General features: G+C 40.5%; 1 protein-coding gene and 2 long non-coding RNA genes across 3 annotated transcripts; 1 reads left to right on the forward strand and 2 right to left on the reverse strand.

Annotated features, from left to right (window-relative positions):
* Positions 1-1,551: 1,551 nt before the first annotated feature.
* Positions 1,552-107,438, reverse strand: CPLX1 (complexin 1). Its single transcript, XM_048932232.1, has 4 exons — positions 107,220-107,438; positions 106,423-106,525; positions 47,327-47,502; positions 1,552-5,877 (listed from the first exon to the last, which is right to left on the reverse strand). The coding sequence occupies exons 2-4, from the start codon at positions 106,451-106,453 to the stop codon at positions 5,680-5,682; spliced, it is 405 nt and encodes a 134-aa protein (XP_048788189.1). The 5' UTR covers positions 106,454-106,525; positions 107,220-107,438; the 3' UTR covers positions 1,552-5,679.
* LOC125687258 (uncharacterized) lies at positions 94,406-106,407 on the reverse strand. Its single transcript, XR_007374028.1, has 3 exons — positions 103,167-106,407; positions 101,406-101,485; positions 94,406-94,769 (listed from the first exon to the last, which is right to left on the reverse strand). It is a non-coding gene; the product is annotated as an uncharacterized LOC125687258 (long non-coding RNA).
* A 32,352-nt stretch (positions 107,439-139,790) lies between the features above and the next one.
* Positions 139,791-144,034, forward strand: LOC125687257 (uncharacterized). The gene is made up of 3 exons (XR_007374027.1): positions 139,791-139,827; positions 140,222-140,293; positions 140,927-144,034. It is a non-coding gene; the product is annotated as an uncharacterized LOC125687257 (long non-coding RNA).
* The last annotated feature ends 145 nt before the right edge of the window (positions 144,035-144,179 follow it).

Consider the following 144,179-nt stretch of genomic DNA (forward strand, 5'->3'; position numbering starts at 1 on the left):
AAAGCAGGAAAAAGTAGAATGATTTTTTTGTATTCTTAATAGTAAAGAAGAAGCTCCAGAAATAATTCACTGCTATTCCAGAATGAAGCCTGTTAGAATCACCTGCTTTCCTTCTCTGGCATCCAAATCCTCTCCCATAACACACTAGTGTGATACGGTTATTCTGACTCTGTTGAGTTCATAGGGGAATCATTGGAAGGTACCTTTTTCCCTTGCTATTTTCATCAAGCATACATCATGAATTGTGCATAGAGCAAATGAAAAGCCTGTTCCTGAGCACATAGGTGGCAGTGACATTAGTGTGTCCTCATTATAGCAATGCTGGGCTCAAAGTCTGGGTAGGTATTATGGGATGTAAATAATATAGGTTTATGCTCTATAAAAGACCCTTGTGTCTGCTTTTCCTGATAAAAAAATAAAATAAACAAAAAATAAAAATAAGATAAAAATTATCATATGTACATTGTTCTCAAAGGAGAGTTTTCCCAGGGGAAAGAGTATCAACATTTCTTACATGAGATGTTTATTTTACTTTCTTCTTTCTAACCTCAAATAGCATTACTTTCATTTCCTTGTGTAGGAATTTCATAGGAAAGCATTGCAAAATGTATGAATTTTTTTTTTTTTTTTATTGTCTGTGATTCCATTTTAAAAGAACATCGTATCATTTACCTACATCATGCAGGAAGAAGTAGCAGGCAAATAACAAAATTTACATTCACAAGGTTTATACTTTAAATAATCTTCTGGCTGCTTTTTGGAGAGTACTGCATGCATCTTAAAGAATGCTGAGAAGTATTTCTACTAGAAAATGCATTGTTAGATTGACTTCTGCTCTGTGCATGTGTGTGGGCAACAGTGGAGAACAGAGAGAGAAAACAAGCAATATTTTAATGTCAGTATTGAAACATTTTACTAACTCAGCACATGAAGAAACAGTATCTTGATAACATATTCAGATTGAATACAGACAGGTTTCAGATACATTAGACATTACTTTGAGGTCACAACAGCTGCTTTCTAACAACGCTTATTCTAGCACAGTAAGCTTGGCAAAAGGATGTACTAAGCAGCATTGGTGTGGTGTTTTTTGACGAAGGAAAGGGGCTAGGAAGGACATAAGCCAACATATGGTACTAGAAACATAGACTGAGGAACTCCAGAGTGATCTAGCACATGATCTTGTATCTCATTTTATTTATTTTAAACACGAGTATCATTCATAATTAATATTGCAGTCTGATTTCATATGGCTTTCTCTAAAGATAGGTATGAGTTCGCAAAGGTCAGTGGCAAACTCATTTGCCCTCCAAAAGATGGAGGCCCCTTGAATTTGTTGGTAACCAGAAGGGTCTTGGAACTGCAAAGGAAAATGGCTGCAGTTTCTAGCCACCAACATTTCTGTGTAAATTAAAACTAATCAACACCTGCCACCTGAAACAAACAACCAAAAAACAAAAAAAACCCAACCAAAAAAACCTACCCCCCCCCCCCCCCCCCAAAAAAAAAAAAGAACAGGGCGGGGGGGGGGGGGGGGGGGGGGGGGGAAGGGGAGGGGAGAAGGGGCAGAAAGAAAAGAAAAAAAAGAAAAAAAGACCTCATTTACCTGAGATTGAACAGACCAGCAACACAAATGAAACAATGGCATGGAATGACAAAGAGAAATTCAGAATCCAAACAATGAACCATACTTATCTTTGGTCTTGTTCAAGTGCTTCAATGCCTGCTTGTGTGCTGAGGGGGATAGTGTCTGACAATGCTTCTCACACCTATATCAGCCAAAGGTCTTGTGCACCATGTTGGTAGTGCAGGGTGGGAAGGGGAAGGGGAAAGAATGGGCACAAGGGAGGGGGGAGTGCCTGCTTTCGAGTCTGTTCAGAGTGGCTTAGGCACTTTGGAGACTAAGGAATGCCTTGGGGAGAGGCCCAGAACTCATACAAGGTGCCAAAGGTTATCTGAGACAAAACCAAGAAAAATCTGCCCAGTGCCTGTAATAGGTCTTCTGTCATGTTTCTTTATTGAAAGAAATTGAAAATTAAAATGAAAATTCATATCTGGCAGCTCACAACTGGCTGAACTCTATTGTCCATGAAGTAGGTCTACTGTGGGCTGGAAGAGCTGAAGTACAGAAGTGATGACATGGCTGGGCTGGAAAGCTCTCACAATGAAAAATGCTCAGCAAATATTATTCAATAAACCACTTCCCCTTTTGCTCCTGCTTTGTGAGCCTGGCTTGTAACAAACTCCACACAGTGTTCCCACAGCATTTTTCAGAGTTTGGATCTAGATGTACACACCGTTCATGGGCTCAGCTCACAAAAAGAAATACCTTTTTTTTAATACTTTGAGCATGGGAACAATGCTACCTGCTTATGACATTAGAGCATAGGCTACACAAGATTCTGACTTAGACCAGTCAATGGCGCAGCTGTTGAGGCACAATTAGAAAAAAATATATCAAATATCCCTCTGTTCTCTCTCCTGACCCTCTGTTGTTTCCTCTTCCACACACAAGTGCACCCGTCAAGGTGCCAGGAAGAATGAACACCAACAAACAATTGGCAGTATCATCCAACGTAAGGGATAGCATGTAGCAAACCGTGCTTCTGCCCCATGGGCAGTATTTGACTGGATGAAGAGATGAGTTCATTATGGGGGGCTAGGGATAGGTCAACAAACAAACCTTAGAGAAATCCAAAGCAAAGCAGTATGAGTTCATCCTGTTGTTTGTTTGTACACTCCTCCAAGACAAGACCAGGGGAGATTATAAATGAATGAATATATGTCTTTTAGCAGGGCAACTTTTGTGCTGGTTTGACTTATGCATTAGGGAACATAGACCAACCACTCACATCAGTCAGAGTGTTTCAGAAGATGTGACGTTAATGTGTCAACAGATTTCACTACCAATGAATGGCTGGAGCAAAGAACCAGGCTCTCTAGCTTTCAGGGGTGCTGGATCTAATTCTCTCTCAGAGCATAAAAAAAAAACCTGCTGCCTTTGTGGCAGGAGAGTTTTGAGTTGTTTGAGATCTACTTAAATAAGCTTTATTTAATTTACTTGTTACTTTACCTGTTTAAGGCTTTGCTACTTTAATAGTTGCTGTATTTGCATGGAGTGAGTAGGACACTCTCCCTAGAAAATGATATGTTGCTCAGCACTACCCAAGTACTGATCCAGAGTTAAAGAGTGTTCTGGGTCTTTGAAGTCTTAGTGGGACACACTCATTTCACTCTAAATGAAAGGGCAGAAAAGCACTGATATTATCGGAAAGAGTAAAACCTGCCTTCTTCTTTCCTTGAAAAACTCACAGCAGATTGCACGTCTTGTTTGTAGATCCAACCCAGAACAAGTTGCTTTTTTATCAGCCTGTTTTGACTTGTAGATCAGTTAAACATCCTTAGCTTCCACCCTAGATTTGATAGAAGCTTGCCACTGAAGTTAGTTGGGAAGCAGCAAGGACTGCTGATATACCCAAATAAGAATAGGACAAAATGAATATATTTATTTTCTTTCACGGTATTTTTTTTCCTACTGTACAAGATGCTGTTAAAAACACATAATTCACACTAGTTTACGTAGTTAAGGCTCACTGCCTTAACTATGATGCTTATACTTACTTGAAAGGATGACAAATATCTCTTTAAATTCCGTATCCAGAAAAGTACAGGAATATTTGCCAAAGGTCAGTTATTCTGAACAAGTGAATCAAGTAATTTCCATTAGGGTAAAATGCTTAATTACTACTACAAAAGTAGTACTGTTTACAACAACAGAAAGGAAAACAATCTGAGATATTGCTTTCCTTTCTGTTGTTGTAAACAGTTCTACTTTTGTGAGGCAAACCATGAAGACATGGAGATGGTACTTTTCCACTGTACATAATGCATGCTGGTGAACTACAAGTTCTCCGCCTTTTTTAGTCAGTAGATTCCTATCACTTTAATACAGTGTCATAATGTTATAATTTTGAAAAACTAATGGGGAGGCCAAGATTCACCCTTCAAGGAAAGGAAACTACCTTTTCTAAAAAGAAATAGCATATCATTGAATTAGGTGAACCTGTTTAAGTGTAAGAAAAACCTGGGATAGCAGTGAAGTTGGACTCGATAGTTCCTTCCAACACAAGATATTCTTTGATTCTATGGTTCTGTGATTATCCTATAAGATTGTGAGACTGAGATGGTGTGATGCTCTTACAGCAGCTATTACAGTTATGTAGCCAAATACAAAAATTCTACGATCACCTTTTCAGATGACAGTCCAGAAAACTTAGCAAGGGATCGTGTTCAAAATAAATCTATTGAGTGTGTGTTGTACTAGCAAATCAACATCTCCAGAAGAATTTGGCTTTTCTTATTTAGTTACTCAATGCTTACTGTGCCGTACTGGAAAACATCTGTAGCTATGTCTGGCTAAGGTATTAAAGACAATGTTAAGAGGGCGATTTTCTCATACTTTTATACACACTACTATAATATTAATTAGCTCCTGCAAAGCACTGGAAAAGAACTGTGCAATCCATCCTTACTACATCCTTTTACAGTAGGTGTAGACTGAAAGCTCAGTTCAACAGCTGAAGGAGCTGAATCAGAAAAATGAATTATCTCTCCAAGGCAGCAGAGCAACTTAGCAGGAAATGTAGGAAACTTAGAATTTCTGGCTCTCCAGTGTCTTGTCTAACTTTCACTTTCTCCCACAACTGCATTAAAGGATGGGTAGAATACAGTAATAACAATTTACTGGAGACCAAATGCCTTTCCTGCAAGCACTGCTGGGAACGAGATTGTCAAATATGGCACTGGGCAGAAAGAGGAAGTGTAGTTAATCAGAGGCCAACATTCTTGGTCACTGACTTCCTAGGAGTGGAAAGGTCCTCTAATAGTACCACACACCCTACTGTACTTCTGGCTCTCTATATGGCACCTGTCAGACCAAATCTGCTCTTCCAAGTTAAGTGTATGGCTAATTACCAAAGTGACATGACTCTTGCTTAGATTCTGAGGCATTTAACTTCTATCAGCATCTGAGGGCAGATGACTCACTTCTTCTATCGTTCTGAGTGATGTCAGCTGTGTAAGTCATGCATGATTTAGCTTCCAAATGATTTTTTATTTATGCCAGTGATGGAATTAAAACTGAAAAGCTCTGCTTCCATGGGAGAACTGAGATATTCCTTCCAAGGGTAGATGTACTCAACAACAAATGGCTAGTGTGACCCAATCAACAAGAACGTTAATAAAAATAATTAATAATTATTATCAGCAATAATAATTAAAGAAAACTAAAAAGGATACTGTTCACACTGAGTGAACACTTCTTCTTGCTTTGGGTCAAAATACACGTGAGGTTGTTCCTTTTCTATGCTTAATGTACAGTTGCCTTATTTAACATACATAGTACTATGGCTTATAATAAAAGTTGTGTAGTCTGCAGCTTTTTAATCTGTACATCCATTCAGAGGCATCTACTGGATGTGACTATGTACAAAAAAAAAGGACTGATGAGTCTTGGGGTAGAGGCAAAGGGAAGAGGCAGTGGAGAATGGGAAGCAAAAGGACTCCTAGTGAGCATTAGAGGGCAGAGGTGCGTGATGGATGGCAAGACTGTAAATCCCCATTGGGCAAAAGAGAAATCCTTTGCAGTACTGTTTATGCCCATCTAGCAGTCTGCAGTTATTACTTCTTGAACATGTCCTGCAGGGGACCTGGTAGGTATTTGATGACTGTGTCTAGAATGCTCTCTTCTTCCTCCTCCTCCTCCTCCCCACAGCCAGGAGGAATAGCCTTCTTTGGACGAGTCAGGCTTCCTTCAGCATTAGCTTCCAGTGCAGCCTGGGCCTCTGCTTCTTTTTCCTCCTTCTTCTTTATCCCATACTGTAGGGAAAAGATAACACATTGTCAGTCACCCTTTCAACAGGCTCGCTGATCAAGAGATCTATTGTGTGTGGTGCCTCATATTCTGTAATATTCACACCATTGCAAATGTTCCACTTTTCTGTTTCGCAGACACCCAAATTACCATCTCTAACAGCTGTCCCTTAAATACAGTGCAGTGGACAGACAGTACTCTCAAGACAAGATGGTCAGATGTTGAGATCATTCAGAAACAAATACAGGAGAGAATTTGGGACCATCGAACCATGGGCCTAGCAAAGACAATACCAGCTGTGTGTTAAGTCAGTTTCTGAATGGTATTCTACTATTCTTAATCCTATCCTTTCTCTTACCTATTAAATCTGATGCTGAAGGCTGTCATCCAGAACCTGAAGAGAGCTTTTGAACAGGAGAGGGAACGACTGTTTTTTGAGGGTGAATAGTGCTCATACAAGGGGGAATGGGTTTTAACTAAGCAGACGTTTAGGTATTAGGAGGAAGTTTTTCACACAGAGGGTGGTGACACACTGGAACAGGTTGCCCGAGGAGGTTGTGCATGCCCCATCCCTGGAGGCATTCAAGGCCAGGCTCTGGGCAGCCTGGTCTGGTGGTTGATGACCCTGCACATAGAAAGGGCGTTGAAACTAGATGATCACTGTTGTCCTTTTCCACCCAGGCCGTTCTGTGATTCTATGATCATCTGAAATAATTTTGAAATTCCATCTGCAACATTTTATAATAAAATAATATGGATGAGGCAAGACCTCGTTCTCAGGAAAAGCTAATTATCAACAATGTAGAGCAAAGTGGTTAAGACAGACAGGCAGACTGAAATAAAAATGACAATTCTAGACAGACTGAGATGGGGTAAGACCTCTCAGTAAAAATAAACCTTCGTAAGACACTGATTGGCATACCAAACTCTACATGTATTAAAATAAAGCTGACACATCCTGACTGGAGAGAAACATTCCTATGCCTGCGAGCATAATGGATACCTGAAATTCACTGCTCTAAATGAGAATTAAAGGCATGGAAGTAAGATTTTATGTGAATAACCAGAATTCCATTTCATGACTTTGTATTCAAATTTTTAAATTTAATAGGGGAGTAAGAATATGCCTGAGTGAATGAGACTGGGGAGAGAAGTGCTGTAGTATTTCTACTCCCACAGTGACTCAGGTTTTCTTTCCATCTTCTAGTTTGGATGCATGTCCAAGGAAAATAATTCCTGTATCTCCAGCTCTTATCACTCTTCAGCCCTCATACATTTCAGCAATTCTCGGTTTTTAGTGGTATATGCAGAAGTTCTTGCATTGAAATTTTTGAGATAATAGTGATAGATGACAAAACCAAAATCAGTTCTAACTGTCATATGTAAATCTACAGCAACAAAGATATATTCAAGCTGCCTTCATCATTACTGAAATCACTTCAGCTACAGCAGAAGCATTTGACCTCCATGAGGAAGGGGAAGGGCACTCAGGTTTGCTGAAGCAGCTGACAGCTTCAAGATTCTTGCTGTGTTAGAGCCACTCCCTTACTTCTGCTTAAATTTTAATAGAGGAATTAAGATTGCTCTCAGCATATAAGAACTATAAATTGACTAACCAATTTAAAATCCTGCAAATGTGAGCAAAACATTTGGCAGGAACAGGCCTCTCTGAAAAGAAAATTAGGTATGATTTCAAAAGGATCAAAGAATTGTGTTGGTACAAAGTATCCAGTATTTCCTCATTATCAATAGTACAGAACAGCTGAGCAGACATGAAGTAAATGTCTTTTTCACAATTTGCTCTTTTCACTTCTCCCATAAAGAAGGGCCCAAATATTCATAAGTGAAGCATAGAAAAATCCTTGCTGCTGTCACGACTTTCTGACTTCAGATGCTTTGCGTTTTGACAAGAAACTTCTAAACATTTCTGAACAAAGGCAATATTTTTGGTTCTTTTATCCATCATCATTCATATTTAGGATGACATTCTGTAAAACTGAAGCCAGTAACTTAAAAAATATCAAGTGATACTCTAAATCAGTTCTTCCAAGGCAAAATGTTCATTAATGACATCTTACGATTTTTATACCTAGTCAAATGCCAGTCAAATCAGACTTCATGGAAGAGACGTTCAAGACAAATGGTGTGATCTGAGGCTAAGGAAACGTCTGATTGGCTCGCAGCCTCAGAGCTCAATGCTGGAAAAGAAGATCCAACACAACACAGCCAGCACTGCAGCGGAAATGACACACGTAGCAAGTGTTTCTCCCAAGTTACACCTAACGTCTTCAGGTGTTCCCCAGCATCTTTTGTCTGCACACAGGACTTTGCCTTGCCAGACAGAGGAGAAAAGCAGTATAAAGACCACACAGATCACAGTAATCCACCAGGCATCTGCAACTCCTTCTCACTTCAAGTATCATTTCATGGCTGGTGGATTCTGTAGCTTGTGAACTTATTGAATAAACATCCAGGGATCAGAATCTATGGAACAAAAGCAATCACTCAAGTGCAACTGTGTCCTCTGACTAAGAGAAACCTAAATTATATGACAGAATTAGGACTATACTTGTCAGTCTGTTTTTCTGTCTTTCCTTACGGAGTTTTTACTGATTGTTCTTTCTGAATTTCATGGTGCTAGACTGACCTTAAATTTTTACAATGTATGGCCAGTTTTATGGGCAGCTGCAGTGCAGAGCAATAGAGGCCTGGGAGAGAAATCTTCACTTTGAAAGACCAGTAGAGAAAACCAGGTTCCACTGTACCAACTTACTGGCAAAAGCTGAAAGTGCAAAAATGTGTTTTTCTTGTTTGCTGCCAGTCATGATGCTGTTACATGAAGAAAAGCAGTTATAAACTCTCAGTACCTATTTAATACCCGAATGTAATTTATGTTTTGGAAAAAAATATTCTTCCTTGGAGAAAGATGTAATTTCATCAAAAGCATTTCTTTCTGAGAAGGGGTCAGCTCTGATTACTCAGTGTTAAAATTAAATGCTCTATAATCAAAACACAATGCTGTAATTTTTTGCAGCACGGAAAAGTGGCATTCTTTAGGAATGAAACTGCTTCAGATGAAGTTGAAAGGAGAGTCTTAAAATAACAGGAACAAAATAATGAAAACAAGCATTGTAGTTTCTTCACATTAAAAGTTTTGTGTTAAGTTAATAAAGTACTTCAAAAATACGTATATAACCAAAAAATATAATGGGCCTTTTTCATTCTCTGGCTTTACTGAAGATGGGGAAAAAAATTGCATTACCTCTAAAACATGTGAAGGATGAGAATAATTTCACATTTTTCTCAAAGTCTAGTTCCACAAAATTTAGTATCAGAGGCTGTATTTGTGTTTGCCAGCTGACCTCTGTGGTCTGTCAAGGTCTCTAGGTGTGACAGCATGAACAACTGATGAGTCAGTCATTCCCTTCAGTTTTGTTTTGCATTTTTTTAACTTAAAAAAAAAAAAAAAATTGTTTACCATCATCCAGATCACTAATGAAAAAGTGAAACAGGATTTGACCCAGTACTGATCCCTGGGATACACTGACAACTGCCCTCTGGGTCCAGCTTTTCGATCAATTTTTGATTCATCCCACTGTCTGCTCATCCAGCCCATACTTCAACAGCTTCATTATGATGAACTTATGGGGTGCAATGCCAAAAGAGTTAATTAAGTCCAGGAAGACAATAATCACTGCTTTTCCCTCATACGTCAGGCTCATCTATCCATTTCATTACAAAAGGTTGTCAGACTGGTCAGGAATGACTTCCCCTTGGTGAATTTATGCTGGCAACTTTCTATTATTTTCTTCTCTTTCAAGTACTTGGAAATGATTTCCAGGATTAGCTATTCCATCACCTTCCCAAGCATCAAGGTGTATTCCCTTGTTCTTTTCTTGTTCTTTTTAAAGATAGGAGTGATATTCGCTTTCCTCCAGTCTTTGAGCAACTCTCTCACTTGCCATCAAGTAAAGATAATAAAAAGTAGCCTTGAAATCACACCAACTAGTTCCGTCAGGACTCATGAATACATCCCATAAAGGTCCATAGACTTGTAAATTTTCAGTTTTAAGTATTCCCTGACCTAGTCGTCTTCCACCATTCAGCCTGGGCTTTGGGACCTGCGATTCCTGAAGACCAGTTCTGCTTTTAAAAACTTAGGCAAAGAAAGCATTCAGTACTATGACCTTTTCATTGTCCCAGCTAACCAGGTCTACTGTTTCCTTCAGGAAAGGGCCCACATTTCCCCGACTCCTCCTTTTATTACTGAGATACTTATAGAAGCCCTTCCTGTTGCCCTTGATGTCCTTGGACAAATTCAATTCAACCTGGTCTTCAATTTCCTCAACTTGATTAGTAGCTCTTGGACTTTTTGGACAAAGTTTTTGTATCCCATGATATCTGTCCTTGCTTCTACCCTCTGGTAGATTTTTTTTTGTTTTGAATTTGGCCAGGAGCTCTGTGTTCATCTATTCATGTCTCTTGATGTATTTTCCTGACTTCTTGCCTTCTTTGCTGGGATCCTTGAATATTAACCACCTTGATTGGGTGTGTCTTCCTTCCACAGATTTATCCCACAGTACTCTACCAAGCAGATCCTTGAAAAGGTCAAAGCCCGCTCTCACAAAGTCCAGAGAAGTGAGCCTGCCTGATGCCCTTCTCACTGCTTTAAGGATCTCAAACTCCACCATTTCATAATCACTGCAGCCAAGACTGCCTTTGAGCTCCACATTCTTCACAAGACCTTCCCTGTTGGTAAAAACAAGGTCCATCATAGAATCTCTCTCACTGGCTCTTCTGTCACTTGGAGAATAAAATTATCATCAGTGCATTCATCAGTGCATTCCAGGAATCTCCTGGATTGCTTATGGCCAGCTGTGATGTCCCACCAGGAGATGTCAGAGTGATCAAAAGTCCCTTAAGTTCCTACACAGTGTTTACATCTGGAGGGTTGGCACCTGGAGACATGCAAAAAGACACCCCAGAAGACAGTTGTGCACCACCCACAGTGTTGGGAATTGTTCGTGGCTGCTTGTTGTCACTGAGGATGACTGGCAATGTTGCTATTCTCCCAATGTGTAAATACCTCATCTTTCCAGGGCTCTCTGAGAAGCCTGACATTGTTTTTAAGTTTTCCTGAATATAATGCTGCATATAAGCTAGCTATCAGTTTCAATTTCTAGGAAAAGTTTGATGTATGACTAATGAATGATTACATTACTCTTTAGAGGATTTTTCTCCCCACTGGTTTTGTGTGGCCACAAGGTAGAACAGAATCTGTGCCTGAACATACACAACAAATACAGCCATCTCTGGAATTACTAATTTAATCAGTAGGTGAGTGAGCATTTAAAAGTTTTTTCAGCATTTAAAAGAATTTTCAGAACGTGTTCCTTACTTGCTTCCTGTATAAATTACAATATGCCTTTTTTTATACAGTACTGTCTATGAAATTTCATTCACATTGTAAACCATAACAACAACAACAAAAGAATGTATGTATCAGCCAAATTGAAAATATACATTTAAAGAAGTCAATGAGAACAGCTTGCCCACCTTGATATCACAGTGGCCAGCTTGACATAAACAAGTCCTCTACTAAAAGCCTTCTGCAGTGAAGAATTCTCACCTACTCTTGAAGTTTACAATTCTCTATCATTAAAGTCTGCCCTGATTATTTCTGAGATGACTTCTTAATTCAAAGAAATTTGGAAAACTGAAAAGACACAGGTGTTGTGAAAAGATTTATCTTTCAACCTGCTGGGTTTCACTTACTATTTGTTCTAAGTTATTTTTTCTACCTCCATTACCAAAGAGAATACCAATGCAATGTTCTTTCAATCTTTCCATTCTCCTGCTGACCGCAACACCCGTTGTGCATTCTCCTCTGCCACTCAGGCAAGGGAGAAGGTAGAATAACTGAATTTGTAATTGAACCTCAGAACAAGAGGGGTAGGAGATAGGTGTTTATTTATTTTTATTTTTTTTTTAGTTATTCATAAGCAATAAATTAAGCTTTTCTCCCAAAACTAAATTTGTTTTGCTTGTCATGGTAATTAATGCATGAACTCCATGTCCTTAGGTCAGCCCACAAGCTTTTTCATCTTATTTTCTCCTCATCTTGTTGGGGAAGGGGAGTGAGGTGAGCACCTGTTGTCTAGACAAAATTAATCCACCACAGTAGGCCTGAAACAAATTTTGAGTAAAGTCCAAGTCTTAGAATTGATCTTTAACTCCACAACATTGGAAGCCTGGGGAACAGAAAGTAATTTCTTTCGAAAACAGTGGAAAAAATAAGTGTCCTTCTGGCAAAATTGAGTAAATGTTCCAAAGAAGGCTGCGAGATCTTCCAGAGAGTAGAAAAAAAAAATCATCCCGCTTGCTTCACTTTCAAAATGTTCTATGTACTTTGGGCAATCCCTTTTCATTAACACAATATTTTAAGGTTTTTCTTAAAAATCATTTTGTTGAATTTTAACTTTGTGAACACTTCAGCAATGTAAATTCTAACTACACCAGGTTAAAATGAATATAATATTAATTTAATTATTAATTAATTTATCTGGGAATGTCCATTATGAATTCCTTACCATGATCATATCAAAGATCTCCACACCTCAGCATCATTTTTTTATTATTATGCCTAATTTGTAGTTCACAGCTTATACAAACAGAAAGCTAATACTTAAGATATTTGTCTCCACAAAGTGGTGAGCAAGTTCCTTTCAGAATCACAGAATTATATTATTCTTTGCTGACCCATAATATATTTTATGCACAGATGGGACTTGTACAGCACTTTTCCAATTTTTTTTAGCCTTTTTTTTTTTTTTTTTTTTAAATTGGGATTCTTCATTAGCATGAAGAGAAGCTATTTGCAGAAAATATATTTATGCTTCATGCTTCAGTACATTTTTGGAAGAGAGAAGTGAAAAAAAAAGAAAAACAGGATATGACAGTCCTCTAAAACAAATTTTAGTTTTTATTTCAAATGGTCATTCAAATTTTTAATTTATATAACTAAAAGAAGATCCAACTTTTCATATGAAAACATTAGAATCTTATATAAAAATTTAAACAAATGTTGTACATTAACCAGTTTGAAGATCTTCTCCCTGGACAATCAAATGATATTAAATATATTACTGCCATTGCTGTGATTTCTGAGAACTTTATCCCATGCCAGGAAGTGAATTATTTCATGGACAGAATTAAGATAAAAGAATAGGAATGACTTTGTCTATTCTTAAACGGTACTTTATGAATTGGTAGTATGTTGTCTACAGTCAAGAGTCGCTGAACTACCAGTGCAGATACCTCAAGTTGCAATCTAACTGAGGAAGTCTGTGAGTCTGTGTTAGAACTGAGTGAGCACTCACTCTTGGGTTCTCTCCTCTTTTTCCTCTTTTTCCTCTTTTTTTTTTTTTTTTTTTTTTTTTTTTTTTATAACAGTGACCAAGAAATTGTTTGACAAAGTAATTCAGCTTGTTCAAAAGATTTAGCAGAAATGCCATGAAAGGAAAGGAATGGCATGAGGAAGGAATAACTGCAGGCAGGAGTCAGCTGTTGTACATACTGGTGAGCTGCCTCAACAAGCAAGGCTAATGAATGACACCAATTGTTTGCAATTGTTTCTGTGTTTTACTGAGGCTAAAAGACAGAAATCAGGGCTGTGCAGAAGGGCTGTTAGAAGGAAGTTGGTTTAAGGATCCAAAGCAAGAAACACAAATGATAACACTCCACAGATGGCCTTGAATGATAATGATGAAGGTCTTCTATCAGTACGCATTGCATTGGCAGAAGGTGACAGGTTTGTACTGCTGAATACCTGCTTTTCCAGCTTGCTAAGGAAACAGAGCTGACAACTGCCTGTGTTCACAGCAGGTAAACTGAAATATTCTTCCTAAGGTTACTTCTGTACTGTGTTCACTCCCAGATGATCAAGTCCTCTGTGCTATCCAACAGCAGATGAAAAAGACAGTCCCATTGGTCATAATGCATACACACCTCTGTAACTGTATGTGTAGTAGCTGAACCAGGTAACAGATCCTCTCCAAACTATGCCCACCTCAGCAGGCTCCCAGAATTACAATGTCTCCGTTATTTGCCATATCCTAAACTGTTAAATGTTATCTCCATCTTCACTTCTGCAGCAAAGTGTTCAGAAAAACATGGGTCACTTGGAGGTATGCAAAGGCCTGTCGCAGTGCAATGGCCGTGCAGCCTTTGCATAACGCAGCTTGCTGCTGTTTGCTACTGTGATTTAAAGTCTGAATCAGCAAACAGAAGTAGAAGGATGCTGAGGTCAGAGAGCACAGCAGGCTGGCCACTTAGCAGTCTGCAGTATCTAGGCAAAGCAGTGAGAACATGATTTATGTATTGTTTGGCATAAAGACTGTGTTTGGAGATGACAGAAATAAAGGAAGATACAATCCAAAAGAGATGGATAAATACAGATGGCCATAGTGCTTCTAGAGCAGGGGATACTTTTCCAGCACTTTTTCCTTCTCAGTTGCATAGCCGTCTCAAAAAACAAGACTGCAGAAAGCCTAGAGCAATGACAGAAGGAGAAATAATCAGGGCGGTGGTAATGTGTAGACTAAGCTCTGGTTAAGAAACAGTCAGGTATATGTTATGAGATTGTTTCTATCCTACTAAGACTACATAAGAAAAGCTGCTAGCAGCTATTAGCATTTCAAATGGCCACATCTTCAGTGGTGTAAATCTGGAGTACCATTATGGTGTGTAGAATATTATCAGTGAAGTCATTTCAGCCTGCTGAACTTATTTCGTTTCCCCTCTCTTACCCTCCCCTCTCCTCCTCTCTCCTCTCTTCCCTTTTGTCCGCTTGTCTTTTTAATCAATTCATTTATCTCTGGCTTGAGGTTGAACGAGTTGCTATGGTGAAGGAGAGAGATGCAGTCCCAGAAAACTTCTGGGGAAGTCTTTCAACATGTTTGAAAGGAGAAGACTATTTTTTCCCCACAAGCACTCCATTTAAGTCTAAGCTATGCCACGCAGTATCAGCACAGGCAGCTCAGGCAGCTCACCCATCTGACTCTTTGTGCTTTATGAGCAATACAGAAAGCATCAGAGCCTGACACACAGGGAGCAGTGAAACCTCTGCTCCCTGAGGAGAGGTAAATCAGTCTATAGGATTCCCCCTCTACTCTGCCCTGGTAAGACCTCATCTGGAGTACTGCGTCCAGTTCTGGGCTCCCCAGTACAAAAAAGACAGGGATCTCTTGGAAAGAGTCCAGCGGAGGGCCACGAAGATGGTGAAGGGCCTGGAGCATCTCCCCTGTGAGGAAAGGCTGAGTGAACTGGGTCTGTTCAGCCTTGAGAAAAGGAGACTGAGAGGGGACCTGATCCAGGTCTATAAATATCTAAGGTGTGGGGGGCAGAATGGCGAGGACGGACTCTTTTCAGTGGTGAGTGGAGACAGGACAAGGGGAAATGGCTGGAAACTGGAGCATAGGAAGTTCCGCACAAACATGTGCAAGAACTTCTTTACAGTGAGGTGACGGAGCACTGGAACAGGCTGCCCAGGGAGGTGGTGGAGTCTCCTTCTCTGGAGATGTTCAAGACCTGCCTAGATGCCTACCTGTGCTACCTGCTGTAGGGAACCTGCTTTGGCAGGGGGGTTGGACTCGATGATCTCTGGAGGTCCCTTCCAACCCCTACAATTCTGTGATTCTGTGATTCTGTGATTGTGCATCTGTATTTATGCATGTGTGTGTCCAAGAGTTCTAGTCACATAGATGTGCTGCTGACAACTACGTTAACCAAATCTCTGTCACTGTGACAGTGGAAGAGGGCTGATGAGTAATGGAAGAGAACAGAGCAAAGTCAGGAAACTTCAGTTTTCTTTGTTCAGTTGTGTGTGAAACACAGGAACAGAACCCGGAGGGAGGTGGCACACAGAAAGAAGAGGAATAAAATTTTTGGAAGGGAGGAAGGGAGCACTTAAGAAGAAAAGTTGATCTGTTAACAGAACCTCAGTTCTTCTGGAGCAGATCTACTTGGGCCATTTCCTTGAGGTGCATCAGAATCTTTCAGCCAGCTTTTCCAACAGCAGAGGTTATTTGTGGACAAAGCTTGTGTTTGTTGACTCCCTAACTTCCTCCAAGGTACTATTTCTCCAGGAATTCCTGCATTACTTTGCTCCTCTCTGCTAGCTTAGGTGTTCAGCTATGTAAAAATCACACCAGCTCTTCATTCATACCTTGAATCATGTCTTCCATCACAAGTTTCAGGCCCATCTTTCTTTCATGGCACTCAGATGTGCCTATACCTCATGGAGTTCCCATGACAGGTACACAGAGATATACACTTTTCAGCTTCCACCACATGTACAGAACAGACATGAATGTGGACTTCAGAATTCTCACTTGCTCTTTACAAGTGTCCCATCAGCACCTCCTGGATATTCCAATGGCAGGGTGACACTGTGGTGATCTGATGGTCACTTTCTTCTCCTCCTCTGCACAATCTTGCTTAAGAACCACAAATCTGTTTTCTGTTACAGTTGGCCAAGGGACTGCAACAAACTCCTATAGGAATACCCACTTGTCCTCTAGCATCCAAGACACTGTGAATCAGCTGCTGACTCAGATCAAGGGAATGCTTTCCACTGGCCTCAGTGAACTGGACATGAACAGGAAGATGGGAAACAAGTTTCAGCTTGATCAGCTGTGGGTGCTTACTGTATAACAAAGTGAATTGGCCCTTCTGCTTAGTAATCCACTGCCTGGACTGTCCTACATTGTCCCAGACAAAATACTTTTCTTTCTATTACCACATTGAGCTGGTGCAGACTGCAATTTGTGCACAAAATTATTGTTCTTTAGGAAAAAAAGAATAGCAGGCATAAATATCCAATATACATATAATGATGTTTTCTAAATATACAGCAGAAAACGCATTCTTTTTTCTTGTGTTTGCAAATATATTAATTTGCTTCCTCTTTATACACAATGCCCATTAAAACAAGACCTTTCAGTATCACTGAGAGGGAATGAGATGTAGGAAGTTTCAGAAGTGGAGGTAATTAAATTAGTGCTGAATAACAGTGAATCCCATATTGTAATCAGAGAAGAAATCTCCAGAGTAAGCAGAGAATATCTGACTCATGAAGAAGAACACAAGTCTCCAAAATATTGAGTTTTTGCTACCTGGAGGATTTGCTAAAATCACAACAATGACTCATGAACACAGGGCTAAGATGAATACTTTACATTTTCTTATCTTAAACCTGTTACGTGTTTTGGAAAATCTTTCCTCCAGAACCTACCTTGGGGTTTTCAAGTAGAGAAATCTAGATCAATGATATTTTTCAAAGCAGCCCAAGATAGGATAAGAAGAAAGGTACATATTCCTCACTGGAAATTAAAGGCAGTGACAGCAAAGCAGTATCAAAGATGAAGCATTATGGGCTAACTGCAGCTTCTGTGTACCTCACTTCCCTGCACCACTTGTGGTGGAGGAGGTAGAAGAAAGTGGATGTGAGAAACATATTTGCAGCTTGCTCTTTTTCTTCTCACTGTTCTAGTCTGTTAGTAAGTGTCAATAAATCAAATTAATTTTCCCCAAGCAGTGTCTGTTCTGCCTGTGGTGCTAACTGATGAGTGATTCTCTGTCCTTATCTCATTAGTTTTTCCATTGCATTTTCTCCCCTGTCCTCTTGAAGAGTGGGAGTGAGAGAGTGGCTAGGTAAGCACCTGGTAACTAGCCAAAGTTAACCCACCACAGTAAGATACATATACATATATATATATATATATACGTATGTATTTTTATGTGTTTAAGATCAAGATGTTCTTCCTTCTTGCCTCCTGCAATTTTTTGTTTTGCCAAATGAAAGCTTTCCTTTCATAGAATCATACAGAATCACAGAATGGCTTAGGCTGGAGGGGACTTTAAAGACCATCCAATTCCAACCCACTGCCATGGACAAGGTTGCCACCCACCAGTTCAGGGTGCGCAGGCGCCAGTGCAGGCAGGCCTTGATCACCTCCAGGGATGTGGCATCCACAGCTTCTCTGGGCAGTTGTGCCAGGGCCTCCCCTCCCTCTGAGTAAAAAATGATACAGCTTAGGATACAGTTGGCCTTCCACGATGCAGGTGTACACTCCTGGCTTGTGTACACATTTTTGTCCATCAGGAACTCCAAGTCCTTTTCCACATGGTTGCTCTCAAAGAGTTCTTCTCCTTGATTTCTTCTGTACTCATATCTGGGATCACCTCAATGCAGGTGTAGCACCTTGCACTTGGTCTTATTGAACCTCATTAGATTCTCATGCACCCAATTTCTGTTTAGGTTGCTCTGGATGATCTTCGTTCCCTCTGTTCTGTTAACTGCACCACTTAGCTTAGTATCATCAGCAAACCCACTGAGGGTACACTTGAACAACTGTCTATGTTGCTGACAGAAATGTTGAAGAATACCAATCCCAAGACGGATGCCTGTGGGACAGCACTTCTTGTCACCAGCATCCAATCAGACATAGAGCCATTGACAACAGGGCAGTAATTTGAATTAGATAAAATTATTTACTTACCATAGCTTCTGTTTAGTGTGTGTGAAAAGCTATTTGTGTGTGTGTGTTTTATATTGTTCTTTTTTATTTTCAGAGCTCTAGTCCAGTCAAGGTAAGCATGGGCCTGTGTTTCTACAAGAACAGGTACTCCACTGGATAAGAACTGGTAAGATGAGGGGTCAACTTTGTCTTCCTGTGCAGAATATAGCGAAGATGCATATAACGGGCAAAAGAATTATTGCTTGTTCTCTCCAGGGGATAGGGAACTCATCCATTGTTCACGAAGCTTAGATATGATTATGATTCCATATTGCTAGCTTTGTGCTTGCTGAGCCAGGTCTCATTACCTTATTCATCACAAGAACTTTGACAGACCAAAGGTTGGAGGCGGGCAAAATTAAGAAGCTGAACCAGAATTTCAAGTTCAACTTTAAAGTAGATGATGTACATAAGCTCTCTACATCAGATCTCTAGAATGCAACCAAATGCATTCATTTCTCTGTGGACATCAACCTTTGCTATTATGAACTTTAAGTTGTCCCTACTTTTTGTAGCACACTAGAAAATGTGATGTCATTTACCTGGGCTTGAGCAAGGCCTTTGACATGGTCCCCCACCGCATCCTTATCTCCGAATTGGAGAGATGTGGATTTGATGGGTGGGCCACTCGATGGATAAGGAATTGGTTAAAACGCTGCAGACAGAGGGCAGTCATCAATGGCTTTATGTCCAGGTGGAAGCTGGTTATGAACGGCATCCCCCAGGGGTCTGTCTTGGGACCAGTGCTCTTTAACATCTTTATCAATGACATTGATGATGGAATTGAGTGCACCCTCAGCAAGTTTGCTGACAATACCAAGCTGAGTGGTGCGGTTGACACGGTGGAAGGAAGGGATGCCATGCAGAGGGACGTCAACAGGTTTGAAAGGCGGCCTGGGTGAACCTAATGGGGTTTGACATGGCAAAGTACAAGGTTTTGCACTTGGGCCAGAGGAATCCCAGGTATCCATACAGACTGGAAGGAGCAGTCCTTGAGAGCAGCCCTGCAGAGAAGGACCTGGGGGTCTTGGTGAAAAGCTTAACATGAGCCAGCAGTGCGCTCTTGCAGCTCAGAAGGCAAATGGTACCCGGGATCCATCAGAAGAGGGGTGGCCAGCAGGGACAGGGAGGTGATTGTCCCCCTCTACTCTGCTCTTGTGAGGCCCCATCTGTAGTACTGTGTCCAGTTCTTGACCCCCCAGTACAAGAAAGATAGGGAGCTGTTGGAGAGGGTCCAGAGGAGGGCCACAAAGATGGTCAGGGGCCTGGAGCACCTCCCCTATGAAGACAGGCTGTGGGAGCTGGGCTTGTTCAGCATGGAGAAAAGAAGGCTGCGGGGCAACCTCATTGCAGCCTTTCGGTACCTAAAAGGAGCCTAAAAACAAGAGGGGAATCAACTCTTTGAAAGGGTAGATAACTGCAGGACAAGGGGAAATGGTTTTAAGTTGAGGGAGGGAAGATTTAGGTTGGACGTCAGGGGGAAATTCTTTACAGTGAGAGTGGTGAGGTGCTGGAACAGGCTGCCCAGAGAGGCTCTGGATGCCCCGTCCCTAGAGGTGTTCAAGGCCAGATTGGATGGGGCCCTGGGCAGCCTGGTCTAGTATTAAATGGGAAGGTTGGTGGCCCTGCCTGTGGCATGGGGTTGGAGATTCATGATCCTTGAGGTCCCTTCCAACCATTCTGTGATTCTGTGAATATGTAAAAGTGTGCTACAATCAAAGAAACAGATGGAGGACAGAGCATGTCACTGCATATCAGGAAGAAACTTAAAAAGCATTTAGAAGGCAAGAGAGGGATATTGTTTCATGTGATTGAAAGTAAGCTGCAGCCACATTTTTCTTCTCTATTGCACTTTACTGTAAGGAATAATTGTATTTAGTTGCAGTCCTCTAGACGGCAGATTTGAGGGAAATAAAAAAAAAAAAGAAATTCAATCCAAACAAAGACAATAGATCATAAACTCGTGGCTTAATAACTGTTACACAAGACTAGAATTAAAAAACAATAATAATTCAAAATATTAGGAGCAAAAATATTCAGAGTCTAGAGGGTCAACTGACAGTACCAGTTTAAAAACAGACACTCATATCAATACTGCTGAGAATCCTGGCAGCGAACCTGGAGGAAAAACAACCCCCTAGACTGACCTTTAGGTACTCAGCTGTAATTTTCCTAGATTTCTAAGTGACACGTAAGACAGAGGATTCATTTCTTTTTTGTGGACAAAGAACACCAGTAACATTTATCCTACCAAAGGGGCTGCAATGATATTTCTGCTTAGAAACATGGTCACAGCTTGTTGTGATGCCACACTAAATTACAAAAAAAAAAAATTACTCCCATACTATTCTCAAAATTATTGTGTCCTAAATATATCCCCTGACTGAAAGGTTTACAGGACATTAAGCTCCCCCAAATTTTTCACTTGGATTTTTTTTCCTTTTCAACATTGACTGCACTGAAAGCGCAAGAAAATGTAACTCTGCAATAGTAAAATCTCAGGAATGATTAGTTAGGTGATTATCTTTAGTCCTTGCTGTGAGACTGTTTTTGTCATCAGGTCTTTGGGTATTCCATGCAGAATAAATCCTGCGGTACCCCACTGTTGCTAGGATCTAATTAGTTCACATGCCCTGACAGTTTATTGGGGAGTCCACAGTAATGCTCCAAGATGAGAGCCACGATTCAGAAAAATCAAAGATGGTTAATAGTCAGTTTCAAGCCTTCAACTAACAATCCTGTCTGAAATACAAAAAGTACTTCTCAGTCCCCTCAACCAGCAATAAAGAGGAGAACTTCAACATAAAGATGCTTTAAAAATGGGTCAAATGCTTCTTGCTAAAAAGAGAAAGTAAGAAAATTTAAGTGTTTATTCACATTCTGTAGTCCTTCAGAGGGACGCCTGTCACCTTTCCTTAGACCTTTTTCATCTGTCAGCACAGTCTTCGTGCTCCTCAGTAGGCTATAGAAATCATGTTTGTAGCGAATGGAATTTAGTGAGAGAGAATACCTATTGCATCCTTAACAATGAACTGAATAGGATGAATGATGTTCCGCTTTGAGAAAGAATAATTCTATAGTGCTGCATGGCAGGGTTGCTATTGCAAATTCAGAACACTGATGTCACCTGTGATCAACTACTGCAAAATAAAGCTTCCACCATTCCAACAGCCTGCAAATGGTGTAGACTGGTATCTCAAAATCTGCACTAGAAATCAGGTGCTTGTTCATCAATTGCTTCTGGTGGAATCACTTGCTGACCCATTCTCATCACTTCTGTTATTTGGCTATGATCAGAGAACGTAAGTTTCTCATCATAAATGCTACGTAAAGGCAGGTCCCATGGAGCTCTGTGACTCGCATCAAACTGAGAATTGCAGGGCAAATTAGAGAGAGATCTGTCAAAGAATTTGTTGGGCTGCTCTGATGACTGAAAAATGAAAACTAGTTCTTTCTTCTTGGGACTTCCCTGGGCACTCCTGAGAGATATGGGGGTATGTATGATAGAGATTTTACAGCCTGACAGAAATGAAAACCATGCATGATGTAAAGTGGAAAAGAATATGTAGAAAGAAACGCATCAGTAATCTAGCCTGAATTCACAGCACAGCCATGCACACCAAAAGCATGCTTAGTTGACCATGCCATTGCATGTCTTCAATCACTATTTAGTACTTTGCCATAGTTTTCCCTTCATAAAGCATTCACAAATGCCTAACAGAGTAATGAGCCAATAGGAGTGCTATCACTTCAGAAATTGTCTTTCCATCTTTCATCTCTTCAGGCTATTAATGAACAGTCATAACAGACATTCTTAAAATGTAAAAAGAATAACTAAAAGAAAATGAGCTTTTGGGGATCAGCTGAGACTTTTTTTTTTTTTTTTTTTTTTCCCCAAGCCTCTCCATGCCCTGGTAATCCAATCTGCTTCTAAAACTTGGAACTTTTTCATGAATGGTGTTTACTGAGAAGAAAGAAGAAAATCTCTTTGAAATCTCAATGTCTGCTGTTACAGAAGAAGACATTTGTTCATTAAAGGGACTTTTTTGCTACCAGTAGAGTATTTCAGAAATTACTGTCATGCAGGTACCCACAGAATAACTAAAACAAATGGAATGAGGGAAACAGAAACTAACATCAGCAGAAAAAAACAAAAAACAAAAAACATTGTCTCTGAGAAGCACTAGAAAGGAAAGGACTCTAAAAAGAGAAGTCAGCAAACAACTCAGCCCAGTGGGAGCCATAGAAATGAAAAAGCCAGGGCTGGACAAGCAAAATAGAAAAATAGAAACCAATAGAAATAGACAATAGAATATGAGTGTCTGAGCTGGCTGCGTTTGCAGAACTGGAAAGGAGATGGTATGTCATACACTTCAAAGGGTGGCTCCTAGAACTCTGTCAAGAGGTCGAGCAGGTATGTTACCTCTCTGATCTTGCTTAGCAAATGCTGAGGCATGTGTTTCTGTTTTGCCACTTGTTGCTCTTGGCTTGACATGGCTTGAGGGACAGAATCCCCCATCTACAGGAATTTAGGCAAAAGGACTTCGAGTGGGTGGAGGAGGGCAATAGGAAGCTTGCACATTGGCAAAAAATTTGTGTGCAGATTACTATGATGGGCACAAGCTTCTAACTGAAGTTTTTTCAAAGAGAGTGGGAAATTCGATGCATGTTTGCTTACTGATAGAAAATTTTCCTCCTATTTATATATTCATATGTTCTGGGCACCCTTACCAGTAACAGCTTGCCTGTCACTTTCCCAGTGTGTCATATTCCTCAGCCCTGGCTCCTCTTCATCAGACTCAGTTCCCTCCAAAACATAATCAACCTCCCACAGGTGTGTCAGGAGAAGAAAGTAGGAGCTTTGGAGATGCGTAGTGTTTTACTGTCTGAAGACTGAGTATCTCCCTGACAGCATGATCATAGCTGTCTTTACACTATCCTATCAGCATTCCATTTCACACCTGCTTTGCAGCATGACCTGAACACACTGTTTTATTATACAGTAGCGCTGTGTGGAAATGTTATTTGTCTAACTGTTAAGGCTGTATTTGGAAAATGACTTTTCTGGGGTAATAACTTCATCATTTATCAGAGCAGGCATGACACCCCCAAGAGGAGGTGCTGGCTCATGCTGGGGGTGTGTCAGCAACACTACAGACAATGATGAAGAGCTTTGTTTCAATGAATTTAGTTAGTTGATGTTAACGTTTTTCCCACTTTGCCCTGTGGCTTTCCCTTCTGGAATATCATCTGGAATGTATGTTCAAAACAAAAGACAAGAACACTAGACAAAAGAATAATTCCCCCTTGCACTATGATTTAAAAATGACAGACATTTCCAAAGCCCGAAGGAAAAAGCCTGGTAAGACACAATGTATTTGGCAATGTTTTTATAGCTGAGTGGACTGCAGGGGTAGCATCTATGAGAAAAGTACAAATGCTGCCCTATGCTCAAGTCATACGACAAGCCAAAATTGAGCCCGTCAACCAACATCATGATGCTTCACTGATAAGATTTAAAAAAGGGAAAAACATGCTGTGCCATAGATGTGAGAGTGTGCAGGAATAAAAATGTAAAGAGTGGCAGGCCTACAGGCACCCAGCTCACCACAGGAGAAGGGTGAGAGGCACTCCAGGCACAGAGCAGCAGCTTCCTGCAGTCCAGGAGAGGCTCATGGAGGGATGGGCCCTCCTTGCCCAGCCTGTAGGTACCCGCATGGAGTAGTGTGCTCTGGAAGGACTACCCTTTATGGCAGATAAACACACTGGAGCATGGAAAAATTCTGAGAAGGAAAGAATGGAAGAGAAGACCTGTTACGGACTGCCTGCAACCCCTTCTCCTCATCTCTCTGTGTCACTCCTGTGGGAGGAGGTAAGAAATGTTGGTAGTTGAAAGAGAAAAGCTGAGAAAAAAAGTGGCTTGGGAGGAACGTGATTTTATTTCTGTTGTCGTTTCTCACCATCCTACTCTTACTTTCAATTGGTAATACATTAAATTAATTTCTCCTCATGGAATCTGTTTTTTTCCGTGACAGGAAATGCTCATTCTCCTGTCTCTGTCTCAACCCAGCAGCTTTCCTTGTTTTTTTCTCCTGTCTCTCGAGGAGGGAAAGAGGACGGCTTTGCACCCAATATCCACCTAAGGTTAAACTCACCACACAAGCAAGTGAGTCAGAAAGAATAGTGTGCAGAGAGACAGACCCACAGATTGCAAGCTGATACTTAAAGAAGCCGTGATTCTTTAACAAGATTAAGAAGAACTAAGGTACTACTTATTAAGCCTCCATTTGAGGCTCTGCTCCCCATAAAAACTTTGCAATTAATCTAATAATAGTAGAATAAGCTCTCTTAGTAGTAGAATAGTAGAAAGAGCACCTTACTTGGTTTGAAAAAGCTATGAGTAAAACATCTGTTCTGAGATATTCTAGTCAGTGAGAGAGATGGATAATGCAGATAGCAATACATCCTGTCCCAAGGTAGGTAACTAGGACACTGCCCTTGAAGATACATTCCTCTCTGCTGAGTACTGAAGATGCATTTGACCACCAGCTTAGGTGGAGACTATAAACTAAATAGATAGCGAAAGCTTGATAAGGCAAACTCCTTAATGAACTTGTTTATCTCTAAAGTGATAACAAAATACTCCCAAGGCTCACTCCTCAGTTGATTTCGTTTCCCTCTGACTCCAAACTCTGTGGGTGCTCCTTGTGAAGTTAAGTTTTTTAAAATAGATACTTACTTACTAGTTCTCATTCTGCCTGATTCTCTGAAATGGGAAAGCAGCAAGGTTCCTTCTTCCTTTCTCTCTCTCTCCCCCTGTTCCTCATGTTTGTTCAATTCCTTCTACAGAAATGGAAACAGCCTGGGAATACATTGGGGTTCTCCTAATGAAAGCTGGCAATAGCTGTGAGATTCACAGTTATCCCAATTGGATTCAGTGTACATTATGAAACACATAATTTCACAGCTAATAGCCAGCACGAAGAAAAAGAAAGAGAGAGGAGTCTTACATAATCAAGGGCAAACTACATTCATTTAATGCTGATTTAGTATACTTCTTGGAGTACTTACACATGGACGCAGCTTCAGTTCCAGAACTGTCTTCAAGCAACTCTCATTTCTTTAAAACATGACTTCTTGCTGCTTGCCAGCTCTTAGCTCTTTTTAAATGCAGGACTTATTTCTTTGAGGAATCATAAATCAACTTCACTAGATTCTGTTTTCGCACTCCACTAGAAAAAGGAAGATGTCTCCCCTCACATTAAATTTCTCCAACAGAGTTCATGGCTTCCCAGTCACTCTAACAATATTTGTTACCTTCCCCTCAGGTTAGGGGATAATGTATGATATGATCATTTCAATGTGCAGCAGGAATAGATGAGCTCTTGAGATGTCAGGCCTGATGCCCCACCTTAGTAACTCTATCTATTCCCAGCAGTGACTTGTGGACCTTTTTTTCAGTTATGCTGCTGAGCTGGAGAGCTCCTACAGATAAAAGTCCAGGAGAAAAGGTTCAGCTTTCTTTTTCTCTGCACATCTTGAGTTACACAGAATCACAAAATCACAGAATTGTAGGGTCTGGAAGTCCAACTACCTGCTAATTCAGTTTTCCTACCGTAAGTTATACAGGAAAGCATCCAGGTAGGTCCTGACAGGGACTCCAGATCTGACTCCTGAAGAACAAATCAGTTAACTGGATTTTCTCTTTTAAAACTTTAGAGCAGAGTTGTAAGAACATACTGTTGGAGGAACATTTTTGTACATAATCTTCCCGTTCTGTGTCATTTCAGTTTCAAAGCTCTTTAAAAAAAAAGACAACACCAATTGATTCTTCAATACTTAGTGAAATCCATTTTTTCAGAATTCTTTTTTGGTGACTATGTCTTTATTTTTTAAGAAAAACTGAAATGTGATATGAATGCTTTTTTCAATATGTGCTCGTAAAGCACACTGTTCATTTACTACTGACATACAAAATGCATACAAAAGTCAGAAACAAAGAAGCTCTTTGATATGTTTTCGGAATATGCAAATAAAGAATAAAGAAAAGCTCTTAAATCTTCCTAAGATACATACCAGATAAATATGAAAAAATTCTATGTTTTACCATCCTATCCTTTAAGATTAAGTGTTGTCTTCATAATGAGATTTAACTGAGCTTACAGACTGATGTGAATTTACTGATCTAAAGATGCAGATCAGAGATAACTTCCTTATTTTCCATTCTGGGAAAAGAAGAGATGTACGTATTTCCAGTTGGTACCCTTATCCTTTTGAGTGTTAACCACTTCCTTGCCCTTTACCAATTTACATTTTATAATTCACAAAGGCATTGGAACCATTTAAAATGTATTTGGAAGATAAGAGATTTATTTGGAGATAAGATTGGTTCATTACTTGGTGAGGATGGTCACTTCACAAATAGGGATGCAGATAAAGCAAAAGCATTTCATGCCTTCTTCCTCTGTCTTCAACACAAGTGATGGGCCTTGATACCCCTGGAGTCCTAAGATGGAGGATCATGGCTGTAGTAACGATAAGTGCTCATACTAAGTAAGTTTGCTAACACTAACTTAGAAAGAGCTGTTGACATCCTCAAAGGCAGAGAGGCTTTACAGAGAGATTCTGGCAAACTAGACAGTCATAAGAACAAGTGCCAGATTCTGCATCTCAGATGATGCTACCTTGAATACACGTATAGACTGAGGGATGAGAGGCAGGAGAGAAACCCTGCAGGGAAGGATCTGCAGGTTCTTGCTAGCAGCAAGTTGAACATGAGCAGCAGTTTGCTCTGGTAGCCCAAAAGGACAACCATACCCTAGGTAGCACCAGGCCCAGTGCTGCCACTGGATGAGGGAAGGGATTGTCCCTTCTGCTCTGCTCTGTCCTTACTTCCAGTGCTGGTGCAGTTCATAATATGAGAAGGAAATGAAATTATTAGAGAGCATACAAAGACTATAAAGGATCTGGAGGATGAGGTCTGAGAGCACCTGAGGTCCCTCAGTGTTTGGCACAGAGTAGAGTTGCTGAGGGGAGCCCTCATAGCAGCCACAGCTTCTCAAAGGGAGAGGAGGGCAGCGCTGAGCTCTGCTCTCCCATGGTAGAATAGGATCCCAAGGGAAAGTTTTAGAGTATTTGCACAAAGTATACCATTTTGCCTACTCTGCCAGGGTCTAAAGCACATGACTGTGCTTTGCCTTTGTTCATACCAGTGAACAATCTCCGCTGGATTTCCTTTCTTGTTTATGGTATTGGAAATCACTGGGATCACCTTCCAGTGCTGAAGAGCCACACAGTTAAACAGATCCAAAATTTCAGAGAACTTGTATTTTTATGAGCTTTACCATGAAGCTGCTCTGTCACCTTGCTGATCTCATTTAACCTATTTTGTCCCCTTTCTTTGGTATTCTTCTCTCTGTTGTCTTGACCTCTTTATGACCAGTTGTTTACATTTTATGCTGCACCAAAGAATTCAGTGGTAGCTTTGCTATTAGTGTTAACAAAAACTCAAAGGGTGCAATAATTTGCAGTTTTGGAATAAGCTCTGCACATTTCATTATTTTCTCCCTCAATTAAATTGTTCTTTATTAATTACAATGAGCTGTACTACATGGAAATGAGCTCCAAACAAAGGCTGAATCGATCTGTCTTATAAAAATTAAGGCATTCCTCTACAGAGGTCATTTTACTTGCTCTCAATGATGAATCCTCTTTTGAAGAACTGTTAAAATATTAAAGAAAAATACTGTCTGAAAAAGGACTGTTTCATCATGACAGAAACATACAGTTCTTCAGTTACTCAGTAAAATGCCTTTCAAATTAATGCATTTTCTTGAAAAGTCTTCAATATCAGTTTTTCAGTAATGCTTTTTTCTCTGACAATCACTAGATAGGACTTTTAGAGGCACACTGACCAAAACAGAGAGGCCCTTTAGGCAGTCAGCATAAAATTTATCTTTATGGATGAAAACTTCAGGAAGAATTTGGTCCAGGGAGTTTTCAAGCTTTTATATCCCTCCCTCTTCTCACTCCAGCCAGGAGAGAGGAAAGCAAGCTATCAGAAATCTATTCATATTTCAAATTTGATTGTTCAATTCTGGTATCACCAGTGGCTTAGGAGTAGTTAGGTGAAGTAGAATCATGAGCAAGCAGAGCAATGATCCTACCCTAGCACCATCCAATGCACAATTTCGTTCCTGCCTGTAATTGTCTGAGAGAATGCAGAACAATTTATGACTGCACACAATGTATTTTTACCATGAAATGTTTTTTTTCCCTCTTCTTTAAATTTAAATTTTATTATTTTAATAAATTTCAACAATGGTTTTGAGTAGAGCTGCAATTTTTAAGAGTAATGGAACTCCTCTCATTTTCACCACTGAACTGCAGGCTTGTTGGCTAGAATGAACTCTGCCTACAGCATTGTTACTGACGATGATTCATTGCATTTTTCATGTTATGTTATTTCTTGCTCTTCATCTGATGTGCTGTAAAGGAAAGAGGTTTTCTGTACATTCTATAGCCTCTCCTTATCTCCTTAGTGTAAACCTTCACTAGTCTGGACTAATCATTCACAAGACTCAGCTAGGAACTACACACTTGACAGGGATTCTGTTGGCAATATATATTTAAGGCTAACAATTCATATGTGATATTTTGCCATACCTAAGAACATCCTATGACATTATGAATCAAACTTCTAAACATACACAAGAGTCAGTTCAGCCTTTCATCCTAAGACTGTCAAATACAAACTCACTGGTACTATCTTACCTATATTTCTTTTTTGGATATATCAATCTCAGTGGCCCAATTCCTAGTATCTACAATATCGGACATCTAAGTTTGCTCTTTTAATGTGTCAGAGCTGTTACTGTCCGGTTGTGACTGACTTAAAAAAAAAATCACCTTATATACACTATTTGTGCCTCCTCTTCCCAGAAAAAAAATATATATATAAAATAAAATTAAAAAAATTGACCACTGCTGGCACTTTCCAATATTATTAATAGTTTTACAGCATTCACTTCATTGCAAATCAATAATATTGGGGTTATTCTTTCTCAATACATTCTTTTTAATCACCTTTTTATTGCCCTTAATTCTATCAGTTTTAAATTTCTACTTTTGCTCTTTTTCCTTGTTTATAAATTTTGCAACATTTTATCACAATGACTGTATTATTGTTCCTCAGTTTCTTCATGATTATCCCTCCCACCTTAGCATTGCAAATATAGTCTAAGCTCTGCTAATAGCACTTTATTCCTGCATGCAGCAGAACCCAGCAGCTCATACCAGATATTACCTGCTGTCCAGGAATGCACTGAGAACTGGGAGTGACCAGCAGCTGCACAGCTGGCCTCAGAAATAGTTGCCAGGTATCTACCACCTCTACCACCATTCACCACACATACAGAAGCTTTTTTTTTTTTTTTTTTTTTTTTTAAAGGAGTGCCTTTAAATCTTGACTGATTTTTTTTTTTTTCTATTTTGCGCCTTGCTATGAGCTAGTAAAAATTATGTTCTGTTATGGCTTAAACAGACAAAAGACATAGGAAAGACCTATTTAATTTATAGTGAGTGTTTTCTGATTATGTCAGTTATAATATCAAGTTCTAAAATTTTCTTTGAACAGTGATACTGTTTTAAGAGCAAAAAACAAATACAGACTGTTTGAAAAGCGGTCATGTAGCAGAAGGGCTGATATCTTGGGTTAGACAAACCAGAAACGACCAACATCCACAAAAACTCACACAGAAAGAGTTGAAATATTTACATAGAAATGAATGCAAACCTTCTCCTTTGCAGTATGTGCAATATACACGGTAAAACAACCCTGCATTTTTTGATAAGAATACTTTCTTTGGCTAACAAAGAATCAGAATGCTCCAGATCTAATAGAATGGGAACCTGAAGAGAATACTGAAGAGCTTTTTTTCCATGATGTATTGAAGACATGCAGGGAGGAATAGGAAATAAAAAACATGAAACAAAAGAAATGGAAAACTGTCTTTTAGTGGAAAACATGAAAAATATTGTGATTAGCATAACAACATCACAGCTCTTTTACTAATCCATAAATTTGCATTTAAATTAAATACTGTAGATCATTTCTCTGCAGTTTAAGAATTCTAAATAAAAATGTCAGTTACTTTAACCTGTAGCTAGTATAATGCGTTGTTCGATGGTTTTTGTTTGTTTGTTTGATTGTTTTTTAAGTGAAAAAGTCATGCATGATTATCTTGTTTGTGCTCGTAATCAGCAACCTACTGTGACTTTGAATTAATCGAGATTCAACATTTTTTTCCTCCAGGGGTGAGAGATACAAAAGGACATGGACTCAGAAGAAGCTTGTATGCATCTATTCTTGCTATGCTCTGGTAGTCTTTCAAATGGGATGACTCCTTAAATGAACACTCTGTGCACGTGAGTGATGGGAACTGTGGCAAACTTAAGCTCTGCTGTCATCATTAGGACGCAATCTGTATCAGGATCAATACTGGCACTTCTCTCACACAGAGTGTTTTGCTCTTAGCTGTAATATCATCTTCCAAAAACGTTCTGCCTCCCAGCTGAAGGCAGCTGGCTAAGAAAGGAGCCAGACAAGTCCTTGCAGTATCATAAACCAAATTGTCAAGAAGCACGGAGGAAGACAGGCTGTGCATAAAGCTAGTCCACACCATACCCCCTCTCTGCATCTTCTCCTCTCACTTTGGCATGCCCCTATTACAGTGCCCTCATGACAGAGATAACACTAAAACTAAGTGCATGGTGCACTTCCCAGGTGGGACCAAAATTCTCCCAATCACTCCACATAACTGAATTTCTTGCCTTTGAATTCTGATTTTGTAAACCATCTTATGTTTTTGCATGGCGAGGAGAATACTGCAAGCAACACTGCCAGGTTTTACAGAAAGGAGAGCTGTGTTTGAAAGTATGATCATTAGGAAACACATAGATCACAAATTTCATTGCATTTCATTGTACTGTGTTTTATTAATTAAAATCATGATAAATCAATCCAATGTAGCATTTTCTTAGTTCTGAACCAGCTTATGAATTAGTCTGTTTACATAGGCATCCCATGATGCAGCTTCCAGATTGATTTTTCATTCATCTAGTGAAGTTGTTCATTGTGCCCTTGATTACAGTAAAGCTTGAGTGACCTCAATTCTCCTAGCAAGACCCAGGTGCTATAATAACTATTACTGTACTTTGTCAACACTTCAGAGCTTTCAGGTCTGATTTTAATTATAGGAGCTGTGACATTTTTAGTATCTCCCAAGCAACTGCTTTACTTTGCAGTCATGATGCTCTGATTACAAAATGCATGGGGAAGTTCTGCTGCAAGACAGCTTTACTAGGAAGAGGCACAGCTTTGTCCCATGTGGTTCTTCCCAAATTCCTTCAAAGAATGCTTACCAAGTGTCAAAGGTTTTAAATCTGTATTTTAGGCTTCGTCAGAATCTTGTACAAAGAAATGCACATAATAGTGCAGAGCTTAACAACGTTATTTGTGAGCCATCACTGAGCAAATGTCAAGAAATTCTTCTAATAAAGCAGTGTTATGTTGTGTATTCAGGGCTTACTGTGCGTACGTGTGAGGTACAGGAATCAATTTCATACTGTTTGGTAATATCAGGACAGACAAAATATAGTGGCCTCAATACACCTGACTTACACACTCCCTTGTAAATTAATAGCTGGATCCTCATCAGTGTTTTACATCAAGCTGGGGAAATTCAAGGATTTCAATAATTACGTTTTGGGAAAAAAAACAATAAAATTTCTTCCTACCTATTTCTTCCTTCTTCAGGCCACTAAGAGGAAAACAGTCTATATCCATCAAAAGAATCCTTTCACTAAGCCTGAAGTATATGTTCTCAGTTCTGGATATTCTTACTAAAAGCAGATGGTAAAAAAGACATCCTTGGCACTGTTCATAAAGCCACTATGCTTATACCAGTACTCTCATTCACACTGTGTTGTGGTTAAGACGCTTACTAAGATACACACTGTAGGGAGGTGGTTTGAAATGCCATCTCCTGCCAGGATTTCACTATATGCATTAATTGTATGCAAGGAATACCACAAAAGTAATGCCTCCTATTTTATGATGTTGGCCCACAATGTCAGAGACAGATGGTGGTATGGCAGTAGAGGTCAAACCTTCCCACAAATATTTCATTAAATTTTATTGCCATATAGCAGATGGCAGCAGCGGAGCAGCCTGAGACAGTGGTTTCTGATATCAAAGTGTGCATGAAGCAAAGGTGTGTCACTGAGTTGCTCTGTGTGGACAAAACTTCACCCACTGACATTTATCAGTGCTTGTGGAATGTTTCTGGAGATGAAACAGTGGCTGTGAGCACAGTGAAAGCCGGACTGCATAGGCAATGTTCTCCTAGCAATAATGCCTAGCAATCATAGCAGCTGTGAAACAATGGGCTACCTCTGCTGGTATGGATTGTTACAAACACAGGATGTAGGCTCCTGTTCATCATTGGCAAAAATGCAGAGCTAGTGGAGATGGCTGTGTTGAAAAGGAATGTTTTGTGGCTGAGAATTTGCTCTATCAAGTGGTGTTATTGTGCTCTTTGTAACTTTTGTATTTTCCACGTAAATGAATAGGAGAATTAATTTCAGAATGAACTAAGAAAATCACCACAGATATCAAAGTCACTGGAAATGTAGGTCTCAGAAGTGTCCAATTAGTGACACCTGTTGAAAATGTTAACTGAGAATGAAAACTTTTGCCTAAGTTTTATCAACATTCTGGTTTCATAATTATGTTAAACAGATTTAAGTCAGTTTAATGGAATCAAACTACTGGAACTTCTTACATTCATTTGGTTATGTGCATCATTAAATTAAAAAGACAAAGAATTTTCAGGCAGGTCAGATCTAACTCAGTACAAGATGCTGAAATTGCTCTCAGCATTTAAAATCCCAAGTTTACTCATGAGGAATAGCTGTATTTTGCAGTGGGAAGCTGCCCCTTGGAAACTTAGGATCAGTCAGTGGAAGAAGAACAGAGTCTTACTTTTTTATTCATGTTCTAATCCTATTTTGCATTTGTGAGGCAAGCACAGATAAAGAGCAGTGCTGTGAACACAAATCGACCATGCAATGTAAATAGCACCAGTTTTCAGCTAGAGGGTGGGATAGAAAAATCAATAAAAATGTTGGTGTCTTGAGTAATCCTCAACTACTGTGATTGTAGTTGCCAACTAAGTTCACTCAGAGGTTTTGCCAAAGATCTCATAGAAAAGACTTGTGATCCAACCGCAAGGGCACAGGGTGACTCTTAGACGGGCTCTAATGTGACACATCAGAGTGACAGGCAGACTACAACCAGCGTAAATGACAGGCCTTTCTCCTTGACTCTTAGTAAGCCTGTCAAACTAAGCTGAATGCTAAATCTGCAAGAAAATAAAAGTTTGAACAAGGGATCACATACCTCTGTCAAGGGAAAGTGCCTCCAGAGCAGAGCAGCCAGCTTTCTCCTCTTTCCCTTACAGTGTCAGATCCCCTGCAGGAGCAGGAATAGCCCCATCTGACAGTTTGTGATTTGAGGTTCTCCCATTACCTCTCTAAAGTGAAGCCACAGAGCTGCTCCTACATCCTTCAACACCCACGTACACTTTTAAAGCCTGTAGCAGCACAAAATCACCCCAAACCATTTGCCAAACACCCAGTCTGAATCACAGAAGAATGGCCATTCATCCAAAAGTAGATAAGTCCTTGTCACCATTCCTAATAAATTTTTTTGATAACGACTAAACTTTTTCTCTGTGCACTGAAATCTGACAATATATTATCTTCCTTTGCAACAAACTCTAAGAAATAGAACAGGAACAGCATCCTCTCCCTACAGGGAAATGAAACTAACCCTTTTCAACTGCTTATAAAGAGATGAAAGTCCATCGTCCTCTCACTGTCCACATACATCAGACATCCCAGCAAGACTTCAACACGAAGACTTTCTTGCAGTGCTCAGTTTTATCTGTGGTCCTCAGCTCCTTCTTTGCAATCTGCCTCCTCCTTCAAGACAACATAGGAGAAAGGCACACGAAGAACAAAAGCACACAGCAGAATTGAGAATATAAGAATTATTGCCACTTTTATGAAGGAGGTAACAAAAGAGTGAGAACTGTTTCTCTAAATTAGAAAGGATAGATTTGAAAAGACTGGAAGACTAGTTGGCACAATGATAAAAAACATTGGCGTTGTACTTCTTATTTTATAAAACACTGTCAAACTTTTAGGAGTTAGTTAAAGCAAGCTTGGGGCTAGTTAACCACCTCAGATTTAAATATCTACATGTGAGATCAAGGAACAGATCCATTCAATTTCCTGAGGACTCTGCACCAAGGCTTTGTGGAGATCTGTACTTGTTCCATAAATATCTTTCTCTGTTGCTGCTTTAAATTTTCACATTTACCTCCCCTGTCAGAGGTTCTGAGGAGCACAAACACAATAGAGAAGGGCTGTAATAGTGGCAAGGAGGTCAGGAGGTATGAATAGTCACCAAGAAGATGGAGAATATCCCAGATGTCTTGCTCTCGTAAATCTCCCAGCCCCACTCCCAGAGTAAATTCAGCTAAATTTAATCCACAGACTCAAATTCCTCAGCTGAACTAAAAGCCCGTGTTATGCTAGACTAACTGAAAACATTTAGGAGCAGAAAGGTCTTGTTTGTCATTTGATTTTAGATTGACTGCAGAAAGTGGAGGTGCTCCTTTTCAACTCACTGGAGGCAGTTTGCTAGCTTCCTGCTGTCTCAACAAACCTAACAGCCCCTCCTAATTGCAGTGCATGGAAATCTGTGATAACAACATCAGAGCACAGTAAATGTGAAGATAGCAAGTGTGAATTTTCTAGCGAGATAAGCAGCTGGAACAAGCACACAGACTTAATGAGGCTGAACCCCTGCTTCTCTGCAATATCTTTTTGCTACTTTTATTACAGAATATTAGAAAGCACCCACAGGGATCACCTAAGCCCCACACAGGACCACCCATGACCACTGCTCTGAGGAGCCTGTTCCACCCGCCTCTGCTGCAGACCCTTTCCCTGACCCCCAGCTGCCCTCCCCTGACGCAGCTCCATACCGTTCCCTCAGGCCCTGTCGCTGTCACACAAAGCAGAGCTCAGCACTGCCCTCCGCTCCCTGTGAGGAGCTGCAGCCGCCATGAGGACTCCTCTCAGCTCCTCTGCTCTGCGCTAAGCAGACACGAGGAATGTGGCTGCTCTTGATGCATTTTGCCCTCTGAACCCTTTAGTATCTTCATCACCCTCCTTCAGACACTCCCTTGTAGTTTCATGTCCCTCATGTTTGTGGCACCCAGCCTGCAGGCAGTGCTGGAGGTGAGGCCGCACAATGGGACAAGCCCCTCCCCTCATCCAGCTGACAGTGCTGGGCCTGGTGCATCGCAGAGCGCAGTTGGTCCTTTCCATTTCATTTCTAGCTTTGTGTATGGGAGCTTTAGTTTCAGCTGCTTTGTTATAAACTTTGGGCTGTTTGTGTCTTTCCTTCTGCTGGTATGCTGAGAAGCTGAGTTTGTATTCTAAGCAGTGTGTCCTGGCTGCTGGTGTGGCCTCACCTCAAGCATTGTGCAGTTTTGAGCATCACAATATAAGAAGGACATAAAACCGTTAGAAAGTACACAGATGAGGGTTACAAAGGTGGTGAAGGGTCTGAAAGGCAAGACATATGAGGAGAAGCTGAGGTCCCTTGGTTTGTTCAGGCCAAAGCAGAGAAGGCTGAGGTAAGGCTTTGTGGACATGGTGCTACTTCTCCCCCAGAAGCAAATTCTCTATCTTCCTCAGCATGGTCTGAAGAAGGCCACAGACCTCCTCCTGAATCAGCAAGAGTGCTGGCCTGGTCTGCACCCCCAGACTGGACATCTCACACTATAGTCTGGTAAGAATAAGTTAAGTTTACTTCAGGACTGCCTCAAAACTGGCCAGTGAGGAAGGAAACTCCTGAGTCCTGAGGCCCTCAAGAAGGCCATATGAATTGACAGTGAGAGGAATATGTAAGAAGCTGGAACAATTTTTGGCTCAAAATTGTTCAGCAGCACCCATCCATAAATAACCTGATCAACAAGCTTTTGGAGTTAATGGTTACAATAAGCACAGCGGTAAGTGAAACATACGTAGCTAGGCAAACAGGAGAAACCTTTTTAGCTGTTGCTTCTTTTGAGCATTCAAGCTGGCTTATGGGTGTCACCTCAGAGGAGAGGACCACCATGCAGTCAGCGAGCATACCTAGCAGCCCACCATGCGACAACTGTGTTATCAGCTGCTGATTACCCTACAGGAGGGGCGTGTACTACAGACATACTGCTGCTGCCGATGAACAAAACATAAGTGCCCCTAGCAACTACCAATGCCCCTGATGAACAAAACATAAATGCTCCTGACAACTACAGCAAGTCCTGATGAACGAAACAGAAGTGCCCTTGGCAACCAACTGCTACCCCTGGCAACCATAAATAGGATAAAAACCCAAGGAGTTACAAGGCAGAATGGGTATCCCCTCCACCGAACTGCAGCCAAGCAGGTTAACAAGACGTCCCTGACCACCTTGCTGCCTCCCTATGGATCAATGAGATGTCACTGGATTTTTGGTGGTGATTATTCCTGCTTTGTAAACCGTTCACTAGGATTTCTCTCTAACTTTCCCATCTTTCCCACATGCCTTAGTTGCTTAGAATTTGTAATAAGTCAATTGGATAGCATTTGGCTTAATTTGCTGCCTTAATCTTCCTCCAGGTATATTATAAATGTTGAATCATCTCCTCCAATAATTAAGACAATATGAAAACTCTCCATTTTTCCTCAGCATCACCAGTAGCAGTTAGAGCCCATGGGGAATGCACTGCAAAGGCAGGCAAAGACTATGCAGCTACCACAAACAAAGCATGCCCTAAACTTCTCAGATTTGCCCAAATTCAGATCTGACCTTCTACTAACAGTCTTCTATCAGGCACATGAGGTGACTAATTCTCTCTGACAGTCTTAAATTCCATGCTGATGAAAACTCCAAGCAATGTCAGAATCAGCATGAAGTCACATCTTGCTGTAAGGAAGCAGCTGCATTTCAAAGCTTGTGTCTAGCTCTGATAACTTTTAACAGCAAAGAATGTTGTATCCATTAGCAGAATAGTGAAGGCATCAGGCTGATTTCTCAAGCAGGTGTAATTCCACTAGTCTCATTAAGTCCTGGTAAGTTATCTGTTCATCCAAGATTCAGATAATGAACTGCCAATATAAGAGACATAATGTAGCTAATGTCTGATTTGAAGCAGTAGTGAGAGTCCTTTGGCTGTAGCAAAAATAAAATAGACCTTAATATCCTGTTTCATGACCTTGACAGTCCTTGAATTAGCTTGACATTAAAAAAAAAATTAAAAAAAAAAAAGCAATCCCACAGCTGTACATGGGAAAAAAAAAATGATGTAATGCTGTAGCTGTACTTATTACAGACAACAGTACTGATTAAATTACCTCCATACCATTTGCATTTTGAGGCTGACACAAGCAGCATGATCTAGAACAGTCTAACTATATTAAAAGACTAAACAAAAAAAATATGAGGGGGAGGTGCTGGAAAGAACTCAAAGTTCCTCTAGTCACTTAGTGAAATTTTACACCATCCTGATTAAGGGGCTTTTTTGCTGAAGAAAGAATTTTTTTTTTCCTCAAAACAAGAAAGAAATAAGTAAAATGTTCTGCCTATAGGTACAAAGTGAGTGTGCTCATATCCTTGTTTTAGACAAGAGCTAAATTCCAGATGGTCTTGGCTCTGCTGGCTAAGAAAGTTCCAAGTGGCAGTTTGGGCAATGCAGCCACTTCCAGAGAGCAGTAGCAAGGGGAACAAGGTCTGAAATGGTCTCTGCTTCCACATTCTTAACTTTTGTCATGAATTATTGCCTGAGGAAGTGCCTAGGGTATGAGGAAAAGAAGAAAATCCATTTTCATGAAGATCAGATTACACGCTAGGCATCCAGCTCTGGAAATCTATTTCCAATTCAGCTACTGCATGGTTTTGGGCAAGTTGCTTCCATTTCCCATGACTCAGTTTTTTGACTCAGTGTAATTCACCAACAGTAATGCCATACATACACTTAAAATACATACTCTGGAGCTGTCTTGACGAAGAAAACATTTTGTGCATAATTAGGTCTTGCTGGCTGGTGTATAAAAAGCACCATGTGGCTACACTTGCATTTGCAAAGAAGCATCAAAAAGGCAGAAATAGAGCTACCTTCCTGAGATGAATGATATTATTATATTTTTCATAGTGAATCCAGGCAGAAATACTCTGAAAGACCAGCCATCATTTTCTTCTTAGCTCCATTTTTACGAGCTTGGAAAGTTCCTGCCTTGGAAAACGAGCAAGAATGAATGGCCAAAACTGGGACACACCGTGGGCTGTGTCTACCATGCTGGAAGATTGCAGACCTTGCAATGAAGGAACAATGGATTCAGCAAGCATATAGGAAGCTTTCCTTCCTTCTTCATACAGTTATTTTGATCTGTCAGTGACAGGATGGCTGTAAATGCTACCACCAAATTTGCTATAGCTCAAATAACTCAATCATAGCCACTTGCAAATCACTGCTAGTCCTCTGAACAAGGGCAGGTCACTCTTGCACTTTCTCAGGCTATGGACTACACATGGAAAAAGGTGAATGCAGACTGCTACTCAAACTAGAATAAATAAAGGTTTTGTCACACTGCAAACATTCCCATTGTGTCAATCTTCTTCCATTTGCATGTACAAAGAAAAAGTATCTTTCAAATTATATAAAATCTATTCAATCTCTTCCTATATACATATTTCTTTGTATTTGCACTCAAATCAGACAATATACAGTGGCTGTGCAGTTTTCTGCAGTGTAGCCAGTTTGCTCTGAAAACAAACAACCCCAAGACCTCCAAACCAATCGAACTCCTTAAACAGTAGTTCAACCAGCAGAAAAAAGTGCACAGGGGAAAGAGAAAGAGGTTGTATAGTGTGATGAGACAAAAAAATTACCAACAGCTATTGTCTTCCCACTTTTCCTCTGGAGGTAACATGAATAAGTAACTGATGGGTTACTGATGGAGGGCTGAGGAGATTTTTGTTACAAAGAATTTCTTAATGGAAATGCTGGATATTTGTTTCCGAACAGATCATATGGCAATGGAGTATCCTCGCATGCCATCCCGGTATGTATTGGACAGTGAGGTGACAGAACAGCTCCTCCGATGGGGTGGCTGGTCAGACACAGATGCTCAGTTACAATGATATTGGAAAAGAGCTTGCAATATCCTATTTTGGGAGATCTACTGTTCTTGCTTTTACAAGCCAGAGCCAAATGTCTGGAGTTCATATTTCAAGAAGCCAGGAGGTCTTGAGACACCACTCATAAGTCTTCCCAGCACCAATCACTGTGTGTCACCTCCATGGGTTTATTTTGCACTCAATCCAGAATTGGTGAATCCTCGTGCCAGCAATGTGCATGGGTTTTGCCAACCAGCTCAGTAGAACAGAAGTAGTTTAAGTGAGGATTTCAGTAGAATAACTCTAAAGGCAACCCAATTAGTGCATAATGGTAAAAAAAGCTGTATTTCAAGAGACATTTCAGTAAGTTCAGAAGTATCACCCAATGGGATCTAGTTAGCAAGTATCCAAAGTGACATCTACTGGTGTAAATTTGGATTAGCAAGAAATGTAGGAATGAAATTACAGTAGAGCTGCACAAAAAGAGCTGCAGGGTGAACCCTTAGGTATTAATGGGGGAATAAGCAGCTGGAAACTGAACATGCTGAGTTCTTCTAAATAGCTGAACCTCTAGATCTTACTGATGGAGAGATGTCAGGTTTTTTGTTGTTTTTTTTTTTTTTTTGAGTTGAAACGTGCTTCCTTTTTGCTTATGTTAAAAATGGCCTGAACCTACAACACACAGAGGAATCCACAAAGGTTTTCCCACTAGGGAAGAACAGTTATTTAAATGTTAAGACCTTGCAAATACACCTTCATTCAGACTTCCTAGGGAATTCTATAAATGTGGCTGGATTCATGAAGACAAAGACATACTGCATATCCTGGAAACTTTCATGGAAATATAAAGATGAAATTGCAAGGGTTAGCTAAGTACAGATTTCTTTGAATAAATCCAAAGATGACTGTTTAATACTGGCCCTCAAGCTCCTTGGCTGGGACAGCAGTCCCTGCTGAAAAGTACATCTGGGAGGTCAGTGTTCTTTCTTTCAGCCTTCAAGAGATGCTGCTGAACTAAGGCATATCCAGATAACTTTGCTACCTTCAGCTTTCTAACTGTGCTCTCTGGTATTGGAGGTTTGTCAGTCTTTTTCCAAAAGACTGTCACCTGCCTCACAGCCAAGTGAGACTTTTACAGAAATACAAAGCAGAAATGCAAACCTGGCAAGAGTAATTCCAAAGGCTGAGAGTGCTGGAGAAGAAAAATAGGTAGTTTAGAAAGATGTTAATGGCCTTTACTCTGAAGTGTTCCATACTAAAGATTTTTACTCAATGTTACAGAGAAAAGTGATATGAGACTTTGAGAATTTAGATCAGAGACAACACAGGCTGGCCAGGACATTCTTGCATGGATCAGGTTGGTACAGAAGTTCTGGCAGGAGGAAAGTCTAGTACAGTTCAAATTGTCTTTATCATCTTTACTGTCTCCAAATGCCAGTATGAAAATGACCTACAGTGGTATGGTTCCCCCTCAGTCACCTCACCTGCAAATGTCCTTTCCTTCCTTTACTCTGCCTGCATTTAATCCAGCTTCCACAGTCCTCAATAGCCAATGAATCAAATCTGTCTAGATATGCACTAAACACTTCAGGACATGTCCTTGCAGCTTATAGCCAGAGAAACCCATGATTAATTTGTTGTAAAGAATGCAATTCTGCTTGATCATCATCATTAGTGATGTTACGATTGTATCCACTCACCCAGCAGCTTACTTCTGTGAATGCACAATGCAATCCCTGTCCTACAGAGCATCACACTGGGAATATCATAATCAGATCTACTGCTTTCTCATAGTCAGAGTGCTTGTGATGCACTTGTAAACACTCTCCTGTCTATAGCACAGATAGTACCAGCACTAACCTAAATAAGCAAGGAATGTTTTTTTTCTTTACTGTAGGTTTTGGGCTTTTTGAAACTATCAAAAGCACAAAAAGACTCAAGTAAATAAAATCTTTCAATTTATGTAATACATAGATATTTCTGAAAATCTCTTAACATTTTCACACTGAACAACAATAAGCACAGCTTAATGCTTAATTAGATCACATATGCTGGTAAAAGTTCACATCACTGGTTTAATACCAATGATTTAAAAGGGAACAGACAGGCTGTTTCACTGAGATGTGAATGTTATTATTTGAATTGTAGAACTGAGGAAAATCTCTTCCTCATCTTTTGACACACAAAGAATACAATTTTTTTATTTTTTTTTTTCCGGTTGTTGATAGCCTTCAATGAAAAATGTAATATAAATTTCTTCCTCCTAACAAAGACTGAATCTTCAGAACTGGGTTTTCAAGCAGTGAAATTTCATACCTTTTAACAGGAATTTTTAAACCTCTTGCCAGTACCTAGCCAAGAATGAAATGTTCCATAAATGCACTAACACAGGAGAGTTTAGCTAGCATTGTGAAGCTGTTTCATAGCAACAAAGTTTTACCAAAGTTAAGTTTGCACAGCTGAGCTTGCAGAATATTTTTGAAGGTTTGAAACTGTTGGAAAACAGAGTCAGGTCACATTCTGGTTTACTTCTGCCCTATGACCAGTTACAGATGCAAATATACAAATGAAATATAAAGTAAATAATTATGTTACATAGTTACATTGCATGTTGATTATATGAAACAAGAATCTAAGGCTAGAGCAGAAAGTTCTGCTTGTCCTTTTGTCTGAACGATTTATCACTAAAAGTGAGTTTCAAAAGCAGTAAAAAAATAAAAAGGAAGAAGAAAGCAGTATTATAAGAATACTTTCCTTCTGGAGAGTACAAAAGCCTTAACTTCTCCAACTGTCAGTAATCCAAATATTCTAACATCACTTAACTTCAATCATGGAGATATTGAAACTACGGAAGTCCAAATATGTTCAAAGAACAGGAAATTTTTCATGTTTTTCATAGGACATGGACATTTCCAAATACTGCAGAGAATCTTATTGCCTACAGATGAAAATTTCTAATCAACTGAGAGCATTTAACTGCCCAAATGGAAGCTAAGAAATAATGGCTCTAATCAAGAGACAGATGGACTCACACTTAACCAGAACAAGGACTGCACATTTTCCTATTGTCTGATATGCTGCCTACAGGAGCAAACACCAGCATTCTCAACACCATTTTCTCATTGCCAGCCAACACTGAGACAAGCAAGTGCTGCATATCAGGGCCAGCTGATGCAAAGAGATGTCAACATTCTTTTGCCACCAGGGCTTTAAATACATAATGACTTTTTTTTTTTTTTTTTTTTTTTTTAACTCAGAATATAGAAAGCAAACAAACATTTTTTTCCCTTTCCAAATAAATCTCAGAAGAATTAGGGAGATATATCTACCTCGGGTAAAGGTCTTGTGGGTATCTTAATCAACTATGCAAAAGAAAGCACAGCAACGATAAGAAGATGCTGCCTAGTAAGTGAGGCTGGGATGGCAGAGATGAAGTACTGTACATCTGCTTATTAAACAAGCCGTTCAGCTCATTGCATACAATGAGAGAAGTGTGGTTTCTAGTATCACAAACAGAACACGACTGTGCCACTAAGCAGCATGTCACAATCTTTAAACAGCATCCAGCAAAGTAAATTACATTCATAGAGGCAACTATGAATGTTTTTGAATTTTCTCTTTGCCACATTTATGTTTCTCATGCAGATTGCAAGCTGAGCTTTCAGGGCAGAAATTCTTTACAATATAACTAAACTTCACTTTTGTTCTCTACAGCACATAAGGCTAGTCAAAAACAAGCTACGTCAGAGACACTACCCCCATTTTACACTGAGAACTGAGTGTACAATAACTACTACAAACCTGAACTCTGTCTTGAAGCCAAGCCATTTGAACAGAGAACCACACTTAACCCATCTCTGTAAGGACAGTCCCAAGCTTTTGCTAACTTTCAGCGTGCACTCAGCAATATCCGTTTTCCAAAGCACGAGTAAGATTTGCAGGAAGCCATACTACAGGTATTATCTCACTAGCAGCTGAGATGGGTGGAGTGTTAATCACAAAGCACGTCCTAGAGCTCTCTCAGGCCTGCGTTCCACCACAATGGAGGAAACAGTTGTGTAATTAAGTAATTAGGCATTTTAACAGTGAGAAAAGTAAATAGATTTCACAGCCTGTGTATGCAGGTATATAACACAAGGTTATGGAGTAGGATATTCAACTCAAGAGCCCTGGAAACAAGATGGCTGTTCTTGCATGGCATGCTGATAGTTCCGGTGCTAGGCTCTTATCAAGCTAAAAGAGATATTACCTATTCATTGCCCCACCATCTGAGCATCAGGAACTGACTCATCTGGCTCAGGGGCATTAAAGGCCCCTCAGCAGTTTTGTCTGTGGCAGTCGAGTGTGACACCTTTCCCCAGAGACAGCTGTGGAAGAATCCAGAAGATGTATGAAGCAGCAGCATTCAGATCAAGCCTGGGTCAGACCTGGATCAGGCCAGAAAGCAAGCTCCATACATAGGATTTGGGGTAGGAGGAAGTTCTTCACACACTATCAATCCATTTTTGCATCAGAGTCTGAACTTTAATATTAGGAAGGAGCTGGCTTTAATGTCAGGTAGTAACTGGTGCCAAAAAAATTCAAAATGTCATCTCCAAATGTCATTCTTGAAAATTATTTCTAGACAAAAATGTTTTGTATTTTTTAATGAAAAAATATTTGGTTGCAGCATAATCTATTCTTTCATTACCCTAAAGATTCCTTGTGCCTGGCTGCCATGTTGGCTGAGTTCATATGTAACTTCAGTTTAACAGAGTGGATTAAAAACCAGAAGTTAGCTGGAGCATATGTACTGCATCATTCCTTTCAAGCTCCACCATGGCTCCCGTGTTTTCCTGATGCCATAGAAGAGAGATGTTATTCATGACAGTTCTTGAAGTACCAAGGTAAAAAGTCCAAAACAACATGAAAAATCAGTTGCTTCAGTTGACCTTGCGTAGAGCAATACTAGCTGATTCATGAAGCTGTTATGCTCTGAGCTGTGCCTGGTCTAATGGTGTGTCAGTGGCTGTGAGTCTGTGATCCAGGTGCTGTACTTTCAAACTCGTCTTCTGAATAAATAATCTATTTTTACTCACACTCTCAATTTACTTGCTCATTTCTTACTCCTTCGCATAAAAAGGAAAAAATCATCTGAGAGATGTCTAACATTTAAAGCTTCTCGAATATAGTTCATACTTGCTAACAACAGATTCTATTATCTAACACAGAAACTGTGTTTTGGCTTTCTACTCTTTTACATTTTCGTTTCCAGGACATGAAAATGACTTCTGTTTAAAGAGTCAAAGGTCATTCCTAAATGAACAAGGAAGGAAATAAACCAATTGCTTTTTTCTAGTCTTTTGAAACTATTTTCACAATTCTAGTCACCGAGTTACAATACTTGATCAAATTGATCTCTGCCAGGATAAAGCAATCTCCCTCTTTCACATCTGTCAAGCTGAAAAAAGGAAAAAAAAAAATCCCAAACTGCTCCTTCCTATAGCCTTATCTGTCTTCTCTGATTCTGCAGAAAACAGCTTCCTCTTTCAAACGCCATGCTATCTGAGATTATCCCCACAAGAGTAAACCAGTGAATGGGCTCCTGCATTTCACAAGACCCTGTTGCTAATATCAAATATAACCCACCACATTACTGTAAGAGCTGCAGTACAGAGCTTTGATTGAGATCAAACAACATTCCTCCAATTTACCCTCTATGCACAGCCAACAATTCGCCACTCAAAGCAACACTGATCAGGTATCAATGTATTTCCAAGAGACTTCCACACTCAGTACTCAGCTTGACTCAGCAAAGCTGTCAATGTCCATGGGAAACTGCTATCGGCTAGATGTTTCAGCCAAGCTTAAACTGTCTGCACCTATTCTATGATGGTCAAGGTCTCCTATGATTTGTAACAGTGAACACTTCAGGTGACGTCTATCTTTGTTTATCTAATATCAAGGCAAATGCAGTCCCCATCTATCTTGTCACTTCAGTGGCAAAGAAGAGCAGATAGTGACTGTTGGAAAAAAGGCATTAGGCCAGGTACCTGCAACTAGAAATTCATCACAGTTCTTAATGACAAAATCAGACCCATGTCAATGTTTAGAAACACATAAAACACAGTAAGTACACAGTGCACACGTTAACATATTTATATTAAAATGTTACAATACAGGGATACATACTAAATATGCCCCCCAAAATAACAGATTTTGACAAAGTTAAATTTCTGAATCTGTCTGTCTTATAACTAATACCTTCTCTTTAAGGATCATATGAATACCCTTGTCTGGCAGAAGCAGAGTCAGAGCCAGATGATTGACATTAAGTTCTATGCCTTCTTAAAAGCTTAAGCCCCAAATTCTTTATTTGCAGAACATTTCTTGATACCTCTTTCCAAGATGCTCTATGACTTAAGAGCAGCACATCCTTATTCACATTTCTGTCCTGAATCATAATGGTAGCATCAGAAGGTCAGCCTCATGTTGTCATTTTTTTGTTTATGCACAGGCACTCTCAGCAATGTGTTGAGACCTGAAGCTTTCTCCCAGGTACTCCTAGGTTTTCCTACTGCACTGTAGGCACAGTGCATGGTATATCTCTTATACTGAGCAGGACTTCCTCATTTAAAGTACAGTTTTCTGTCTAAAATTGTTATTAAACACGCCATGAGAGCTGAGCTACCATACCCCGTCCTCGCACTCAGCCTCTACTCCTTTCCAGACATTTTTTTCTTTGGCAAATGATGTAAACCATGGCACAAGACTTCACTATTAGGAACTTCTCCATTAACATTAGCCATGCTGTTTCCAAGAGCTCCAGGACCTCTTCCTATAAAATTCAGTTTTTCAAAAGAGGCTGTTTTGGTCTTGAGGATGAGGAAGCAAAAGTGCCTTCTTTGTACACACAGAAATCCCCAAAACCCAATGCATTGTAAAAATGGTTTCAGCAATCTTAGATTAAGCCAATTTCTCTAATAAGGATTTGTTTCACACATTTCTTTTCAGTCTCATTCTGAATCTTCACAATTATTTGTTTTCTTTTCACACTAAATGGTGACATTCCAAGAATCAGCAATTAAATTCAGTAGAAGAGATTGGTTCCCAATGGTTAACTTCCTCAGGTAACTGAACCTCTCTTTCTAGTTGAGTTTTACTGTGAGTAGTGGCAGCCAAATATAAAAAGTTGAGTAGATTGGTGCCATTTCAACCATCAACACAAATAAAGCCTCCAAAGTAATATAGACTTTATCTCTCAGAAGCACAGTGAATGATGACACTCCCCATAAACAGCAAATGTAAGCTTGGAGAGCACATAAAGAAGCCTGTAGCATTTGGAATAACGTGGGCATTTAACAGAAGATGAGAAAAACAGTTTTCACCTCACTCCTTCACTCTCTATTTCAATATTCCAGTGCTTCTCATTATGAAAGGTGTGTTTAATCAGGTACAGAGATCCAGGAACAGCGCACAAAATAGAAAGCTCATTGTGCCAGAGTAATCACCTGGCTTTAACCTGGGTGTTCAGGGGACTGGTTACAAATCAGCTGAAAACAGCAGTTCTCTGTTGAGCACTGTAAGTCACTCAGTGCATTCTGAAAGCCAGATCCCTACCTTGTCTCGAATCCCCTGTCTCATAACTTCTCTTTCAGCCTCCATCTTGGCATACTTGGCTTTCCTCTCCTCCTCTTCTTGTCTGAGGGCTTCCTGTCGCTCCTCTTCTTTCTTGGCAGCATCAGGGTCTTTCTCCTCATCCCCACCCAGCATCTTTCCCATGTCCTTGGTAGCCCCTAGAGAAAGCACAAGAGGAAGACAACCTTGTAAAAATGTAGGAAAACCAACATGATGCCATGTCTCCGCATTTCTCCCACTCAAGAGGGTTTAGACTGGAAAGAGACTCGTGAAATCCTTTCAAATAATACTTCATTGGCATTCTTAGAGGTTAAATGTGGGGAAGACATTTTCACAGGCTCTACAAGTTACTCTTCCCAGAGTGGAGATAGTGGAATATTGGTTCTTGCAGGTAGACACATCTGCAGTATGTCAGGGTAACAATTCCTGATGATCAATGTCTCTAACAATCACCAAAGAATTTGTGAAGATGTGAGCTTTTGCATGGCTTTTCTCTCTTTTTATTCCACCTGCATTTCTTGTCCCCAAGCACTTCTTTTCCCAGAGCTCTAAATTGAAAGCAACCCAGAACTGAAAGCAGCTCTCCAGTGCCTCCAAAATGTGAAAGAGAAAGGGTGCCTTTACATACTCGATAGAGGAGCATGGGAAAGCTGATCATTTTATGCCTAACAACATCTAGCATCTATAAATGGCTTTTAGACATGTGGGAAATAATAAATATGACTGCCTCCATTCAGCTAAGCTAATCGCAAGTCTCTAGATACTTCCACACTGTTAGGAAACCTGTGGAGTAAAAGAAGACACTCAGAGATCCACCCCACAACAAATCAGCTGAAATATTTGTGCTCCCTTGCTACCATCAGCCTGTGTCTATCATTTTGCCTCCTCGGCATTTTGGGAACAAATTCACTCAGCCTCATGAATATTTTCTTACCTTGGATGCAAGAAAGGCTAACTGAAATTATAAGCAAGACATGCTAGAATTCGATAGAAAGCAGAAAAGCAGTGCAGTCTAGCTGTGTCATACATTCCTACAGCAGATAAATCACTAAGGAGGTTTTTCTGTGTACAAATAACTGATGACCATTAATTTCTGGATTCCTCTCAATAAAATATTATTTATAAATAAATAAATTTCTGCTGATTGTTAAACTCCTTTGGGTTCAGTATTCTATCAAGCTTATCTCTTTTACTTTCTTTCCACTTAGAGCAACCCAGACAGTATAATATGCTAGTTACTTAAGAACCAGATTTCAACAGCAGAAAGAGATGATTTTTTTTGCCCTCTAAGCACTCTTCCAGGTTATCATTAAGTTATAATGTCACCTCTGTTCATCATCCAAAGAATGAAATTGCAGACTTTTTTTTTTTTTTTCTCTCTCAGACAAGACCAAGATTTTGAATATGTTAAGCATTTGATTTTACAGCTATTCAACACATAAAACACCTACTGGAGCAAGAATAAACTCCAAGATCTTCACAGACTCTCTCAATTCACCACATATTTCAAAGGCACATTCTAAATGGGTACAATGCTGCTTTGTGGTACCACTGTTAGTGAACTGGAAGAAAACGTATTATGAGAAACAAGACATTACAGTACATTTTAATTCCAATCTCCTGCATAACTTTTGCTGTAGAAAATCTTTTCTAAATTCCTTTGTCTTCCTAAACATTGGGCTTTACTATTAGCATCCCCTAGATAGCAGCTTCTGCTGACCAGTGGGGCTCCAGAGAATTTGTGTGCATACAGCTAGAACAGTACAATTACAGGAGCAAGCTGCAAGAGGGAGCAGAACTTCTGTCCTCATGTCTTCTGAAGCTTCCGACGTAACGCAGAAGAAGGAAACACTGAATCTGTTCATATGATAAGCTAGCGTCTTTTTTGTCTTCTTTCCCATCCCAATCATAACATCTAATTTGACATAAAGATAAGACAGAGATTGCCAAAGTGATCACTAATCAGTGAGGAGCTTGAAATCAGCATATTTCCAGTACCCCTAGGTAAGCCCACAGGATGAACCCAGAAGTGGCTAAAGCTCCAGAACATGTTTTTGATCCTTACTTTTTAAGAGATATAAAACAAGGGCAAACTGTCATTTTTCTGGCTGTAGTGAACAATGCATACAGCAAAGCACATCAACAACGTTCTGGGCTGCATTAGAAAGAGCACTGCCAGTTGACTACAGGAGCTTATTCTTCCCTCTACTCAGCCTTCCCCCTTACTCAGCCCTCTACACCTTATCTGGAGTGCTGTGCCAAGCTTTGAGCTCTCTCCAATACAAAACAGATGCAGAGCTACTGGAGTGATCCAGCTAAGGGTCAATTGGACGATTAAGGGGCTGAAGTATCTCTTATATGAAGAGAGATTGAGAGAGCTGGAACTGTTCAGCGCAGAGCAAAGAAGGGTCAGGGGCCCAGGGAGTGTCTCAGTAGTATGCATAAACAGTTAGTGAAAGGGAATGAAGAAGGAGCCAGGCCACTCCATGGCGCCCAGGACAAGAGGAAAAGGGCACAAACTGAAACACAGCAAATCCCATTTAATCATAAGAAAAGTAGTTTTTTTTTTTTAAAAGGATGCACAGAGAGGAAGCAGAGTCTCCCTCTGCAGAGGTGTTCAGAATTTTACAGGACTGTTCTATGCCACTTCATGAGAAGGGGATTAGATTAAACAATCTCAGTGGGTCCCCACAGACATCAGTGCTGTGGTTCTGTCAGATCTCACAAGTACAAATGTTAAATGAAAGTGCATTTTGCAAGGGCAAGGTTGCAGAGCACATATCCAAACAGATCCTACATCTAAATTGATGGAAAGTAAATTCTTAGACATCCTGACCTCAAGCATAGGAGCACCATCTCCTAAGATCCTTCAGTAGTTTTTAGTGAGATACTAAAATCTCACGGACACCAATCAAGTTTTTACACAGGAAAATGAAACACAAAATCAACCAGTGGAACCAGTGCTCAATTTGTTACTGGTTCAAAAAGAAAAAGAATTATTGAAAAAAATTCTCCAAAATATTGTCATGTAAAGCTCTTTTCTGCAAAAGTGTACAGAAGAGCATTTCTAAGGATGACTTGCAGAGAAAGATTAATAGGAGCACCGTGGGCATTCTTAATCAAGCAAAGAATGATGGAAATTTCCACTTGCTTCAGGTAAGGTAATTAAGTCAAATCAGCAGAACAACTTTAACACGAAACTCATTCCGTAATGCAGATAAATAGCACCTCATGCCTGTCTTCAAGAGGGCTGCATAAATATGTGTGCTTAGATCTCAGAGGATGTTACGGAAATTTCCCTTCTAAATCACAGGTGTCAGAGGCAGCAGTGTGAGGGTTATTTGAAACATTAATGCCCTGAGGAAATTCTGCAGGTAAAAAGTTTTGTATATAGGCCAGAAAAACGGCTTTAAAAATACATTTCTCTCTTAAACATTCAATAACTACTATCAAAATAGCCTCCCTTTTAGAACTTATACTTTGAAAAGAGTAAAAGATGGCAACTCATTTTGCCCTGCCTTACATGACAGGAAGCCCAGGAGATGGATGTTTTGGTACTACTATTTGTGGCTAAGCCATATTTAGACTGAACAGATAGGGAAACTGACGTTTCAGGGTTTTTAAAACAGCAGCATGACTTTCATGCTATTATCTAAACACCTGCAGCTAATCACACTGGAAAAGGAATGGGCCACTCGTTTTGCAGCATCACTTCAGGACCAGAACTAACATCATACTATTGATACTGCTGGGGAGAAACTTTTTATTATCTTGGCCACAGTGCACATATTAGTTCATGGCTGGTTTAGTAGTTGACCTCTACCATCTGTTACGGTGCTAAAAAAAAAGGTGAATTTGCTATTAATATTTGCAAATACTGCAGGATTCTTTCATCTGCCTAGAAATCAAGACACCTTGGCAGGAAAGTTTGGACTAAGATTTATCTGGAGTCTTCAATAAACAAAGTACTTTCATATGCAAATATTTATTGCAATGTGAATCATATCCAAAGGAATCAGTTCTTATCCAAATGTTCCTGGCCAAACCTCTTTCATGTTACAGAGGTACATGCAGATTACTCCTTCTGGCTAATGTGATACAAGCTTGGTCTTCCATTGCAGCCAAAGTACACATCAGTATGTGAGACTCTTTCAGACAAAATACAAGCTGTGCTTCTGCTTTCCCACTCCCTCATCTAAACATCAAACTGCATCTCTAACCTGTTTACTTTTCTCTAGCAAATTAATTGTATGTTAAGTGTAAAATGAACTAGATATATTGAAAGAGCATGTATCATAACCAGGGCAAAATCCCAACAGGGATGGCTAAATTCAGATTTGGGCTCACAGATATTTCAGTGTTTGATGGCTATCTGGCTTCCCATTACACCGAGTGGAAGCCCACTATGACCTTCAATTCATAGTGATTCAGTTCTATGTCTACAGTTTTATCAGTGACATTTCCTACAGTGCCTGAATCACAACCAACAGAGTCCAAGGTCACATTAGGCTCCAGGCAAGGCACACACTCATCTTTGGTGAGCTTACATACCTATCTCAGACATCTATACCTCACGTAGACTCCTTGCCTTGTCTTACACTGCAAGCTCCATGTTAGCTATTCTGATCTAGTAAAGTCATCTGATCAGCAAGTTAATGTCCAAATTTATCTTGATTTGAGACAGAGTATAAGACCCAAACTAATTTACAGGTGCAGAAGGCAAAAAGTAGACTGTGTGAATTGCTTTTCAAGATCTCTACCCAGGCAGATCTGTGCTCTTTTCTGGGTTTTCCTCTAAGACTTGTAATTTGTATCTTACGAGCTTTTCAGACATAACTAGCTTTTCAGACATGCTACATCTCCCCTTCTTCATCTCTTCATCATTAAAGCAGCAATGATAGTAGATGCCAACATTGCTCAAGGACTCTGTGTTTTCCTGAAATACATGATGTAAAAAAGCTGACAATTTCTTCTTTCTTTGAGTCCACCTCAACGAGGAGATGCCTATTCCAATGTAGAGTTTGTTATAACTCAACATACAGTTATCAAAGTTGTCATGAGCAACAGAGATTACAAACTACATAATCTAAAATCACCGTATTAAGCCCAACAGAAACTCTGGCCTTTCTATCCAATTGATGGAAATGAGAAAGGCAGAGATGGGTCTGGTCCACAATAATCCAGGTTGCTTCACTTGTTTCAGAAGTAAAGATTTTATCTTTACATGACATCATTACAATAAGAGGGTAGCCACTATGATCCTGTACAAAAAGTAGACCTACCTCTCCTCCTGATCCACTTGAAAGTAGTACAAAAGAAAACAATGCTATTTTAGGAATATTTTTGGTGCAAAACAGTACATTTCTCACTTTAGAAAGCTGTTTTCTTGCAGATGTTTGCATGTCTCATCAAAGACAAGGACAAAGATTCCTCTAATATCTGCCTTACACTCCTTCAGGTCCGAGACAAAGGTGCAGGGTCTCCTCTTTCTGCAGTTTTATTAGACATGAGATACCAATTCCAGTCAAAAGGTAAATACCACATTAATCCTTTAGCTGAAAAGAGACTGATTTCTTCCTACTAAAATATGAGCAAAAATGTAACAGCCTTCCAGGAAAGTATCATATGCTTTACCAAAATAGTACCTGTGTGAACAAAATACCGTGTTTGTATATTAGTACTGAATAGCTCCAAAAGGAGCCATCACAATTTATCAACTAACTAACACACCTATGAAGCACATTAGAGATCTCACTTCTGTAAACAAGCCACTGATGCTAAGTTCACTTAAGAAGTACTTGAGAAATCATAACAACTTTGGAAAGGCCAATTTCTGCTCCTTCTGGTGCAGTGGGGATCTCTGATAGGGATAATTATCACTGCACAAAGTGAAAAAATTCTTGATGCAATTCAACTCTCAAATCTCAAAGCAGACATGGAGCTCTGTTCACTTCATATCTACTCAGTTGAAAAATCTTAAACAAATGAGAAGGAACATACTGATTTGCATTTTTGCTCACTGGGCCAAGCTACGGCCTGAGGTATATTTTTGGGTCAGTGACATGCCTAACAGTTTCAGTGGTTAGTTTTACGAAACATCACAGAAAAATACAGTTGGAAGGATCCCAGTGAGGTCAGTCTGAACATATCAAGCAGTGAGCTATGGTAGTCCAAAAGTTATCCAGCAGTAGAATACAAACGGCCATGCAGGGAGTCAAAAATGGACACTCAGAGCTTCAGCTTACTTCGTTTACAACACATAGATTTGCTTTTTTACTTTGTTCTTCTCTCCCTGCCTACCTTAGTGGATAGATTACCTTTCAACTAAATGAGAATGCAAGAGACCAGTCTCATTCTACACTTTGCCCCAAGGATCTGACCTTGTTATTCTTGCCAGTCTTCTGTATGATCTGCTATCAAAACATTATAGAGGTGAAGGCAAAACAGTGAACAAAGCTGTAGTCAACAACTGGGTAGCTCTGCAATACAATTTGGTTTGCTTTCAGTCAGAATCACACAAAACCATAGAATCATAGAGGTCAGAACGGATCTCTGGAGATCACCAAATCCAATCCCTGCTAAAGCAGGTTCCCAACAGTAGATCACACAGGAGAGTCCAGATGGGTCTTGAATATCTCCAGAGAGGGAGATTCTCCACTGTTCCAGTGCTCTGTCACTTTCAGAGTAATGTTTGTACTTCAATATAAACAAAAAGTCTTTTATGGTGAAGGTCGTGAAGCACTCGCACAGGTTGCCCAGAAATGCGGATGCCCCATCCCTGGAGACCTTCAAAGCCAGGCTGTATGGGGTTCTGATCAAGATGATTGAGTTGTAGACCCTGAATATTGCAGGGGAACTTAACTAGATGACCTTTAAAGGTTTCTTCCAACCCCAAGGATTCTATGATTCTATGATTTATTTCTTTGCAGGAGTGCTAAATTCTTTTAATTTTGCACTAACAAGAATTTAATGAGTTGTCTTTAAGTAAATCTAAGCAATGTATATGGAGAGACCAGGTGACATTGGTCACTAAGACCCACAGTGAAACTATAGGAGTCATTTTTTGTTTTATTTTTCTATGGCCAATCATAGCTCCTATTTCATGACAAAGTTACAAACAACCATTAGGCTAATAAGTATTATTTAGAATGACCTGATAGGGTTGTTTCCATGCTGGAGCAAGTACTGCATCTTACAATCGAATTGTGAAAGCACTGTTGATGGCCTGTCAGTGGTAACTCATTTGTATGCATTAGACTCAGTGTTCTTTTTACCTGTTTTTGAAAATTAAGCACACTTCCTAGTTGTATCATTTTACGTTCCTTGACTGAGTTTCATTTTCTTTCTCTCTTTCTTTCTTTCTTTCTTTCTTTCTTTCTTTCTTTCTTTCTTTCTTTCTTTCTTTCTTTCTTTCTTTCTTTCTTTCTTTCTTTTGTTCGTTCGTTCGTTCGTTCGTTCGTTCGTTCGTTCGTTCGTTCTTCTGTTATCTCTCATGAAGCCTACACGGCAGCATGAACAATTGTGTTCTGATACATAAACATGTTGTATGCCAGATGGCTACTGATGTCACAAAATGACTTTTCATGTCAGTAGCCACAGTGTGGTGGTACAAACTCAGGTGAATGAACTGAATGTAAGATTTTATAGTAGAAACAAACCAAAGGTCAGTAAAAAGGTCTATTGATTCAGTCTACTGCAAGTGGGTTTTGAAAGGTTAAAAAATTCAAGTTCCACACCTACACACATCTCACATTCTACAGGAGATCAGCTTCTTTTTCATCTGAGTGCATCCTTCTACAACATTCAAACCCAGGGCTAAACCCTTTTGCTATTGTCTCAATAGGCACACAAGCCCTTAAAAAAGGATGAATGTTACTGTGTTCACTGCTAGAACTCACATTCTTGGTGATTGCAGAGAGAATGGCTGGAAAAGTGATGAGCACACCAAACAGGCCCTATTGAAGATTTGACTGGAAAACCTGTGCAAATAGTTTTTCCGCAGCCCTTCATGCATACTTTATACTCCAATATCATTACAAATACAAAGTGTGCCTGTGTGTTTACAGAGCATACCTGCACCTCCAACCCATTTATACAAGGCAACACCTCATGATGTACATGCAAAGCTCAATGTGAGCAGAACTATGGGTACCAGCAAGCCTGCCTAACAATGGTGGCCCGGACTGGGAACACACCATGATACTAATAATACTAAGCTAATTTATCACCTCGTTGCAGATCTTTTCAAAGACAAAAGATAGGCTTTCACTTCTGCATACTTCATGCAAACATCTTCACAAAGAGATATACTGCAGGAGCCTTCTTACTCCCCAATCCCATTCTGGTGCCTGTGCCCACTGGTGGGCCTTCAAGGACCAGGCACTACAGACATGCCAGGAGTGGCCAGGAGGAACTTGCCCCTCTATTACTGAGGCAAACACAGCAGGCAGGTTCCTGAGTTTTTTCTTACCTAACTCCTGTCAGTTAAATCCTTCTACAAGGCAGCAGGAGAAAAAAAAGAAAAAGCCTGAAACAATCATCATCATTCAGCACACAACACTGAGATGATATTGAACCACTGTTTCCCTACTGGGTAAAGAAAGCAGGAAAGGGAACAGAAAAGAAAACGATACAGAGATGATGGGGGATGATCTGAGTGTATCAGGATGAGCTGCTAGTCTGAGTACTGTTTGGAAAGTCGTTGTTCCTCCATGGTACCTAGAACGCCCATAGACTTTTACTTATTCTGTGAATGATTAGAAAAACACTGGGTCTGCCTTCAGACACACTGTATTTATATGGTTTTAGTCATTTTTGAAGCTATTCATTCACTGTATGAACTGCTTTTTAAAATATATATTATATAAATCTTTTCCCTAAAAGAAAGAACTCCGGCTTTTGTGACTGGAAAGGGGATTGAGAGTGAGCTTAAAACTGACAGAAATAACAAAGACAAACAGAACAGGAGGTTCTGCTTTCTCTGTTACAGAACTGCTTTATGCAAATTTGGGAGGGAGCTTCACAGCACCCTCATTTCCTCCTTCTCAAGGATTTCAGTCTTTTTCACTGTCTGATAAAATCTCCAGTGATAGGTCTTTTTGAGCTACATCGCTATAACAACACTTGGAAGGGTGCAGTTCCAATCCTAGAGGACACCCTATAAAAGTCCACAATTGAAAAGAAGGGGCAACTTTTACCATAAATGTGGTGGCAGGGCTTCTATTGTTGTTCTGGTCCATAATCCCTGGCAAATGCTTGTCTTGTCCATTCACCTCCTGTAACATGGTGAGCATGCAGCTATAAAGAATAACTGTTTGTCCAGGTGCCACAAACTGGCTGTGCAGGGTCTGTTACTAGCCAATGAGGTCTAGTCCAGGGAGTCAAAAAGCTTGGGATGGTCAAGTAAAAATATCTGCTTTAGGGGGACAATTATCTTCTAGACATGCTGGCTGACTCTCTACTTTGGAAAAGAGGACAAAGGCATCCTGTTCACAGGAGGTCACCTGCATTGCATAATCCCAGCATTAATCACGTGCAATTTCTACTTCCACAAGAAAAATGAACCTGAAAGCAGGTCTACTTGCCACAGTATTTATTTGCCTGGGATTTATGGTTGTTTCAGTCTCCTTTCACTGCTTCACAGAAATTATTCACTTTAGCACAGGCAACCACAATTAGCTCAGCAGTTTTCTTCTGTCTCAGTTTATTTTTCCATTCACTTCCACTCACTGTGCAGCTCCCCAAGAAAGAGCCAAAGGGAAAGAACAACACTGGAAAGTGTGCAAATCTCTGCTGGTTTAATAGGTTTCCTAATGGCAGGTTGAAAATTATTCTAGTGACAGATTCCAGATCCTCTCTGTTGCCTTGGAAAATCAAAGTCTTCCCTGTGGCTTCTGATTGATGAGGATAATGAGCCTACCCAGGAAGCCCAGACATCAGCCTCTTAGACAATCCTGCTGATAGGAAACACCCTGTCGTTTTAAAGAAAAGCTTGCAGAGGCTGTAGCAATACAACACAGTGGGATTTTTGGTGACATGTTTAATAGATATACATACAGTGTTTCACAATAGGCAGCAGGCTAAGGCCTCTCTGAAGAGAGGAATGAGACTGAAAAAATAGTCAGAACAACATCCTGACATAATTTCTCCCTCTGGTGGGAGGTAAGTAACACTTATCTGCTGCCAGGAAGGCGCATTAAATTTTGCTTTATGTAGAATTCTGTGTTCCATGGTACTCAGAACATACCTGTTAGGTTAAAAAATGTTATGTAGATCTATATTCCTGTTAGTTGAAATCTGATAAATTTGCTTAGCAGCATGACAGGCATGAAAATAAAAACTTTTTTTAAGTTAAAAAACAAAGCAAAAAAAAAAAAAAAAAAAAAAAAAAAAAAAAAAGAAGAAGAAGAAGAAAAAGAAAAAAGGAAAAAGAAGGTATTTTAGAAAGATGTTAGGACCATGTCAGTTACTTCCCCAGTAAGTGGAAGATTGCAAACCACTCTCCTCCTCTGCCCCAGCAGGGCTTCCCAGGAAGGCATATCTCTTTGAAGAAGAGATGAAAGAGAATCTATTGGCAGGAAGAAATAATATTGCATAGGGGAACTAGGAAGAGAAGGATTGGAAATAAGCAAAACTATCACTGAAATACAACACCCTCCCACCATAATGTTTTAAAAGAGCTGTGGCCCAGATCTTCAACTGGGTGATTCACCTTCAAAGGTGATGAGCCTTTCCCAGATGGCTGAGCTCTTCTGATGAGGTATCTCTGTGCATCTCTCCATAACAGGAAGACAGGTTTAAGCAAGTGTTATACATCTTAACCGGAGAGATTATCAGAGGATATTGTAAAAGGGCATGAACTTCTTAAAGGTAGTAAGTACCCCATCATATATTTTCTTAATACATTTCAAGAAGCCTAAATGATTGCCAGTAGAAATACACTGGTGTTGGGATGCTTCTTAGCAGCTGCATTGTTATTGGTAGGGGATACTATATCAAATAGTAAAAAATATTACTTGAAATGATCTCTTATGATTAGGTGGCCATAAACCACATATTATTGCATACAATCAAGTTCTACTTGAAGAAATGTAAACATACATCTTTTCTGTCAGTGCTTTTTTGTTGTGGTTTCTTTTTTGTTGTTGTGTTGTTTGTTTATTTTTGCCACAGTCTTTGCTGGCAATCACTTTTTCACTCATGTCTCTCAAGTCCCTGAACCTTAGACAGGAACTGGGACAAAGAATTCCCTCCCAGTGTGAATGAAGATTTGTGTGAGACCACTCAATGAAACTGAACTTGCATAAATCTAAGGGTGACAATGAGATGTATCCAGATCTGAGGGAAGTCGTATTGTCAAGCCCTTCTCCATCATATGTGAAAAGTCATGTCAGTCAGATAAAGTTCTTTTAAATGAGTAGAAAGACTCTAAGAGCTACATAATGGTAAATCTCACTTCCACACCTGGAAGACCATGGAACAGATCCTCCTGGAAGGTATCTTTAAAAATATGCAAGATAAGGAGGTGATCTGAGAGAGCCAGCACTGATTCACCAAGACAGATTGTGTCTGGTCAATCCAATAGCTTTCTATGATGGAGTGGTTTCATCAGTTGGCAAGGGAAGACAAACCGATGTAATCTGTCTGCAACTCTGTAAGGCCTTTGAGGAGGTCCATACCACATCCTTACCTCTTAACTGAAGAGGTATGGATTTGAAGGCTGAACTACTCAGAGGATGAGGAATTGGCTGGATGACATACAGACAGTTGCAGTCAACAGTTTAATGTCTAGTAGAGTTCAGTGATGAGTAGTCTTAGGGGGGTCAGTGTAAGCTGCTGCACCTGGACTGTAGCAATTCCATACATAAGTACAGACTTGTGAATGAAGGTATTGAGACAAGACCTTTAGAGAAGAAGTTGGGGATAGCTGCGGATCAAAAACTTTTTTACAAGGGCATGCAGCAATAGGAAAATGGGCAAAAGTTTTAAACTATAAGAGGGTAGATTTAGATTAGGTGCAAGGGAGAAATTCTTCACAGAAAGTGTAGTGAGACCCTCGCACAGGTTGCCCACAGAAGCTGTGGATTCCCCATCGTTGGAAATGTTCAAGGCCAGGCTGGATGGACCCTGGGCTGCCTGATCTAATAAGAGATGTCTCTGCCCACAGCAGGGAGGTTGGACTGCATGAATTTTAAGGTCTCTGCCAACCCAAACCATTCTGTGATTCTGTACTATGATTTAATTATGTGTCACGTTTTCACAAGCCTGAAGGTCAATAGGTCCAAGCTGTAAGTTGAAGAGACAGTTTTCCAGAGAAGCAATGAGACTTACACCAATTTGAAATAACAGTGGTTGCAGACACAGCAGTCCCAGAAGGAATGTCTTTTAATTTCGTTTGCTCTCAGCAGTTCTTATATACCCACAGACAGAAACATAACATATACATTACACACACACAAACATTGCATCTGCTAGCCAGACTAACTCCATCTTCTCCCTGCAGATTGGTCTATTTCAGGTCTACGTGGGAGTTTTATCTAGGATGCTGCACTGATGGAACATAAATAAAACCCCAGACAGATAAATTCATCCAGAAGGAAAAATTCAGACAGCAAAAGGCAAAGTGTGCCTCCAGGACTATCAGAACAGAAGCTATCAAAAGCCTCCACCTTCCCTCAATTAAATATAAATCTCTTCAGAAATTTTCAGCTTCTGAAATCATCCATGTCATAACCCCAAGAAGCTCATTAAAAGACATGATAACATTTGAAATGAAAGACTTATTTGCAATTTCTGAAAAGTTCCCTAAGCAAAGGTAGTTGTGTGGCATCTTTTGCAATTTTTGCCCTTCTAAACATCTGCTAAGGCTGCACCAGAGTTGTCAAAAGGATACAGGTATATATCCCTGAAGAACAGGGACAGTGTACTTTGCAGTGTCTTTCTAATGAAGGTGCAAAACATGACTCCCAGGCTGCAAGGGCTTGCTTGCTACAGTGGAGGCAGAGGAGTGTGCTTTTGGCTTCATATGAGAGGTGCTCCTAAACCTCATGATGTCTGAGTGGCATCTCTTACAGGAGGCACTGTATCACCAACTGCACAGCCCTAGGCTGTTCCCTCCTCTGGGCTCACTTAACAAGTTCTGCCTGCTTTCCTCCAGCAGTCCTGCCCAGGCTGGCTCTCTGCTGCCACTGATCTGTGGGCCTGCCCATCATTGTGGCTTGATGGACCTACCTCCATGCTACTATGCTGTTGTGTCAAAGAAGCTCCAAAGTTGCTCTCAGACCATTCTCATCTCCTGCTGCCCTTAGCACAGCTGTCTCTGATCCACGTAAAAGTTACGCAGCATGTATGGTCTCTTCATTCCCCACAAAGCCACACATCTCATAACCTTTCTTCTGGGGCAACAGTGAAACTTCAGGAGAAAAGTTTTCTTGAAATGAGATGGTAACATGCTGCTGTGTGCAGGCAAGCTTAGAATTCAGCACTGAGTATCCCAGACCACTAAAACTGAGTTGCAATAAATTTGTCTCTCCATCTGTCTTCCTAATTTTGAACTAATAGCATCTGCAGACAGAATTAGTTCATGAAAGAAATAGCAAACTACGCCCAGCATTTTCTAAGCACAGTTCAATCTCCCATGGCTTTGGCTCTGGTTGCTGTTATTCAACTTAGCAAGGTGCTTGCCTGGCCTTTCAAGGAATCCATGTAGGTCACTAAGTGGCCTACTTTCAGAAAGCTGGAAGGAAAAATAAATAAATAAATAAATAAAAAGAAACAACAAAAGATTCCAGGAAGGTGGAGAGAAAGCACTGCGGAGCAGCTAGACCCAACAGAGTTCAAAGCATTCTGGAGATCTAAGATGACAAAACTCAGTCATGAAAAGCTAAGATCTCTAAGATCTGAAATATCTTTCTGTTTGAACCTTATGGCTTAGTTTATAAAAAATAAAAAATAAGAAATCTCACAGGGCAAAGCAATCATTAGCATATTACATTGTTTCATACTGTAAGAGCCTGGAAGTGCAAACAGAAGGCTGAAAATGCATTCAAATCACCAAAGATTTTAGAGGATGAAAATATAACTCAAGAAAATAATTCTGTCAGATTAATTTAAAGTTTGTTAAGTACTGGTCATGCTTCAAGTCTAATAACTAGGCAAGATGTGTGAGCTTATTTTCAAAACTGTCACTGTGGAGTTATTCTCCTATTATTGTATTTCATTTACAAATCTTAAAATATTTATCCTGTCAGGAAGAAGATTCAGTATGGAATGCTTGATCTGCAAGTTCTCTGAAATCTGTATCCAAGCAAGAGAGGCCTGAAATTCCTAGAAGAAGATAAAGAGTGTCAGAAGCTGCATTCCTGTGTTTCCTTATTCAGTGTACACAGCTGCTGCCATTTGGCCTGGTTATTGTCCCTTTTCAAATGCACCAGCCACATTCTGCTGCAGTATTTAGTGTTTATCAGGAACTCTGCATTACTATCTTCCCTTCAGTCAAGGTGACTTTATGTTTTTGTCAAGAATTTCAAGCGTATCATCCCACTGTTTGCAAAGCTGACATTTGAATAAATCACACACACACACACACACAAAGTCACTTTTTCCTGCCAGTTTTTGAGTGGTAAGTTTATTCTGACTACCTGAACACTGTCTCTCATGATTAAGAACATTCCAAGAAAAGACAATTTGCTTAAAATATCTGGGAATAGCAGGAAATATCTTCTGCTCCCAAACTGAATAACATAAAATTTCTGTTGCTCATATTTACAACAGTGAGGTAAGGCCTTCTCTTTCATTCCAACATTTGTGCTTATGGATCTTTCTCTTTTCATGTTGGCAAAAAGATTTGTGATACAGTTCCTACAGAAGGTGGTTGGATTTGCTTCAATTTGTTTCCATTTGCTGACAAACCTAGGGGCATTCCATCTATGTGTACTAACATGAGATTTGTATCACAGCCTTTTCTGAAGATGTCAATATAAAGAAATCTCCCTTTTTTGAAAAATAAATCGTGAAAGCCATTTGACTGAGAAAGATTCATATGGCCACCTGAAGTGCTAGCCAATGCCTGGCCACATCGTGTAACCAAATGCAAAGAAATTCTGTCTTCTCCTGTCCAAAAAATACAAGAAAGGTAAGAGGCAAGGCTATCAGGATGAGATGTGACAACGACCACCCCATTTGCCATCAACTTCCAAGGGCTCTGTGTTAAAACCAGGCAGCATAAGTCTGAACATTATAAACAGCCTGATTCAGCAGCACTGTTTATGCATCATTCAGAAGAGAACCTGCATACACAGAATAGATTAGAAGAGCCCAAATAGGTTTGTTCTTTGTGCTTTAATTTCATGGCATCTCATTCTCTGTCAGAGTGAGACCTACACAGCCCTGCTGGGACATGCACATCTCAGCACGAGTGCTCATAAAAGAAGGGAAGCAAAGTTTTTTCCAGAATTTCATAGCAATTTACTTCAGGAAACAGTGTACTTCAGGAAACAAGAAAAAGAGTCACAGTACTGTTAAACACCTAGGAAGTAAACAGCTCTTGCAAGTCACCTTACAGCCTCGATTGTAGAAACTGTGGTTGCTCTATTTTAGGTCTTCCATCAGCAGCTGCTTCTCTATCCCTTTTTAATATATAGGCCATGTCTGCTATTGATTCATGCACTTTTCAGCATAGTATGGAGCTACCTTAGTCTATAGAATTATTCAGAAAAGCTCAAGGGATCAGGAGATAATTGAGCAAGAAAAATAATTGATGTCATTTCTGTACTTTCTTTTTACTGCATTAAAGTCGAAAGAGAATTGAAGGGCATGAAATAATTTTGGGCTATAAAAATACCTTTCTGGAACTTTTCTGTTGAAGATTTTGAAATGCTGCAGAATATGAGATTATAAATTCTCATTCAAATATGAACAAAGCAATATTTTAATGTCTTACATCTCAAAATTTACCTCAGCTCACAGAAACACTGAATGAACGAAAGAGTAAAGAACACAATCCTAAAACAAAACACTTCTATTAATGCCTATCCAGGTGTTAGAAGACCAAAATTATTGTGTAAGACTGTAACTCTGACTTCTTGAATTCATGTGGATTTACATTGCAACAGCTTATTACTTAAATAGCACAGAATTTCAACCCTTAATAGAATTTCTTCACTTGAGCTCCGGAGCAAGTACTGCAAGTGGTGGTCAAGACTGCTCAGCTGTCAACCATACCTGAAAGCCTAATTTAGAACTTGGAAGAATGGCAGACACAAGAAAGAACATCAAAAGGGCAGTTTCAGCATTGAGATGTTTAACAAAAGCACTCCAGAGGAATTAGTAAGAAGGACTGTTATTCTGAATCTATCAGAAATCTCAAGTGCCACTGGATTCAGCCTCATTTTTACAAACAGATGGGCCGAGATTGAGAAACTTCCCGTTTTCTTCTATGAAAAACTAAAATTATGCCATTCACTCTATGCAGGGAAAATATAAAAAATACTTAAAGAGACTACCTTCTCAGCAGCAAAAAGTGAATATCTGTCAAATTAAGTAAAAAGGTGCTTGCTGATCAAAGGTTAGAAAGACCTTCTAGCAGTAAATAAAGCTTTTTTGTGTCCACTAACAGAAAAAAATCTGAGGAAATCTGTGAAGAAGAGTGTATTTTGTGCTGTGTATGTGCAGTCAGCACTTCTCATGAATTGCAGTAGATTCTTGTAAATGTGTAACTTAGACTCCATTTGCAGGACAATGAAGAAGAAAGATCCAAAGAATAAACAAAGTCCTTTGTATTTCAGATGTTCCTGAGTCAGCATAAAAATTAACTGAGAGTTAATACCTTTAGATTATCAGGATTCAGAATAGGGCCTGGGTCAAGGAGGAGGAATGGCACCCAATGCCTTTGTGTGAGTCCTTAAAAAAAAGAGAGAGAGTGACTTTACAAATTCTGCCATCATTTCTGCTAGGCTCATCTTCTCTGATGTCCCATAAAGAGATGATTTCGTTTACAGCTTTTTATTCCATGTGATGAAGGCAATGTGTGTGTATTTTACAACATTACTACTTGGCATGCACAATCTTTTGGTGTTTGAAAGTCTAAAAAAGGCTGTTACCATCAGAATATTTATGCACATTAAGTCTGCTCCACCAAGATCTCCTGATAAGTAAAATGATAAGTAAATATAAGTCACTATATATAACATACTAAATTACTGCACTCCATTCCATCCCATTCTTAGCTGGAGTGGGAATTCCTTCAGACCATAGAAATGGACTCTACCATGAGAGAGATGCCTGAGTTCATGCTGACATCACTTTCACACATTAACTCTTTGCTGCGACAAAAAACAAATCCTTAGTTTCTTTCTGAAAAGTAAACTTGTCCTGCCCCCAAATACACAGCACTTCTAAATGAATGATTTTGCATTTTCAACATCCAACTGACCCTAGGTTCATAGGAAACAATCGTAAAACAACACTAAGGATAAGGATGGAATATGAGGAAGATTTATTGACACTTGACTTTAGGTTGCCAAGATGGATTTCCATTTTTTCTGCACAGTGAGAATAATCTTTCTGTTTTCTTTTTTCTCTTTCATAGCATCTGTGGATGACTAAGTAGAGAAATAGGCTGCAAACCACGTAATAGGCACAGAAACATGTAAATGAAGGAACAAATAAAGTAGACCCATTAAGAATGTTGTCCTTTAGCAGGTGGGGCCTGTCATAGTGAAGAATTTGTCTATGAGGTAAAGAACACAGAGCCTACCACTCAAGATCAACGGCTCTTTGGTTACAGGCATTCAAATTAAGCATTCTGATATTTACTTCTGATAGTAATCTTGAGGATATAAACAAGATTTTTCACTTCAGTACGGTGTTTGGGAGATAATGTTCTCACAGGCAAGTATAGCCAGTTTGCAATTTCACATCATTTTGTTTTGCTTTGGTAGCTAACATGTTGTCCTTCTCTGCTACATGAGAGATGTTCTTTTATCAAACTATGAGCTTTGAAATAGCTAGACCATTGAGATCTCCAAGCATGCTTCAGAGTTTTGGAGTTCAGTACACAGACTAACGGCACATTTTAGTGTAAAATTGAAGGTCACACTAACTAGACATCAAATTTGTCATCAGACACTACCACAGAAAAAGGAGTTCCTACCAAGCCCTTCATCAAGCGCTATTTTCTAACATTATTTATTAAGACTAGACTGTTAGATAATTCCAGTGATGTGTTACCAGACCCTTTGGCCCAGAATTGTATATGAATTTGATGAAAGCACTGGGAGTTCTATTTACTGTATATCTTCTAAATAGTCTGCCTCAGAAACATAATGGCATGCACACTCATAGGCAAACACCCTCACTTCTGTAAGCTCCACAGTCAGTCCCACCTCTTGTCCTTAAACAGATTTTATAATTGAACAGATAAAAGATTTGTTGCTTATTCATCACATCATTTTATTTCAAGAACATACGTATACTCTCTTTAATCTTTAAGTCTAGAAGCTTGAAAATTGTTCCATTAAAAAAAATCTTAAAACGGAGGCCTGCTGTTTCAACAGGATACAATTTACTTCATCAGTATTTTTCCATTAACAGTTGTGAAACTTCAGCTATGAGGATTAAATCTGTGATGGGCAATGTGCTGTCTATATGAAATACAGCAAGCAATAATCTTTCATCTTCCCATCTACACAGTGATAGAATTAGAGGGCGCCCCACTGGTCATGCTTTGTCAAACACTGACACAAGTACTTTTCATCTGAATTGCAAATTTGTGGAGCTATTTATCTAATGCAAATATTCTTGCTAGTGGATTCTCTGAGAAAGAAAAAGGGAAACAAGTAAACTGAGGAATTTTACATTTTATTCAGTCATTTGCCTAAGGTTCTATCCATGCCTCTGCATGTGTATGAAACCCGACTGAAGATCTTGTTGTACAGAATGCTGCACCCCAGCGCAGCTGAGATATGTGGAAGTTTAAGCACTTGCCATGACAGGACCTGGTGCCTGGTCCTCATGCTCTCCCTCACACATGCCCTCCCACTGTAACTCCAAACATCTAAGCACAGATTTTTGCAGGGTTCCTCTGACAGTGGATAGAGTCGTACTACAGAATTTCTTCCTCTGTGAAGAAACCACAGTTGTGGTTTGACCTCAGTAGGGTGAAAACACCACCTCCTACTCCTTCTCCTCAGGAAGACTGGGAGAAAATATGAAAAATCTCATGTGTTGAGGTAAGGAAAGTGAAATTACTCACCAATTACCATCATGAGCAAAACAGACTCATCGAAAGAGAGATTAGTGTAAATTACTGTCTGGTAATGAGAGACAGAGCAGTGAGAACTGAAAGCAAAATGAAACCACCTTGCCTCTATCCGTATCTTTCTACCTCCTCCCCCCAAGCAGCACATAAGAACATGCATGGGCACTGCGCCCCGTCTGTAACACTCCATCTCCACCACTCTTCCCCGGTCTCTCTGTACTGCTGTCCCACATGGGAGGGTCCCTCGCATGGCTGCCATCCTTCCCCAGGCAGTCCCCACGAGCTTCCCAGAGTCAGCAGCTCTCCTGGCACCACTCCAACACGTATGTAAGGCCAAAAGTAACACCAGATCATCTTTCAAGAGCCTGCAGAATCATGTAACCAATAACCCTTAGCGTCTCTTCAAAAAATGATTCTCTTTACTGGTTAGAGTCACATATTGCTGGTACTCAATATATTCAACCATTAATTCCTGTCCCTTCTTACCTGAAATTATCTTCCTAACTTCTTCAATTCTAGACATCTTTTAGTCATCTGAGATGGATCTGCAAAATGAAACTGGCCACATTTGTGTGGTCAGGGAGGCCTCGAAAGTCTATGAAGCATTTTGAGCAACACTTTTCTGAACCTCCAGCTGCCCAAGGAACCCCATCACAAAGCAGACTCAAGTAGAAAGGGTTTTGACGTCCATTGTTGTATGCTTCCATGCAGGTTAAAAGAGCATAAGGCACTTCTATACAAAGGCTAATTGTGTCTTTGAGTTTAGTTGTAATATCAGCATAACTATAGAAACATACAATGATATAATTATAAAGGTATCCTCTCATACACCTCAAATTATTTTTATTTGACACCACACTGCCACTCCACCTTACAAGGACTACACAGTTCACTAATAAAAGACTTTGAGTTGACTTTGTTGTACAGTCAAAACTACAATAACTAGAGACTCTGGCCTAGTAATATGTGACTGCTCAGGAACAGTTAACATTGCTAGATACAGTGACTTCCAGCTGCCCCAGGCACCACAAGCAGTAGCACCATGGCACAGAAAGATGCCCAGGTTACTCCAGAAGACAGTTCCTGTAATACACAATGGGTTGCCCAGTCCTGCTGCCAGTGCTACCACAGACCATTCCTGGTGGCATTCTTTTCCTAACTCCACCTAGTTCATTAAGGGCTATCAAGCAAAGATTTCTACAGGTAGCTGCATCCTTTCTCCTGCCATCCCAACTAAGGGGAAATCATGTAATGTTTCATCAGAGAAATATTTACAGAACAATATTCAAATCTGCCTGTATATTGGTAGGGTTTGTACAGATTGTCTCTCACAGAGGATCTTAAAGGACATTGGGTGAACAGAAATCAGAAGGATTCGGGTATGTACTGGGACAATCTTCAGAAAAAGCAATGCAGACCAAAGTGGGAATGCAGGCTAGTAAATATGATCCATGCTGAAGCAAAAGTTGTACTCAAAGTGAAGAGACATTCACAGGGAAGCAGGTTGCCTATGTGACCACTAATTAGAGCAAGGTCTTCCCAAGAACAGAGAGCATGTGCTTAAGATAACTCATCAGCTGATTCGAAAGCTAAGGGGAAAAAAAGATTGCATTTGTCACCCAGGTGGCTCTACAGCCCAAAGTGCTATCTATTGACTCCTCTGGTGCATTTGGATCACTGTACTTTCATTTCCTGTTCTTTCCTGCCTTTATTTTGAGTTAAACTAGATTTTTTTTTCTAGTCCAGAGATCTGCCACTATTAAACTTTTCCATAACTTCTTTAGATACTCAATGCCTCCTGCCTTCTGGACACTGTCTCTTCACAAGTCCCCCACGGAACTCATTCAGCATCAGAAGACAATCATCAGACCCACGTAATGTTGAGTTTTGCTCATCTTGGTTTCTTTGGACTAGATTCTACATTGCCATGGAATTGATGCCTTGTACTGGTTTGGCTTTTACTCTTCTGTTCTATTACATTTGCTGCTGCTGCTAAAATACACAAAAACTTGAACATCTTCCAGGCCTGACATACAGGCACTTTTTGTCATTCCTTTGCACATCTTAAAGCATACTTGTTCTTAATAAAATTTAGCAAAATCTTGCAAACTTAATTCTTTGCCCAAACTGTGTAATGAAGGGATTGCCCCTGACATGCCCTAGCTCCTTTTTTAACTGAATAAACAGATTTTTCTGGATCATTTCATTTAGCTGACAAGCTCCATCAAAACTCTGTGCTGATCCTTTTGCATTGTCAACTTTCTTTTTCTCCCTCTGTCATGGAAATTCGAAATTTTCTTGCGCCTAATATAAAACACGAACAAGATCTCAGAATGACTTGATAGCTGCCTTATTTACTGTGTAGGTAAGACTCATATGCAGCCATCAGATAAATCTGCTCTGAGTATTAATCTGATGCTGCTAAAAACTAATTTATTGGTACAGCAGCTTTTAAAGCTTTGGTACATACTGCATTCAGAAATACATGCAATGTACTTGTCAACATTTGCTACAGTAAATTAGCTGTCAGAACAGTTCTAAACATAATCCTCTCACTGGGCTTTACATTGCATTCAAGGCATCAATCAATGAACTACAGCAGCTGAGCACAGCCTGGCCTGTCAATAGCCAGGTTGCAGCTCACAATATATAGCATTACATCTGAAAGCTATTACTGAGTACCTGACAGAAGATCTTCCGTGGTTCTTCACTGTCTCATTGCTGGGTCCTGGGCCTAATTAGACAGCTGGCAGCAGGGTATCTTTGACCATGACATTTTCATCCAATCAGTTCAGTATGGGCTCACCAGTTCTTGCTTTGCCAGCCTCACAACTGTGCACATTGTGAATACTCCATCTCTGTTTAAAGGGGCACTGAGCTTGATCCAGGAATCAGCTTTAATCCACTTAGTATGCTCTGCATGGATTTCCTAAACTATTCAGTGACATTACATACAACTTCCAGAAGTCCAACTACTGGGATTGTTATAACCCAAGTGCAGCACCCCACACTTAGCTTTGCTGAACGTCATGAGATTGGACTTGGCCCATTGACCTATCCTACCCATATACCTCTGGAGACCCTTCCTACTCTCAAGAGATCAACATTCAACCTAACTTGGTATAATCTGCAAACTTACTAAGGGTGCTCTTGATCCTTCCATCCGGTTCACCGACAAAGACGTTAAATAAAACTTGCTCCAGTAGTGAGCCCTGGGGGATGCCACTAATATTGGGCCACTAACTGGATTGAACTTTATGCAGTATGATCCTAAGCCTGATCATCCAGTCAGTTCTCAGTCAGTGAACTACATACCTGACCAAGCCATGAACAACCCATTTCTTCAGGATAATATCTAGATGATAGTGTCAGATGCTTTATAAAAATCCAGATAAACAATTTCATATCAACAGTACTCTAACTCTGATATGTCAGGTTCTTCCAGAAGGAACTGGCATAATGTGACATGATAAGCTATTGAGAAAATTCCTATCCGTTGACATTAATTATATCACATAAATATGCATTTATCTTCCTTGAACCAGATGTTTGCTTGTGGGATTTTTTTGTTTTGTTTTATTTTGGTTTGTTTTCCCCCCAGTATGCTGCTGAAGCTGAGTCCACTCATTTTTCTTTCAACACTTTACTGTTCAAGAAATTAAAATTTTCTTCTGGACTCCTCTCAGTTCTCAAAAAGCTTATCGACAATACACAATTTAAAACTTCTGGTCTTGTAGAAGCTCTTATATTGTTGGAATGGAAAGACTTAACTGATTTTATATGCTGTGGCTATGTTATTTGTGCCTGTAGAAACACTTACTAAACACCTCCCTTCCTTGGAGAACACTGCAAGCTCAGTTGCCATTAAAGAAAAGATGTAAGCTGTGGCCACATGCAAATTTTCCACGCCTCTCTTGGAATCTCCACTTAGTGTCTCTTTGGTGTGACATCTTGTCCCATTTCAGTCACACACACACACACGCAATTTATTCAAATTTATTGCCTTGCAAACATGGTTTCAATGAAAGTTTTTGCTCAGGGATACTTTAAACATACATGACATTTTTTAAAATAAGGGCAAATATTAATCAGGCTAGAAATACAGAGCTGATAGTAAGAGGAGCACTCATTTTCCATAATAAAATATTTGCTGAACTGCTTTGCATGACTGTTTTTACAGTATTATCAATATTTAGACAGTTCTTTGCTTAGGCACCACTTTAAAATGCGCACATATTATCACTCTTACATCACTAACAAGGACCAGTTCTATTAAAAAAAAAAACATGCACACACACACACCAAAATCAAACAAAATCTAAAACAAAACAACAAAAACCAAGTACAGAATCAAAATATATTAATTTTCCACAGCTTCCTCTGATGATGGTCAGGAACAGACCCACTTTTAACCACTGGTAAGAATTCTACACTGTTAAATCTAAAAGTCCTACAAAATGCAACTAGCTGTTTGGAATACTTTCCACAACTTCTTTCAGCTTACAGGAAAAAGCAGCATCCTTGAAAGGGAATTTGACTGCTCTGGATTCCATCTAGAACTGGCAGTCCCAAATGAGATCTTCAAGAAGAAAGCTACACGCAGATAAATCTTAAGATGAACTTGATTGTGTATCCTCTAGAGAATCATCAGTTTGTAGAGTTTGCTCTAAGACTCAACTGAATATCAGTCCTAAAATTCTTAGCGGAGTAACAAAACCCATGGCTGAATGTACATAAGAAATGCACAACAATTTTAATTTAAAATTTAAATTAATTTAAAATAAAATTTAATTTAATAAAATTAAATTTTTAAAAAAAATTAAAATAAAATTTAATTTAAATTAATTTAAAATAAAATTTAATTTAAAATAAAAATTTAATTTAAAATTAAAATTTAAATCACAAATTTAAGCTCAGGAACTGGAAACAAAAAAATCTTATGAATGCAAGCCTAAGATCTACTAGAAATATAAGACAATGCTATATTTGCTCTACAGAAATACTTCATAATAGAGGTATGGAATGTGTCTAACTGAGCAATCTGAATCATAAATGAAAAGAGGAAAGATCTAGACTTTTACAGTCCCTATTTTAACAGTCACATCCTTGAGAGTAACCAGAGTTTTCTGGATAACCTGTTAGAAGTCATCCAGTGTACAAAATACCTTGACTAATAGAATAAGCCTCCTGGGTGGGAAGGAGGAATGAAAAGGACAGATGGAAATCAAAACTGCAGCACTGAAGATAAATGTTTACTGAAGCAGTACCAGACCTCGCTGCTTGAAAATGATTTAGTTTACCACCTTTCATCTTCTATCTCTTTCTCTCCTTCCTTTTCTTACACAGATAAATGTGGGAACAGTGCGGTAGGTAACTGGAAAATATCTGACACCAACGTAGGATTTCTGTGACAAGACCTTTTGTACTAATTCCAGAACCAGCTCTCCTGTGGACACAGCCTGCAAGGAATTAATTTTTCATCTGGTCTACTCTGTTTCACACACATATAACAGAGTTGGCTAGCAAAGCTCAGGTCTGGGGGACAGGCCCAGGGAATGAGATCTGAAGCATCTGAAGATTCAGTTGACCTAGCTTCACTTAAGTGTGGATACAGGCTATTCTGCTGAACATTTGGGAGCTCAACAATTTTGATGCCTGCACAGGCACAGTCACAAATTCTCCAAAGAAATTTTGATGGGCTGCCATGAATGCTTGCAGTTGCACTATTCCTCATCTGTATCCCAGCACAACCATTTTTTCTTTCCCCCAGAGATTTCAAAAGCAGACAGAGGATGAGTTTTCACACATTCAGCGCTAAGCAGGAGCAGATACAGAAGACATGAGCAGAGAATCACATGGTGTCCCATATTTTTAAAAATGTTATAGGGAAATTTGGAAAGCTCAATTAAAAATTTGTAACTCTGGTGTCTCCAAGCTTTCAGGCTCTAACAGATTTGATCATCAAGGTTTTTCAATTTGCTATTAATAAACCTGTGCAGTCCCCTGGCATTCTGCAGTTTTTGTCAAATTATAAAACCAAATGTATGTTCTAGATGCCTTCCTTACCTGGTAGCACACTGATTATAACTCATTAAATAGCAACCTTTCTTTTCAGACAATGTTTTATTTGTTTGATCTGAAGTACTCTAGGCAATCTAGGCAGTCCATATCTCCTTGTACCTCTGAGTAGCAGGGAGTCTAGACACTGGATGTTTAGCTTGTGAGATGGTACAGATAGGAGAAGATATAGCCACAACCGAAGCTCTGTAGTGATAGAAAGAGATTTTCTTGTGCAGGGGAAGGTGTAAAATATCTTGCAATAAATTGCTGTATTGCTATATTCTAAATATATTGAAATACACTGTTATGTTGCCCTGCAAATAGAACAGAGCATGGAGTGAGGTTGAAACTCAGGCTTGAAAGAGGACACATCTCCTAATCACAGAGGCAGGGGGAACATGCTTATAATATTTTTTATTACTTATTTTCTTTAAGTACTGTTTTAAAAGTTGTTTCTTCACGTTCGTATTCCTCTTTATGACTTTTAGATTTCAGAACCTTGGCCTTTTTTGAGGGAGCAGAGAGAGAAAGAGTTGCTGCCTAAAGGAACAGGAAGACATACCTGTATTTAAGTCTTGTGAAGAGAAAAAATATATGAATACATCCTGTATTCAAAGACCCTATATCAGTTAACCCCATGGGGATGAAAAATATCCTCCAAAGGAGAACTTAAGCTTCAATATCTTTTGCTTGTAATAATAAATGTATGGATGGTGATCTCATCTCCTGCTGAATTCAGGGCTACAGTGTCACCAAAACAAAACAGCATCTAACTAGTGTTTACAGTCAAAGGAGCATATGAGTGACAAAATTGTTTAAAAAAAAAAAAAAGAATACAAATAAAAATTTCTTGGCCTATGTTTTCAACTGCAGAGAAATGTTAATGCCTTGCAACATAGACAGTTGTTGCACTCTCCAAAATACTTTACATTTTAGAATCTTCTGATATCCAGTTCATTAAGCAAGAGCTAACACTGTAATTTAGAAGTGTTAGAAGCGATGATTCAACACAATCTAAGTTTCTCTGACAACCCTGTTTTAAAACAAGTAAATCGCTGCTGTGCTCAACAATTTAGTCTTCTGCATTCTCCTTATAATTACTTCTGAATATGGACTTTGCTACCTCATAACCTGACAGCATCCGCTTTACATCAAAGAAGGTAAATGCACTGTTTGTACCACAAGTTCCACTGCACTGCAACATGCCTTTTTTTTAGCCAATATTTGAGCTCAGATATGGTGTGGTACTGAAGTTTCACTTAGTGACACATCTTCTGTGCTTCAGTGAGCTTCCAAAAGCCTTGTTATTTCATGGTCCACACATGAGTGGTGCTGTGTACTACCAGTCTCCTTCCCTGGAACTTAGGAGTGTTTATACTACATTTTCAGTGTATGTCTGTCAAGAAAGAATACCTGACCAGTCTTTTAAGCCCAAATTGTATCATATTGATCATGAAAAGGGAGGCTTTTACAAGCTCATCATAGGTCTCTCTTGGCATTGATGTGATTTCCCAAGCACCTCTAGAGTCATATGATAAGAGCTTGGAATTTTTTAATTGAATATTGGAAAAAACACATTCCAAGCAGCTTTTTAATAGCTCAGTAATTAACAAGCACAGTGAAACAGAACTTACCTTAGTATGACTTCTGTGCTACCCTCATAACAGGCTGAACCCTGTGACAACTTTGTGCAATCCTCAGCTGCCTGCAGAAAAAAAATTCAGCCCTGGAGATCAGAAACCACCTGCTCTGCTGCTGTCACAGCTTATTCCACAGCTCCCACAGGGCTTTAGAAGAGGGCTAGATGTCAGCAAACCACTTCCAACAAAGCTAGAGTCAGCTTAACATAGAGATATCTTCTCAGTACGAGGGGCAGTCCAGAAACCTTGAGATTTAGTAAGGAATGGTTAATTAGGCTGATCAAATTCCCTCAACCCCATTGCATGAAAACTGCTTTGCAGTCGGACGTAACACATGCAAAAGTGTATCTGAGATCTGGTAGAACAGATCTACTGCAAAAGGACAAAGTCAATGAATTTGGCCTCCAGCAAGAAAACAACAAATGCAAGTCTTGAAGCCCTCAGGTTTCATCCAGTGATAGAGATCTGACTAAGCTGAAGAACTTTTATCTTAAGTTATTCATATCCATGCATTTTCCTTGTACTACTCTTATTAATTTATTACAGAAATAATGACAGAATGTCCTTCAGTAGGGAATGAAACATAACTGTTATGTCAAAGCAGAGAATATCCAAGGTCCGCGATTAAGCATCCAGTCTGAAAAAAAGGTCTATGTCCACATCTCATACATTTATCTACTACAGAAGCAGAGTGAGTCATTTTAGGACTCATTATAGCTTAAGGTGCAGGTGAGCACAGTAGGCTTCAACATGCCTCTACCTCTTAGTCTTCCATATAGATGAAATCTACATTCTAACTGTGAAATCCCAGATGGCAGAAGAAGAAATTGATTTTTTATCAACAGGAGACCTTACTGGAGGTCTCAGAAGAAAAGTCATTGTAGAGAAAGCCCACCTTTGGAGAACCCATGCTCATCAAAAAGATGGCATAAGAAGCTGAGCATTGCAGTATAATCATACATAGTAAAAAAGGCACTAGCATTTTGCAGCAAGAGCCTAGGTGTTCCCATAGATGCCAGGCAAGGAGGCCCACAACAGCTCTGGTCTCACTCAGCACAGCTCCCTCAAAAAACAGAAAATATGATGTCCTGTGTTTTCCAATGGGATAAAAGGTAGTGGGGAAGGCTATGGATCATTTCAATCTTCAGCAGAGGTTACCTGGACTCTACTGAGCAGCTGAAGGGGTTGAACATGGCTGTGCCCATACGAGCGTGAATACAAATGAATGAAGACACATTTCTATCCAAGACAAATGTCCACACTGCCAGTTCCTTCGAGTTCAAAATAGGATCAAGTGACCTTTGTGTGACATTAGGTCTGTTTGATGTTAGGTATTTATGGCTTATTGCAGAAAACATCCATAAGAGTTGGATCTAATGCTGTCTCTGGAGATTACAACAAGCACCTTCTTTAAGTTTTCCTAGCATAGGAGGCCAGTAGGGCCTTCAAAACCTCAGAAGATAAATTGCTCTTCTCTATGTATAAAGAAACACACACACACACAAAATGAAGATGAAAGTGACAGGCAGCTACAATTTCTTTAGAATCTCATTTGTTAAGTAGTGCAGAGCAGAGTTTGGTGTTGTTTTGACATGAAAGTGGATAACCAAGCAGCCTAGAGCTCAGCTTTTTCCACATCACTTGGTGTCATAACCAACCAAATCTCGGTTAACACACCTAACGCACCTAGGGCAACACACTTAACACTTTCATTTTTTTCTGCCTCCATCTGTTGGAAGTCAAACATGCCTCTCAGGGGAGATAGTCACTGTCCCCATCTTCTCTACATCTTAGACACAAAAACATGTTCATGCTGCTATTTCTGTGATGGCTCGTGTAAACCTTCAACAGTAAGCCAACATTAATTAGGTAGAAGACCTCTTTTCTACTAATGACCCAAATGACCCTCAGCCCAGGTCTTCAGACAGTTTGGGACTAAAATCCATCTCTTAGCAGTGCAAGAATTCATTCTTCAAAGTGGCATTTGGTGCCCTTAGAAGGGAACAGGAAGACACAACCACAGCATCAGGTAGGATGACTAAACTAGTCCTGCCCTGGAGGCCCATTGTTATACAGTCATTCATCCCTTAACTTGTGTGGCAAACCAAGAAATCATTTTGAAGATGAATTCAGCAAGTTTTATGGCCAGCAATAATTACTTTTTATTTCCTTGAGCATGGAGGCTGGGAACCCGAGCTTTGAACAAAACGTAGCTGCTCTCTGACCTCTGCAAAAAAAAAAAAAAAAAGAAATGATAGTCTGGCAGAGCCCTTAGATCAGCCCAGGGAGGAAGCCTAGGACTCTTGTGAACCTATGGACCAAGACTGAAGTTTTGAGTAGGCACAGATCATTTTCTCAGAGCCTCTAGAGACCTTTTCTCACCACCTTCTCATTCTGATTGCAATCTCTCTTACTTGACAGGACCAGATAGGACATCTTTAATTTCTCAGAAAAATACTTGCTACATAATCTACTGAATCTTGTAGTTTTGTCGGGTTTTTTCCTCTGGTTTTTAAGTTTGCTTCTTTAAAACTATCTGTATATGCTACCACAGTGTAGTAGTGACATGTAGCCATCTCCACTGTCTCACTGAACGGGTAAATATGCACTGATATGTTCAGATTTGTTTCAGATATGTTTTCCTGTAGGAAAAGAATGAATGGAATACACCAGCTTGAAAACTTGGCATGTTATGAGAAAATCAGAAGACAGGGAAGGGGAGACAGACTGAAATCAGCAGCTTCCACAGGTGCTGATCTTCCCTATTCCAACACAATAGTCAATCAGCATTTCTTTACCCACCTAAACAGATGGGCTGCATATAAAAGAACCAAAACAAACAAACAAACAAACAAACAAACAAAACCTCAGTAAGAAAGTAGATGAGAAAAAGCTGCAATACCACTGGAAACCTAGGGATAATGGTGGTGAACTAAGAGCACTGCATAGAAGCAAAGAGAGCTCAGTTGAAAGATAACTAACAAAATGATAGGAGGTTCATAGGAGACGAGACTTTATTTTGCTGTTTCTTGAGCCATTTTGATGACCATGGATTTAAAAAAAAAAAAAAAAAAAAAAAATTAATTAGCTTTGCACTCCCTGAAATGGACCAGCAGTGTTAGACAGGGACTGTAACTGATTTTATTGAACAAAGAATGACTGTTACTACCATGGTGAGAGACAACTTGGCCTCTTAATTTCACATCACAGCAACTTAACAAACTCCACTGAACACCCTGGCCATGTGTTTCTATATACCATGGTACTCAGGGGTCTTGGAAACAATAATCCAGATCAGTTCACAACTGCAACAGTTTTGCTGCACTGTTCCCACAAAATAGTGCTCACTAGGGAAAAAAAGAAACAACACATAAGTAAATGACTCATAGGGCTGGAGCAGCTCTATTGTGAAGACAGACTGAGAGAGCTGGGGCTTGGGCTAGAGAAGAGAACCCCTGGGACAGTCCTCATTACAGTCTTCCAGTACTTAAAGAGGACCTACAGGAGAGATGACAGAACAAGGGATAATGACTTTAAACTAAAAAAGGGTGGATTCAGATTAGATATAAGGAAGAAATTTTTCGTCATCATGAGCATTTGGAACATGATGCCCAGAGAAGCTGTGAATGCCCATCTTAAGAAGTGTTCAAAGTCAAGTTGGATGGGACTTTGGGCAACTTGATGTAGTGTCCACTTTCCACTAGATCAATTGAAATTACATGATTTTTAAGATTCTTTCTTTCTCAAATCGTTCTGTAATTCTATAATTCTGTTCTTTCAATATGTTTAGGGACAACAAAACCATGCTACACCAAGTGTATGGTATGCTGGACTGAAGCTAACTGTACATTCAGGGTGAGAGGCTTCCCATTCACAGAGATCCCTAAGCAGTATTTGAAAGGCAATCTGTGTTTTTACAGTCAATCACACATCCATATTGCCTTGCATCCATTACCAGTCCTATCAGAATAAAAAGACTACTGTAACTTAAACATATCAAGTGAAAATACATCATCAAGATGAGAACAAGAAACACATCTGGAGAAATAAGTTTATTGGCAAACAAATATCTGCAAAAAAGAAAAGAATCCTGTAATTCCCAGTGAGCATGCTAATTACTACTAATAAAGTAATTAAAATTTTTTTAAAACCTCAAAAAGAAAAAAAAAAAAAGATAAATTGGCTGTGCAAGCTCTAATTAATACTGTAATAATTTGTCACAACCTAAAATGAGAAATTTTTAATCCTCATTAAAGTAATAATTTAGAAGAGTTATATCAGGGAAAAACGATTGTGGGAAATGGGATTCAAAAGAACTAAAAAAAAGTGATAAACTCCATTCTCTTATCATGACTCATGAAATGTTTCTGTGTCACATTATCTGGTGGATCATTTTTCGACTTGTTTCTAAACCTTCAGGTGAAGAAACACTCCAGCCTGCTCCCAAACAAAAGTTTAACTTTTCTCTGACAGAGATCCAGACTCTTGCATGCTCTTCCTCTTCTAACCTCAATTCAAACCAGTACTCCTGTCATTGCGATATACATGGAGAATGGCTTCTCTCTTCCTCATTGAGTAAATATGAAATACTTGAGCAGGAGGGTTGGACTAGATGACCTCAACAGGTTCCTTCCAAGCTCAGTGATTCTGTGCTTCTGAGGGTACTCCTGCTAACTGTGGGATCCAAGCAGTGCTAACAGTAAATGTCTTACAGGTAAAGAGAGTAAAAAGTTTGGTTCTGGACAAAGCATTATGCTTTTCTGGAATTGAAAGAAGATACTAAAGATTTCATTATTTCTCATTTTCTGACAGTCGTTATAAATTCAGCACACCAGATATGTCACTGTATATTCATGAATACCTTACCTTGGAATCTTTCTCCATACAAGATTTTGTGAAGAGACACAAGTAAGGGAGAAAAAAAAAAAAAAAAAAAAAAAAAAAAAAAAAAAAAAAAAAAGAGAGAGAGAGAGAAAGAAAAGAAAAAAAGAAAGAAAAAAAAGAACTCTAAAAGGCAGCTATCATCTCCATACCTCTTTTGTGCAGTAGGAAATGCTGTCATAGCTGTGACACCCCACCTCACAAAACGAACATTCCACATGGCACATAAGACAGCTTTGCTCAGTGTTGGAAAGAGAAAAGCCATAAAAGAACAAAAAAGAATTCATAAAGCATTTTCTCAAATGCTAAGAAAATTCTAGGATATTGGTCGCCACGTAAATACAATTTGCTGTGTGACGCTGTTGCAGTTCATTATCGGTCCATTCTCCAGGCTGTTCTCCTGATTTCAAGAGCTCTTTATGATAACTCAGTTACTATGTATAAGTCAAAAGCAGAAGAAAAGCAAGGCTTCTCCATTCTAGCACTATTTTCTTCCTTATCTTCTTGTAGGATACTTTTTCCCTCACTTGAGAAATTTACAAAAAAGTATCAGTAATTGATTTTATTTTTTGCATGTGCAAAATTTCTGCAGGAAAATCTGCAGGTCAGTATAATTTGTAGTGTACATGGGAATATCCATATAACAGGCACGGTCAGAACAATCTCCTGAGGCTCTCCACAGTTCAACAAGGGTAAGCGTGGGCTTCAACCTGTAACTCTCCTACAGGAAAATACCATCTAAGTTGCCATCTTTAATGAAGTAATTTTCATCTACCAGCATCTCTGTAGAACATGTTTCTCACACCTGCTAACTTTGCTACTGTAAAACTTATTTAAACTCAGTATTTCTCTTCCCAGTGGCAAAGTATACCACTCTGTGGGAAACTCTCTCCAATATATCACACCTAAAGGAAGGCAAGAGCAGCTAGTTCTACAATGTGCACAAAACATAGACTCCTGGTGAAAAAAACTCACGTGCTTTATGTTTTTTGTGTATCCATTTCTAACACCAGGAGTATTCTTATGGCTAGCTCAGGCAAAAATACAAGGCTTATCATGTTCCAGACTCCAACGCATCCTTATTCCCAATGTTTTCCAAGTGTCCTGTATTAAATTTGTTAACACTGAGCTGGAGTTAAGAGGAAATCTAAATTCTCAGCCAAATGAAGTTTTTAGTAGCCCCACGCCTGCCAGTATTCAAGAGATAACTGTATAATTCCCTCAGTAAAGCATGCCATAATGTAGGTCAGTCCAAAAGTAATTCCTCCTATTTATTTCCATAGAAACAACAACAGCTACAAAGAGCACAATGACACTATTTGATAGAGCAAATTCTCACTAAAAAATGCTAGTTTTCAATACAGTCGCCACCATTAGCTGTGCATTTTTGCCATCAGTCAACATTTGTCAACAAGAACCTACACGCCACACTCATAACAATCTGCAACAAGTGACGGTGACCTACGGTAACCACTGCTGAAATGCACCACCCACCAACTCACTGTGCTCACATCCACTGTTTGGTATCCATAAATATTCAGCAAGCATTGGTTAATGTCAGTGGGTGCAAGTTTTTCCACAAGGAGGAATTCAATGACACGCCTTCGCTTCATAGGCACTTCCGTGTCGTATGCTATTTTGTCAGACTGCCCCTCTGCTGCCATCACACAGCAATAAAACAGGAGGGTTCAACCACTACTGCCATACCATCCACATCCACCTCCAATGCTATGGGCAAACTTAATAAAAACAGGAGGAATTACTTTCTGTGCAACCATTGCAAAATGTACATTATCGTTAATATATAAGTAGCAAAATATTTTGATTTTCAATATTATTCTAAGAACATTAAAAAAAAAAAAAAAGAGAGGAATAAAAACACCAAACTAGTGGGATGTTTCACTTTGTTTTTGTTTATGGTTTTACGAAGCTGATGAATAACAAACTTTGTTGTCCTTCTCTATTCAAATCCCCAGTCAAATTATTTTTAGAAAAACACTCCTTTGCGTTGAGACAGTGGTCATGCTTGTCAATTAAATAAGAGGTATAACATCTAGATCTGAACTCACAATTGCTGGAGGTTGGAAATCATTCTGGGAGAGAGTCCCACTGCACTCATCCATTTACTGCTTTACCAGCATATCCACACAACAATTTTATATGGTCCTTTCATTTGATCTGCCAGAATCCTGAAATCTAGGAATCTTCTGAACTGATCATAAACAGCAGAAAACTTGATTTCACAGATTTACAGCATCCAGTGTTCAAAAGGAAGGATTAAACTCATAGAATTGGGAAGTACACTAGGAATTAAACATTGGGGGAATTTCAGTCACAGTAGCCACAAAGCAGCTAGTAAGAAATACCCTGAGGTAGGGCCCCAAACACAACTCTAATGTATAATATTTCTGCTTAGTTCTTATTTCAACCAGATCTTAGCGAAGATTTTCATCTTTCATGGCTTCATGCTACTTGGAACGATCCAGGTCAATTCTGCTGCATACTAGCACAGCTGAGGACCACAGGGTTGAATCTGTCTTTATCAGCAGCCATGATCTGTTCTTAACAGGATTCCATTTGTGTTTGTCCTAGGTTTATTAGCAAAAAATGCTTTCCTGTAAGCCGGTTGGCCTGTAGGACAAATACAAAAATTGTTACAACTCACTGCAAGGCACAAATTCTGTCCCTTTGTAATTCATTCTGCCTTTACATTTTCCAAATTAGATTACAGAGTAAGTTGAAACCATTTGTAGCCTCTCATCATTTTTAAATTCATGTGCATACAGAACTCATTTTCTCCCCCATACTTTAGTCAGCTTGCACCACCAGTAAAAATGTGTATAAAGTGGACACACAAGTTGCTTCTTCTGAGAGCCACAGGTAAAAACTGAGTTATTACATGCTGTGAAGCAGCCTGCAATTCTGGTAGTCAATATCAGTGGAAAATATACCCTGCTGAATGGAGACCTGCAGCCTTGGTACGCGTCATAAAAAGTACAAGATGGGTACGTAAATTCACAGGATAAGTCAAAATTGCACCTTATTCTCAGAAATAAACATATATCCTTGCTGCATAAAATTTTGCTCTGTTTCTGCCTCACTTATAACATAATTAGTGCTGGATAAAGATATTATGTATATGTTCCTGGAATAATCCTCCTGGACATTCATTATCCCTTTTAATTACTTTTTAATTTTTACTTATTTTTAATCCGTCCCAACTAGAGTTTGAATGTTGTCTGCTCATAGTTACATACGTTTCACTGTTAGTTTCCACATGAGAGCTGGGTCACCTTCCAAATCCATGGCAAACCGTCTTAGGAGTCCAACACATAAATCTTCAGCTGAGATTGCATTGCATCTCACATGAAAACAAATTGCAGTACTGCATTTCTCATATTTTTATCAAGATCCTGCAAATGCTACAGAAGTCAGTGTATTATTCCATGCAATGCACTGGACTTGAAACTGGGAAGTCTCTAAAGCAGGATATTGGTAGCAAGCATCAGAAGATTTGGGTTGTTACCTCTGTGTAATCCTCATTTGCATGAGTGATAGATCAGTGTGGAGGCAATTTCAAATAATGAAATTGCAAGTGATATTAAATTGGTGGTAGAGCCACAACTTTCCTTCAGGGCTGGAAAAAAAAAAGAGATAGTAAGGACACTGTCAGAGCAGGATGTCTGCACAGGTATGTCTGCCACACAAAGTGCGTCTGGAAACAGGAAATCTGAAAAAAGGAATGGGCCAAGCTGCCCAGCTGGAAGATGAGAGGCAAGGAAGCAGCCACAACAACCATTCCTTCCTGTTCATCCTGGTCCTTTGGAACTATTCCAGAAGTGCAGCCCTGCAGTAATGCAGTACTGGCAGCGGGGAAGGGGAAGGGGAAGGGGAAGGGGAAGGGGAAGGGGAAGGGAAGGGAAGGGAAGGGAAGGGAAGGGAAGGGAAGGGAAGGGAAGGGAAGGGAAGGGAAGGGAAGGGAAGGGAAGGGAAGGGAAGGGAAGGGAAGGGAAGGGAAGGGAAGGGAAGGGAAGGGAAGGGAAGGGAAGGGAAGGGAAGGGAAGGGAAGGGAAGGGAAGGGAAGGGAAGGGAAGGGAAGGGAAGGAACCAAGTTGCTATGGCTAATTTGTTTTATTTTTGTTTATCTTTCTATACTAAAATAATGCTTTTGAGAAGGTAGTTCAAACAGGCAATGCTATTCAATTTGGTTTTATTTAAGACTGTAGCATAATTTGGCATAGTTTAGAAGAACGTAGGCCTAGCGCGATAGCAGTTACCTTGATAAGAGGCACTGGTGAAGAGGAGCATGTGACAGTAGATAGGGCACAGGTTAGGAGCTCTTACAACACACTAATGGTCAGTTAAGGAAATCCAGACCTGCAGACTGACGAAAACAGTGATAGTGTAAAATAGAGTACAAAGAATTTAAACTTGTGGCATCACATATAGTTAATCTGAATACAGATTAAAAGAAAGAGCAAGATGAAAAAGGTGTTAGGAAATATATAAGAATGGCTCTGGCTTGCTCCTTGAGTGAGAAATAAGAAAGCATCAGCATGACCACCATGTTTCTCCAGCTGAAGGACATCCACCACTGATGACTCATGCCTACCCTCAGCTAGATGGAACCTATCCTCCTTAGGACCACAACGAGCAGTGGAAGACTAAGTATACCACCACAAAGATGAGTAGACAGTAGGAAGTGTATGTATAACAATTTTAATTGCATTTTTTTACAACTGACAATGTCCCTGCATAGTAATTTTCATTTGTTTTCCTCTTCTTTTCTCTAGAAGAACTGAATATGAACTAGTAATAAATATTTGATTAGTCTGTTACATTTTCAGTTACACTAACAATAAATTCTTGGCTTTACTTATAAAAGATATATTTTCTTTGTGTCCATAGCAAGATCTTGAGATTAACAGAAGGGCATGCTGAACCTCTACTGAGGGTGCAAAACAGCACCTCAGACTAAACAAACTCTCACCTCCATTTTATCTTCACATTGACTGCTCTCTGCAAGAGGTCCAGCAAGAACCACTACTCAATAGAACAAGATCACAGAATCCTTTGGGTCAGAAGGGAGCTCAGAGTTCTCCAGTAAAAACTCTACTAATAGTAGTGTCAAAGTGAAATTTTCCACATTGCATTCCTTTAAGGCACATTTGCTTAATTTGAGTTTCCAGTAAAAGAAACTTCAGAACATCCTCGTTCTTGTCTTCTTTCCTTGTATAATGTACCCATTTTCTTCCCCAGTCCCTTCTGAGCTGCTGCAAACTCTCCTTCTGTATCACATATGCCTTGGTGACTGAGTTCACTTTAAAGACCAGCAGTTTACTAACTGCTGTTTGAAAGGCTAACACTTGAGGCTAAAAATCAGAGCAGAATAAAATCGTATTTTACGTTCTGTCAGCCCTCTATCACTCCACTAAAATGGCAGGAAAGATGAACACTTGGGACACAACTAGATCTCAGTCAAGATGGCAGGTTCAATCTACTGGCATCCTTTGCCTCTATGCCTCAGCTGTGACTTTTATGAAAAGCAATACATTAATATTTTCCTGTCCTTGAAAATAATGCTGTAAATTCTAGCAACTTCTGAACAAACAGGATTCACTGTTGTTATGAAAAGGTATCCCAGTGCATCCAGGAGGGAGAGAATTTTCTGTACAGCTGAGAGGGGTATGAGAAATCTAGCTGCTTCCTAAATATGTGGTTGGTTTTGCTACTACTTATCAAACCAACAGAAAAACTGGGTTCTTAGTCCTAAGGGAATGGGCAGTTTTTAAACACTATTCTTATATTTGGGCGCCGTAATGTAAGAAACACATAAAACTATTAGAGAGCATGCAAAGGAGGGCTGGGAAGGTGAGGAAGGATCTGGAGGGCATGGTGTGTGAGGATTGGCTGTGGACTCTGTGTGCCCAACGCAGAGCAGAGGAGCTGAAGGGAGCCCTTATGGTGGCTGCAGCTCCTCACAGGGAGCGGAGGGCAGCGCTGAGCTCTGCTCTGTGTGACAGCGATGGGGCCTGAGGGAACGGCATGGAGCTGTGTGAGGGGAGGGCAGCTGGGGGTCAGGGAAAGGGTCTGCAGCACAGGGCGGTGGGCATGGAACGGACTGCAGAGGACAGTGGGCACGGCCCAAGTGCCACAGTTCAAGGAGAGTTTGGCCACGGCTTTTAGACATATAGTCTGATTTTTGAGTGGTCCTCTGTATAGCCAGTGGTTGGACTCGATGATCCTTGTGGGTCCTTTCCAACCTGGGATGCTCTATCATTCTAATACAGGTTATCATAAGATGCCCTAAAATTGCTTTTGAAAAAGTGTCCCTGTGAGCTAATTACCCCCTCAGCTGCAATTCTAGCTGTCAGCCACTCATCTTGATTTTAAATTTGCCATGCAAAGGAACCCAGAAGTATTTCCATATCTGAAGCAATACTGTAGATGGAACTGATGCAAAGAAACATGAAACTTCTGCTGACACGAGTACATGTCAGTGGCTACAGGAAACAAGGTTTACTGGCTGTCTTATGAAGGGAGGCATTCTGGCACTTGATGACTATAGTCCGGGGCTTCTCAAAAGTCTCAGCATATGGTTACTCTCATTGATGTAAGACTTTCTGTCACACAGAGATCTCTGTCAAGACCAAAATAACAAGGAAGAGCATCTATAAAGGCAAAACTTTCAGTTTTCTCATTCTGTATAAAAGATGATAATGTCCTAGCTCAGCACAGGAGCTATACATATGATTGCATTTTAGCCTGTGCCTTCCCTTACTGATGACAAGGGGTTTGCTCATGTTGAAAGGCTCATTTCAGACAGGGACTGGACATATTCCAATGGGCTTAATTTAAGGTACCTCCAGACTGAAGGTTCAAATCATCTGTCAAGATCACAGGAATCCCACTGATCTTCATCCTCTTATGCTAAATATCCCAATTATTCAGTCTGCTCAGAAAGTCATGTCTTAATATTAAGACTTACTAAGGCAAGAACTAACACAACTACTAAAAGACAATACATTTTTTCCTCTTTGAAATTTGTCTGTGGTAGGGTCGACAGACAGTGACTTCAAGACAGACGGAGAGATGTGGAGAACTGGTGAACAGATAGCTGCACCAAAATAGCTCTTTCAAGTTTTGGTTTTGCTTTGAACTGTAAACAAAGACACAGCTTCAAACACAAGAAAGAAAGAGAGAAAACCACTAAAATAAATTGGTTTGAATATTCTTGAAGTAAATCCTTGTGGAGTGCCACACCATAACGATCATTAACACTACAAGTAGGACAATCTGTTCAAATCTTGAGTCAGATCAGTTTCTTTTTTTCCTTTCACAAACACCAAGAATTAATTTCCATTTATCCAATTCTAAAGGATGTAAATAGGTTTGCTTGCTTTGTGAACTTTGCACTGTTCACAGTGCAGTACAGAATGAAAGGTAACAAGTTTTTCCTTCATCTCCACTCCTCCTTTCTTCTCCCAATGACACATAGACAACATACACAAAAGTGAACACTACACTGACTTCCGGGAAATCATGCCTCCTTCTGTTAACTGGCATGCAAACAAAGAGAGCAAAAACCAAAGTCGCTATAATAGTCTTAAAATGTGCTCTCAGACTAGCACAAACCTAAAGTCTGCCATGGGATTTACATGTTTCTGCAGAATAGAAGACTGAATTAAGAAGAGCTGCTTGCCTCGTTAAGCTGTAAATTTCAAATGCTGTTAGACTGATAGGCATATTCAAACTGGGTGTGTCATGTTAAGTTTATGTCATTTAGCTCAGTTTGAGAAAAGAATAACTGTGATGGATAGGCAAAAAGAGGGGCAGTATATCTAACAGCAACTTCAGGAACATTTCAGGGACCTACTACCATTGCAAGCCCCTGTAATCTTTTTTTTTTTTAGCTCCTTTAAACTGTGTTCCTATTTTTATGTTTGTGTGTGAAAATGGCATCTTTTCTACATTCTTTCATTTCCACCTCTCCTCTCTTCACTGTGTAGCCTGTATATAAAAATAGCCCTTTGTTGGTTCTAGCAAGGGTTATGATTTTGTACCAGGAGCACAAATAAAGGGCAGCAACAAAAGAAATATCACCATTGTCACTCCCACAGACAAACTACAGGAAGATTTATTCTTTGCTTGTCTCATCGGATAATCTGTCTATGCATTCATACAGCTTAGAAAGCCATAAGAAGTCCACTGCAGGACATCTTTTCATTTCTGCCTCAAGTTTCTACTTGCCCTATATCCTTGCGTGGTCACACTCTCAATGGGAAAGCTTAAGTATCAATGAAGGACAGTGGAGATAATGAAAGTTTAAACAGACTTATGGGAACAATATCCTCAAACTGGTTCCAGTTTAACAACTCCAGTTCTAACTTTACTGCAGCCCTCCTGGCCACGTTATGGTGCAGAAAACCTGCTACATCTCTGCACTTTCATCCTACCACTGGCTTGCCCAAATGAAGAGGATAATTCCCACAAGGGAGTCAGAGAAGAAAGAGAATTTGTTTGATATCAGGATGACATTATGAAAGCTTCCTTCCAGCTTACGAAATGAAAACTACTTGAGAAGATTTTTCCTCTGACTTCACCTACATCAGCTTTAGAAACACTCTGTAGTCTTTCAGAAAGAGATCTCCTGCTTGTTGCTATAATTCCACCAGAAACATGCTGCACTGAAAAAGTTAAATGAAGCCACAGAACATGGAAATAGCTCATGTTAATTAGGTCCTCCCTTTTGTCAAAATGTAAGATGCGAGAGCTTCATCATGCTGGGTTCACATACTGAACTAACTCTCAGATGTCCCCTGCTTTAAATGCCACCCTTTCTGCACAATACTATTTTGAGAGAATTTCCATGGTGCTGGAAGGCACTTTGGTTTTTGAAGAAAAGAGGATCAACATCTACCAAAACAGACTGAAGAGCACACAGAGACGGGGAATAGCTGTAGTGTTAACATGCAGTAATCTGTTCCTTCCACCTGTAAAGGATGCAGTACATTAGAATATATAGCACAGGCAACAATTTGGATTAATTGGTATAACACAAATGACAAAATTTATGGATTCTTTGCCACCATTATTATTAGAAGTCCAGAAGATGAAGAACATGTCTCTTCACTGAGATACCTACAGCTCTATGGCAGCTGGTAACATAAGACCAGTCAAACTACAAACACTGCTGTCAGGATAGCTCCACATTCCTCTGAGACTGTTCTCTAGTTTCTCTGCAGCCCTCTTTGCTCCATGTGTCTGTTGAGCATAAACAGGGATGAAGGAATAAAAGAGTAAAACGGTCATCATGAAGCTGTAAATCTAACTTCTGGTTTGGAAACATGAAAGCAAAAGCAGATCTTTTTTGCGCAAATATTTCCAGCCAACCTGGCTTGTATTTCTGACTGTGACCATTTGGAGCCTTCTCTTCTGCCAGGGAGATGATCCCAGTATGATTCACCTCAACAAATACAGCCATCTGGCAGATTTGGTAATGGCATTTTGCCTGTGCCTATCCAAACACCTGAATGGAGTCAGTTGCTCTGGGAGGTCCCTGAGCTCACTACACATTGCTTTTCTCAGGGGACTTTCTCTCAGGAATCCTCTGACTGTGTTATGTGTGTTCATCAGGCTGCAGAAACAACTACAAAAAGACTCCTCAAGACCACTTGTCTTGTTTTGCTAAGTCTAGAACCCCATGTACTACTGATTCATTGTCACTTTGGAAGGATCTGCTGCAGTGAGAGTGTTATGCAAAGTCCATACCTCATTTTAATTAATTATTTGAATGACAGCATGGATGCTTATCCTGCTGTTACAGCAGTGTAAGTGTAAGCTGGACAGTGTAAGGCAGTATGAGATCTTCTTGTTAGGAGACAAAACAGTTTGCATTAGTGGACGAAAATAAAAGTGGGGGGGGGGGGGGAGGGGGGGGGAGTTTGGGGGAAGAAGGGGGGGGAAGGGGGGGGGGGAAGAAGGGGGGGGGAAGAGGGGGGAGGGGGGAAGAGGGGGGGAAGGGGGGGGGGGGAAGTAACCTTCAAGCACACCAGATTGTCTACTGTTTTTTATCTGGATGATGGCAAGCTAAAAGAAGCTGCAACACAGGGCAAAATTAGCATCACAAGTGCTCTCAAATAATAGCAAGACACAGACAGGCTGCAAAACCAAAGCTGTCTACCCAGAGAAGAATATTCAAGAACAAGCAAAGTATACTCCCCAGAAGGGAGTGGGGACTCACTAGCAATTCTGCAGAAAAAGAGGAGAGAGAAATTTAAGCTACTGTCACACCTACGGCATGGAAGAAACTAGAAAAATGAGACTAGCTGAAATTCTGTCCTGCCTCTGCAATTATTATAAGATCATGATGAGATGGAAATCAATGCAATGTGCCAGGAAATAGCTCATGTTGCAAAGTGAAGAGAAGAGCTACTAAATACAGCTCTCTCTCTTCCTGGCATAGTGTGAGTATAGCAGACAATAAATCATCCCAATGTTCTGAGTGATTATGATCTGCTGAAAATGTTTAAATGACCTTCACCCTGTCCCTTTTATTGCTGGCCAGAATATACACTGATGCTGTATTTCATCCTATGTAGCAAAGAACCATAGATCCTGTTAAAGACTTCATTATCAGCTTTTGGGCAAGAGAAGGAACACACACTTACTCACAGGAAGAAGTTGTAAATGTTCCCCAGAGGTACTGAGATCTACTTGAGAAAAGCACATTTTAAAAATGTTAAGTAATGAAACAATCTTAAGTTAAAATGATTTGTGTTACTCTCCATTGTCAAGCTGGTCTATCAGTTTAAGGATTGTAATGAGCTTGTTGGGAACTTCAACACTTCAGCTGGAAAGTTACACAGATGAGTTTGTCACAAGTTAATTAAGCTGAAGTTTAGATAATGATAAACAGCTTTCATTACAGTTTTCTTCTTCCACTGAAACCAGTTCCACTCTCCACAGTCTCTGATGCTCAGCAGCAAAGTGGCTTGCAGCACACAACCACATACTTCTGCTTGTGCTAACTTGTCTGATGTAGATCTCACAGCAGTGAAACAAAAAGGACCACTGTTTTTCAGACAGCTGAACGCCAGCTAATTCTGGTATGGCACTGCACCAGAAGATTAAGGCTATATCTTAAAAAACATTGATGGCAACGCTGTCTGTCCTGTTATTTTGTGTTGCTTTCACTCACTTGTAGGATACAGCTACCATCTTTCAAGAAAGGCTTGCGGGTTGAGGCATACACTCTGAACTCACCAAATGACAAATTAAATCATCCTGATACACATAAAAGTCAGTGAAGGTGAAAGCCAAATCAGGCTTGTTCAAACTGAGAGGTCTGCTGGCAGTATGCATGAACAGTGTTGGGAAAATACTGAACAATTAACAGGCACTGTGGAACTGAAGTCAACAACATTCTGGGAGTGAGGGCTTAAAGGATAACTATGCCTACTACAGATAGGGGGCTATGATGACGATGGATTGGAAGAAGAAAGCTCCCTGCCTGTCCCTCTGTGCCCTCAAACCTCTTCAGGACCCAGAATATGCTGTGAAACTGCTGGGATTTCCACATTCACTCTGAAAAATGAACTAATCCAGAAAGGGAGAAAAATCCTTAGACAGGCACTTCTTCCTCATTTACCAAATAGGTATGAGCTCATGACCACGGAGTCAGCCAAAAGTCAGCCAGGTGTCCAAGGGGCTGATTACACATGCTGTGCTCTGTCCTTGATCAGCAGAGGCTGCAAGGGTAGATCAGCTCCTCCAAGGAGATGACATACTATGCTGGTGATGCTTTTTTTTCTTACTGCCCTGGTGTATGCCTCTTGTTTTGCTTTTAAGGGCATAAGAGAGGATTTAAGTAAAGGTAAAAAAAACCCTGCTCTCCTCAACACAACTAATTTCTTTGTTTTTAAAGAGCAATTATTATCAGTTTTAATACCACGTAAGACTGACTCATGAGGCTGTTCCCTTACCAAAGCTTTGCAGTTAAATAGAATGGGAAGAGGAGCCTTGTTAAAATGAACACTCTACAGAGTGCTCTGCATTTCCAGTCAGTTACCTTTTACAACTTTGGCTCTAATTAAAAGGTTAACAAACATGAGCAGTGAGCATTTAACAGAGAATACGAAAGCTCGGGTGTCTGCTTGAACCATGAACTGCATTTAATCACTTGGATACTGCCAGTGATATATAATCATGGCGAGCCTTTGATTCCCTGGGACAAACTTGCATAAGGATTACAAGTTACAAGGAATTTCTGTGGACAACAGGGACTCTTCTACCTCTGAGCTTACTCTCCTTATATAATCAATGCAATGAAGGAAGGGTTCATTTCTGCTCATATTCAATATTTTCGTTATGAGCTAAACAGTACCACCTCCACAAATGTGTGGAAAGATATGTACTCATGTAATTTTTACTGTGCACAACAGAGTACTCTGCACAACAGCAGTATTCTGCAGATACTGTGAGCATTCAGCAGTGGGAGACACAGAGAGGTCACCATCTCAGCAGGGCTAGCAAATTAGCAAAGCCAATGTGGTTTTGTGTGTGTGTGTGTGCGTGTGTGTGTGTGTGTGTGTGGCAATGAACATACCTAACAGATGAGGAGGGAAACAAAATGTCCCCTTTCCTCACAGAATGGCTTTTTGAAGTGTGTAGTGAGCATTCTGATGAGTAGAAATCTGATGGAATTGAGGATGTGAACAGACTCCATCAGCTGTGGTCCACAGTACAACACACTCAGCAATAGTACAGGGTACACTGCCACCAAGATCTGAGAAATGCCTCACTTGTGGAAGAGCCGACTCTCACATGGACAGATATTCCTGCCAAAGTTCACCACGTTCTCTAGCTAAAGGCAAGTCCTGATTTCTTCAGGGAGAGATGTACACACTTTGTTGCAGTATAAATCGGTACAATTGCACTTTGAATCCGGTTCATCACCAAATTACTACGTCATCATGAGCAGAAACAGCACCAAATCTAAGTAGATGAAAGACAATCTCTTATAGCATTAACAGCGGCATGTATGGTCTGCCGGCAGCTCATACCAGCTTCTCAGCAGCACCATGGATACATTAGCTCTGTAATCCACAGTGCTGTTCTGTACAGTTTCACAGAGCATCATATACTTTTCCCCATCTTGACTGCTGGCCACGGCAAATCCCTGACTTTAGACAGTGGCAGGAGCCAGAACCGTAGGCACATAGCTGCAAGTGAACAGCAGTGCACAGAAAGATAACAGCACCTTCTGTTCAGTGGTGGATGACTAGAATGCTTTGTCTTTCAATGACACCAGATTTGTTGTTTTACTTCCTCCCTTCCATCACTGTCCTAATAAGAGGTGACAAGGAAGAACAGCATTTCCATGAAACACAGACAGCAGCTTTGACCTGACCAAATAGCATTAGCAAAATGTCATTAGATTCAAGAAAAATACCATATGAACAGCCTGATCCTGGTGCACTCTCCTTGAGAACCTTTCGAAACTCTGTTGTTAAGTGTATTGAATGCTACCTTAGCACCAAAGTAAAAGAAAGAGAGAACATCTTGATAGGAAAGTACATGAAAAGGAGAAAAAAAAAAAAAAGATTGCAGAATAGACCAGTATCCATGTCCTTGTGTGTTAGTTATTGATAAAGGACAGAAAATTAACCATGAAAGTCAATACAAAAGCATAACATAGAAGAGACACAAAAAGTATATGAAATGTTGTGCAAGCATGTCAGATGTTTTCAAATTTCAAATGGCACTCTGACAATTTGAAATCAAATGTAGCTTTCCCCTTGATGTCAGTCAGCTTTGAGTCAAGGCCTTCTAGGGCCTTCAAGGCCCTCAAATTATCACACTGGCTTTTATCTTCTGTGGTATCTGATGAATCCCTCCTGAAGGAGGAAAATATCCCCATGTAGATGAAAAACGCCTCATTCTTACGAAGTGAAGACAGAAGAGTGACATCTTTTTTTTTTTCTTTTTTTTTTTTTAATCTACGTGAGCTGTGCTGGGAGAAGATCTGGCTCTAATGACATAAATGTACTCAGCCATCATGCTGGTATGGTGTTTCTTGCACACTGCTACCTTATGAGCACCTCTCCTCCTTGGTAGAGAAAAGTTAAATGCAAGAAAGTGATTTTCCTGGGCCCTTCTCCTTGAGGCCTTCTCTGATCCCTGAGGGGCATTTTGAAACCTCAAAGTATCCCAGGCCATTTTCCACACAAGTGGATACCTCTTTTCTCAATTGCTGAAGTAAAATGGGAATTCAGGCTGATGAGGACTTTACCCTTCTCGCGCTCTCCAGAAGAGACCTTCCGCTTTTCCATGAGCCCACTTTCAAAGGCTGAAAGAGCCAAAAAGACACACGGTGCACCTCCCTCCTCTTAGAGCTAGTAAACAAATTTGGTGCTGGGTCTCATCTAAAGCTCAGTTTCTGCTGCAGGTATACACCTACAGATATCCACCTAGGCATGCAATTTGGCTCTATGTGTCTTTAGGAGTTAGAAATCTCATTGGATCATTTACCTTCTTGAACTCCATGGGAAGAGAAATTTTATTTCCCAGGTTGTCCTGAACTAACTAGTTTTGTTGTGTCCTGTCAGCTCACAAAAAGCTCTAAGAAAACAGCAGCTGAGGGAACAAATACGACCCTGGCCAATGTTAGTTTCCATTAAGAACAGGCTTTACTACCTGGCTAGTTGTATATTTCTACTGAACTGCCATGTCCTTAGCCTAAAGGATAAATTTTTGACTGTGTCACATGGATTGTTTTCAGCTGAAGTTCAGTCACTCAATATGTACTGTCTTCCTGGATCGCTTATGTGCCCTTCTGATACCTCTGGTGATTCGTTAGAGTATTTGCAGATGCATCAAAATTATAAATAGTGCATGAATATCAACGTGTTTCATGGATTCACTTCAAATAAAACGTAAATCAGGCTGCTGCTTTATTTGCTGACTTAGGGCTTGCACTGAATTTAACATTCATTTTAAATCTTTTATAAATTAGACCAGTACCTTTTTTTTCCTCACCTTGAGATGAACAACTTTTCTTTGAATCACATTCCAGCTGAATGTAATCCATATACTGCCAGCAAAAGCTATTATGAAATGTCTGTCAACTGAAAGCTACTAGAATTAATGCTTGTCATTTAATCCCAACCATAATTTCCAGTTAACAAACAAGGCAAAAAATAAATGACTATCAACTTGTCTTTTTACATCTGCTTTATTCCCAATTGTAACACAGCCAGTCATAATTGAGTTGCAGTTTAATCAACTAAGTGGGCCAACTCATGAGGAAAAGGGAGAAAAAAGGAATAAAAACAAAAAAAGAAGAGAGAATCTAGGTCGTTCTGCTCTTAAATCAACAAAATAGATAATTGCTTCATTCCAAAACATCAGTGCTGCACTTGGGCTATGTTTGAGATCTTATGTAACTAATAATCCCTGAGCTAGCCAGCCTCTCCCTAGGAATGGGCCACAAAGTCCTCTTCCATGTATTTGCAGCAGTGGAGGTGGTCAGATATGATCCATCCTTTTCAGATTGTATATTATTCTCCTTGCACCTGCAAAAAAACTGTAGAAATACTGGTCTTAAGCTGCTGTATGGTGACATATCTCTGCCCAAAAAAGCATGTTTAAAATAGATGTTTAAAATAGTTTTGAAACTTTTGTTATTCTGTATCAGAGTAATGCCCATGAAGGCTCAGGACCTGTAGGAACAGAATCAAGCCCAGGATTTCACTGACTTATCCAGAGATTTTCTCTGTTGATCTAGATTAGCTATTTAATGATGAGCTAAATTGCTGTATTTTAATTAGAAGTAATTTTGTAAGCGTATAAAAAGGACCTAGTATTATAGAGTACAAAGCAAAATGCACTCCCAAGTGAGTCCTAAATAAGTATCAGGCAAATAACCACGTAAGAACCATCAGTAAGACAACTGTTCACAACTGAGAGACAAAAATAATGTGTGTTCTTAAGTCTGGACAGGCAGTTCACAATAGTTGGCTATTGTTGAAGTTAAAATAGCATTGAAACTGACATACCCTGCATTAAAACTTGGGGTGACAACGTGAGATGTGAAGCAGTTAAAACAGTAACATGTCTATCTTCACTTTAGTCATCATCTTCTCTGTGGTTGTGATCAAGAGGATGCATTTCACCACCTATTTTCAAGAAAACACCACCACAGCTGCAAGCACAGCGAAGACCCATGTCTTGAATGAGAGGAACTGCAAACCAGACAGACATAGTCACCTGGAACGTTCAATTGGTTGACTGCTGAAAAGCAAAACCATCCTGTCCTTCTAGCATAGGGCAAGCCACTGTCTCTAACTCAGGACAGCTCCAGCCACAAGACCAAAAAAGATTGCACCTGGACACTGGCTAAGGGAATATGGTGTTCAGACAAATATGAATTGTTCTGGGGTCTCTGCCTGGTAAGAATGCTCCCAGGCAATGCAGTATGATACACAGAAAACTAAGAGGGATGGCACTCTTCCTCTTCTATTCCAGAAGCCAGTATCTTACTATGTGAGTGAGTTTGTTTCCTGTCATCTGCCTGTGTAGCTTTGGTGAAGGCTGTTGTTGGCTACACACTTTTGAAGTAATCACACAGTTTGCAGGAGCCTAGGGTGGGAAATTACCAAGTCATGAGGACAGAACCTCACAGAGCTGCAGGGTACAACTGAGCCCAAGTCATTCAGTCCTGCAAGCAAAACATGCCTCTTTGCTTGGGTGCCAAACTAGCATAAAAACACACTTTTAACATATCTACTGGGGCAGACATCTATTCAAAATTAGGAGGAGATTCCACAGGGACACTTAGCCCTGAAATAATTAATTTCTCATATGAAATGTAAAACAAGAAAATGAACAAATGTGCTGAAAACAACATTACAAAAAAACTTGCCTCCATGTGAACTGCATGTTGAAATAATAGAAATTATTACATAATTTATATATATATATATAATAATGGATATATATATATATATATATATATAATAATAGAAATACAACAGAAATGGAAAAGGAGGTGACAGATAGATTAAAGTGATCTCATTGGGATAGTTTAAAAATGTGATGTATGATTCTGTTCAGCCAGTCAGAATGGCTCACAGTGAGTCCACTTCACCTATACTTTGCCTCTGGTTGAAACTAGATTATTGTGGTCCTTTTCAACTCAGGCTATTCTCTGATGCAGTAATACAACACCAAAGATCCTGATGCCACAGGACATAAGCTACAGTTGGTTCAAACTGCTGTTACTTGAAGTCCAAAATCTCTGCTTGGACCAAAATACCACAGCTAGAAAACTATCCACACGATATATGGAACTCGTTTTACTCAGAAGAAACTTAAATCACTTTAAATTTGAATCTGACAGCTGATTTCAGACCATCTTTGAACGAGTAAGATGATATGAATGGCATTCTTCTCGTCCTCAAACACAGACACAATAAGACTAAAGTTTTCAGAAAGGGGAAATCTAACCACAGCTCTGTGACACCCTCACTCAAGGAGCACACTGGTGACTCCCACTGAATTGGGCTGGACCCCTTGACCATTCAGACACTACCATGTACTGGAATAACATCAAAATGGAGTATAAAAACTAAACCTCTTTTAAAGATGACTTGGTTACCATGAAGCTTCTTATAAATGATCATTCAGAGGCTGTCTGCTCCTACATCTCTGCTATGAAGGTATGAAAGTACTCAGAATAGAAAACAATTTCCTGCCTTACTGGCCCTATCTGTATAGCATGCACAATTATACTGACAAAATTTTTGAAACCCACCTGAGAATCAGTTTCTATTTCTCCCCGCTTTCCCCATCAGTGGGCTTCCCCACCTCCTCTCTTTCGCTAGACAAAAACTCTCTTAATTCCTGACTCAAGTACATTCATGGCCAATTTATTCCCATTATTCTTTTACCGATATTGTCCTTCACCTTAAATAGTTCTTTCACTGCAGTGTTCACCTCTCTCGTGTATTTAGAGAGAGAAGTTGTGTCCCCTCTTAACCTTTTTCTTCAGCATTTTAATGCATCTCCATGCAATTATAATTTTCCCCTTTCATGCTCCTTTTAATCTGTCACTGTGCAGTCTGGCTGACATGGAACAGGAACAGCTGATTTTTAAACTGTGCAGTAAGAAAAATACACAGGAGAAAGTTCAACTGACACAAGAAGAGAGTTTTAAGGATACAGAATGCAGGGGGAAAAAATAAAATAAAAAATGCAGAGACCTGTCTGTCTCTAATATAGGTCAGTCAGAATTTGTCTAAACACTCTCACAAGCAGTTTAATTTCTGGTTAGGACTGTGAACAGACATAGGTAATGCAATGGCAATTTCTGAGCAATTTCTCCCTTTCCCCTTTTTTTTTTTCATTTAAAGAAAAAGAAATCTTTAATGTAAAAATAATTCTGAAGGAAAGTACAAAGAAATCGGTTCATTCACAGGGAATGAAACATTTCACTCAGAGCCACTTATGGATCTCTTTTTTGTTCTTCAATGATGAAACCAACAAAAAAAAAAAATAGCACTAACTTTTGCTGTTCTTTTGGGCTGCCTTATTTGCATGTTTCATCAAAAAATTTAGGAGCTTAAACCAAACACTCAAACCAAATGTTTGAATTCCATGCCAATTACCACCCTACACCTACACCCTACTCTTGAGCAACACTTGGAATTGCACAGTGCTCAAAAGACAACAGAGCAGTCTCACCTGCAACAGTATTGCAGTTGGACAAGAGTACTCTCAGTATTTCAACTGATGTATAACTGATGGGGAAACAAAGATGTTGACAGCTGCAGCTGATTAGGAAAACCGTTTTTTAAAAGAAAGTGAAACAGATTGGATGAAACTCAGCTATTTCCAAAGGCAATAAGAAAACTGCCATGAATTCTCACAGGATGCCTAGGTCCTAAAAATTAATACTGTCATCACCATCAAATACTACAAGCTGGCTCTTTTGTTTTTTTCTTTTTCTGGTGTCAGGGAAGAGTGGCACACATACACTTAATGCCAGAATAAAATAACGGGCTGTCACAGATTAAAAATACAGCTGTTTGGATATGATGTATTTTTCTTGCACAGTCTTTCAAATTTATGCTAAGCCTTTCTCTTCTTGATTGCTGAGAAAATACAAACTAGGTATAAAAGCTTTAAAAAAAAAAAAACAAAAAAAAAACACCCACATTTTAAGGAACTCTTTCCAAATTCCTCTTGCAAATTAAATTCTAACACCTGCATTTTCAAGGAATTTAGCAGGTAACTACACTTCGGACAGGCACTGGAACAGAGACCAAGCAAGCAGATCCCAGCTGCTATCCCTTCAAGGGACATGCAGAAGGTCTCTCAGCATATGCAATAAAATAGTGGAAAGTCATGTTCATCGCAGATGAAAGTCAAGAAAGTCAAGGATAAATAGTCTTGCGAAGAACCAAGAAGCAGAGGAAGGAGTACTAGAACAAAATGGAAAGCTATTGCCTTCTAATGAAGAAGTCAGTGTTCAGGTACCTAGGTCACACTTGACCCTGTTCTGCTCTCAGGATAATGAAACCACAAACTGTTTCCCATATAAGAGAGAGCCATCATCTAACTCAGCAAACAATTGACCTTCCCAAGGACACTCAGTGCTCTCCCACGGATGAGTCCAGCACTTGAGACAATCACATCTCACCAAGCTACCTTAAACACAAGCTTCAAACTTCTGTTCTGCTGGTTAACTTTGCCTGTGCTCAGCATCAGAAAAGAGGTGAATCTAGGGACACAGAGACATGTACAGTTCAGCTTTTTGCCAGCTTAAGCATTGACTCAAATTCCTTTACTGTCCCTTCTCCTTTGTTGTCTGCTTTCCCATTTATTGCTCCCATTCTACCAGTTAATGAGTTATCAAAAAAGCTCCACCATTACAGACTGAAGTGTACAGGTCTGGTTGGGATGGGGTTCTCTCCATACAGTGCTGTTCTTAGGGCTTCTAGGTATAACACCACTTACATCACATTGATATTTTATCTATTGCTGAACAGTGCTGGCACAAAATCAAGGCTATCTCCAACACCCCTAAAGTTAGTAGGTGAGGAGGGACAAGAGGTGGAAGGGAAACACAAGTGGGACAGGTGGCCTAAACTGTCAAAAATGATATTCCATACTGTATGACATCACACTCAGCAATAAAAGCTGGGTAAGGAGAAGTAGAAAACCTTATGAATACATCTGTCCTCCCAACAACTGCTACACACACTGAGACCCCCCTTCTCAAGACGTGGCCAAATATCACTTGTTGATGGAAAGAGAGAATAATTGTTTCTCTTTGCTCTCACATGGCCTTTGATTGTTTTTTTCTTTTTTAAATTATCCTCAAATCAACACGTGAGCCTTTTGGTTTTGGCATCACATTTTCCCCCATCCCAACTTCAGTTGAGGATGGAGAATGAGAGAGCAGTGTAGCCACCAGACTACCACACTGGGTTTCTTCATTCCTTTCATTATATTCCACAGAAGATGGGCACCGCCCTTTCAATCCTGAATTCCTGTTGTTGTTGCATGTATGACATTCCTGCAAGGTCAATAATCTCTGCAAATAAGCTGCAAGATTCAACTTATGCTGCAGAACAATAAGTAGATGCTAAGCAGCTTCATTCTTGTACGTACAGAAAAATTCAAATTTCAGTAAGATGAACATCAGAAAGTAGATTAAATTTACTTGTTTGTACTAATGCTTTTATGCAGTGACAGTGTCTGATTTGAATCAGTTCATTTAAAACTGCACAAAAAATCAATTATTGAATTGCACAGTATGATCATTGATTTGCTCCTAGTAGAGAGACACACAATTTGCTTAAGCTATTTTGTCTCTAATATGCACTGTGATTCATACCAATGATAGGAAGATCACTAGTAACCTCAACCATGCCTGTAATTACAGCTGTTACCTTAGCAAACCACATGATCATCCACTCAGCAACCTGTGGAAATTCTCAGTCTTCTCAGCCATGCCCTATACCGCTCACCAACCTGCTGTAGACAGAACTGACTATAACTAAGCTTTTGCAACTAAGCTGTAGGTGAGACAATAAGACAGCAACCAAGACAGTTCTCAAAGCCACATCTTAGCTAATGATCTATATTTTGTGCAGCCTTAAGCAAGCACTTGACCCCAGCACATGTAATTAGCACACAGAGGTAGTGAAGAATTGCAGCCTCCCAAAAGCATTCAAGGCAGACTGCTCTCTGCCTTATCACTGGAAGAGAACAGCGCTTATAAGAGATACAGTATGCTTCATCTACAACTCTTAGAAGTGGGAGAAGAAAATTCAGCAGTATTGAGGACTCATGTCCCATCACTCTGAAAACTATATTCCTTCTCTAAATGCCTGAAAAACTGTTGGATTTCCATCCTGGAGGCTACTAAAACTTGTATCTGAACTTCTTGCTCCCCAAGGATCAACACAAAGACAAAATTGTGGCTTGCATTTCAAAGTCTGTTGTTACCAGGACAGCCTGAAGAAGTGTAAAACGTCATTGGCTGGACTCCCACCCATCTCCACATCTGCTTCTGCAGCATAGGCCAAAAATTCAGCACTGACAAACTCAAGTTGTGCCAAAAGTATTCAGTTGGTAATAAAGCCCCACACTCCGTAGGTCTCCAGGATAGCCAACTTTCATTATGAAAGATGCAATAAAAGAAAGTCAGAAAGATTCAGATGTATGGCAATGAACGTTTAAATGAAAAGTATGCAGAACTTCTGTCAAAGAGGACAGCTTTGAGGAAGCATGTTTAGTTCATCATTCTAGATGAATTCCCTAATGCATATGAAGTTTCCTCATTTTCTCCATCTCTGTGAGAGAAAACTTCTTGATTACCCATGTCACTCTTCTCCAAGCTGGCTCTTGGCAAGCAGATGTTCACTCCTAGTTAAGCTCTTCGTGGCACATCTTCTACAGATCAGCAGGCCAAAGGCTGCTCATTTTGTGTAAGGAAACTAAGTGAGCACGTACTCTGTACAATTTTACAAATAAGGCAAACAGAAGTAAGATAGAATAGGAGCATTTATATGATTTTAAAATCAACTGACCCAACAGAAGTAAGCAAATATAAGATAAATTTTCCTGAAGAAAGGCACAAGAAAGGACTTTGCTAGTATTTATTTTTCTAATTTGGATTATAGATGAAATAAGTCAACTGGCCCCGACTTACATAGTTTCATCAGATCATCTCCACAGCCAATGATTTGCTTCCTTGAGAAACTTCTTTCTCCTTGGTTTTAATGGGAATTCCTGAAGAAAAAATGTCTATAGATTACCACGGAAGGATCTGGCACCAAGAAAAATGAACAAGGAAGATTCTTATCTGCTATAGATTAAAAGGCCTTAAACAAATACAGCATCTATGTTTGCTTTGTTTTTCTGTTGCCCCCATCTCAGCAACAGACATCATGACTGCATTCAGCATAATCCAATTCCTTGAAGAAAATATCTTTGCCAGCAGTATGCATTAAAAAAATCCAATAATACCATCCCTTCTGAAAAATGTATCCATCAGATATCAATGCTACCTCTTCATCTTCAAAATGTCATTAAAATGCATGTAGTCAAAACATTAGACAAAGAAAAAAGGATCTAGAAAACAGTGGATCAACAGCACAATCACATTACAGACTGAAGTTGCAGCCTTCATCTCATGCATTTACTCACTTAACAATTCAGAAGTTGAGAACAAAGGCAGTTGGGCCCCCAGCACTCACCAAGTGCCAGAGTGTGGTGGAGGTCTCCTGCTGAGATTCTCCTGGAAGCATCTGGCAGCAAAACAATATACCTCATGTGTCACATATCTCAAGGATTACAGGCAAAGGAGACCCCAGCTGTGAATACCAGCACTATGTCTAGGTGCTACAACTTGCAGTTCTGCATTGCAATTTCAATCCCACTCCAGGACCAAACATTAACATAAGCAATGGAGCTCATCCTAAGTGATGCATGAGGTCCCAGAGCAGGAGAGGCTCAGCAGAGAACTACAAATGTGAGAGAAAAGCTGAGTTGGAGAAGACAGAAACCACTGTGCCTGTTTTATGCTCTGTGCCACCCTGGACAGATATGTGTTGTCTTTCACAGTGCTCAATCTTATTGACATCTACAGGGCGAATCAAGGATTTGATCTGCCTATCACAAACTAGTAAAGTCCAGCAGCAAAGCATGCATTTCAGAAGCTTCAGAGAAAGAAGCTGCTAAGATGTTGTTAAACACCAATAGTTTCCATCCAGGCTTAGCTGCCCTTTGCACACTCATATCTTTACAAATACAAGCATAGCATAGGGCCTGCTTTTTCAGAGCTTTTGGGCAGTGACTTAAATCCCATTATCTTTGGGAGGGTTTAAATCTCTGCCTACCTTCAAGAACAAGAGGATTCCTGCTTGACTGAGATCTATGATATACATAATGGAACCAAAGCAGCAGCTGGGGGACAGAAAGCAGTCAGTCCCACCTGCTGACATATTCCAGATGGCGATCTGCTTGCATTTGTTTTCTGCCTACTGTATTTTAGGAATCCTTATGAACAAATTTCCACTGAATCTTGATGGATAAAGAATTCAATGCCAAGCAGTAGTCCTCTCTGTACGCTGCTGCCAATAAAACTGAAATGTCTGTAATACAGCCCAGTGAATGTCTAATCAGAAACACGAGTGTGCTCTTTTTCCTTCATGGGGCTTAAACAGTGATTTCAAGGGATTAGGACAGTATGAAGAAAGAATTTAGACAGTACCCTTTACATGCATCATGATATGAAATATGTTATGTGACTATTACAGAGGCTGACATTAGGAGAAGTCATCATTAAGGATAGGCATAGCAGTTACATGTTTCTTCTGTCTGCTGATAAAAGGAGCACGCTAAAAGGGGCCAGCAGTACATCATATAAAGCAGAGTAAGAGCTATTCTGGCAGCCGTGTAATTTCCTTACCTTCATAGCTTCTCAACCTGTATGGTGATATTTGTGAAATCTGCCTCACTCTTCCTTGGGCTTCCCCTTCTCTTTTCTTTAAGAAAATGCCTAAGTCCCTTGACCCTCAAGACTTCCCGTAAAAGGAGGTGGCAAAGCAAAGCTTAATGAGAGTTAGCATCTGTTCTCCTTCAATCCATTTTCTCTGTTTGTCCAGTCCACAGTCATAGAGGAAGTGAGCCAATGCAGTGTGACTAGCGGTCAGGTATTAAAGCATCCCTTACTTTCACATAACCAGTGCAAAGGTAAGCGATGTTCATTGAAAAATACCATAGTTATATTCTTCCTGGGACTGTATTAGGTCTTTCGCTGCCAACATTTTCCTGAGAAGTCATACATCTTGGCCTATAAATCAAGATGACAGTGATACAGAGTTCTGATTTGTCTTGCTAAAGAACACTCCTAATGTGAAATGCAATCATGCAACCACGCTGGTTATATTCACTTAGTGAATTGTCACAGAATCAGATAAATGACCAAGAGACATCTGTGTCAATATCAGTTGGTGTGGCATGGATCTGGCTATGGGCAGAGGTAAAAATACCTTTTTGCTGTCATTGGCACTTCTCTGGCAGAAGCAGTAATTTTAAGCTCTCAAGTTTCCCCTTGTTGTTTTCTTCTTGTCATCCCACACAGCAAATCAGAATCATGACTGCATTTCAAATCTGTGGTGCCTGCACTGCAACATACACAGCACAAGGGGGGACTTTCTATAGAGGGCAGTGAAATGTCCTGAGTGGAGAAAAAAATAAAAATGCCATAGAAACCAGCTGGCCAAGTGAGGTAATATTTTGTAGTGCTTTACTGGACCACAGCTCCCACTGCTGATGAGAGGGTCAGGAATTTTACGTTGAAGGGGCAAGAATTTGCAAAGACATTTCAAGCCTGCTAACAACCAGGCAATGACTGCTGCCAAGACTAGCAGCAAAATCCCAGTGCTGGCAGCACAACAGAGGAGAGATCTCCACTGCACAGACAGAGCAAGCTTCTGCAGACCCCCTTTAACTACAAGTCAGGGAATAAATATATTCTGCTTCAGAATAACCTGTCAAACTAATTTAACATAACCCCAATCCTCTGGAGTCACACAGACTCCCAAACTCCTACACTACACAACATAACTGCCTTTTCTTTCTTGTTAACTCACCTCAATCTCTTTCCAAAACACCTTCCTGTTTTCTACCCCTCTGATGAGCAAAGCTCCGGGGAAATGCATATCTGATTGTCTCATGCCACTAGAGACCCAGGAAACATGTTCAGAGATTGCTTCAAAGACAGGAGAACTCCCAGAAGGATCATGATTGCATCAGTTGTGGCTTTACCACTGGATGGGAAAACGGTGTCCAAAAGCACCTTAACTTTCTCTATTATATATCTGCCCTGGAAGTAACTATTTTCCCTCTTCAAAACCATTTCTAAGTTAAAAATACATCTCTGCATAATGAATGAACATTTCCTGTTTTTTACTAGTCTGCAGAGCCTTCTCCTCTATCCAGCAAGGGGCAAATGCCAGGCACAGCTTGCTAATATACTATGTCATCTGGCAGAAAAGCTGGCGCCCTGGGCAGCATTTTGCTGGAGACATGAGATACTTAGGCTCCACCAGCAGATCCTTTCTGAACTTGACTTCTCAGCATCTTCTGTTATAATGCAAATCCTGACCCTGGCATGCAGGATTATGTTAGAATGAATGCCTGCCCAGATTAAATGCTATTTGGTGCAAGCACGCACTGCTCCCTACTTCAGCTAGTCACTACCCCACAGTGAGACCATGCACCTCAGCTGTTACTCCACTGCTGCAGCCCTCCACCCCTTGCCTTTAACTGCAGTCTACAAGCAGTTATTTCTCTTCAGTGGGCTGTCTGATCTCCAGCTGCACAGGTTGGATTTTCCATGCAGATCCCAGTTCACTTCCATGTAAGCAGCCTTACAGTGTAGATAACCTGTGTAAAACCTCCTCTCCTCAGGAGTATTTGTCCTTCAAACAGGCACAAACAGTGATGAAATGCAACACCGCTACCATAGGAACATTTATTTTCTCATATAGGATCTAGTTCAATCACACAAAATAGCAGGATATGAAGATACTTTTCTTCATATTTGGCCTTGACATTCAAAACACCACAGTGAAAACTTGGGATATCACTCTGTCCTTAATTATGAGATTTTGCTCCGTTGCGAGAAAACAGTTCATCCCTTGCAAAAATGAAAAAAAACATTTCCATGCCACAGAAAACTGTCCTGCAGTAAATGTCTCTACCATGTACTGCAGCATATGGTATCAGTAACACTATGCATGAGACATCCTCTCAGTCCCATGGCTACAGTTTAACCAAAGGAAAATTAATGGAAAATGCACACATCAGTTAGAGTAAAAAAGAGAGAATGATCAGAAACATCTCGTGGGCCAAACACTTTCCACTGGCAGCCTGTATTCAGTATCATCCCAATGACAATTTCACTTTGTATGAACATTTGGGACAAGCAGACCAGCAAGGCAATGCAACTGTGGCAGAAAAAAGAAATCTCACTCCCAAACACTTTTGTATTGTTTTCCATTTCTCTCCCCACACTGCTGCCTTTTCTTCCCACCATTAGGTTAAAGCGAGTCCTCCTCACACATGGAAGGAAATATATTAAAACCATATTAAAGATCTGTCCCATAACTACATTGGTTGTGAGGGAATACCTTATTTTTTCCTGGGAATAACTTATTTTTTATTGCAGCAATATTATTAACAAACATCACTTCCCAAATGCTAGATCACAGAAACCAAATTTCTCTGCAGTGGCTATTGGTCAGTGTCTACCCAAAGTTCAGGGGAAGGATGGAGGAGAAGCTCCCTCACAAAGGCAGACGTCACTCTTTGGGAGTCCCCTGATTAAATCTGCCTGCTGTCCTTGCCACTGCTGCCTCACAAAGCAAGACAGGAGGTATGCGTGGTACAGCAGGACACAGCTGGTAGGTTCCCAGCACCGCCCAGGTACTTCCAGCACATCTGCCGTGGGGCTTCGGTGTCTGCTTGTTGCTGCCCTCTCCTGCTCAGATTCTTCCAGCACTTTGCTTTGGGATCACGAATCTGGCTGGCATGTCCCTCTGCAGCCACCAAATAGTTCTCCCGGTCACAGCCCCACCGGAGGCTCCCAGCGGTCCATCACGTCTTATACCGAGGGGGAAAGGACGATGCGACCCCCCCCACGTGCCGGCCGTACTTACCTCCTAAAGCTTGCTTCATCACAAAATCCATGACGATGGCTCAGGGGCGCAGCCCAGCTTCACACCTCGCATGCACAGAGTCCGGCAATCGGCGGCGGGCAGCCTGCGGGGAGGGCACAGACACGAGAAGAGCGGTTTCTCCCGGAGGAAAAACGGCGGCTCTTTGCTCCCTCCTTCCCCCCCGCCCTTCTTCCCTGCCAAGTTTCCAGCCGCCGTCCCTCGGACCCCGGCTCTACAGGACAAGGCAGGGGAATGCCAAGCAGTGCGGGGGTGAAGGCAAGAGGGCAGGGGAGCGGCGGTGGCCCGAGAGGCCGGGTGGCCGGTAGCGCGCCCGCAGGCAGCCGGACGAGAAAGCGTTAAAGCTCCGAACTTTCCCTCTTCCCCGCCCGCACCTCCCGCCACCTGGCTTTCCGGAGGGGGCATTTGAAGGTGAAACGCTCCGCGTGTGCCTGGCGGGGCGAGCGGGTAAGACGCGCGGCGGGGATGCAGCCGTGGCGGTGGGACGCGGGGCTGCGATACTTCTCCGCCGGGGATCCCAGCGCATCGCCAGAATCTCCCTGGGAGATGCCCTGCCGAAGCTGGGGACCGACCGACGGCGGGTGCAGCGCGGTATCCCCTCCGCGCAGCCAGCTGTCTCCCTCCGCTGGTCCCGGCGCCGGCTCCCCGGTGCCATGAGGGCTGCACCGACCGCCGCGTGCCCACAGCCGCCTCTCCTCGCTGCTCTCCCTCACGCTGCCAGCACGCAACCCTTCGGCACAGCACAACACGGCACCCTCCGTCCCGCCCCGCGCCTGTACCTCGCTGGCTACGCGGGTGCTGTGCGGTGCTGGACAGGTGCTGCGGGTCGTTCTGCCGCTAGCGGCTCCGTCTGGCGCCCATGTGCCAGCGGGCAAGTTGCGGACGAGGAGTGGAGGAGAGCGAATGACTCCGGAGCTTCTCCCTACTTTTCCCCCGCGCTCCTCTTTTTATCACGGGATTTCCGGACCATCCCACCTACACGGTCCCTCCTTCCTCCTCCCCCCGCTGCAGAAGCCGGGCTCTCGCCCTCCCCCTGCTTCCCGCTCCCCCGCCCCTTCCCCGCACCGCCCTCGCCCCTCGGCGCTCGCCGCGGAGAAGGTCCTCGGCGCTGCTAGCCCCGCGGACGGATGCGCGAGTCCATGTGTGTATCCCTGCCCCAATCCCCGCTGTCTGCGTGCGCCCGGATCCCTGTCGCTTCGCCTGGCGGAGATAGGGGAGGGATTAGCCCGCTGCTGTATTTTGCCACTGCTTCCTTGCTTATCCTCAGGACTGTGGGGAAAAGTCTGCAAATACGCCCTCCTGCAAAAGGTGGGAAAATGTGGGAGCGATCCGCGTCTTCCGCTCTGGGTCATTCCCGGACATCCCCTAGGTCCTGGAAAGAGTTACAGGCCGCGAAGAAAATAGGGAGGGAGCAGTGCCTCGTCCTCTCTTCTCCTTCGGCTTGGATTGTATCGTGGCCGGAGGGATCGCCGGCTGAGCTCTCCGTTCCCTCCCTATCCAGATCCGTCTGTATCCCAAGAGAAGATGGGGGGAGGGCGGGTGCAAGGAGGGGAGGAGAAGGACCCTCCTCCGTGCGGTCGCCTGCTGAAGAGCGTGAAGGCTGCGGTCCGCTGTCCATCCCGGGTTCGGGACGGATTTTGAAGAAGAGGAAAGAACGGTGCTCCAAGCAGAGTAATACCCAACCCCGGGCACAGGGCATGCCGACAGCCCTCTCGGGGTTGGATGGAGAGGGCATGAGTTCTACAGCGGATCGGGCCTCCTGTCACCAGCCCGAAAGGTGGGATTCTACCGTTGGTGCAACCCCTATAGAGCCGAAGTGATCGGGGGAGGACGGGGACTGTAGAAAGGGGAGCCCGAGCCGGGGGAGTGGCGCGATGGAGTGATCAGTACACGGTAAAATAGTCTCGCGGGTTGATTTTGTCCGAAGGTCAGGGAGAGCCTCGCGGGGAAAGGCAAGCAGGTCTGGCAGGCACAGCAGACTAAGAGCCTGCTTACAGTGCAGTGATGCTGGCTACCGTAGCTTCTCGGTGTCTGCTGCAGGCACAGCAAGGCATACTTCAGTGCTCAAGACAGCATCTTCCCACCTGGGTCTGACCCAGATTGCTCTCAGAAAGTCATGTCTTAGACAGACCCTAATATCAACCTAGGAAGCTCAGCTGGATAGAGATGTGCTTTGCTTTTACTGACAGTCTTCAGAAAAGTAAAAAATAATAACAAGCAAGGATGGGGTAAACAAGTAAACAATCCCTCTTGCTTTAATCCCTAACTTACCTCCAAAGGTGCTTTATGGTAGTCTGGTCCCCAAACTGTGCCTACTTTTTCCAGATGATACAGCTGCCAGAGAAACCCAGAACACATGAATCATGGCACCCACCACTACAAAGTCCATTTTTCATCATAAGAACTAGTCACCAGACTATAAACCTCAGTGAGACACAGATACTCTCAGCTTCAGGACTTCTCTGCTACCCCAAGTATCAGCTTCCATGCAACTCTCAACTCTCACACGATGTACCTTTACAACAAAAACTCAAATGCTTGTAAGCCTGATTTTGGTGTCTTCTGTTCAGAAGGCACTCTAACCTAGCAGTCAGGAAAGATCCCACCAATACTCTCACCATCACTACACAGGTTTCAAACACTGAGACAAGGAAGGGCATAGTAAAAAAGAGGTGATGTAGTTCATAGAACTTTGCCTAACGGATTCAGAAAGAATTCTGGAGAACACTTTTGCTTCTGAAATGGAACAGAGTAGGCCTGACACAACTTTTCCACAGTATTCTGAGTGGACTTTGGGGGATCTGATATGTGATTTATCAGAGATGCATGACTTTCTCTATAGTATAAATAACAGCTTGCCCAGCCATAGCAATGATAAGAGCAGTGCTCCATGTATTTTCTTTCTGATGGCATATTCCACGGCCATAACTTTTTATGAATGTGAAGCTGGCAGTAGTGCAGTTTGATAGTATGTTCAGTGGACGAGAACGAACCGCAGAAACAGCAGTGTTTATCCGGTCAGCGGAAGGACGCAGACGCAGGCTCTGTATCAGCGCCACGGACAGAGGAGCGCCACTGCCTCTGGGACAAAATTTGTTCTGCTCTGCGCTGTGACTGATTCACACCGCGCTCCCGATTTTGCCGCAGTCTGTTTCTTTCCTTGCAGAATCAGAGTACGAGGCACCCACTCTGCTATGTCATCTGGTGCAGATGAAGGACATGGAAAATTAACGACAAAATTCTCCATGGAACTTTATCTTTAGAACTCAGGCTTCTTGGTTACCAGCTGGAAATCCATCAGTCTATGGATGTCACTTCAAGGAGGTGGAGTAAGCTGATAATCAGTTATGGCCACATTCCTCATATTATATGAGGAACACACACATATATAAATAGAATATATAGCTGATATGGATCCCTAAAAAAAGGATAAGTCTATTTCAGGGACAAAAAGAAAAAAAAAAAGTTTCAAGACATTTAATCTCAACATCTTTAAATGAAATCTTTGATTATTCAATTCCATATGGTGTTTGACTGCTAAATTGAAATGAATAAAAACAGTATTATTAAGAAAGCTCACAAATCATTTATGAAGGTTACAGAAAATAGTTGACTACGCCTTGCCTTGCCTTGCCTTGCCTTGCATTCCCATTCCCTTCCCTCCCATTCCCATTCCTATTCCTATTCCCCTCCCCTCCCCTCCTCTCCCCTTTCCCTCTTCCCCCTTCCTCCTTCCCAATTCTGTCTTCCCTTTTCCCTCTTCCCACTTCCCACTTCCTTTTTTTTCCTTTCCTTTTTTCTTTTTCCACCTTGCTCTCAGTTCACAGCGGTATAACTGCTGCACTGTTAAGTACACTGCAGGAAGCTCCTGGTCAGTGGCAAGATGATTAGCTAGTGGCAAAATGATCGATAGCTGCTGAGACAGAAGAGTTGGACAGTTGCTAAGTGTAGTTTGTGCATTGCAGCTCCAGACCCTCCAGCTGTTTAGCTCACTGAACACAAACATGCTGTATGTTCCTGCTTGCTCTTGAGCTGTCAATTGAGGCTGCTTGTCAAAACATTTCAAAGTTCAAGCAATTTTTCACTTCAAAAATATTGCTTTGTTTATTGTTGTCCACTCAACGTACAGCAAATATTACATTCTTTATTTTCCAACCAAATAGAAAAACATATATACTTTATCTTGTAAGTAGTACTTTCCCTGTAAGTCAAAATTATGAGAGGACTCCTCAACAATTTCTGCTAGCTCTGGAGAAAAAGACACTTCAGATTTCTAGGTAAGTATTTGCTACAGGTATCACAGAAACATTTTTTAGGTGCTATGCTTATAAAACCTGAATTAAAGATGTATTGCCCTGCCTTCCTTACATGCATAAACAGGCCTGCATATTAGGCCTCCTTGTTGGGCAACCACTGACAATTTCAATCTACTTGGCTGGTGGTTTCTTATCTGTTCCAGTTGTCCCTGTAGCTCTGTCTCTTTTTCTGTGTTCTACCCTTTCTCCAGACAAGACCTCTGCCTCCTATCTTGTCAGGCAGATTAAGAGTTGTGCCTCAGTAGGGCTGTGATGCCTGCAGATAAGCACAGTGCTGTAAGGGTCCTGTAGATTCCAGCTTTACAGCTCTATATTATAAGATTTCTTTTGCAGGCAGAATTTGGCCCAAAGCTGAGGATCCATTTAAATTATTCTGATGATCTACTCAGAGCATATCAGACTTTTGTTATGAGATTAGTATTTGGGTTTTTTTTACAGAAATTTTTAAATTCAGCAAATAAGAGTAATCCAAATCTGTATGTTTTACCAAAATGTGCCAGTTTATGTGTAAGAATAAAGCCAAGAAATCTAAAGAAAATATTTTGACTTACTTGTATACTGTTAAGATATGGCAAAGAAATGCTACACTTTTTTCTTCAGTTTTCCTGGGCTTCTCTGGCAAAGCAAGTCTGTATCAAAATGAAACATTTCACCATATTAGAGCAGCTCTTCTTTTCACGTTATATTTTCCTTTGTTGTTCCAATTTTGACTGGAATCAAGATTCATCAAGCATACTTTAGAACAGAATTTCCATTTTTGCCAGCTAGATCTATGCTTAGCATTCAGTCATTACTCTTCTTTTTGGCAAAGGAAAGAAACAGAGGGAAACAGCATGCTCAGCTGAGACTCTAGATGGTAACAGATGCTGTGACCCATAGTTCCCCAACGGTTTAGAGAAAGCAGCCCCAAGTTTGAGATCAGCTTGAAAGGGAGCCATTCAGATCAGTAGGTATAATTTCCCAACCCACAACAAACATTTTAATTGTTTGTTATTTTTACTTTCCCTCAGGCATCCTTAGATACTTCAGATACTTTTAGCACAATTACTCTTAGGTGTGAGTGAGATGCTGGCCAATTCAGCTGTTACTACATTTTGCTGTTTACATGCATATGTCTCCAAACAGACCATAATAACAAGATATGGTACAACATACTGAACTCATGAGTCTTCATACCTTCCTGTTTCAGTCTTGATCTTTGTTTTCACACAACACCACTTCAATAAGGAACATAAGCATGGGATAAAGAAATCTGCTAGGGAGAGATATTTGCTGTGTCAGGATGAAAGAAATAGCAGCAGCTGCAAATAACAAGTCTGTATAATCCACAAAAAGTATATTTACATACACATTTCACCACAGAATAATTTGTGTCCTCAGCAGAACCATAAGAGTTGGCTTTTTAATTCATATAAATAAACAAATCCAATAAATTTATTGCATGCTTTTACTGCCGTGGTATTTCTTTCATTCGTTCTTTCAGTGTTAGACAATTACAGCTCCATTGGTGTTGTAGGAACAAGGTTACATGAAGGTAGAAATCCTAGAAACTATACCTTCACAATGTACAACCAAACTTGAAGTCCATGCAATGAGGAGTACCATCTACAAGGGCAGCCACAGCCTGGTACAACTAACTAAACTTTCATCAAATTCTTTCCAAGAGGCTCCAACAATATCCACAAATATCCTTTTGCCTGAGTCATCTTTGTCTTGTCAGCTTATGATATATGTTTTCATCTTTATTTTTTTCTGAGTATGTGATATTTTTTGAGACCTCTTCACTCTCCCAACAAGACTGTAAGTTTGTATGCCTCTACTCTTTCTCTGAAGGTGTCCCCATGTGCCGACAAATGAAGATGGAGCTAAAACATTTAATTCAGGCTTAATTCATTTCTCAGTAGTGTGATTTTTACATCAGATTTACTAGGTCTATTACATTATTTCTTTATTTTCTTGTGGCATAGCAACAAGCAAATCAGACCTCAGAAATGTATCCTGACTCTGTGATAGCTTTTATAGTTAAAATAGATCCAAAAAAGAGCTGACTTTTGGATTCTTTCCATTTCCACGTTCTTCCCGTGCCCAGTGCATGTAAATAAAAAGGAAAAGAAAAAATTTTGGCTGTACTGTATTGATTCCACATCTGTGGAATGCATCAGCTGTGAATCTATTAAACTATCATGAAACGGATGGCTGACTACTGACTAGAAGAAATAATATTTCCGTAGACATTAAAAAAAAAAATCTAAAAGTCTTTAAATCTGAATGAGTTGAGTATTAGAAAAGAATGGCCAAAACACAGATCCCAGTTTCAGCAAAAGCATTACAGAAGGTTTTTTACTTAAGGACCTCCTTAGGCTACACTGAAAAAACTGGATGTAAGTGCATATTTTCATTAAAGCACATGTGTAGATGCTTTGCTGAATCCAAATTAGCTTTTGTAGACATGAACATCTCAACCAATGAGTTTCCCTGAATACAAATGATGTGATTCAGAAACATGATCTGTCAGCATAACTCTTACCCTAGGCCTTCTTTCATGATCAGTCCTTGCTAAAATTAGTTACAGAGTAAATGAGAAAATGCACTGTGTTCGGTGAATTTTCAGGAGATGCAAATATATAGATGGAGATGTTCTATGTTGAGGGTCAAAGCATTTCAGGATACAATGACTTGAATGCTTAATCACTAATGTGCCTGAATCTCTGTGAAATAAAAGCATTGTTCCATATATTTGTCTGCCTTTTAATTCCACATTACTTGCCACTAATTAGTTACGTGCCTTTTCTCATCTAATCTCCTTTTGTAAAATCTAATCATAAAATAACAGCATTTATCAAATACACAAAGCCAGCTGATGCCTATCAACCAAAGCAGATAATTATTCTTGCGGATAAAAATGAATGCCTATCTGAAAGCTCTCCCTTCCTGCAGATAACAGAATGAGATAATTTACGCACTTTTCGAAATGACCTATGATGCTGGGGAAGGGCTGGGGAAGCTCAGCTGGAGAGACTTGGTTCATATTGCACTCATGCTTGGCCCATGCAGAACTAAAAAATTAATATTCTAAACAAGTTTCAGCAACCATACAGAAAATTTTGTTTTCTATTTATAATTATTTCTTATCCAGGTTTCCAATCTTCCTGGTAATGGTGGCAAATTCCCTTCTGGATCTTCCTCTACAAATTATTTGTTGTTTCACTTCCACTCTATCTGTACCACTGTTACACTTTGGGCTAAATCACTCACTTCCTTTGGAGAGTTTTCTGCTTCAGCATTGTAGTCAGATAGGGACAACTGTACAAATAATGTGTTAGGAGTCGGTGGTTAAGCATACCCTAAAGCAACCTAACTGAAAAACAGCTGTAGCTTGATGCAGAGTCCCACAGAATAAGAAGGAGCCAAAGTCTTTTTAGTTTATAGAGTCCATACAATCCACTGTATGAACCATTGTACGAAACCATTTGCATGGTTACATTAATCTGTCTACTCTCTATTTTTTGAATCATTAACAATGATGTCATATAACCTAGGAGTAAAAGTCTCAGAAATAAAGAGTTTTGATGAATTTCATGGAAATTTGTGTATAGATAGAGAAGGAGACTGATATCTCCCTCACTACAATCTCCTTTTGATAGCTGAAGGTATGAGGTCATCCTTCAGCCCCTTTTTCCCCAGACTAAACAATATGAGTTCCCTCAGCAAGACTTCCTGTAAGATTTGTTTTCTAGTCCTTCATCGGCTTTATTGCTCATCTCTGTACACATTTGAGCAATTCAATATCCTTCCAGTAGTGGGAGTCTGAAAACTTAACACAGATATTTAAGGTGCAGTCTCACCAGTGCTGCATGAAAGATGACAGTCATTTCCTGCTCCTACTGGCCACACTATTTATGATGCGGATCGTGATGACATCAGGCATAGTACTGGCTCATGTTCATCCAGCTGTTGACCAGCAGGCCCAGTTCCTTTTCTGTTGGTCAATTTCTAGCCACTCTTCCCCAAGCCTACACTGCTATGTGAAGTTATTATGACCCAAAGGCATTTAATCTTGCTGAATGTCATACAATTGGAATTGGCCTATTGATCTGGCCTATCTAGATGCCTCTGCACAGAATTTCAGTCCTTAAGCAGACTAAAAGTCCTGCACAACTTGGTGACTTGGTGTTGCCTGAAAATAAACTGAATGTGAACTCAATAATCTCATCAAGATCTCATCAGATTGTTGACAAAAATAATAAACACAACTGGCCCAGACCTGGGAAGCACCATTTCATATCAGCCAACAACTAGATTTAACTCTATGCATAACGGCTTTTTAGATTTCAAACATCTCCTTTGCTAGGGATCATCCGTGGACCAGACAACTACAACACTGAATTTAAGTTAGAGAGTTACTCTTACAATTAGAGTTGCTACTTTCAGTCTTCAGACCAATTGGCTGATGCAAGAGTGCCAAGTTTGTTTCTAAAAGGCTGGTGACCTGTGAGTAGTGGACTGTTTCTGGGTGAATTATCTATCAGAGGAGGAATTACCTTGTCTAGACATTTGTCAGTGATCTTAGTGGGTCAATCAGCTGTGTATCACCTCTAAGGACCACCATGCAATAGATCACAGATTTCTTTGCAAGAGCCTCACATAAGATTTATACTCTTTTATTTTAGGCCTGATGAGAAGAGTGTCTCACCACAAGTGAAATCAATGATTTCACTGTTTGAAAGAGGCTAAAGAGGCTGGAAAATACACAGGCAGATAGGTAGGTAGCTAGCTAGGAAAGGTAGGTAAGTAGGTAGGTGGGTTGTTTTTTAGCATTAAGTAAGGGTATTCACTTCTCTTCCATGGCAACAGATCTAGTTTTAAATGCATAGGCACACAAATGATAGTAAATCATTGGGTACAGCAGTCTTCAAGGGAAGAAAAGCTTTGGTAGATTTCATTTAGAATGACTCATCTATGATAATGAATAATTAATAGACAGTAAAGCCTGCCACATCTTGTAAGATCCAGTCACATTCTTTTGATCCTTGTATGCCAAATTATACCATATCAGTTATCTTCCATCATGTGCATATCCTGAAGAATTCACATCCTCTGCATGTGAGATTCTACCACCATCCTGTTTCTGCTGAGGGGAAAAAGATTAAGGTTGGCAGAAGTTTTGCAAAAAATGCTGGCTTCCATGGAAGAGCATTAGAAATGATTGGGTTTATGCCAGTGGACTTAAATGAGATCTCAGACATGCTGTAATTGACTAGAGTGAGAGGTCAGAAATCATGTGGGAAAGAAATCAACCAGAGTAACTCACTTGGTATTAGCCAATAATTAAAAGTATGAAAATGCCCAGCAACATAGGTCATATCCATCCATTGCATGACTGTATGTGACTGAAGAGTTGACTAGTTTTGACATCAATAGCAAAAGAATGGAGAATTACCGATTACAACTGCCTGTCATTAATTCTGACAAACATTTGCAATTTTAGGAAATTTGCAAATTGAGGAAAAACCTCTTTATGTTGGAGCAAAACTCTAGCACTGTCATATTTGAAGAAACCCTGATTTCTGATGAGAATTTATTTCACAAAAAAATTCTCATTTTTTAGTATAAGTATATATATATAAGTATATATATATAAGTATACATATATATATTTGTACTAAATATAATTATATATATATATAATTATATTTAATATAAGTATTTAAAAAACACTTATTCTTTGTAATTAGTGTTGTTTCAAAACTAACCAAATAGTCTTTCACAGAATCACAGAATGGCCAGGGTTGGAAGGGATCTCAAGGATCATGGATCTCCAACTCCCCTGCCACATGCAGGGCATCAACCTCCCCATTTAATACCAGACCAGGCTGCCCAGGGCCCCATCCAACCTGGCCTTGAACACCTCAAGGGACGGGGCATCCAGAGCCTCTCTGGGCAGCCTGTTCCAGCACCTCACCACTCTCTGTAAATAACTTTCCCCTGACATCCAACCTGAACCTCCCCTCCCTCAACTTAAAACCATTTCCCCTTGTCCTGCAGTTATCTACCCTTTCAAAGAGTTGATTCCCCTCCTGTTTTTAGGCTCCTTTTAGGTACTGAAAGGCTGCCATGAGGTCACCCCGCAGCCTTCTTTTCTCCATGCTGAACAAGCCCAGCTCCCTCAGCCTGTCTTCATAGGGGAGGTGCTCCAGCCCCATGACCATCTTTGTGGCCCTCCTCTGGACCCTCTCCAACAGCTCCCTGTCTTTTTTGAACTGGGGGCTCCAGATCTGGACGCAGCATTCCAGATGAGGCTTCACAAGAGCAAAGTAGAGGGGGACAATCACCTCCCTGTCCTTGCTGGCCACTCTCTTTTGATGGAGCCCAGGATACCATTTGCCTTCCAAGCAGCAAGGGCACACTGCTGGCTCATGTTAAGTTTTTCATCTATCAGGACTCCCAGGTCCCTCTCCACAGGGCTGCTCTCAAAGACCACTCCTTCCAGTTTGTATGAATGCCTGGGGTTCCTCCGGTCTTTGCTCTTCAGTTTCTGATTTTAATGTTTCTTTCTCATTCATTGCAGTTCTCTGTAGGCCTAACAGAGGTATAGGGCTCACTCTTCTACTGGGCACTGCTATTGTGCAGGAATGTTTCCATAGCCTTGCTAAGCCTGTTCTTATGATAGGTTTGCATGCCCTACTCTGTGTTCATTCAATGGGATACCATATTTCCTAGGAAACTGACCCCCTTCTCTGTAGGACTTTTCACTGAAGAAGGTGGAACAATGGAAAAACATAGCCATAACCTTGATGCTCACCCACAGCTTCATTCTCTCTGCAGCTTGACTTGGGATAAAGTTATCCATGTAAGTACTGAGGGAGAGAGACATTGGAGTCTGGTGAGCCTGATGAAACTTGGCTGGTTTGAGTGCAGGAAGAGAAACAGTCACCCTCACCCTCAAATAGTTTAGTGACTATGAAAAGCTGCTTTATGTTAACTCAGGGAATCTTTCTGTGCATATGCAACCAGATGAGTCTTGTTAGTAGCAGAGTGGCTACATATGTGTGTGCACATGAACATGGTTGTGAACCCATTCATACTCCTGTGAAACAAAAGCTGAGGTGCCATGAGGCTGTCTTGTGTCAGAAAGAAAAACAAATCCCATTAAGAAGAAAGCCAAGATGGAGGGAATACAAAGCTCATCTGGCTTGACACCCAGCCACATACACTTAACTCTGAGATGTGAACAGTGCATTCATTATGACTGATAGCTTCTCTACTGAACATATACAGTCTTTCTTCTCTACTGCAAACAGGAAAAGAAAACTAGAGTCACGGCTGAAAAACACTGCAAATAGCATGGTGAAAACAAAAGAGAGGAGAACACCATAACAAGTGAATAAATAACAAATTTGAAAGTTAATGAAGGAAAGTTTTCTAATATTTTCAATGTAGCAGTCTGCAGAAATTACTGACTCTTTCTAATGCTTTTGTGTTCCCTGGTTCCAACAATTCTTGATGTCCATAAGAGAATCACAGGAGTGCATATGCTGGGTGGGGCCTCATGAAATCATCTAGTGTAAGCTGTCTGCTCAAGTTGAATCACCCAGAGTAGGTAGCCTGGGAGTGTGTTGTCAGATTTTGAATCTCTCTGTAGACAGAGACCCACCCCCCAGATACTATGGACAACTGGTTCAACTGCTCAAACGCCCTTACAGTAAGAAAAAGAGAGTCAAGTATTCAGGTGGAGTTGTCTTCTTTAACTGCCTCTTACCCTGTCACTGGGTACCACTGAAAAGAGTCTTCTTCTCTCCTCCATATGCCATCTCATCAAGAATTTATACATATTGATAAGGTTCCCCTGAGTCTTCTCAGAAAAGGCTGAAAACCTCAGCTCTTTCAGCCTCTCCTCATTCTGAAGAATCATCTAGGTTGGAAATGCTACAGCCCTTTAGTCACCTTTATGGTCCCTCAATGTGTTAGCTCCTGTAAGACTGTGTATTTCCTTGAATGGGCAAGACCCAGCACTGGACAGAGCACTCCATGTGCTAAGCAAAGAAAAAGATCACCTCCCTCAAGTGGCTGGTGGCATTCATTCTAATACAACCCAGGATATTATTGACCTTCTTTGCTGCAAGGGCATATTGCTGGTATATAGTTAGCTTCTTGTCCACAAGACTCCTCTCCAGGTCCTTCTCCATCAAGCTGCTTTCCAGCTGGCCATAGTGCAAAACGCTACACATCATGTGTGCACTTGTCCCCAGACACAGGATTTCACACTTCCATTTGCTCAAGTTCATAAGGCCTGATCATTTCTGAAGTCTGAACAGTAACACAATCATCTGGTGTATCAGCAGCTCCTTCCAGTTTTTTCTTGTCTGAAAATTTAATGAGGGTGCATTCAGCCCCTTTGACCCAGTCAATACTGAAAATGTTACAGTATTGGCCTCAGTATTGATTCCTGAGACACAAAGCCCAGTCTGATGGGACTCCAGCTGAACTTTATGACATTAATCACAGCCCTTTCAGCCTGGGAGTTCACCTAGTTTTCAGTACATCCAGCCCGTATTCCATCACTTTATTTATGAGGACAGGAGACATTAAAATTCCATCCAGAAGAACAGCATACACTGCTCTGCCCTCACTCACCCTACCAATCACCTTGTTGTAGAAGATTGCCAAGGTTGGTTAAGTACGATCTCCCCTTTGTAAGTCTATGCTGACTGCTCCCAATCACCTTTTTATTTGCTATGTTTAGAAATTAATTAGTTCTTCCATCACCTTCCCCAAGAACTGAAGGGAGACTAACTGCTTGTAGCTCCCTGATCGTTCTTCTTGGCCTTCTTAATCTTGGGGGTGACGTTTGCTTTCTTCTGGTCCTTAGGAACATCTTCCACTTACCATGAAAAGCCGGAGAGTAGGCAGAGAGTGACTAGGAAGGAGGCAGAGATTAAGTTTTGTGAACTGACCACGGCCCCCATTCTCCTTTCCACTGTGTAGATTTTGGGGAGGAGTTGGAAGAAGGTGGATGAGAAGAAGATGATTTTAGTTTGCTTCTAGTTTTCATTGGTCTATTCTGTTAGTAACAGGCAGTAAATTATATTAATCTCTCTTATGCTTGAATCTGTTTTGCCTGTAATGGTAATGGGTAAGTGATTTCCCTGTCCTTATCTCAACCTGTAGTTTCATCATATTTTATCATATGTTATTCCTTTGTCCTTCTGAGGAGGGGAGGTGAGAGAGCATGGGAGGCATGGTGGAGCTTAGCTACCCATTAGTGTTATAACGAGGCATAGGCTATTGCCCTTGCTATGCACATAGGTCTGGAAGATGTTCCTAAGCTTTGACAGCACCTCTTGTTTTTCCTGCTGAATCCTGTGTTTAGGATGGATGTTTTCACAGAGCTGTTCCATTGAGTCATGATTAATGACAACATTTAAAATAGCTTCTTCTCATGTACCACAATAACACCGATTTGCTGTTGCTGTTTAAACTTAGCCATTCAAATGCAGGTCAAATATTGCCAATTACTTTGACAGACCAAGAAAAGACAGAAAAAAAAAACAGTTATGACTTATTTAAGAACTTTGTTAGCAATGCCTCCTCCAAATACAAAAAACTATTCAAACAGCTGTGTTCTGAGAAAGCTGCTGCAAATGGATTTGGGGAAAAGACAGTATTGTCAACCCATTTTTTTCTTTAAGAACACCTCTTTTTTTGGACATCCTGTGACTGAGAAGACTGAATGGTGAGATGTCTTCACACATTTCTACTCTTAGCATGTTAGTGGAAAGCACAAGGCCACGATTCATCAAGCCTCCATGCAAAGAGGAATGAAACTGCTTACAAAATGTTCCTGAATGGGAAAAAGACTTGTGATGAACAGCTGAAATTCCCTTTGTTTCTAACTACTTCAAACCTTTAGTTGATCCCATTTGATTTGGTTTTCTTGTATTTCTGTCTTCTCTGCATTCGTAAATTCTACTCCCATTCACTCCCTTCAAATGAACAATTTAATGCAGGTAGATGCTGATGGTCTATGTGAGCAAGTGAAAAAGCAAAGCACAGGGGCCTGAAAATAAATCAGTAGTTGCTGTTTTCTTCCCCACCCAATGGGAAAGATTTTCTCCCTAGCTACCTCACTTTCCGTGCAGTCCTGAAACATTCCCATTTTCTTGGGTGGCAATCCCCTTGAACTCTGTTGACTGAATGTTTTACATTCTTCCCTTCAAGTATATTACAAGGAAAACGACCTTTTCTTCTAGCTTAATACAGATAACAAAAAGTAAAAATCATCGTCCAGTTGGCCAGATGGGGCCAGCTGAGATCATGTCTAGGAAAGCATTTTCATTCATTTTGTATTTATTGGACCTGGAGGACATGCAGAGGACATGCAAGGCAAATGACTGCTTGCTATCTGTTTTCTAATACTGCACTGTCAAAGAACTTCCATGTGAGATACTTCATGGGGCAGCTCTAATATTCAATTAACAACAGTTAAAGAGGTGAGTTTTCTTTTATCCAAGCCTCACCTTTTGTAAAAACAAACAAAAAAAATGCATGAGATTTTTTTCAGCTCTTTATAAAGCTCATTAATTCTCAAAAGAATAATTCATTACAAAACTGGGACACGTAAAGAATAAATACATGAAGCTTTGATCACTGCCAAATTACTGAGAGTTTTGTGAAGCTGACCTTTACTCTCAATTTGAGTTTCCAAAGTCTGTATTAAAACAAGTTTTTGGTGTCTGTGAACTAAAAATCTAATTAAAACAAAATTACTTGTGGAAGTGAAGGCATCTGGCTTTGCAAAACAAAACAACAAGTAAGGTTTTATCACAGCAGGAAAGAGTGGTTCTGTGACTCATCCCCAATTGTTTTACAATCTTTTCACTTTTTTTTTTTTCTTTAGGGCTAGTAGTTAACAATATTCTTTCTATGTTTATCTCAATGAACTTCACTGAGGTAATTTCCACAACATTCAACTATATACTGAAAGAGTATGTGGAAAGAAAATGTCTGCTCCTTTAAGGATACCTGGCAATCACAAACAAGCATATGCAGAGATAACCATAAACATATATGTTTATAAAGAGGTCACAATAAGGCCAAACTAATCACTTGCATTAATTGGGAAGGATATGTGGAGTGTGAAGATACGAAGATAATTATGTTTATTTTCTTGCTTGGGAAGACAAGGAGGGAGACAGAATTCCTAAACTTGTAAAATCAGAATTAACAAAGACAATAACCACAACCAGACCTGATGAGCCACACCAACTGATTGACTATGAAGAAACTGCAGGCAAATAAAGACTTTGCAGCTGTTAGGGATGCAAACCTAAGGCCCTGGCTGGAGGGCCCGTGGAGCTGTGCACTGGGAAGGGGAAGTAGGTGAGCAGAGAGTAGGTGGGGAGAAGAAGGACTCTGTGTTGGGCAAGAACAGAGATCACAGTCCTTGGGACCAGTGCTGGCTGCTGGGAGCAGCGTCTGCCTCTTCCTGACCTGAGCACATGTGGGGTACATACTTACTGTTGAGTTCACAGTGGGACCAGCAGTTGAGCAGGGACCCTCAGGGTGGGTGAGAGGCCTGGAGTGCAGGAAGGGCTGCTTGGCGTGTCGTGTTGGAGGTGGTGTGTGTGTGTGTGCTGGCGAGCTAGGGATGTGATGTGTGGGCCTGCAGCAGGGCTTGGTGGCTCTACCCCTTGAGTGCAGGGTCCTGTGTATGGGGGCTGCTGTAAGCAGCATCTGGGCTAGGGCAAGCTGTGGAACTAGTCCTGCCATTGTCCTCTGAGTGTGTGCATGTCTGCTACTGGGACAGGTGCTCAGCTCTGCTGCTGGCTGAAACTGCAAAGAGGAAACACAGCAATGAGACCTCCAGGCCAGAAGCAAGATGCAGGACAGCAAGTGTGAGGGTAAGGGTCAGAGACACTAGTCAAGGTCAAACAGTCCATGGATCCATCATCATATCTGTAGGGAGGAGGTGGGTCTGAGATTAAATAAGGCAGGCAAGCTGTCATGTCTGCACCTAGATCAGAGCAGAGGAAGTATAAGACCACATACCAATACAGCTGCTGCACAGTTGTGATGTAGGACAGGTAGTAAAGTTTCAACCTGAAACTAATTCCCAAGAAGGGGCAAAGCTGCCAGTACCACAATCACTTGGAAACATGAAAATCAGATCTAATTTGAATTCACTGAAAAATGCACAATGAATTCTCCATAGCACTAGGTATTGCAATGCATTTACCTTTGCATTTACCTATTTGCCAAGTAAATTACCTCCAGAACATGACCATACTTATCTATCAGCACTCTCCCAACCCTCAACCTTACTAGTAACCCTTCTTTTCTCAGTTCTTTTGCGTAGTAGGAAAGTATTCAAATGCTTTATAGCATTTGACTAGCCCCACAGCATGAGACTCCAGAAGAATCCATGTATCTAAAGCCTTCTCTAAGAGCAGTGTTTGTGAATTTACCAGAAAGAGTGTGCATCAAAGGCACAGACTTGAACAAGGACTGTAATGGCCTTTCTGGGCCCAATAGTCCAAGGAGGCAACACAAGCCATAATAAAGAAGTGACATTTCAAGGCCACCTATATGTCTGGGAGAAGAATCAGCAGTTAATCTGCTTGTTTTGTGGTTTGGACACCTGCACCAGCTGATTTTTGAAACGTGTATGAGTCCATTCTTAGCAACAAGAAAGGTCTGGCTATTTCCACAGTGTACCTTACTTTGTCTTAGCCCCTCTTTCCTACAGAGGATGACAAAATCCTTAGAGCAGAAGATGGCAGTGCTGATGATGCCCCATGTCAGCATCTGTCCCAGTAAGACTTTTCTCTGGACCAAAAATCCTGTAGAGGCAGAGACTCAACATACTAAAACACATGCTTCTGCTCATTCAGCTCATCCTCATGGCCTCCAGCCACACACTGAATAAAAGCCCAGAGTCTCCAGGGAATACATCTTTGAAAACTGTACCAGTTTCTTCCCTTCCACTCACTGTAAGTAAGCCATGGCATGGGAGAGAACTCTGCTCTAAAAACAGGCTGGACTCAAAGGAGATCTTAGGCAAAGGAGTAAACCCCTCGGATTTACCAGAGAAGAGATCTGAAAAACCCAAACAGAGTAAAAGGGGAAAAGGGAGTTCTTGCTGCCTTTCACTCAGATCTGACAGATTGACAGTGAAAGAAGGACTGCAATTTCCTGCCCATGTAATTTCTTCACCTAGATAATGCTGAGATAGCTAGATGTGTGCTATTCAATTAATTATTGTTTAGCTACCAACACAGAAATCTCCTTATTAAGAAAGCTTTGTGGGCAGAGTTTAATGAGGTTGCAGATTACAGACTGAATAAGCACACCAAAGCTGCCGCGGAACCTAATGACCCTCAACTTCTCCTCCAGCTGGTAATGAAAACTGATGTGACCAGTTACAGGCTGTACATCAAAGGGGCTGCCAATTAGTCAGTTCTTAGATGCGTGGTGAGTTCATATTAAGCAGGTATAATGATATTATTTCTCTCCTGAGTCAGACAGAAGCCAGACAGGAGGTTGGAAATATTCCAGTTCCAGAAGTCAACAAAATGGATAAGTACTTATAGTGGAAATCATTTAAAAATAAATTACACAAAAACTTCTCCAGAAGTCTACATTAGTATCCCTGCTACTTATGTACTAATATTTATATTTGTAATTTGTATTGGTATGTAAAGCATGCAACAACAGAGCAGGAGAAAGGAAATGACAAGCTTAGAAAGTGTAATCAAATAAGGACAAAGATATAAAAAACCTTCAGATTAACCCAGCTTAAAAAAAAAAAGGAGGGGTGGGGGGGAAGGGAGAATGGTTTAATGTAAATTAAAAGTGGCCTCAAATGTATTTCTGACTCAGATTGTTGAAATGCCTAATTGCAATTGTCAAAGAGCAATGAGGCACTTCTATCTTGCTGCATTAACTACTTAAAGTATCACAGATGCATAAATTATATGTTTTGCTAACAGAATCCTCTTCTTCCATGATCTTCAGTACAAGTCTGACCATGAGAACAGTCACATTTAACATATGAGTTTTATTTTCCATTTCCTCTTGTCTGTTTGTGAAGGTGTCAGTCTCTATTGATTTTCCATGCACTTGGAAGTTTTATCTGAAATTCACATGAAAAGGAAATGGATTCTTTTGCTTTTTATCATTGTGATTATTTGCTTAGACATGATTCCCAGTGACAAGGAGGCTGAAGTCTGCATACACAAGGCTAAGAGTTTTCAATTGCTCTCAGGCAGCCAAGGAATTTCCATCTCAGTTACCTTCCATGTGCAAGAGAGTAAGAGGAACAAACAGCCCTATGTCAAAATGCTTATTTCTGCCCATGAATGGACTCAGTCTCACTGAAAACTTTTCCACTGACTCCATTGGGTGTTGAAACAAACCCTGGAAGTGTAATTACATACAAATATTCATTAATAAATTTCAGAAAAGCAAGATGTCAGCTATCTGCTCAGCCTCTTTTCTATTTTATGATCAAGTTTCCTAAACACGGTTGTTGTGGTATTAAAAAAGGTGGAAAGAACCATTTGATGGTAATGTTTCTTTTTCATACAGCTGCAAATATGGCCTCAATTCTCTGCTTTGGTGCGGTTTGTGTGAGCTTTGGGAACTACCTTTTGCTAATCCACAAACAACACCAGAGAATATCTCCAGTGTCATCAGGAAAACCGAAGTGAATTATTGCAGAGCCAGATCACTTTCCTGAAGTAACAGGAGTCAATTGTAGAAGAAAAGAGACGGTGAGTTCTTGTTGCTTGATTCTTGAGTTGATGAAACCAGTACATAACTTTATTGTTCTGTCTGACTCTTTGAGCACAGGAATAGACTGCCTAGAGAGACCGTGGAGTGTCTTCTTGGAGATCTTCACAAGTAGCCTGTCCATCATCCTCTGCAACTCACTGTAGGTAGCTCTTCCTGCTTGATTAGGGGAGTGGACCAGATGACCTCCAGAGGACTTTTCCAACCTCAACCATTCTGTGATTCTTATGGCCTCATTGCATTTCTTATTCACAAATAGAGAAAACGGCATGAACTGCATTTATTTGCAAGTGATGCACATCACAGCAGAAAGCATTTTGTGCTGGATATCAGGAAAAGGTTCTTCACCAGAGGGTGGTGAAGAACAACAACAAAAAGACAAGCAAACAAACAAACAAAAACTGTAAGCATTTCAAAATGCTTAAAGAAAAATTGACCAATTATTTGTGTTCAAGATAATAGAGTCTTTCTCTTCATAAGGTGATTAAATGAACTCCATTGCAAACCAATAAGGTTTTGAAAATTTTGACATCAGTTTCCATTCTTATGATTTCATTTAAGTCAGATGTTGCACTTGAATAGTCCCCATATATTCTGCAGTTCTCATGCCTGTTCTGGGAAATCAGCATGCTCGAGTGTCCTAAAATTTCTGTGCTCTAATGAGCACAGTACAGGAAGCAAACAGGAGTTAGAGGACTGCGTGCTGTTGGATGACAATGATCTCATTGGTTCATGGAGACATGGTGAGAGAACTCACACAGCTGGGGTGCTGTGATGGATGGATACAGGGAAGGCAAAGAGGGGGAGCTGCCCTCAGTCCATATATCTTGAATCCAAGAACAGAAATATTTTTGGAATCACAGACAGATTTTCTCCCTTTTATTAATGTTACCTTCAGCATGTACTGACTATGTCTTTTCCAACCTAGATGTTTCTACAATTCTGTGATAAGTACACTACAGTTTCTTCCCTCTGGCTGCCTACTATGCTTTCACCCCATAGCCAAGACTTTCAGTCTAGCTGGAAAACCAACTAGTAGATTACTTTATTAAGAGTTCTGCCTGTGCCAGAAATAATCCACCCTGAGAACATACTACCTACCACTTCTCTGATGCATGAACACTGGGAAAGAAGTTCACTAAATAAGACTGCAGCATGTATTCCTATTCTCCTCTAGCCTTTTTGCTTTTGTTCTTCCCTTGCTGGTGAAGTGATGAAAATGCTTCTTGAAATGCAAATGGAGCAGTGCTGAATATGGGAGACTGAAATTTCCTATAAGAGCTGAACCTACAAGTTACTATCCACATCAGTGACCTTGAAGATTTCAGTGATTCTTTTTCTGCTTTGCCTGCTGTGACTTCCTTCTCTGAAAAAGGTCAGGAATGGATCCTAAGGCTGGACTTAGCCTTTGATATGACAATGCAGAAATCTGTCCATCGCAGTCAGTGTGTGCACCATCACAGTTGGCCTTAGTGTTGGCTTCAGTTTGTGCCCCCAAAAGGCAGATTCTTTTCTAGTTTGACAAACAGGATACTTTTGCTTGGAAAAGTAAAAAATGCCAAGGAAGCTACTTCTCATGCCAAATGTTTGGGGCTGAAGAACTTACTTATCTCTGCTCACCACATACTAGAAACTATTATCATCACTGGTTTCAGTTTTTCTACATCCCACCTCACTTCACCCCAGTGACGAAAGTGCAATACCATAGCTCCAAAAATTCTGAAAAATCTTTTCAAGAGAAGAAGAAAAGGAAAATACTTCCTGCAGGAAGTTGGGTGTGCATATGGGAATGACAGTTTTTCAACAAAAATTCTCTGTAACTTCCTTATTTTAAATTTTTAAGAGGAACGATTTTTGTGCAGCCTGGGAGAGGAGAAACGTGTTCGGAGGTCTTGGGATAATTATTATTTTACAAATTATTTCTGGTTATCCTGGCACAGGAATGTACAGGTGAAAATATCAATGCCAATTCCTGTGAAGAGAGGTGCTAATGACAGCCTGTAAGTGTTGTCACCCACCACCTATTCCTGACAGGTTGACAAGAATGTCAAGCCTGACTGATATTTCAGCTGACAGCCAAGAGAGATTATATTTCATCTGTGCTATTTTATGAGTCATAAAGGATGAGGTCATACACTTAATTCAGAGCAAATATTCAGTGTACTACTTCAGGCATGACTTTCCTAAGAAGCACAAGGTTTAAAAATGAAAAGATAAAGAAAAAAGCCCACAGCCACCACATAGGGAGACATAGTTTACTCACCAGAAGAGTTCATTTCTCTAGGCTTACAGTAGTGATTTTGTTTGAGTGCAATTACTTTTGTGAAACAGGCAATCACGTGATACAATAATCAAAACAGAAAATCATCTCAATAGTACCTTATAATTAAGCAATGCAAGTAATCAGCCTAAACTGATGCTCACATAAAATTGTACTGTCATCAAGCAATAACTCTATCACAGCTCTGCATACAATTTGGCAATCATAGGGAAAAGGTTGTTGAACTATTAAGCTTTTCAATTTTGGAATTTCTAGTACGATTGTTAAAATACCATATCAGAAGTTAGAAACACTTTCCAGGTGAGTCTCAAGTCCCATACTGTTGAACTCGTAGAACAAATTTTTATATGAAACCTGATGATAATTAGATTTTGGAGGCTGTCTTTGTCTTTGCTCTGGAAAAATTAATTTTAAAACGGAGAACAATATGTTCCTATTTCTTTCCGTTCTCTAGAAGTTAATTGAGTCTCAGAAATTTACAAAAGGTTCCTACATTTATATTTTTAGCAATTTTTCCTAGGAAGAGAAGATACAACTTTTTTCCTTTCGCTCCATTGAATTCCTCTGCAAAAATAAAGGGATTTTAGTTTTCTTTGTGAACAGAGAACATACTTGTAAGACTGAGAAACATTTTACAAAGAGAACTTGCTTTTGTTCTTCAGAGTGTATTTTCTCCACTATAAACAAGAAGCAGAAATGAGAAAGTTCTACAATATCAGTCTTTTGTCAGTAATATTTTCTTCTGAAGTCTTTGGTTTTTCAGTTTGTTTTCATAGAAATACATAAGCTTAGGAGTTCTGAAGGTTGTTTTGCTTTAACATTCCTTGAGGCTTTACTCATTCACAAAAGGAAAGTCTATATAAAGTTTTTGTAAAAAATAGAGGAAAAGGTGCATCCAATCCAAAGAAAGAATGTCTTTCTATGTAAACCCTCATGAAAAATACTACCCTCTGTGGACTTTTTTTGAATCCTGTTTTCTAGGACTCAAAGTTAACGCTGTACTTGCAAGTTCCATTTCTTTTGTTTGAAGTTCAGGTCTCATTTGTGTTTGCCTGGTAATTAATTTCATTTTCTGTCTCCTGTGATATTTTAAGCTAGAAGAGTTTTTACATCTGTAATATCATGGGGAGCACTCTTTTTATCCAGGTAAATATAGGAGCATGACTTGGATTTTCATGTGGGATTTGTGAAATAAATGGGGACGGGATTCTCCAACCCATCTGAATTTTTGGACAGTAGAGAAACTTGACCTTTATCAGCAGAATGCCCATTTCATTCTGGCCTGAAAATATCTTAGTCCCAAAACTGTAAGATGGCTTCCTGAATGTGTTTATCTGCAAATTACAAAGTTCTATGCCACATAGGGAGTCAAGGGGAGAGCAACCCACCAATTAGGTATGACATTTTCCTGGCTCAAAGATTTGACACATCCCAGTAATCTTCTCCTTTAATGTTCAGGAAGCGTACATGGTATTAAATGTACTCTTCCAAACATTCAAACTGTAGGATGAAGATGTAGCAAACCTCACTGCAAGACTGAAGGGAGAAGGGATTTCTATTTAAATGATCTCTAAGCTACCCACATGCATTTTCATATCCACTTATCAGCACCAAAATGAATGCCCCCAGCTTCTCTTAGTAAGACCCGTTGTGTATAGTAGATGCTGTCTACTGAGTCTTCACTGCACCTCATATTTGTCTTAGCTGCTTTTTGGACAAATTGTCTTTTGAACAGGCCTTTCATACAATTCAGAAGTCATCAGTTATTTTGGTTTCAGGCTTGTTTACTCCATCCTTCTAAATATTAAACAAGACAAACCAATTGTCCTTTTTTTGCTGATTTTCAGATCATTTAATAGTACATTCTATCTTCCTATATGTTGAGATAGGTGGAAAAGGATCAGCATCACATGTATTGCCATGCTTCATACAACACTATTCTAAAACTTACTTCATTTTTTCTTGTGGTGATCTTAGTTGCATGCATGCATGTGCACATACACAGGCCCCTGCATCCCTAATGATCTCTTTGAGAAAGAGGTTCATTGATCATCAGTTTCAATAGAGTCATCAGCCCTGATGCTGTGGAAGCTATTAGCTTATATTAAAACTCTTTCTGATACTCCACTAGCCACCCCAAGCTGTGGAAGAAAGCGATAAGAATTCCTACCCCCTTTAAAACTCCTTCCACATGACCCCATATAATATGGAATATCCCTTTGGTGAGTTTATGAGCTGTCCTCATTCTGTTCCTTCCCAGTTCCTTGGACCATTCCCTGAGAATGGTCTTGGCTCTGTACAGCACTGCTTAGCAACAGCTGTAAACACTGGTATGCTATCAAAATTGTTTTCCTCCTAGAACCAAAACCTAGCATTATACTAGACAGTCTGAAAGAAAGAATTCCATCCCAGCTGAAACTAAGATGGAAACATAGAACAAGATGCTTCTCAGTGGTACCAGTGACGAGGTAAAAGGCAAAGGGTACAAACTGAAGAACACAATTTTACTCAAATGCAAGAATTTCCTTTTCTAACTCTGAAGATCTAGAGCAGTGAAACCAGTTGTCTAGTGTAGGTGCAGAGCAGAAATATTCAAAATCTGACAGCACAGTCCTGGACCGCCTTCTGTGGATGATCCAGCTTGATCAGGCATACTAAGCTAGCTGATCTCAGGCGGCCCCATTCAGCCTAAGCACTTCTGTGATTCTCTGGTGGATATCAAGAATGGCTGGAAACAGAGACTATAAAAACACTCAAGAAAGTCAGTAATATCTGCAGATTGCTACATGCAACACATTAGAAAACAGTCCTTCATCAGCTTTCATACTAAACATTGTTGTTCTATTTTGTTTCCCCACCTTAATACTAATGTTGTACAACAAACATCAGATGAGAACTACAGTTCTCAAAATTTCTTTCAAGGAGCATGAGGCAAGTAAATATTTTCACTGGGAGAAAAGTCACTGGAAAGCTCAAAAAGGATTATTCTTAAGCAGTGAACTTTCCTTACAAGTCTGAGAAATCTTAAAGCTCAGGTTTTCATTAAGGCTAGTAATTCTAGCTAGTCTAAAAAGATTCAGTAATCCCAGTATTTATGCCAGATGAATATAGGTAAGAATAAACACAGTCCTTCCTGGTCTCCATAAATTTCACTTTTGCTTAGGCGAATAGTAACTACTGATCCAAGATAAAATCTCCTTCCCTTCTTCATAAGTATGCACATATTCTTTTAAAGAAGGGGATTGAATCTTCAAAAAATACACTATCACAATTCCTGACTGCACTTCAGAACCTTCCCCAAACATTGGGTATAAATTGTTCAAGCTGCTGGAAAAATTGTCATTACAGATCAAGACAATGTGCAAGTAGCCTCAGACACAACAGAAATCTTCTCTACTACTAGCTACTTCTCTAGCTGCTCTGTCAGCAAGGAGGCTGGAGGTGCACAAGAAGTTGGGGGCATGAAAAACCAGGAGAGCTGACCCAAACCAACCGAAGGGATGTCCCGTATGTCCATGCTCAGCAATAAAAGCTAGGGTAAAGCAGGAGGAAGGGAGGGATGTTCAAAATGATGGTCCCTGTCTTCCCAATAAACTGTTCTATGTGATGAGCCCTGTTGTTCTGGAAGTGGCTGAACATCTACCTGCCAATTGTGCCCTAATTGAGCATTAAAAACAGTTTGGCCAGCAGCCCAAGAGGAGCTATCTTCTCCCTCTATTTTGCCCTGGAGTGGATAGATTTGAAGTACCATGTCCAGTTCTGTGCTCCCCTGCGCAAGGAAGACAGGAAACATCTAGAAACAGTCCAGCAGAGGAACACAAAGATTATGAGGTGTCCAGAGCATCTCCTCCATGAGGAAAGGCTGAGAGACCTGGGGCTGTTCAGCCCAGGGAAGAATGAGAGGGGATCTTGTCAGTGCTTATAAATATCTAAAATGCAGGAGTCAAGTGAATGGGGCCAGCCTATTTTTGGTGGTGCTCAGTGGCAGAACAAGGGACAATGGACACAAAGTGGAACATAGGAAGTTCCATACAAACATAAGAAAAATCTTTACTGTGAAGGTGACAGAGCACTGGAACACACTGCCCAGGGAGGTTGTGGAATCTTCTTCTCTGGAGATATTCAGAACTGGCCTGGACACTTTCGTATGAAACCTAGTGTATGGAATCTGCTTTAGCAGGGGTGCTGAAATGAATGATCTCCAGAGATCTCTTCCAACTCCTACAATTCTGTGATTTTGTGATTCTGTAATTCCTTGATCTAGTTGTGCAGCTTTTGGTAAACACAGTAAACTGTCTTAACCTGATCCTGTGTGCACTTTTACTTTTCAAATTCTTCCCCATCCCAACTGTGTGGTACTTAGCTGCCTCCAGAGGTTAGAACATAAGAGAAATCCAGTGCTTTCTACTGCTACTGATGTGATCAGTTTCAGCTTGGGAAACATTAGCATACACAACCAGCCATCAAGCAAGGTATGAGGATCCCAGATGTCCAGGCATCATAAAATCTCTGACAGGGTTGTTATGAGTCATGAACACATATTCATTAAGGGAAAATAGTTGTGGCTTGTATTTACATTCCTTGGTTTGAGACAGAAGGCAAATTTGCTGGATCAAGTATTTGTTGGAGTTCATTCATTCAGCTCTTGCTAAATAGCTGAAAAACATGCATTATAATAGGAAAGCTGACAAGGTCTTAATTAGCACAGCAGAGCTAGGTACTGCAACAATAAATTATATCCCCACCATTTCAGAGACAGAAGGAGAGACAGCTTTCTGACTTATATATATGCATTTGTTAGGAGTGCCTGAATATTTATTGAAAATATTTGCTGAAAACAGCACCAACATAATCTACATCACCTCGTATAGAGCCAGCAAATGCCTCTCCATTAGATAGAGTTCTGCAAAGACCCCTGCTTATTGTTGTTCTATTTTATCTACCTTTACAGTTTACATTTCCATTTTTTTCCCCATAAAAGCAGAAAAACATTCTTTCTCTGGTACTTGGGGAAAGTGAAAGAAATAATTTTGTCTGGACTGGGGCCAGAGGGCTAAGGATTCTATATAAAATGTCACAGGGTAGAACTTCCTCTTAAGAAGCTTACTGTCAAAGTAGGCTGGAGTTGCAAAAGAAACCTTAAAGTCCAGGCTAAAACACAATTCTCCAAATTCTTTCTTTGATTCTTTTCAATCTTCTCTTTTCAGTAAGACCTCTTTGCTTTGTTCTCATGGCTCTGTTAGTTTTTACTCGGGATGTTTTCTCTCAGCTATGTTGAAGTAATCTGAAAACTGGGTTGGATACTTGCCCTGGAAGAACAGCAGTGGAAAGACTCTATCACTATACCAGAATTCAGTCCAGATAACAGTAGGATAAGATCCACAGAGGGAAGGAATCATTTGACCAAAAGCAGACAGTGCTACTTCCAGAGAGGAAAAGTCCTGGTCCCATTCCACTCCTATTCCATTGCATTGCATCTTTGTCACTGACAGTTCTCAGGATAAAGCTGCCTCCTCCTGAGGGATCTTTAATAACATTGTTTTCTCCTCCTTCTTAGGCTACGTAGAATAGCTCAGCACATTTATATTTCTCTGTTCCTACCCCTACCATCATAGCAGCGAACTAGCAGTTATTTTTCAGAATGAAAAAAAGTGAATATTTGGCTGTGGAAAATATGCTGCCAATAAGATTTGGGTTCTACGGACATAGGGCTGTGTTTGCATCTCAACTTCTGCTTGAGAGAGGTGTGATTCACTTCTCTAAGAGCCAAGGTATTTTCACCAATAAGATGGCAAATGTCAAAAGAAGGTTTTAAACTAAAAATGACAGGGGAGAGAGATAGAAGCCAGTAGTCCTGTGATGGAGTGACAGGCATGGTCACTTAAGCCTTTAAAGGGCCTGGGATGATGTGACAGGAAGGGATCACCAAATCAACAAAATGGAGCGCAAGCAGGGTCACCTCCAGCACTTACACGTACATGGAAGTACATAAAAGTGACTATGATGGGTAAATCTCCTACACCTGTTCTAGGAAGATTCACGTTCACACACCATGACCTCCATGAGTGACTTCAATCATTCAGTTACCTGCTGGAGGGACAACACGGCACATAGCAGGGCATAAGAAATCCATGGTGGTCCTGCAGTATAATGATGTTAACTTCCTCTTCAAAGTGATGTAAAAGCCAATCAGGAGAAGTGCTTGACTTCACATTCATAAACAATGAGAAGCTTGTTGGGAATGTGAAGGCGAAAGGCACCTTTGGCTGCAGTGATTGTGAGATGGTGTCTTGCTCCAATTTATAGGAGGAAGAGGAGGTTCTTTTATTATCTATATACCCAGCGTGAGATTAAGAAACAATGGTTCAAATGTTGGTCCGACCAGTTTATTACAAATCTTAATCAGGGAGATGGGGAAGGGGAGGATGGACACTATTATGAATTAGGGTAATGGGGAAGGGAAGGAGGGCGATAGAAAAGATGGGAAAGAAGAAGCAAGGAGTCTTTACAGGAAGCAAGAGGGAGATAGTCACCACCATGGATCCAGTGTGCTTCGTAGTTCAGTCTTTGATATTCAGTAGTGGTGGGTCATCAGGCAGAGTCGTTCTATTGACAACTACGAAGTCCACGACCATGGTGATGATAGCCCCTTTTCAATGCTTTCAAAGTGGTTGAGTCAGCTGTCTTTGGAGTGACAGTTCAAATCCAAAGTGGTTGAGTCAGCTCTCCTTTGAGTGAAAGCTCAAACCCAAGGTGGTTGAGTCAGCTCTCCTTGGGGTGGCAGCTTCTGGCTCTGGGGCCTCAGCAGGAAACTCCTTTGTTCTTATCTTCCTGGCCTTGCCAGCAGATAAGAGGGAGCAGGGAGGTGCCAACTTGTATCTTGCCTTCACAGGATACAATGGCATTGTCCCCCAGCCTTCCATAGCAAACAGGAGTTACTTGGTAACAGGCTAGATCTTTTGCCAGTAAACAGTTCTGAGCACTATCTTCCGAAGGCAAACAGCTCCAAAGATGTAAAATTGTCCACACAGTGATGTTGATTGCCACACAACCCATCACTTGCCTCCTCAATAAGTCATTCAGAGTCTTATCACAAGAAATACCTCAGGAAGCAAGCTTTGAGCCAAAAAACAAAGAAGGATTCTCACAGATGGTGGAGTTCAGGATGCTCAGGGCAGGGAAGAGAGTGAAAAGCAAGCTCACAACCCTGGACCTCAGAAAAGAAGTTTTAGGCTGTTTCATGGATCTGCTATGTAGAGTCTCATAGAATAAGACCCTGGAGGAAATTGGAGCCCAAGAAAGCTGGTTAATATTCAAGGATCACCTCAAAGCTCAGGAGATGTCCATCCCAATAAAAAGGAAGACGGGCAAAAAGGGATGAACAAGGAACTCCTTGCCAAACAAAAACAAAAATAAAAGAAAGAAGAAGAAAGTAAACAACAACAAAAAGAGGCCTTCAGATGTTGAAAGCAGGAACAAGAAACCTGGGAAGAAGGGATGAAGTTAGGAAAGCAAACACCCAGTGGAATAAAGTATGGTTTGGGATGTAAAAAGGAGGATGGGGGTCAGACTCTTTCCAATGGTGCCTAGGGGCAGTACAAGAGGCAAGCGGCACAGACTGAAACAGTTTCCTCCTGAATATAAGGAAACACACTCATCCCATGGAATTTTTTTCTTTAGTACATGAAAATGAGGTGGCTAAGTCTTTTCAGCATAAATTAATAAATCTTCTACTTTTTCCTCTTCGCTGTTAATTCCTACATTATGAGAGCAATGCCTTGGTAACTGAGTTAAACTGCAAGTGTGGGTTGTGATTACTGTTACCTGTTATCTGGGAAATGAATCTGAAAGTCAGTATGTGCCCAAATATCTACGTGCTGGCTCAACTCCCTGTGTGTGCTCACATCAACTCTCTGGATGAAGATTGCTATTACTGTCTTTGTCTGTCATGCTGTTGTGTCATGGATTGAACCCTCTGGTCCACTTGCTAGATTTATATCAACGTTAGGCTTCAACCACCAGCCTACTCAGGAACTTCTCTAGGGAGAAATGTTAGCAGATCTAAACTGAAACTTCTACAGATTTTTCCCATGCCCAGTGAAATTTTCCAGATTTACAGTTCTAAAAGAAACCTGATATTTAAATATTATATTTAGGTGATAATCAGGAAATGACTAACATCTCATGGACCAGGTGGTGGGCAGTGATTTCTAGGTCTTGATCTAATTTGTCAGTGCCAGTAGTAAAACTTTATTTTCACCAGTATCCATGTGAACAGAATAAGTAACCTAAGGAGAGACTCTTTTGTTCTGCTGTAATGCTTTCAACTGGTGCTATTAGGCTGCACAAAAGAAGCCAATGCAAATGCTAATACTATTACATTTTGCAGAATGAAAGATGGAGAAGTCTGAAAGTTGAAGTCACAACACGGTGTGCCCTATAATTATTTAAAAAGGGGAAAAAGTTGTCCTAGTTGTTTAAAGGATAATGTTCTAAGTAACGTGTTTGCCTTGGTGTGACAGGACAAATAACAAATATTCCCATATTCAGATCTATCAATCCAATAACATAATAGAGGCATACAAACAGGAAAAACTGCCAGGGACAAAATACAGTTTTTAGTTAGTAGTGTAGAATTTCTGCAGGATGGGAACTAGGCTATAGCAGGTTCCCTCTGATTGCTGTGATGTTTACCCCACTGTAAATTGGTTTGCTGTGAGTAGCAGACCTTAACGGCTACCCAGTAGGTGCTGTATTTGAATGCTGCACTTGAACATGATTAGAGCCTCCTACAATGCTTGGTGAGTTGGGGAGGAGTATAGCAGAACAATTTGTCACTGCTGGGAGGACAAAGGTTCTCATTGCAGATAGCTGTGTAATGCAAGACACTGGACAGTGTAAGAAGGGGAGCTGTGGAAGTAGTGTGAATACTGTGAATGAAGTGGGGAGAAAATGGGGCTCTTGATTTCCTCCCCCTTTTCTTTTTAATTACAGATACTCCTTCACAGATACTTATTGTGTGCTGTTGCCCATGGGGCAGTGTCAGTGGCTGCTATAGTGCAATTCAGCTGTCTTCCTTGATGTTCAGAGTGCTTGAAGCCTATACAGTGGAAAGGCAGGTGAGATGAAGGGCTTCTTTCTTCACTGATCTGTAGTGCCTTTTGCTGATTTTCCACTGCTTTTGCATGTGAAGTTGGTACCTTGAATAACCTGAGTAGCATTTCCTTTTTCCGAGAATTAATGGGTCACACATTGGGAATCCAGTTACATCCTTATGATTCTGAAATCCTTTAGTAGTCCCCGGATAGCACAAATCAGGATTGTTGCCTCAGGCTTTTCAGAGTGTCATCCAATGATTCCTCCCATTTATGGCTTGTGTGCTTGATTTGAGTTGCCTGAGACAGAAAACTGCAGGAGAGGAACCAGTCCTTCCCAGCGAGGGTTTTTAAGGGCTGTCTCTTGACTGGTCTTTCAGAAGCTGAGCCACTGAAACAGTGGCTTTTCTTTAGCTGACTGGGGAAAGACGCTCTCCTAGTCAAAAGCAGAATCCTTTTTTGAGTGAAACATTAGCCCAGGTAACATGATGATCTGGATTCCTTTTTCAGCTCTGCTGCAGACTGCTGACAGGGATAGATTTCATCTGAAGTAGGCAATGTTATTTAACCTGTGCACCTTATGCACAGTACACATCTTAATTGTTCCTCTATAATGGAGAACAGTGCCCTTTCGTGGGGAGAGGAAGTGGGATAATTCTTTCTACTCTGCTCCTGCAGGCCTGAAGCTGTTTGATCTAGGGACTGGGACCACACTTACAGTTTGCAACCATGGAGTTTGAGTCTGAGTTGGGCATACATGACTTGAGTAACATACACACGTAGTACCACCCTTTATTTCATACTATTTACATCATTCTTAGGTCCTACACTTCCCCTGTTTAATTACACAAATATCATCCCCATATGATATCGGCTTTCCCTCTCAATCATCCAAGGAGTTCGTTTAGTCCATTCAGCTCCATCTGTCGTAACAGACCTTCAGGGCAGGAGAGATAATGCACAGTGCTGTATTGCTACATGCTAGAGCCGGTTATGATTTAGATAATAAGGTCAGAATTCATTATTTAATCCAGGTAATTCTTACTGCAATACGATTGGTTATGACTGTTCTCACTTAGTATCAAATCCCTTTGAGGTACACACCAGAGTTTTCCATCCTTATGCATTACTCACCAACTGCATGCAGATGCTTGAACAAAAGCAATCCTGTGGATGAGACTGCCTTTGCATGAGGTCGGAATAATCCAGACTGTCCTACCGAGAATGTTTTTTGTATTTATCACAAGGACTTTTTATCTCCTTCTACAGTATGAAACTGTTTTGACTGGACAGGACCAGCTCAATTGGTAGATCGCTGAGTGGTGACCAACTTGATGGCTTTTGCCAAATGTGTATCCCAGTGTTTGAACATCCCAGCACACACTGCTCTCAGTGTTGTTCTTAACTGTCCAGTATATTTTTCAACTTTTCCAACAAGCTGCTGCATGATAGGGAATGTGATATACCCACTCAATGACATGCTTTTTGATACAGACGTTTATGAGATTATTTCAGAAATGAGTCCCATTGTCTGACTCAATTCTTTCAAGGTGCCACATTGCCACAAGACCTGCTTTTCAAGGCCCAGGAAAGTATCTCAAGCTGTGGCACAGAATACGTTCCTAGCCATCTAGTGATTGCTTCCATTATTGTAAGCACATAGCATTTGCTGTGGCAGATTTGTGGGAGGGTGAGAGAATCCTCCTGCCAGGCCTCCTCAGATTTAAATTTCAGCCATCATCCCCCATACCAAAGAGACTTTATCTGTTTGGTTTGTCTAATTACAGTATATGTTTCACATTCATAGATAATCTGTGCAATAGTGTCCATGGTCAAATCCAGCTCTTGATCCTGAGCCTATCTATATGTTGCACCTCCTCCTTGTTGACCTGAAGTGACATGGCCCACCAAGCTGAAATACTTCTCTCTTATATTGTCAGTCCAAATCTATCTGAGCCATTTGAATCCTAGTGGCCCAATCCACCTGCTGGTTGTTCTGATATTTAAATTCCACAGTTCAAACACAGATTCAGTTGCAAGCTCTTGAAGTCCTTCTAGATGAGCAGAAGTTGATATAAGTTTGACGTGGAAAGGAAAAAACAAGAGGACTAAGACTGCAATCTCCAAAAAGGTCTGCAATGGAAGAGCTGTGGACTTTCAGCCTTGCTTAGCCACTGTAGAGGAAAGATAAACCAAAGAAGTTCTGATTTTTCAGGGCTATCTTCAGTTTTCTACACTGCTGACTTCTGCTCACATTCCATGCAATTCTGGGGAGAGTTACCCATGGAACACACTCCTCTGGGGATCTGTTACAGGTCTTTGAGAGCAGTAGATGTGCATGAGAGTTTGTAATGGAAGGCCAGCTTTGTATATGGATCTAGATATGGACTGTGAGAATCTGTGGAACACTAAGACAAATCAGACAGCTTCTTCCACAGGCTGCCTGGGGCTCTTTCTCTTGTTTCTCTGCAAATGCAATGTTTTTGTCTTCTAAGGAATGATCTTCTCAATCCTGCTTAATAAAAGAAAACAAAGAAAAATCCCTTGAAAACTAGCCTTTTAAAACCTTTCAGAAAACTTATCTAGAACTGTTATTACTCTTTCTCTCACGCTGCCTCCTTAGAGAAACCATTCCCATTTTTGCTTTTATTTGACATCTCTTTCAGCCTCAGGATGCTCGCTGTATGGGAACTGCTGAGTCACAGCCTGAACCTCTGATTAATCACCTGAGGTGAGCCATGAGTCAGCCAGAGGAGCACAGGTGAAGGCAATTCAGCTGTGCTGCCGGAAGGGGTGGAGCCAGGCTGCACCCCTCCTGGACCTATTTAAGAGCTGGCTACCAGAGGGGAAGGATCTCTTCTGGAGATCCCCTCTTTTGGTATCTTCTGGTGAGCTCAACCCAAGGGTAAGCTCTTCTACTTATTCTCTTTTGTGATCCTTGTTTGCTTTGCCTTACTCTTTTGATTATATTGCGATTGTAACATCTTGATATCTATTGATTATACACAATTATATAGTGATTATAGTATCTTGGTTATACACTCGCCTAGTCCTGCCTGAGCACTGGCAGGTTGTTCCTGGTATCAGCTCAGCCAAGACTAGCTGGCAAGAGTTTCTGTATTGTGGAGGAATGCATTTGTCCAGCATCTGGAACAGCCCAGGGGAAGTCCCAGTCACTGAAAAATGCTGTCTGTGGATTCTTTTAAGAAGAGGCACATGAATGACCATATGAATTTTTTACAGGCCGAGTGATGACCATAAGCTTTCAGGATCCTGTCTAGTTCCTTTTTCCATTGCAGGTCCTACCAAGATCAGGCTGGATAAGATGTTCAGATAATCAGCTTTCCAGTGAAGTCACGAACTTGCTGAAGGTGAATTTTTTTCAGCAGGGAGCCAGTATGATCTCTGAGCACTTAATATGATGAATGCTTTTGCTCTTGTCTGACAAAAGGGATGGGAAGACTGGAAGAGAAAAGAAAATTTTTATACACATCCTATACATCCTACACATTCTGTGTGTTTCCAGTTATCACAGATCTTAAGTTCCTTTTACTTTTAAGCAGCAGCATTTTTGATGTCCCATGGCCTAATTCTAACTGAGCTTAAGTATCCAACTTCCCAGGAATTTTAATTACATTTATCATGGGGCACCATAAAATAAAGTTCCCTGAAAGGAAGAAGTCTTTAATTAAGATAGTGTTCTCCTTGACAGCACATTTGTGAGTGGTATTTCTGGTTATTGTTTTAACTACAAGTAAAGAAGATTAAACTATTTTTATACATGACTGAATTAAAGCTGCCCCAAGGCTACTCGGTTCTGCTTATTTGTTTTATAACTAAGTAGATCACTTGGCAATACAAAGCTGTTAACAAGTAATCAAATTGTCCTCTTGCCCTGCCATAATTAACATTAAATGCATATTCCTAATGTTCTCCTGATTAGCCCACAAAACTGAGGCACAGCATGGAGTAAGTAATGTATAGCTTTCTATCCTCTTTTACAGCTGTCTGCTTCATAAACCACACTGGTTTATGCAATTGTAGTCTGAATGCTCATGACTCTTCCCTGGAAGACCAGTGCAGACTGCTGATCAGGATGAAGGAAGCTGCTGTTGCACTCATTCTGGATGCAGAAAATGAGGATATTGCCCAAGTTTGTTCTGAGGGATGGAGAACCCACCGGAGAGTTCTAAAAAAAAAAAGTTGTGCAATGAAAGATAGGCTGGCACTATTTTGCCTTATGAAAGTTTCTCTTAACGTCTTCTTGAATTTTTCCTCTGGATCTTTAAATATGTTTCTAGCTTTTCGTCCCTGCTGAACACAGCAAAAAGCTTATTGCTTTATTCTTGCATCAGTCTTCCCTGTCTAAAGAATAGGTACTGTAGCTCCATCCTAAAACCTAGAGGTAAGCAATCTCCAGCTAAGGCGACAGCGTATTTCTGGTTCTGAAGTACTACTGGAGACTGAGCCTATTCTGAGCGTATTCACAATTGTTGGATTCCTGCAGAAGTATTAGTTAGGAATTAGGAGTGAAGGGAGATCTATAATGCTAATAACCTAGCTGAAAGAGCTTTTCTCTTATGTTTCCCTCTTACTGTCAGCATTTCTGCAGGACCTATGTGAGAAACACCATAACAGCCTTCTCCATCTTCATGTTCTCACAGTCTCTTCAGTTTCACCCAGGTAGATGGTGTGTGCCTGACATCGAATCATAGAAAATCCTTGTTTGGAAGGGACCCATAAGGATAATCAAGTCCAAATGTTATTGGCAAAAACTAATTCTAACATACACATGTAAATGCATATCTATTTGTCATGGACCAGACAGGTAAATTTCTACATATTTGAACATTAACATAATTTTATTTGTCTCCCCCAATTACAATTGAAGCGCTGTGTTTTGTTTTAAAAATGTGTTGCTTGAGCTTGTGTGAGCTCCTCCTAAGCTGTGCACTTTCTCCTTAAATTATGGAATTAGGGGCCTCCTCTGATCACTGACTGAAGCTGGTGCCTGAAAACCACTGAATCTGATGGTGACAGACAAGTGCGTCCAATTCCTGGAAGCCAGCTGCTGGATACCTCTGCTGAAAGCTCCAATGCGCATCCATGCTGGTATCCACTAGCAGCTTCCCCCCACCATCATCTTCCACACGCAAGGAGAGGTTTGCAGTCACAGGTTCATGCCTCAAGTTTCAAGACATTTCATCAACATGATTATTTAGCATTGTCATCCATGGTCTTGGTTTGGTGAGGCCAGGACTACATCAGAGCTGTTTTACTGATATCCACTGCTTAAAGTTTAATACACCTCCAACTGAACAGACTTTCTTACTGCACCAGGAAGTGAGACTTGGTTGTGCTACCATGTCAAGTTATAATTTGGCTCCTGATAACCACTGCATTTGGCAACAGTATGGTGGTGCAGGAATTCTCATTGGTATGAACAATTCTGTTTCTCATGTGAGGGGAAACTGCAGGATTGGCATCTAATCCATAGTATCAAACAATCTCCTTTTCACTCTAGGACAGTCCCAGAGGAACATATCCTACTTTGTCCAGGGTATTTCCCCTATAACTTTTAATGGGGACCAAAGAGAAGATGTTTCTAGAGCCTGGTTATATATTTCTTCTTTGCTTGAGACAGCAGTTGCTGGAATGCATCTGTGTCCAATCAGGGGTTCATAAAAACAATTCCTGAGTCTATGCCCCTAAATCATCTGCCTGCTTTATCTGAGGTGCCAAAGACCCATTTCCTCAGCACAACAATCCTTTTCTAGGTCTCAGCTCTCAGCTTGGAGATACACTTTTGTACAAGATATAGTTGCAAATCCTTCTTGCTTTTGCCTTGTCTGTATCTAGTTAGATTCATACCTGTAGTGTATCCAAGACAAGTGCCAGTGAAAGTCTTCTGATGGTGGAGAATCAAACGGGCATTGGGGAAAACTCCTTCTGTTTAACAGGTATCAGGCTCAGAAAGAAGACATGGCATCTAAGCAAACTAAGAAGGAAAGGGGCCTATCTGAATATGTTTGCTTGAGTTGACACAAGATATATTTGCTCCATGGCAGAGATGGCAAAGGTGTTTAAAACTCTTACAAGCCACCACTTTTTTCTGTGAAGCAGCATCCTTCAATGCATGGATATGTGAGATGGTACATCTGTTCTGATCAGATGACTGAGAACAGAGAAAACAGCTGACTGAGCTGCTGCATGTATGTGCATCTGTTCATCTGCAGATCTGCAGGCAGGAATGCAAGAAAGCAAATACTTGGCAGCAGAAAAACATGTCCTTTTTCATAATCTGTCACATCCAGACTGTCAAAGCAAGGCAAAAGAGAGTGTTCAGAGATCACTCTGCTGACTCTATTCTAAAGAGTCAGTTGAGGGAAGAGAACCAACAAGAATGCCAAGGAAAGAGAAAAGAACTAGACAGAGAGAGCTACCTTTTTTCTAAAGCATTTTGCCTAATGATAATAAAAGAGAGAGGCCTTGGTCTTTACATCATCCGAAGGTCCGAGTTTCAAGGAAGAAACAGCTGCTCATAGCTCAAAGGACATAGCCAGCAGAGGAGAATGGAGCACAGAGTATTCAGAGAAGTATTCCTAAGTATTCATATACAGAGGGAAACAACATTTCACTGTTAAATGGGGCCCTTAATTGCATGAGAGGAAATCAGGCAAAACAGACAAATCCGTCAAGGAAATAGTACTAGAAAAGCTATGACGTGTGCTGGAAATCAGCCTAGTGCTTCCACAGTTCTGATCCAGTCCACCTTTGCACTCCCATGTCAGGACAAGCCAGGCCTTTTGAGCCAGGCTATTTTGTTGTTAAATAACAGCTTCTGCCCACCTGGTAGGAGGCCTGCTGCCTGCTCACCTTTAAAAAGAAGATTTGAGACAGCTATTCATCCAAGAAGACAGAACTGAAATTTTTTCATTTTCTTGTGAACAAGGAGGAAAAAGAGAGTTGAAGAAGGGACACACTACCATGTCATGAAAAACATTAGAGAAGAGGCAGACTCTTTCATCACTGACTCCTTGCTTCTCCCCTCCAGATGGTGGGATGTCTCAAGTGAAGACTGGCAGGGACAAAGTCGCGGTGGCAGTCTGGCAACAAAGTGCTTCCCATCCAAGCAAAAAGCAGGTTTACCCTGATGCAGGCCAGCCTTTCCTCAATTACAAGCATGTGGCTGACGCTCAAAAAGAAGTAGACTTCTGAAGATCTCTCAGGAATAAGCCATGTAATTGGCCAGCAACT

The sequence above is a fragment of the Lagopus muta genome, chromosome Z (assembly GCF_023343835.1).
Source record: "Lagopus muta isolate bLagMut1 chromosome Z, bLagMut1 primary, whole genome shotgun sequence".
NCBI lineage: Eukaryota > Metazoa > Chordata > Aves > Galliformes > Phasianidae > Lagopus > Lagopus muta.

Excerpts from the sequence above, each read along its gene's own strand:
- CPLX1 (XM_048932232.1), bottom strand. The coding sequence starts at position 106,453 with ATGGATTTTGTGATGAAGCAAGCTTTAGGAG. Across the intron at positions 47,503-106,422 it reads GATGAAGCAAGCTTTAGGAG|GGGCTACCAAGGACATGGGA; the intron begins GTAAGTACGGCC and ends TGCTTTCTCTAG. Across the intron at positions 5,878-47,326 it reads GACAGGGGATTCGAGACAAG|TATGGGATAAAGAAGAAGGA; the intron begins GTAGGGATCTGG and ends TTTTCCCTACAG.